The 121,626-nt window shown below is 39.5% G+C and overlaps 2 protein-coding genes across 2 annotated transcripts; both read left to right on the forward strand.

The window, feature by feature from the left end:
• Positions 1–9,618: 9,618 nt before the first annotated feature.
• On the forward strand, positions 9,619–27,393 carry IL18RAP (interleukin 18 receptor accessory protein). The gene is made up of 10 exons (XM_004617935.2): positions 9,619–9,691; positions 10,282–10,540; positions 10,634–10,817; positions 15,595–15,745; positions 16,632–16,697; positions 18,625–18,748; positions 19,123–19,274; positions 20,846–20,983; positions 25,869–26,042; positions 26,927–27,393. Exons 1-10 carry the CDS (start codon positions 9,619–9,621, stop codon positions 27,391–27,393), a joined length of 1,788 nt encoding a protein of 595 aa, XP_004617992.2.
• Positions 27,394–53,990: 26,597 nt separating this feature from the next.
• Positions 53,991–112,490, forward strand: SLC9A4 (solute carrier family 9 member A4). Its single transcript, XM_004617919.2, has 12 exons — positions 53,991–54,284; positions 63,696–64,159; positions 82,807–83,066; positions 84,242–84,459; positions 86,850–87,052; positions 87,618–87,704; positions 91,688–91,758; positions 96,437–96,598; positions 103,962–104,058; positions 106,368–106,499; positions 107,178–107,265; positions 111,618–112,490. The coding sequence occupies exons 1-12, from the start codon at positions 54,011–54,013 to the stop codon at positions 111,968–111,970; spliced, it is 2,409 nt and encodes an 802-aa protein (XP_004617976.2). The 5' UTR covers positions 53,991–54,010; the 3' UTR covers positions 111,971–112,490.
• The last annotated feature ends 9,136 nt before the right edge of the window (positions 112,491–121,626 follow it).

Here is a 121,626-nt window from a genome sequence, read left to right on the forward strand (position 1 = left end):
GTATAAACTGTGGGCAGGCACTGAATGTCACACCTTTGATAACAATCATGGTCTGGAAGCTTCAAGACCAGCATCTATTATTTCTATTTTGGGCTTGTGACAACTGGCCTTTATCTCTCTATTGTGTATCTTGTGGTCAGATACACACGCACATACACACAGGAGACAGGGTACTTTTTATTTTAACAGTTGCTGAAACTTGATGGCCTGTGTTTAATTAGCAGGCAGCAAGACAAAAAGCAAACTTTTGTGCTATTATTTTGAGTTCTAAGTTTCCTCAAAGGTACCTTTGGGATTATCCTAGGCCGTGGAATATAGGGACCTCAAAACTCAAAATGGCTTGGTGTGTGGGACACTGCCATCTCCCCATTCCAGCCCACAATTCGTGAATCCATCTGCATATTTAAACTCTACATAGCAATTTTTTTAATGTATGAAAGTATCTCTGCCTAGTCATGGTTGAGATGGAAGGCACATAATCATCTCTTGCTATTTAAACAGATGTGATTATGAAATTGTTTAGACAGGATGAAATAGTCTAGATTAATCTTCCCAAGTCACACAAAAGGTGAGATGGCAAAGGAGCTGCTGATGTTGCTGCAAAACAGGAAGAAATTCCAGGCTTGGGAAGCCTATGACACAGCAATCAATCCAGAATCAGTCAGTTGTCTAAACTGATGGACCTCCATAGAACTGGATGATTGAATTTATTGGGTGCTGAAACTCATTGCTTCTATATATATCTGTGTGTATTCTATACACATATACATATATATTAACACATATGGCATATGTATAATGACACACATTCATACATAATGGCATATATATAATGGCACAAAACAAATGAAACATTTTCAAGTGTATAAATCAGTACCATTAAATCCACTCAGTCTACTGTATGACCATCATCTGTCTCCAGATCATTTTCATTTGCCTGAAAGAAATCCTGAAATCCTGATGCAATGTCTCTCTCTCTCTCTCTCTCTCTCTCTCTCTCTCTCTCTGCCTCTCTCTTTCTTCTTTTCTCCCTCCACCTGTTTCCTTCCTATACAGGTAAAATTTTCTAATATGAACTGATATTGCACTGTTGCACTGTTGTCCCGTTGCTCATTAATTTGCTTGAGTGGGCACCAGTAATGTCTCCATTGTGATACTTGTTGTTACTGTTTTTGGCATGTCGAATACAGGTAGCTTTCAAGGCTCTGCCATGTGGGCGGGATACTCTCATAGCTTGCCGGGTTCTCTGAGAGGATCAGAGAAATCAAACCCAGGTTGGCCGCATGCAAGGCAAATGCCCTACCTGCTGTGCTATCCAGCTCTTTCATTTTTAATTTTTTGGAGGATTTGTGTCACTCCCGGTGGTGCTCTGAGCTTATTTTTGGCTCTTCACTCAGGGATTACTACTGGTGGTACTCAGAGGTTCATATACAGTGCTGAGTATTTAACCAGCTGGCCATGTGCAAAGCAAGTGTGTTACTCTTGTACTATCTCTCCAGCCCCAATCTTACCATTGTAATATAAATATGCATTTGTATTTAAATCCTCTTGCTTCTTACAATAAATAGTAACAATGAAGAACAGAAATGTTCTAATAGAAGGGAGGTGGGGAGCTAAAAGATAGTAAAGTGTTATGTATGAAGTCCTGTTGGCAAAATAATATACACCAATGTTGAAAGTTCATTTTTTAGAAAGAGCCTCTCATAGAGTCAGATGGGTGAGTGGGAGAATATGGGGTGGGGGCAGGAATTGGTAGAGGAAAATGTACACTGGTGTAGGGTTTGGAGTTGAAACTTTCTGTTTCTGAAATCCAATCATAAATAACTTAGCAATTCATGGTTATTAATAAATTTTTTTAGGGATGGAGTGATAGCACAGTGGGTAGGGCATTTGCCTTGCATGCAGCCGACCCGGGTTCAATTCCCAGCATCCCATATGGTCCCCTGAGCACCGCCAGGGGTAATATCTGAGTGCAGAGACAGGAGTGACTCCTGAGTATCACCAGGTGTGACCCAAAAAGCAAAAAAAAAAATTTTTTTTTAACCTCAAATCAATAAGTTGCAGTGCATTACACATAGTTTTTTCACGTTGATTTTTCCAGTTAGTCATATATTACAGAAATCATCCTCAAATTGCAGATGAAAATATTTCTCATCCCTTCTTTTCCCTTATAGATGCACAACAAACCAATGTGTGACTAAATCATAGTTTATTTTTTTCAGACTTAATTATTCATAGTAATTTGTGATAAAAGTATGTTTTAAAGTATAATCCTACTCCTACATCTTTCACAGATTTGTTAGAGTATTTTTAGGATATATTTGTAAATATAGGCTTCCTTCATTGGAGGATAGCACATACTTAGTTTTGCTTAGTATTGTAAAATTCCTCCTCATGTACTCATATGGGTTGTATCATTTTTCATTTCTGTCAGAAATATAGAGTAATGCTTATTCCTTACCTTTTGCAAATTTATTGACAAAGATGTTTACATTTTCATTTATATTGTTCTAAGTCTTTACATATTAGAAATATTATGGCATATTTGTATAAACTGCAGTATTTCCAGTTTACCATTTGTCTTCTTTGTTTCATTTTGGTATTTTTTTGTTATTTGGTATTTATCAATTTCCTAATTATAGAGACATTAATTCTTTCTAATGAATGTTTTATAGATTCATTTCAAATATTTAAAGTGTCAGTATATTTGGAATTTAATTTATTCTGGTATATAGTGCCAGAAATAGAGCCATAGCATCATTTCCCTGATGATGCATACACCTGCCTGTTCCTTTTCCTAAAAGCCCTATTCATACATTGTTAATGTGATGAAATTAATTTCTGAAACTTTCAAAGGACAAGATACCACATTCCAATTCAATGCAAATTCAATTCAATGCAAATCAAAAGTTACTGAATATTTGTCACAAACATATCTTTTTTAAGGCTAAGTAATTTTATTCATTGAAGACTATAAATATGACAAACAATATCTTATGCTTTGCTTTCTTTAATACTCAATTGATAGCTCTTCCCAACTTCTCTGAGTTTTCTGCCTTCATTATTCCAACCACGTGACTCTCTCATAACACTGAGAGATTTCCATATGTCTGGAATGTTCATTCTTTCTTTTGTGGTGCCTAGATTCAACCCAGGTCTTCAGACATGCAGTGCAAGGAAACTACCACAGAGCAACCTCTGGCCCCTGAGATATCCTTTCAACTGTCCCTATGCTTCTTGGAATACAGCTAGAGGAAAAATTCTCACAAGTCCTTGGAATCCAACGGAGATTCTTTCTTTTCTTTTTTTCAGGGTGTTTTGCAAAGAAATGATTGAGGAACCAGGGGGACACTACCAACTCCAATTGGTTTGCTATTTGATCTTGGCAACATGGCATTGTTAAAACTTGGTATTACTGAGGGCCACCAGTAATTGGTTTACCAATTCCAATTGGTTTGCTATTTGATCTTGGCAACATGGCATTGTTAAAACTTGGTATTACTGAGGGCCACCAGGGCCACACACTTGATGTTTGGCGTGTGGGGGGGGGCGATTCTTTAGGCCTACACCTGCAAAGCTCTTTGCCAGAGGTTAAACTCAGAGCCTTTTATATGCCAGGTATGTTCCCCAACCTCCCAGGCAGATTCTTGACCAGTGGCAGCTATATTTGGGGCTCTTTTCTAACAATAATTACTGCTTTATTCTTATCTCCTCTCCCTTCAAGAATGGGTGCCCCACCCCAAAGTATGCTTGCCTGTAGCTTTGGTGCTTAGGAGGTGGTCTTAAGATTTTCTTGAGAAGGGGCATGCCTAGGTCTAGCAAAATGCTTTCTAGACAAAGCACTTTTTTAACTCTTCTGGCTTCATAATGTTCTAGGAGCATTATTTATTTATTTGTTTACTTGTCGTTGTGTTTCAGGCCCAGAGACTATTTCTGGCTTTATGACCAGAAGTGACCTATGTCAGTTATTCAGGGGACCATATGTGGGGCTAGGGGTTGAATTTGGGTGGACCACATGCGATGGCAAACATCTCACTCTCTCTCCAACATCACTATCTCTCCAACACTTCTAAGGACCTTATTAAGTGAGTTTAGTTTTTCAATTCAAAACAACAGTAGCTTACAAATTATTCACTGTATTTTGAAACTTTAGCTGAGTAAATACTTGTCCCTTAAACTTGGTGACTTTAGACTTTAAGTATATGTTTTCAAACTAAATGCTGCTAGAGAGGTATTTTTCATTTTCAGATTTGAAAGATTAGTCATAAGAGAACTTGGATCTAAAGGTTATGCTTTTGTGGTTACCTTTACAATGCACACCACACAAACACAGCTATATTGAGAAATTGTGTTGATTGCTAATATTCTTCACAGGAAATTCCTGTAAATGAAACAGGCTTACTCATTCACTAAACTTTACCACAAACCCTGTCTCGTTGAGGAGGCTGGTTAGAAAAGTTTCAGATGCTTCATCTTCAGGTCAATTTTCTCCTGCTGATCAAGGTAATAAATTAGATTTTCTTTTGTATGGCCATGAATTCGGTAACAATAACAATCATCATTATTCATTACATAATAAATTCATGTTTATCCTGGTATTGTCATTGTTTCTAAATTAGTATGAATTATATTGCTATTAGGTCTTCTCTGGATAGCTTTCTGTCTAGGAAGATATTTAGTAGACCTCTATGAAAATGAATACTTTTACATGTATTCTTGTATTCTTCAGTTTCAAAAGCCAAGTCACTGAAATAAAGACATGAAGTATCTTTCTCTTCTTATGTCTGGAGAAGAAGTACAGGTAAGATTTATTATTTCATTTGATTTCCTAACCAGAAAATGTAAGTTGAGAAAAGAGCTTTTATAATGAATTGTGAGCAAAAATTTTTATGAAGTAATTTGTAAATTTGATCTAATATAATAATGTCTGGGGGTCTGTATATCTGGATATTCCACTTACAGAGAAAAACTAGAGGCTATAAAAACAACCCACCAATGGTGCTTTGAGCATGTTTTGGAAAAGTCAAGGTAAGATACAGGATGTTTGCCTGATCCAAATGTTTAACTTGACGTGACCATAAGAGCTAAGAGAACATGCACTCTAGACTTGATTTTCTCTAATACCTAAACTTCGGTATGTAAAGTTATGTGGACCTTATAAAATCATTGAAATATTTTGCATCCAGCCAAATTTCCACATCTATACATGTTGTCTTGTGTATAGACCACACTGATCCTATGAGAAATTGTAATGGGGTCTTTGTAAAGACATTCCTCTTTCTGACCCTCATACGATGCTGACATTTGCCTTCTCCAGCATTTTTTTTTTCTGCTGCCATCACAAGCTTTGGTAGAGGGAAATTTAGTTCCTTCTCAGCTGAAGACAGTTGAAGTTTTAACCTTGTCTAAATGAGGAGTAAAAGTATCTTCAACCTTTAGTGAAAAGAGATGACTTTTAGAAAGCAGATACAGAAAAAGTTTGAAGACACCTTATGAAAAACTTGAAGTTATTTTTGCTTCTTGTGTTCTTCAATGAGGGAGCAGCCTCTACAAGGAACAAAAAAGAGGCTTCTAAGACATTTAGAAATCTCTAGACATTTGCTTCTGGTTACTTCTGTCACTCACAAAATTGATCATTAGTAGGGAGGCACAGTGCTTCAAACTCTGTTCACCTTGGTTGTCCACCAGTAAAAAGGATTGCAATCATCTTCCCAAGAGCAACCAGAAAGTGAATAAATGAGCAGTGGTTTCTTGTATCTTGTTCTATCTTTTCATCTTTATTCCCATGAATGTGGCCTAGTTTAGGTCACATTGCCCAATATTTGCAAAACAATATGCTTTATACTTTGGGTGATTGCTTGTAATTCAGAGAAGTATTTTGGTGTTGAAGAATGAAAGGCATTATGTTCCTATCTAATTAATCTTTAAAAGGTAGATGTGGACTTACAAGCACTAAGTGCATGAGCTTTCCAAAATGAGTTTTTCCTTGTGTGGCTGAGTTGCCAACAGTGCTGGCAATTACTGCTGTTCCATGGAGCATCCACCTCCGCAGGGTCTTTCCTGGTCCCTGAGAAGGACATTTTCAGGATGTTTCCTGGCTCAATCAACTCCATCCCTGACTCAACATAGACCAACCTGATTCTTACCTTTAATATAGAGTCTAATGTTCTTGAGAATCTGACTTAATATAATTTAAAGAATCCTGAAAATACATTTGTAAAATATCTCAGGTGGTTCTGATACTTTGAGAAAAACTAACCCAGAGACAAAACTACCACGCAGGAACAGCCCTGTGACACTCAACCAAAAGGTGAGTGTGTTCCTGTAGAGAGTATCTGTCTCTCCGAGCTTGCCAGGGTGTTCCCAAAAACCAGAGTCTTCTGGGAGTCCTGCAACCATTGTTCAACCATTTGAGTATAGGATCTTGCCACATTAGCTCAGAAATAATCTACATAATCATGTAGGCATTAAGTTCCATGCTTCCCAAGCCAAGGAGCCTTTAAAAAATTGATTTTCAGACTTAAGGTCTAGAAATACTGATATCTCCTTCTAAAATGGATCTACTCCTGATATATTCCAAATAATTTTTTTGCAGATAAAAGTGTAGGTGCAGAGAGATCAAGAACTATAATTGGTGTGATACAGCAAGTTAATAGTGGAGCCTAGATTTGTCATAACTCTTTCTGAAATGTTTAACATTTATTTCAATAACAAAATTCCTTAAAAGTTACACATGAAGGTTTTGTCCTTGGAATTAGAGATATTACTTATGAAACATAGCTCCTACATTTAAGGAGCTCCCAGTCCAGAGGGAGAGCATAAGAGATGAAATGGTAATCATAGTTTTATTTGTAGATCCATCATGAAGAAGGAGTTCTTGAGGCTCTGTTGCTATCAGGGAGCAGAAAATATGCAGACTAGAAAAGACAGGTTTTTTTTTCTGCTGGCATGGTGCTTGGATGGTATAGGAAGACATTTTCTAAAAAAAAAATTCAGGCAATAGTTGGCACTAAAACAAAATAGCACACAAAAAACAATCAGTGAGTTAGTTGCTGACAAGTTCAGTGGTACAAGAGAAGAAATGGCTTCATGAAATCAAGTGGTTAGGTAAGATCTGTCTGAGGAGAAAACTGAGATAAGATTGTGACTGTCTAGTTAAGTTACATAGGGTTTTTGTTTTGTTTTGTGTGTTTTTTTTCTCAAGGTTTTTTGAAATCAGTTATCTCATGGCAGCAGAGATTGGTAAAGACTGTGAAAACTTGCTAGAAAGTGCAAGATTGGTTTTTCAGATGTCTCAAAGAGCTTCAGATATTATAATTTCAAAGGGTCTGTGGGTGACAGAGAGTGAAAGGGGCCACTTTTGTTTGCTTATCTCCATAAGCAAACATGGACGGTATCTCATGTCTTGACTACAGTCCATGTAAGAGCTTTCAGTGGCCAACAATAAAAATAAATAATGTCATGACAAGTCCCACCTGTAGATCTCTTCTGGAACCTTCTGTCAATTCAATAAGTTCCTCTTCTTTTGTCACACTTCCCTTTCAGAAGTTAACAACCAAGTAGGAGAATCCTGTACATTGCTCTTTAGAAGGGCAGAGTGATCTCAACTGACCTTCCGCAATGGATATCTTTTATTCAAAATTCATCTCCTTGTGTCTGAGATTCCAACTCTATTTTCCTCCAGGAAGCAAATGGTTCCATTCACTCTCTCCTCACACTTACTCACTTGACCAGCTAGCTACCTGATCCACTGATTTCTCTTATGAAGGGCTCATGTCAGAGCTCTTACTTACCGAATATTGAGAATTTCCTGCAATCGTTTATTTTCATGTGTGTTTAACAATGATACTATGCCTGGCCAGGAGAAAATGGTTTTGACTAGGATTTAGTCTTGGAGCCTGTCCTGTCCTTGATCAACCCAGAGCAGTGTCAGTAAAAATGATATCATTCTCCATTCCTTAATCTCTGATTATCCTTGGTATCTAATAAATTCTTTATATTGATTTCTAAGTCCTTGACCTACCTTTTGCAAGAATCTTATTAGTTCTATTTAATAAGAACACTCCTACCATTAGCTGTAGTTTTCTGTTAGGAATTTTCCACTTTTTAAAATGTTTCATCCTATTTCCTAGTGAAAAATGTTCTCCTGTCCTTGTTGTAGTCTGATTTTATCTTGTCTCTCCCCACCATCCCCGCCTCCCACCTCACACACAGAGTCTTGGATAAAGTCTTACTCACTGCTTTAATATGTACCAAAATGATCATTATTTTTCCCTATCCTGCACTCCAACAACTTTTTAATGAGCCTAACAATATGGGAGTGTTTTAAAGGAAAATTTTTTATTCAGGGGTCCAATTTCCCTGTTTATAAGAATAAGAATAATAACTTATTCTTATTTTCATGCTGGTAATAGTAGTTTGATAGTCATGACTCTAGAAGATACACACAAAAACAGTTTTATAGTAAGATTAATTTATGATCAAAATGAAGTTAAGTAATAAAAATGTTACTCTGGCCTATGTTCTGAATATTTGTGAGTCACTGTAAACCCTTATGCTAAAACTTTGCCTTCCTAAAGATCCTATGCATAGTAATATTAGGAGGAAGGGCCTTTGGAAAATGCTTATGCAGTAAAAGTGGAGCTTTTATGACTGGCAATATTACTTTTATAAAATAGACTCTAACTTCTACCACGTAAGAACATAGGTAAGATCCAGGAAGAGGGCTTGCACCAGGACGCAATCTTGCTTCTAACTTGATCGTGAACCTTTTAGCTTTAGAACTGTGAGAAATGCACTTCAATTTATGAATAAGCCACTCCATTGTTAGTTTTCTGTTATGGAAGCCCCAGTGGACAAGAACACCCATGTGGCATCCTTAGCTCTTATTTCTTGTAAAGGAGTTCAAAGCTCTCACAATCAGTCTATTAAGAATGGTAACAAATGCACCAGGATTATAATTTAGACCTTGTTTCTTTATCTTGAGAATGAACTTCTCCCTCTTTTCCATGGAAGAGGTTGACAGTAATATTATCCAGTGATAATTCTCCCCTTCTTATTTTATTTGAAGTTCAGAGAGTTGAACATCATTTATAACAGTGACTACAATCCAGTTACAGCAAACAGTCTTAAATTTTACAGATGTGAATCATAGGACTAATTCCCATAGTTGTGGAATTTCTGACATTTTCCTTCAGGAGGAAAAATATTTCTAATACTCATGAAGATGTTTCTAATAGGTAAGAGCATTAAATAAAACAAATTCCTTAAAGAAATGATGCCAGAAGATCATAATACAGAATGCAGAGATCTAAGTGGTACAATGAACTTGAAATGCTTTTCTTGTTGAAGTGTCAGAAAATAACATGCAGAAACTGCAGGACACCAGTTAAAAAAAACACAGAACTATGACATCAAATACTGCATTTGGGTAGGGCCTACCCTTTCGATGCTTCCCTGTGAAATGTGTTTGCAAGTGCTGGTTCCTATTTTTACCATTTCCTATTTTTTTTTACTTACAGAAATAAAGGAGCACTCTTGGGATAGAGACATAAAACACAAAACAGTGCATTATGTCTGCTCAACAATTTTACTGAAATGATGACAGGACCAAGGAGAATGACATTCTCCCTGGGGTGGGTAGTTCTATGGCTTGTTGGAAGAGAGAGAGCTAAAGCATTTAATCTTTCAGGTAGGGTTTTCACTTTTTATGTTAACACTGTGAGTCTTGTGGTCAAAGTTTAAAGTGACAGATTGATACATCAGTAACAAAACATAGTAATACGGTATGTTTGCTGCATACTGTTAAAACAGGGTAGGAGGAGAAATTGCTGGTGATAAATAGCTCTCAGCAAATATCAGGAATTTCCAGGGAATCTAATGCTTGTTACTGGATATTCTGGAGTTGCAGCTATTTTGCTTTTTGGGCCACACCTGACTATGCACAGGGATTATTCCTGGCTCTGCACTCAGGAATTATCCCTGGTGGTGCTCAGGGGACCATATGGGATGCTGGGAATCGAACCCGGGTCAGCCGCATGTAAGGCAAATGCCCTACCCGCTGTGCTATTGCTCCAGCCCCTGGAGTTGCAGCTGAAGAGAAAAGAGGGTGCCTTTGAAAGAAGGGTGGAAGGAATTTAAAAAATCAACTTTTTTTTTCCTCTACAAAATCAAAACAGTGAAGAAGACAGGAAAGAGTGCTTAATCGAGTACTCTGTAAATATGAGTTACAGTTTGCTCTTTTAATGTACTTTTCTGTTATTTGTTTATTGTGGTTTTCAGATTGTTCCATCAAAAACACTATTTGGACATATTCTTCAATGAGGGAGGAAGAGTTTGTCTTATTTTGTGATTTAAAAAAATGCAATGCTAATGCTAATAATACCCTCTCTGTCCAATGGTATCTACAACCTCCGAATGGAGAGCCATTAAGAGACCTTTCTAAAAACTACCCACACATTGTTCAAAAAGATACCACTCTACATTTTTTGACCATCGGGGTGAATGATTCTGGATTGTACATATGTAAACCAACTACGAGGTATGATCTAAATGAAGTTATCCTGAAAATATTTCCAAACCTCACAGTATCTGAATTTATCTGTGTTCACAACACCTGCCTTAACTCTTCTAGGACACCTCAAGATAAGGCTTGTTGTGTAAATACAGTTTTGGAAGTGAAAAACAAGACCAATGAAACCTGCATGAACAGTGTATCACACAAGCAAGACCTTGTTATTGGCAAATTTGGCTCTATTTATTGTCCTTGTGTCAGTAACCAAAGGGATGCAAAAATATCAAAGATGACCTGGTATAAGGTAAGAATGACTTTGCTGAAATTAATGTGAAAGTTCATTTCCTATGGTGACATCTCAGTGAATGTTGTATAGAAATAGAAATATAGAAATTTAAAAGTATGAGATCTAGAACTTTCCAAAAGAATGACTTAGTGCCACAAAGAAACCTTGGATTTCTAAAATGCTCTGTAGAAAGTCAATGAGCCCCAAATTATAACTATGAGAACCATCCTTTTGATTATTGTTAAATGTTTTTCTACTATTCATATATTACACATGAGTCAGACATAAATTTATGAATATTAGGTAATGTTGAAGGCACTATTTTTCTTTTAGTATTTGATTGTTTTTCTTTTTGGGTTTTTGTTTTGAATCAGTGATATCCAGGGACTATTCCTGGCACTGTAACCCGAAGTGACCTCTGGCAGTGCTCAGGGGATCTATGGTGCTGGGGTTGGAACCAGATTCAGCAACACCTTACTTCCTGTATTACCTCTCTATCCCTTCATTTTTACTCTTGTAAGGCAATGGTTATTATGAAGGAGATAGAAAACACCCAAAAAGTAAATTCTGGATTGGTTTCTGAGAGATAGTGGAAACTGGAATATATTGCACAGAGGACATGTCTGGCAAATACATTAAGGTTTATCTCTGTAAGGGTAGATCTGAGTGACAGAGTCCCAAGCCGATAAGTTGGTGGAGCAGGAAACTGTGGTCAGGGAGAAAGAGGATAGGGTAAGGGAAAGTCATTTCATTATGACTAATGAGTTATGAACCATATCAGTAAGCTTCTACAACACAAATGTTTTACAATTGTTTGACAGTTTTCCTGTCTTAGCTGATGCATTAAAGCTGTGGAAATATCTCATCTGACACAGCCCCTTGTAAGTTGACCTCCTGTTCATAGAATCTGGGAATAGAATTTAAATGGCTTCTTGCATTTTCATTTGAAGTGAGACTGAAAATAGGTTGACCTCAATTAAGTTCTCGTTTAAGGAGCACTCATTTCACAATCTCTAAAATGAGGTTGGAAAAAGGAGTGAAAGGTTCTGTTTATCACTTTTTTTTACTTCTCATTTAAGGACAAACTGTCTCATTGGATCAAAATTTTCTGTAATCTGAAACAGTCGCTATTTCACTTTGTTGAGATAGAGTCTTTCTAGGCACATGAAACATGTTCGTACCATTATTTTCGATGAAAATTGTTCGAAATTTCAGTGGTGATAATCCTGGAATCTGAGATTTCCCTCTGATCACTAGAGTGCAGAAGTCACAGTACTTCCCTGCTCTCTTCACATGGTACTCGGTCTGAATCTTTATCTCAGTAAAATAACATTGGCATCTGTCCTAAAAGGAGATAAACAGTAATTTTTCAATAGGTCACGCTCTGGGATATATTTTTATGAACTTCACTCATGCACCAACGTACATGTAAACATATGTGTAGTAATCTAAAAAACCGCATGGAAGCAATAAATCTCTAAAGTAATAACACCAAGCAGGAAGAAATTCCCGAAGGTCTTTTCCTTCATCCTAAACCTTAGACATTCATGTAGTGGGTCATTATCACCTAAGGTACCTCAGAACAGATGGCAATGACCTGGCTGAGAGGGTGCAAATCATTGAATTCAAATGGAGCAGCTGAATAAGCATGTGCCAACTCAATACATAGACTATAAACATAAAATAAATCCATGGGCTGAAGTCTTCAGAGGACTCAAAAATATTTTTAATATTTGCATAAAAATTTGTCCCAGAGAGTTGAAGGTATTTGATGACTGAAAAACCAGACTCAAAGTGAAACACTGATAGCTATTCTCAGAATTTTCTTCTACATTTTCGCTGTTTATAATCATATGATAGAAGAGTGGCGCTGGTCTTCTCTTTACTTAGAACTTCATTCTAAGTAAACGATAACTGCATTTCAAGAGATATTAATTTTCTTTAGCCATGCCAATCTCCGACATGAGGCACAATGATAAAAAGGATGACAAGGAACTTTTCTGCAAAGGTCTGTGACCTCTTCTCACTGAGATATGTGGCCCAAATGCTTTCCCATTGCTCATTTAAAATATTTTTACCCATTTGTCACACTTGCTTCCACAAATCCGATGTGTTTGCCATGCCATCACTGAGTTATTGAATCCAGTGTTCCATGAAAGTTTTGTTTTGTTTTGTTTTGTTTGGAAGCCACATCTGGCAATGCTCAGAGGTTACTCCAGGCTCTGCACTTAGGAATCATTCCTGGTGGTACAGAGGGGACTATATGGAATGCTGGGGATTGAATCTGGGTTAGCTGCACGCAAGGCAAGCACTTTACCCATTGTAGTATTTCTCTGGCCCCTGGTGGTCCATGAAATCTTTGCACTGAGACTCAATATTTGCATAAATTTTAGTCAGAGTTGAGCTGAGGTTCTTGAAACTTTAAAATGATTCCTCACCCTTTTAATCAGTAGATCAACATTCAACCTTCTCTGCTCCACTTTAGTCTTTAAAAAAAATATTCCTATCTACAGCTGGCTGCTCTCTAACCAGTTCTGACTCTCCTTTTAAGCTCTTAGGCTACTTACTGCAAATTCCTTTTCTGGGTCACAGGAACCACATCAGAGATTTGGAGTTGGGGAATCCCTGTTCTTAGGAGTCAGCAGACACAGAGGTAGGGAAATTCCTCAATCAGAATATGAATCATTGAGGTGTGAAGTTATGCTACTGAAACTCAGATAGTCATGTAAATCAATGATACAGTGATTTTTAAGAAAAATCATGAAATTTAGAGTCAGAATAATTAAATTGATCCATAATTTTTACTTACCTCCTGTGATAGGAAGCACAAACTTCAGAAACTAAGTTTTCACATATGTAAAATCAAAACAGAATCCAAGAAATAATGGATTCTCATTATTATACTATATTTATTATTATTTGTTGTTGCTTATCTCTTTTATTTCAACGACACTGATGATAACTCTGCTTCTGGGACTCTTAGTTAGAAATTAGAATATGATGTGTTACAGGGAGATTAGGTGATACAGTGGTAATCATTCAATAAATAGTTGTTGAACTACACTATTTCCTTCCTCCCAGGACTACAAGGAATATTTCTGTATTCTTTGTTTCAATTCACAGAAGCTTCCACACTTAGTGGTCAGTAAAATTTCTCAAGCTCTTTCTTTCATTTATTCCTGCATTCATTTACTCATCATTTACAAAATCCTTACTGTTGCCAGCCTGCTTCCCCTATATTGGGATCACAGCCGTCAAAGGCATCTGTGTATATCAGCACTTTCAAATTTGCCTTGTTTCCTAAATAAAAGATTCATATTAAATTGCTTCTACTAGGTAACTTACCTTCAGTTGACTGATTCTTAAGATTCTGGTTAGATTGGCGGGAACATCTCTTATCTGTGTGGGCTGCCACAGTTAACCTGACTGCATCCTGCTCTGACATTTAATGGTGCTGCAGACTTAAACTAAGAGATTGCTGAAAGGAGAAATGTATGTTTATCTCTCCCAGCATGATGAGCTTTATGTCTTGACACAGGCTTCTTTTTGCCACTACGGAAATGCAGGTACCATCAAAGGACTTCTTGAAGCCTGGAGGCCCCTTCTCAGTCTGGGGGTATTAAGTCACTGATTTCTCTTGGGAGGCTGATGATATGTCTCCATGATCTATCTCTTGAGTTGAAACTGAGAAGTGACCAGCAGCCCCCCGCTCTTCAGGAAAAAGACTAGAACCCAAGGGCAAGATCAGACTATGATATTTTCCACCTTATCTTAGAGGGGGAAAAAGAGTGCCCCTGATAGAGTCTAAAAATGAAAAGTTCTTGGGGCTGGAGCAATAGCACAGCGGTAGGGCATTTGCCTTGCATGCGGCTGACCTGGGTTCGAATCCCAACATCCCATATAGTCCCCCGAGCACCGCCGGGGTAATTCCCGAGTGCATGAGCCAGGAGCGGCCCCTGTGTATCACCGGGTGTGACCCAAAAAGCAAAAAGATAAAAAAGGAAAAAGGAAAAGTTCTTAAGTATACTAAAGTTGCTTTTTGACTTTGGGTCCACTGTGAGTTAAATAAGATATTTCTCAATCATTGGTCATCCTTCATGTACATTTTTATTCACCTGTATACTTAATGCTTTTAATTTAAATCTTTCAATTATATTTAAATTTATTTAAAGGAAATTTTATTAACATTATACATAGAGAATCCATGCCAATTTTCATAAGTATGTATGTGTATTTTTTGAGAATCATACATACGTCATTTATTTATTATTTTATTTTGGGGCCACATCAACATTGCTCAGAGCTTACTCCTGGCTTTTTGCTCAGGTATCGCTCCTGGTTGGGCTTGGGGGTCTGTAGGCAGTTCTGGGAATCAACCTGGATTAACAAGTGCTATCTCTCTGTACTATCTCTCTGACCTAACATATACATGCATTGAAAAAGTGAGGTGGCAGCAACTTAGAATTCAATGAGTTCTTTGAATATGCTCAGGAATCTGAGTCACACCTTGGGAAATATTGAGCTAAATAGCTCATTGAAGGCTGATAAGATTTGGAAACTTGATAGTCACCTGCAATTGTATATAAAAGTTCATTTTATTTCAAATGAGAATCTTACACATATAACTTTGGAACAGATTATCTTTATTTTTCAGTTCTACTAGAGTAATGACTTTCTTGCAGTCACTGTTCCTTTTTCCTGGTTCAGATTGCTGAAGTTTTTCTATAGTCATTTAAAATAAATAACAATTCTATGGCTAATCAAAGTTATTTAATTTCCTTTTCTCTTGGATTAGGATGGATACATCCTTACCCAAACTATCAACCCATTCTCTTATGACTATGAAAACTATGATGAGCATCAGGGCATGTACACGTGTGATCATACGCAGTCGGATAATGCAACGTCATGGACAGTCCGGGCTGTTGTTCAAGTGAAAACTATTGGTAAGGGACATTTTCTTTTCCTTTTTCTTTTTTTTAAATTCTATTGAATCACTGTGAGATAGTTACAAGCTTTCATGTTTGGGTCACAATCACACAATGATCAAACACCCATCCCTCCACCAGTGCACATTCCCCACCACCAATATCCCCAGTATACCCCCCCTTTCCCACCCTCCCCCTGCCTCTAAGGCAGACAATATTCCCCATACTCTCTCTCTACTTTTGGGCATTATAGCTTGCAACACAGACACTGAGAAGTCATCATGTTTGGTCCATTATCTACTTTCGGCATGCATCTCCCATCCCAACTGGTTCCTCCAGCCATCATTTTCTTTGGATCCCTTCTCTATTCCATCTGCCTTCTCCCCTCCACTCATGAAGCAGTCCTCCAGCTATGGGGCAATCCCCCTGGCACTTGTATCTACCGTCCTTGGGTGTCAGTCTCATGTGATGCTACTCTACACTCCACAAATGATTGCAGTGGTAAGGGACATTTTCATGTCACGATTTGAGATTTGAATTCCAATTGCTCAACTGAACTCTTCCCCCTTTCGAGTTTCCAATAGTAAACATTTTCCTTTGCTGAGGAAGGCAGGTGGAGAAGGGTGGGTGGGGGACTGGGAACAAGGGCAAAATCTGCCATCACTGCATTACTACTACATGTAATGCAGTACTAATGCAGAACCTGCATTACTACTCAGAACCTTGAAAACCAGACCTGCTTCCAATCAGGTACTGCTTAAATGGAAGGAAAGAGCAATCACAGTTAAAATACCAAATTTGCATTACTTTTCCACTTTAAGTGATGTATCACCATATATTCCTATCTTCAGTAAGCAGATTCTTAGTTTTTTATGACAATAATAATTTTTATTTTATCTTCTAGTGAAAGACACTCGACAAAAACCAAATATACTGAACCCCATTGGTGACACTCTGGAAGTAGAACTTGGTAAGTTCGGTTATATTTCCACTCTGGCAAGACAGTGAACTCTGGAAACAGGTATAAGGGTAGTAGAAAAAAAAATAGCCATAAGATCATAAGCTAATAGGTTTGGGTGAGAACTAAATCTAGTTTATCTACTGACTAGTTTTGTGATGGTGTGCAATCAATCTCTCTATGCCTTTTAAAATATATAATCAAGTACAATTAAAATTAGCCCACAGTTTGCATTGAAGTATATAGATCATGTATATTAGGTGGTTGATTTATTGGATAGGAGCTACATATTTAAGATTTATTCTTCACCAAAAGAATGGGTGGTCACGCAAGGAATAGTTCAATTTCAGTGGTTCTTACCAACTTGAGTGTTATTAACCTTTACAAAGACTATGTTTGGGCTGGTATTTAAAATAATTGTAGGGCTGGGGTCAGAGAGATAGTACAGCAGGTTGACTGACATGTGGCTGACTCAGATTTGATCCCCAACAACCCATATGATTCACTGAATCCTGCTAGGAGTGACTCCTGAGAACAGAGTCAGGAATAAGTTTGGAGTATTCCTGTATGTGGCCCCCAAAGCAAAGACCAAACAAGAAATTATAATGGGGTAGGATTATTTTGATTAAATAATTTGTATTTTCTAGTATTTGATTTTGTGGGGTATAGGGGAAAGTGGTTCTTGTGATTTCCTTTTATTCTGTCAACTTCAGTAACGTCCATATCATCACACACAACCAAATGAAAATTACCTCACTTATAACAAAGCCCTGGTTATTTCAGTAAGGATTTTTCCATTACTAGTAAAATATTTATTGTATCACCATAAATATTATAAGTAAAATATTTATAAGTAATATTTATAAGTAAAATATTTATTGTTGCATAAATGCAAGGATAGAGATTTTTATAAAGACCCACTAGGTGGCAGTAGCAAGCAGTATATCCGGATTGTAGAGTAAGGGCAACATCATTAATTAACACAAAATAGTAAAATGGAATGCTGTGCCACTCAAATTTAAAGCATGACTGGAGTAAAATATTATTAAGGTTCAAACACGTTTTCAAACAAAATCCCTAACCATGTCAGGGTTAAAATCCCAAGGAAATAGGTAGAAAAAGGGTGATGTGTTAATATCCCATCCATCCTCATAAATGGCTGAGTATTAGACTAATTTTTACCTTAAACCACACGCTAATTTTCATGTAATGTGAAAATATGGGTTAGTAGAAAGTTCGTATTGACACCCTATGTACTTTCTTAGCAACTTTGAAACACAAGACTGGTCACTTAAGGTGTTTTTAAAATGTGTATGTCCTCAAATCACCCAGAGCCCTTAGGGCTATTATCAGGCTGACCTTCTTTCTTTAGTTTTCAGGCAACATTCAGCAGTTTGGGGGGCTTACTTCTTGCTCTGTGCTCAGGAATCACTCCTAGAGGGCTTAGGGGAACAACATGGGGTGCCAAGGATTGAACCTGGGTCAATTACAAGATATGCATGTACCACTGCACTATCTCCTCAGCCTTTAACATTTTTATGATTGTCTTTCTCATACACACACAGTAACCTCATTTATATGAAGGATCATGCTAACCTTCCTTTTATAAACACACGGTCACATATATAAGAAGCACTGCCATTAGAGACAAACATGTGAATTTGTTTTATTTGGGCATGTTGGTGGCTTCACAGATCCTGTCAGTGCTGGGTACCACACAGGGGTGCTGGGTACTGGGGCCTTCAGGGCGACATCTGGCAGTGTTGGGGGGCACATGAACACTTGCGTTAGGACCCTGCCTCTCCCCATGTGGTCTGACCTGTTTCTGAATGAGAAATGGGGAAGTTTGGGTGTTTCTGGGCCAGTTTTCATTTTTTTGTCTCCAGAGGCTGTTGCCAAATAAGCGAACCCTCCTCCTCACAGTTTGCCTTCTTTCCAGGAAAACCTTTAACTCTTAACTGCACAGCAGTGTTTGGCTTCCAAAGAGACTTTAAGCCTGTTTTAAAATGGTACATCATAGATTCTGACCAAGAAGTGGAAGAGCCAACATCTAAGGTGAGAAGGTAAGTAGACCATTAGTGGGCTATGTTCTTGTCTACCCTTATAAACTTGTTCATGCTCAGAACAAAATTGATGGCTTAACCTCTAGCACCCACTAGTTGAGAAAAATTCAATACTAAAACGCAAACATTAAACAAGGGTGCACTCTGCAGTCGCTGACAGTCTATGGGATAAAATGGCTAAGTTATTCTCAAGCTTATTTTATAGCAGAAGTCAGCGGTAGCTCATTGGAACATCAAACTAACCAGGAGAGAGACATTCCAACACACTATCTTTCCGGCCCCTGTGTCTTAGCTTTGTATTTGCACTCCAAGCACTGCAAATGGGTGTCAGTTTATATTACCAAATGAGTATGGCATTTCCCCTCCTTCTCTAGTGATATGTCCACCAAAGAGTTTGACAGAATTGAATGTAGTGTCTTCTTGAAAGAAGTGACTCAGAGTGATCTTCACAAGAAATTCATTTGCTTTGCCCAAAACTCCATTGGAAACGTAACCCGATCCATCCAATTAAAAGCGAAGAAAGGAGGTAAGCTTGGAAGGTTATTACAGAATGTACACCATTTTTTTTTTGCAATTTAAAAAAAAATTATTAGTGAATCACCATGAGGTACAGTTACAAACTTATGAACTTTCATGTTTGCATTTCAGTCATACAGTGATCGTTTACAGCCCTCCACCAGTGCCCATTCTCCTCCACCAATGTTCCCAGTATCCCCACCACCACTGCCACACCATCCCCCACCACCTCACCCTGTCTCTACTGCAGGGCATTCCCTTTTGTTCTTTCTCCTTTTGGGTGTTGTAGTTTACAATAGAGGTATTGAGTGGCCATCATGTTCAGTCTATAGTTTACTTTTGGCACGCATCTTTCAACCCGAATGGGTCCTTCCAACATCTTCTACTTGGTGTTCCCTTCTCTATCTCAGCTGCCTTTTCCCCCAGCCTGGCCAACTTCCAAGCTATGGGGCAGACCTCCTGGGTTTTATCTCTACTACTCTTGGGTGTTAGTCTCCCATTATGTATACCACTTTTATCTGAGAAGAGAGAAAGGAATTTCCCTAAACTTTGTTTCGCAAGACGATATTAATGAATATTCACTAGATGCTTAATAATGTCCTAAGCACTTTGCTTGGGTTATGTCACTTAATTCCTTGACAGTGGTCATGCATCTTGTACAGTTCTTATCAGGACCTTGAATGGGTACTCTTAACTAATGCTCCATATATGAGAACTGTGTTGGAAAAACTCACTCATTCATTTATTCTTTTACTTATTAATTCATTAAGTCACTCATTCACTCGCTCACTTGTTTATTATTCAAAAATTTTCTGCAAGGCATTCTCTATGTGTCAAATATTGTACCATAACTTACTCTCGTTTTTATGACGGCCTAGTATTGGAGAGTGGGAAGAGAAAGAACAGCTTTGCTCAGTGTCCAGGGGTGTGTGTCTATCAAAGAGAGTAAGGTGGCCCTTTCATGATGGAGTGGAGATTCCTGGTCAGGAATGACTTTGAAATTTCTTTAAACCAGGACAAAGTTGATATTGCTCATTTGATGAACAAATTTGTATAGAATGATAATTCTGTGAAATTTTGGGAAGCTTAATTAAGACAAAGTTTGTGCTTGCAGAATTAGATGTTCCATAGTCATTTCCCCAATAGAGGTTTTGCACATGAAAATCCATTCATTAGGTAGCACGTGATATGTAAAAATAAATCTGCCATGACTTTGGGCCTTGTAAGTTTTAGATTAGAGTAGGAATGATGTAGCATATAATATGCAATAATGGAGGGGGTAAATGGGTTTTGTGGAGGCTTGTGGAGAAGAATCAATTTAAATACCGATGATCACTTTCCAGATCACTCCAATCCAGAATTTCCCATTTTCTGTGAATTCACTGGTAATAGAATCTCTATTTGTATAAAAGAATGTCTTAGAAGTATGATTCAATGTTTTTTTTTCCAGATTTAAGGAAATGCTCCAAATTAAAGTGATTCTGACAAATAATAGGGCTAGGAAGGGTGCTAAGTGATCTCAGTGTGGGATTGAAGGTGTAATGCTGTTTTTTTTCTCTCTTGGATTCCTCTCTTTTCCAGTGGTATTCATCTACATCCTCCTCAGCACCACCATGGGACTGGCGGGAGTGTTCATGACGTGTGCTTTCCTCTACATCTACTGGATTGAAATAGTGCTGCTCTACCGAACTTACCAGAATAAGGATGAGACAGTCGGGGGTAAGGTGGCACCACTTGTCCCTGCCTTTTCCTCAGAACTCCCCTAGAGGGAGGACCTTGGCAGACAAAGTTAGGGACCACAGGCTCTGGGACCCTCTGCCAGGTCTGCTGGTTCCCTCTTCTCAGGACCAGGTGGAGACACAATTTCTCTTTATTGAAGTTATCAGGACTCTTGCTGGCAATGCTGTGGTAGGACATGTTGGACTTGGAATATTCTCTAATTACCAACCTAATGACCAATGACTTATCATCTGCTTGCCTTACTTTCTTGATTATATTAGTCACTTCATCACAGCACCACTATCAGCCAGGTGAAGAGATGTTAAGTCAGTTACCCCAAGTGGAACTTACAGTCGGTAAATTTTGGAATTGGGACCCAGGAAAATTGTCTTAGAGACCTCATGAGCTGTTATTTTGATTAACCTGATCTGTAAAATGTGGGGCTTGAAGATGGTAAATGTGTCTCCTAAAAAGTGTTATGTTCTGTAAAATGCAAATATTTACTTCATGACATATCTTTCAGTTTTTCCAAGAGGTAGAATAATGATGCTCACTAATGTTTACTTCTTTATAATACAAGAGCTTGGCCAGAGGCAAGGATTAAGACACCTGCTTTCCATGCAGCTGTGGCCACGACTCTTGTTGAAATCCTGGTACTGTATATGGTCTCCCTGAGCTTGAAGACAGGAGTATACCCCAAATTAGTAATAAAGATAATAATAATCATAATAATCATATAATAAAATGCAAGAGCTGCTTTTGTTTTTCTGCTTATGGAGTGTTCTAATATTTTAATGTCTGCAGTTTTAGAAAACTATTTATTTCTGATTTGGGATCCACACTAGTGGTGCTCAGGGCTTATGCCTGGCTCTGCACTCAGATTTCACTCGTGGTAGATTCAGAACACCATATAGGGAGCCGGGGATTGAACCCCATTAAGTCGCATACAAAGTTTTATTCCTCCAACCCCTAGAAATTCTGTTGCTTGGAAAGCACAGAATTTTCTCTTCTGGGTTCCAGGGTTCATCACTAACTGACAGGGCTGCCTGTCCCATACCAGCACTTTGCCCAGCTGTCAGATCTCCAGAAACAGGGTGAGAAAAACAAAGCACTAATTACACCCTTTAGACCTATTATGGAGAAAACATATCCCAGATGCTTGATTCAAGTGTATGTTCAATGTTTATTTAGAAACAAAAATTACAGGGCCAAATATTTAGTTTGGGTTAAGGTGCTTGACTCGCACAAGGTCCATCCTAGATAGGGTCAATGATGTGTTCTACATGGTCCCCTTCACATTACTAAGAGCCTCCTTGGATGTGACCCAAGTAAACCTCAAATCCAACATCAGCAAAACCATACAATTTTTACCCTTTTTTCAAACTGAGAAAATTATCCAAGGGGTATTATGATGTTGCCAACAGGTCAACCTGTACCTGTGGGGCGAGTACATCAGAAGCCTGATGGTGCCTTCAGGCTTCCTGACACCCCCAAAATGCCGCTGTGCCTTTGGCTAGACCCCAACAACTTGGGACCAAGTTTACTAAGAAATTAAATGGCCAAAAGTTAGGTATGTGGGAGCCATGCCCACAAACCACCTCCAGCTCAGCTATATAAGCTTATTTATTGGTCTTATTTCAGAAACCCATAGATAAATCCCTAAAGAGACCAAAAGCCACAGTTAATCTTGGACCTGTGCGTGGCTGAACAGACTGGGATAAATTGAAGGGAGGCAGGTGGGCCTGTGTCTGCCCCAGCAGCCACTTGCTTCCACAGTCTAAAATCACGCCATCCCCATGACATCACTCCACTGTCACAGGATGGACCTTACCAAGATATAATCTACTAAAAATTCAGGTATGCGGGTTTTGTGACTGAAATCTCCAGGCTTTCATGAAGTTGGGGTGAGCTACCTTCCTCCATTTCCCAAAACACATGGAAGCACTGGCAGTCACCCCTACGAACCAACTCCAGCACCACCCTTTAAACTCTATTACTGGCCTTGCTTCAGAGACCTATAAATAAATCTCAAAAAATATCAAAAGCCAGAGACAGAGCAGTGAGTCCCAGAAGACACCACAGCATCGTAGATCTCTCCAGGCCCCATACCAAACCAATTTTACCAGGGCATCCCAGATGGGGCGGGTGCAGTCTCCCCACCTACTCCAGATGGAATCCTGGTGACCAAGAGCTTCCACAAGCAAGGCCCAGGTATGTGGGTTCCAGGACTAAATCTCCATGCCTCACGGCAGCAAAGGTGCTGGGCTATCCCTACCCGGCTCCCCGCCTGCTCATCGGCCTGGCTGTCACCCTCACAATGTGCTTCCAGGTGCCATCTTAATGCACCAACAGTCCTGGTCCAGAGATGCCCAATTGAATCCTGAAATGGATTAGTGTCCTACAGAAATGTCTCTGGAACCCAACCATTTACAATCTAGGATTCCAGAAGTGTGCTGCTGCTGTACCCAAGATTTTCAAAATGAGCAAGGGACAATAAATAATGTAGCATCTTCCCCTGGCAGGCAGGCTTGAATGGTGATGCGAAAATTCGAGCAAAGCATAATGCCCAAAAGTAGAGAGAAAATATGGGGAAACTGCCTGCCATGGAGGCAGGGTGAGGACTGGGATGGGGGTGTGATATACTGGGGACACTCTTGGTGGAAAGTGTGCACTGGTGGAGGGATGGGTGTTCGATCATTTTACGGCTGAATCTCGAACATGAAAGCTTTGTAACTGTATCTCACAGTGATGAAAAAAAAAAGTAATGTAGACTTTATGCCCAACTCATGATCACGATGACGATCACGAAAATCCCATTAATCACCAATTTCTCAGGCAGGCTCGGTAACCTCTCATTTCATCCTTTCCCTGAGATCTTAGAAGGCTATCTGGACTGGGCCCTCCCAATGATGTCACACTGGGGGCTCTTTCAGGGTCAGGGGAATGAGATCCACCTTGTTACTGGATTTAGCATATGAATACATTATGGGAAGCTTGCAAGGCTGTCCCATGTGGGCAGGAAACTCTCAGAAGCTTGCTAGTTTCTCACAGAGGGTTTGCGGTTGCGCGCTTCTGAGAGCTTGCTTTTAAGTCTCTCTCTGGATGTTGGCTGTTGATGGGATTACACACACCTGGGTTCCTCTGCCAGTACCTTCATGCGTGAGGCCTGTCCGAATGTGTAGAGAGGGACCTTCAGCATGGCTGTAGCTAGGTTCTGGTGGTCTTCAGCTGCCGGAAGCTCTGCTCGGGGTGGGGAAGGAAGCTGGAGCCCAACCCCTCCGAGGGGCCCCAGGGAAGACAGTCAGGCATGCGGACAAGAGACTCAATCAGTTTAATCAATGGCTGAATAAATAGCAGTACTCCTACTTAAAAAAAAAAAGAAAAAAGAAAATTATTTAATCAATGTCTATTTAATAATTGATTAAAATTATTTAATCAATTTCCCCCTAATGACTTTATATTTGACTAATATGACATTTCCCTCCAGATTTTAGAGTTTATATGGAAGAGCCAGTTGGCTGTGAAACATGTACCTGTGTGCTTTGATCTTTGCTATTGATTAGGCAGCCAGACCAGATTTCTAGCACAGTGACTGCCGTTAGTCTAATATTCTTCAGCAAAACCACAACTTTCTTTGAAGCTTATGCTAAGTATTTGAAACCTTAGAAAGACATCAGGTGTTGGAATCAGAGAACCCAAGACATTATATAATACTCCCTAATCTTAATTTGCTAATAAAGAAATGTCTTGTTTCTAGAACATATAAAAATTCTAGTTTGTTAGACACTCAAAAGGAAATGCCCAGAAATAGGGGAACCATTTATATTTAAACTTCACATAATTACCTGTTGTTCATGTCGTACAGTCCACCTCCCTCCCACCTGGGCAATAAAGAGTTTCCCAGATTAACCTCATGGACCTTGGTGCTATGACATCGGTTCTCTTCTCTCCTGAACTCCTTCACTTGTTCTTCTGTCTCTGTTGATGACATTTGCCGCCTAATAGTCTCTCCTTAGGTTCCCATTGAGCATGTGCAAGCTGCATCAGCAAACTGCATCGGCAACCAGTGCTTTTATTTGTGATTCTCTAATGATATATTTACTGGGCATTGTGCAAAGGGTTGAAATACAAACCAGGACTGTATAAGTGCAAAGGCCCTGAGGTTCTCTGATATTTTCTCCTTCTTTCAGTTAGTTTTTATTGTAATTCAGTGATCGATATGTATCTGTAATAATTTAATCAATAGAGGTATATGAGATGTTAAAACTACCCTAAAACAAGTTGCATGAGTATAGTTTCCCATCCAAAAGGGAGAGTAATGGATATTTATCTCCTACCTGCTCTGAGTCAGACACTAAGCACTTTATAAACATCATTTCATGAAGTCCTGAAAGCAGTCTGCTGGGGACTCATTATCTCATTTTGCATCTGGGGATGGAAATATGGGTTTCTGTGCTGTCGACTCTCCCAGGGCAGGGTATTATCTCAGCAATGCTTTGGTTTCTGGATACTGTCATGCTTTGATGGTGCAGACTTCCCTTTGATGTCGAACTAATGAGACAGAAACTCGGCAGATGGGAGGAAAACTCAGAGGAACCCCCAAGTATATGTGATTTAATCACAGAAGGCCCAACTTGTTTGATCTGACCTCAGTGAAAATGCAGGAGTGCCTCCTAAATGAGAATCTGATTCTAGTGGATAATCAATACCATCCAGCAGTATGATTTTGAAATGGATGCATCTGGTGCTTTTTATTTTTTAATAAGTTCAGTAAGATCTCAAGTCTTAATTCTCATCCCTTCAGCATATGGCTCAAGCATATGTAGGTGCACCTATAGTCAAACATATGTAAATAGTTACATATTTTATTGTTTCTCTTTCTTAGATGAAAAGGAATTTGATGCCTTCATATCCTATGCAAAATGGAATCCTTTGGAGAGCGAGGCCTCTTCATCACTGAGTGAGGAACACTTGGCCGTGAATCTATTCCCTGAAGTTTTGGAAAACAAATATGGATACACCTTGTGTTTGCTGGAGAGAGATGTAGCTCCAGGAGGAGGTGAGTCATGAATGCCGAGAGAGACAATACAGAACAAAATGTTAGTTAGGGTTAAGGAGACCACGTAGAGGGCTGCAGATGTGCCCAGAGCTAGTCCAATTTCCAGATCGATGTGACAGCCCATAATGTACCAATCTCCACCTGGTGCAGTGCTGGAGTCCCTGGGGGAATCCTGAGTTGACCTGTTGCTGTGCTACACTATGCCCCCAGGGGCTAGCACTCAACCATCTGGCCAGTTGGGTTAGCACTGCCAGGACAGACCCCGAGGACTGCTTGGGAGCCCCCATCCCCAAAGGGTAGTTAAGTATGGAGAATCCCTCATTCTTTGTGTCATTCTTCTGTTGGGATCTTCATCTTCTGGAAGACTTCAGGCATTTAGTCCATATCTGGTATTAACACAGAAAAACATGTAGAATTATGTTCACCTTAAGAAACAAAACTCCCTGCCCCCAAATGTATACATATATTGGGTTTAGGGATGATTTCCAGAATGAAGTTTGTTTTTCTGACTTCTTCAGAAAGTCACTGTCATCCCAAACTGATGGCCCTCTGCTTTCTGATGCCCTGACTTCCATTGTCCTCCTTTTCTTGGACCAACTCTGCCTCAAACATCCACTCAGACACCTGGGACATTCCATGTCCTTCTGTTATCCTAGCCTACCTTGTTCTGTTAGTGTTGTTGGAGGAACTGTGGATTTGAGAAAAATATAAATGTCTACATTCTAGACATTACAAATTTCAATAGCGTCAACCCAGTAAGCCACGCTACTCCTTTCATAAGAGTATCCACTGTGAGAAATGCTGATGGATCTGGGACATTTTAGGTTGTTATGATCTGGGGTTCCATAATAACTATTGAAAATGATTAAATATTCATTTTCCAGCATATGCTGAAGATATTGTGAACATTATCAAGAAAAGTAGAAGAGGAATATTTATCTTGAGCCCAAACTACATTAACGGTCCTGGTATCTTTGAACTGCAAGCAGCAGCGAATCTTGCCTTGAATGATCAAGCAATCAAATTGATTTTAATTAAATTTTGTTCCTTCAAAGAGCCGGTAGTTGTACCTCATCTAGTGAAAAAAGCTCTCAAGGTTTTGCCCGCAGTCACCTGGAGAGGCTCAAAATCAGTTCCTCCAAATTCCAGGTTCTGGACTCAAATGCGCTACCATATGCCTGTGAAACGCTCAAAGAATTCACATGGAACCCAGCTCGATGTTATCCCTGGAGCTCTTTGCAGGAAAAAACACAGCAGAGCAGACACCACTGGGAGGCGCTCTCAGCCTAGGGAATGTGACACTGTTCTGCCACCCTTCCTGTCCCTGGTAGGTCAGAAGCGGATAGGTTGACGCAGAAGATGGTGAACCTGATATGAAATAGAAATGGGATGACAATGAGGCTGTGGTTAGCATCTCTGACTCCCTGGACTGGATAGAGGAGTATCGAATTCTCCAGGTGCTTTTGCACACACAACTCACAGCTCTTCTCAGAGTATGCCAGTGCAGTGAACGGAGTCCACAAATATAGCCTCTGGCACTTTGTGGCAGTGGACTCTCCTCAATGATACATTTTGTTAGTAATATGTGATTCAATCTTTGTCTAGAACTTCTTTCTTTTTTGGAGCCCAGGTTGGGGGAGGGAGGTGGTGGTTTAGTGGCAAACCTCTCATCTTGCAAGTTAACGAACATGAGTGCCAGCCCTAATACTGACTACAGGGTCTGAGGCCATTCCTTGGCTCTGTTGCTTGGGAACTCCTCACTCCCCACTGCGATGTGGGATCTCCAGTGTATGCAGTCAGGTGCAAGCAAGCACCAGGGTGTACAGGTATGAACACCAGAGTGATGCCCATGAGCACAACAACACAACATGTGCTTGGGCACCACCGCTAAGAGAGTGGAACCATGTTGAGTTTGTGTGCAAGTGCCAGGAAAGATACATTAACCTCCGGCCATCACACAGCTGGGTATGAGAGACATCACCTCCACAAGAGACAGCCGCAAGGAGGGGTAGGAAGAAGTGGCTAAAGCTCCTCTAGAAATAAGTTATACTTTATTCTATACTCCACAAATGAGCCCCATAGCTGGAAGACTGCTTCATGAGTGGATGAGAGAAGGCAGATGGAATAGAGAAGGGACCACGAAGAAAATGATGGCTGGAGGAACCAGTTGGGATAGGAGATACATACCGAAAGTAGATAATGGACCAAACATGATGACCTCTCAGTGTCTGTGTTGCAAGCCATAATGCCCAAAAATAGAGAGAGAGTATGGGGAATATTGTCTGCCTTAGAGGCAGGGGGAGGGTGGGAAAGGGGGTATACCGGGAATATTGGTGGTGGGGAATGTGCACTGGTGGAGGGATGGGTGTTTGATCATTGTGGAATTGTAACCCAAACATGAAAGCTTGTAACTATCTCACAATGATTCAATAAAATTTTTTTTAAAAAGTCAGCAAAGCTGAGCAAAAGTAAAGCCTTTCATTCACAGGAAAAAAATAAAGAAAGAAAGAAAGAAAGAAAGAAAGAAAGAAAGAAAGAAAGAAAGAAAGAAAGAAAGAAAGAAAGAAAGAAAGAAAGAAAGAAAGAAAGAGAAAAAGAAAGGAAGGGAGGAAGAAGAGATACTTTAAAAAAATTGTCAAGGCTTCATGATTTATAAAGCTATTCATAACTGAGTTTTAGCCATATAAGGGTCCAGTATAAATTCCATCACCAGTGTCAACTTTCCAAAGTAAAACCATTCTTATTTATACCCATCCACTAACTACAGCAAGGAGGCTAGGAGGTCTGGAGTCCAAGCAAGCAGAGAACTCTGACCCCGCTTGGTGCCCGTGTGAGATGCTCTTCGTTTCACACAGGCCTCCACATCATACAGACCACTGTGCTCTGGCACCAACCAACATCCTGGCTGGGAGTCACAGTGATAAAGTTGACGATGATTTACAGGGTATAAATTACTCCCAAAGGAAGCTCTTGTGGGGAGGCTCATTGTAGGGTCTTCACGGGAGGAACCCACAATTTTCACTATGCCCGTGGCTTATGGCAATGCCCAGGGCTCCCGGATTTCCTGCCCCACGCCCAGAGATCCAAGACTCAGGAAGTTCTTCTGGCCAGTTTATACAGGTTTCTTTCATTTCAAAATAGAATCTGTTATAACTGATTTATCCGGCAGCCCAGAGTTTTGCTCTGAGGTTTATACGAATTCAAACAGAGTCTCACAGTTGCACATACAGGAAGAGAATTATCTAGCTGTTAAGAATTATCTAGCTGTGAAGTCCACACTTATTCCAGGCTCCTGAGTGCACTGATAAAGATAAATGAGCATAGAATGTAGGGTTATTTGTGATTCTTGCATGGAAACTAGTGCAAATGAAGTGAAAAAGCAAAACATCGAAGTTTCTGTTCATGGAAGAGGGGTGGTGAAGACAATTGAACCTGGTGGGATGCAGTGAGGAGAGAGTTTTGTTTTTTACTCGGCATCTTCTACATAAATTTAAGGTGGCCCTCTCTTTTGGTTCCTGGGTTGTACTGTTTGCTCACATACAATTTCCATAGCACTTTGCCATGGAAATGTGCTCTAGGCTCAGCTGATAGTTGCTTTTGACACAAACTGTACAATGTTTCTTATTGGCCCTAGGTGATAGCTCAGGCAAATTTCATGGTTTTCATACTCTCTTTCTCTCAATTTAATAATTCAATATTTCTTCTACCCACCACCTTTCCACCTTTTTCCTTATGTCCACACACCTGTGTCCCGCCCTCCATGCTTCTTTCCTCAGGTAAACTTAGTTCAACTTTCAAAGGTCACTATTTATCTGTTTTTAAATTTTGGTCTGCTTGTCAATTTTATACCACATAGCACACATGGATGAAATTATTCAATGCTTGTCTTTTTTCTCTTTATTTTGTTTTACACAATCTCTTTAAACCTTTCCATTTTGCTGCAAGTGGAAAAAGGTTTAACAGCTAAATAGTAGTGCCTTATGTGTAATTATTTAAGGGAATATATATTAGATAAAACCACATCTTATTTATCTGATTTTCTGATAGGTACACTTTGGTTACTTCCAAATTTTAGCTATTGTAAATAATATTGCAGCAAATATTGGTGAGTATGGATATTATTTTTTGCATTGACTTTCCCATACTACTGTAATCAGTCAAAACATTCATTATTCTGGTTTCAATCATGGTAGGTTGTAGTTATATAAAATTTTATTCATTTTCTCTAAGCTATCAGATTTATTGGTAGTTGTTCACGTTAGCCTTTGTATTCTCTGGTGACTGTAATTTCTCATTATTTTTGGTTTATGGCTTTGGGGACAAAACTGGCAATGCTCTGTGCTTACTCCTAGCCCTGAACTCAGGAATCCTGATAAGGAGCAATGAACCATATGGTATACCAGAGGTGGAACCCAGAAAAGCTGTGTGCAACCCCAATAAAGATAAATATATTTATATGCTATAAATATATCTGGCCTTAATTTTGTTTGGGACACTTTGGTCTTGAATTTAGAGTTTGAATTTTTTGCCCAAATTAGGAAATTTCTTGGTCCCTATTCTTCAAATATGGTTTCCATTCATTATTCTGTCTCTTCTGTAACCCTTAGACTATAGATAGAGTTGACATATCTATCTGATGGAGTCCTATAGGACTTCTGTGCTATTTGCAAGTTTTATTATTCTCTAATATTTTTGCCATTAATGTACTCTACTACCATACATTCCAATTTACAGTCAACATTTTTCCTCCTGTTTACCTATTTTAAGCTACTAGATTATATTCATTAGTTCAGCCATTACATATACTTTAAGTTCATTCTTTGAAGCATTTTAATATTTTCTTTGTTCTTATTGCAAATCTCATTTTAGTTATCTATTGTTTTATTCATTCAATTAAAATATTAATTGATATATTTTTCAATTGAAATGTTTTCAATTATTCTTTAGGCAAACTGCTCAATTTTATTACATTTGAACTTGTTCCTGGGATTTTATTCTGCTCCATCATTTGTGGAAAATTTATGTTTCCTTGGCATGTTAAATATTGTATATTAAATATCGCACATTGAGTTGAGTAGGTTATTTTTCATTAACTTGCTATATCGACTATCAAAATAGCAGCTCAAGGGTATGATCCTAGACTTCTTACCTAAGATTCTGTATTGTCTATTGCTTTATATACTGACACTCCTTTCTTGTTTAGGTACAGAACATATGTACCTTCTGGGGACCCCCAGTATATCCTGGGGGAGAGGCACCTGTGAAGAATTTGTAGCGGAAGCCCATGATATACAAGCTGGCCAATCGATAGGACACTAGACCACTAGATGGAAATAAAACCCGAAGGATCCATGATCCTCAAAAGACTAAGAAACACTGGTTTAGATTATGGAGGTTAGCGCCAACACAGGGTGGAGAGCTGAGATGCAGAGTTGGGAAGTTTCTTTTGGAGGGTGAAATGGCTTTCACCTTCCACAAAGCTGCCAGTTTTTAAGCTGAGGAATGAAGATATGCAACATTCCCCTTCTCTGTGCAGTCTATGCCTTCCCAGTCATGTTAGGTTATCATTCATCCCTTGACTGTGGTCTGGTCCTGACCTGTGGTTTCTGTCATTCAGATATTTCTGAGAGGTGTGGACAGGAGGAATAGTCTGGAGGCTGAATGTCCACTACAGGCTGAAGTAGTGTCAACTTTATGATATACTGTTAGAAAATAAAATTTATTTAAATGCTTAGTTGGGGGACACATTGATGGTATTTGGGGCTGCTCCCAGCTCTGTGCTCAGGGGACTGCTTCTAAAAGTAGTATGTAGGAGACCTTGCAATGCTGGGAATCAAAATCTCTTTTACTTAACATCTCAGTGTATTCTCAGAATTTTCTCATCTGGAACCATCATCTTCTTCAAAGTTTTCTTTCTGTGCAGTCCTGATTTACCTCCAGGTTCTTCACTCATTTTCCCTACCTGTTTCCCGCTTTTACTTCCATATTCTGGACTATGATCCCATGCCAAAGTTAGGTGTCAGGTCAGTACTAGTTAAACTAAATTGAGCCCCAAGGCTCTTCTGTTGAATTGTTCCCTAAATGAATATCCTGGAGTGTAAGTCATCTCATCTACTTTGAGACTTGCACAAAGGGTACTTGTTTCAAAAAGATCTCTTTACCAAGTGTTTTGCTTTCTGTCTTTTCAAATTAGAGAATTGTCTCTTCCTGTCTGTTGGGTCAGTTAAACCTACACATTCCAGTAGACATAGAAAACTCTGGAATCCTATAACAGCATATTTCTCAGTAAATTGAGTATAAATGAAGTAAGTTGGTGTGAAAGTATCACATAATCTATTCCACATTTCCTGACACAACACACGCATACATACACAGCATTACACACACAGAGAAACTCAATAAATCCATGGGTTGAAGACCTCGAACGGAGAATGTGCAGCACATCTTTTGACTGATTTCCTTGACTTTTTGATTCATATTTTACCAAAGGTAATGACTTTCTCTGTGCCAAAATATTCATATTGAGTTTGTCAAACTGTCCCATTCTTGGTACACCAATAGTTTCAGTTCCTAGAAGTCATGTGACCATTATACATAAAATTCTACTACTAATAATCTACAACTTCTGTCTGAATGACTTAGGAACACTATATATGTATTTTTTAATAAAAAATTATTGATCCATTTGACCTAGAAATACCACTTTTGGGAATATACCCCGGAGATGCAAAAGAGTATAGTAGAAATGACATCTGCACGTCTATGTTTATTGCAACACTGTTTACAATAGCCAGAATCTGAAAAAAAAAACCCGAGTGCCCAAGAACAGATAACTGGTTAAAGACATTTTGGTACATCTACACTATGGAATACTATGCAGTTGTTAGAAAAGATGAAATCACACAATTTGCATATAAGTGGATCAACGTGGAGAGCATCATGCTAAGTGAAATGAGCCAGAAAGAGAGGGACAGACATAGAAGGACTGCACTTATTTGTGGAATATAAAGTAACAGAATGGAAAACTAACACCCAAGGGTAGTAGAGATAAGGACCAGGAGGATTGCTCCATGGCTTGGAAGCCAGCCTCACATGCTGGTGGATAAGGCAGCTTAGGATAGAGAAGGGAACACCAAGTAAAGAATGCTTGGAGGGCCCGCTCAGGATTGGAGATGCGTGCTGAAAGTAGACTATAGACCGAACATGAAGGTCACTGCATTGCAAACCACAACATCCTAAAGGAGAGAGAGTAAAAGGGAATGTGCCTGCCACAGAGGAAGGTGGTGAGATGAGGTGGGGGTAGTGGGAGGGGTAGTGGGAACATTGGTGGTGGAGAGTGGGCACTGGTGGAAGGATGGGTACTCGATGATTGTATGACTGAAACGTGAGCATGAAAGTTTATGTCTCTTAACTGTACCTCACGGTGATTCATTAAAAAATTTTTTAAAAATGAAAAAACAAAAAATAAGTATAATATAAAGATGAAACAATAGAGAAAATTTTAAAAAATTTATTGACTCTCCATGAGATAGATCATTACAAAACTGTTCATGATTGGGGTTCAGTCACACATTCAGTCATACAGATCCAACACCTAACTTCCACCAGTGTACATTTCCCCTTCTTTCCCCTCACCCAACTTGCCTCAATGGCACTTTTCTTCTTTTTCTCTCTCTCCTTTTGCGCAGTATGGTTTGGAATACAGATACTAAGATGTCATTGTGTTTGTTCAGTGCATTCAGTAATTTTATTAGGATGTTTAAGGCTGGAGTAGCTTTTTCAAGTGGGTGGCAGCTTTGGAGTGTGGATGAGACTGCCAAGCGTGCTGGAAGTATAGGAAGGTGGGGTGAGGTAGCCTATCCCAAACCATAGAAAACCTGTATACACAATTTTTTAAAAATTTTATTAATGAATCACCATGAGGTACATTTACAGACTTACAAACTTTCATGCTTGTGTTTCAGTCATACAATGGTTGAGTGCCCATCCCTCCACCAGTGCCCATTTTCCACCACCAATGGTCCCAACACCCTTCCCACCACCTCCATCCTATCCCCTCCTCCGTACCTGACCCCGCCTCTGTGGCAGGACATTCCCTTTTGCTATCTCTCTCTCTCCTTTTGGGTGTTGTGGTTTGCAGTAGAGGTATTAAGTGGCCATCATGTTCGGTCTATAGTCTACTTTCAGCCCGCATCTCCCATCCCAAACAAGCCCTCCTAGCACCCTTTATATGGTGGTTCCTTCTCTATCTGAGCTGCCTTTTCCCTCAGCACTGCATACCCAAATTTTAAGCAAATTATATCTTGATGAGTTCCGTCCCTAAAGAGTAAAGTCCAGTTGGGGACATGGTGGCAATTTGGGATTGTGGAAGCAAGTGACTGCTGGGGGCTCTGCTTAGGTGGGCACCAAGCAGACCACCTTCCTCTGATTTACCCCATCTGTTCAGCCTTGTGTGGGTCCAAGGTTAACTGTGGCTTTTGATCTCTTTTGAGATTTATTTATGAGTCTCTGAAACAAGGCCAGTAGAAGAGCTTCTATGACGGTACTAGTGTTGGTTTGTGGGGGTGACTGCTGGTGATTCCAGTATAGGGAAATGCGGGGAGGTAGCCCATACAGACCCTGAGAAAACCTGAGGACTTCAGTTACAAAACTCCATATGCAAATTTTTCAACAGATTAATATCTTGGTATTAATTAATTAAGAGTCTCTTGCCCACACACCTGGCTGTCTTCCCTGGGGCCCCTCGGAGGGGATGGGCTCCAGCTTCCCTCCCCACCCTGATCAGAGCTCATGGTGGTCGAAGACCACGGGAACTAGCCACAGCCATGCTCGAGGCCCCTCTCCATATGTTCAGACAGGCCTCACACATGAAGGTACCGGCAGAGGAATCCAGGTGTGTGTAATTCCATCAACAGCCAACATCCAGAGACTTAAAAACAAGCTCCCAGATATCTTGTAGCCTACTTCTCCCTCTGGGAGAAACTGGCAATCTTCTGAGAGTTTCCTGCCCACATGGGACAGCCTTGCAAGCTTCCCATGGTGTATTCATATGGTAAATCCAGTAACAAGCTGGATCTCATTCCCCTGACCCTGAAAGAGCCCCCAGTGCGACATTGGGAGGGCCGAGTTGAGATAGCCTTCTAAGATCTCAGGGAAAGGATGAAATGAGAGGTTACTGAGCCTGCCCGAGAAATCGGTGATTAATGGGATTTCGTGATCGTGAATTGAATATCTTGATGAGGTCTATCCTGAGACAGTAGAGTCTGGCCAGGGGCATGGTGGCAACTTTTGATTGTGAGAGCAAGGGTCTGCCATGGGCTCTGCTTGGGTAGGCACCAGGTTTATTCACCCCCCTCTGATTTACCCCCTCTGTTCAGCCTTGTGTGTGTCTAAGATTAACTGTGGCTTTCAATCTCTTTCGAGATTTATTTATGGGTCTATAAAGCAAGGCCAATAGATTGGCTTGTTATAGCTGAATCAGAGGTGGTTTGTGAGCATGGCTCCCATACCTAACTTTTGGCCATTTAACTTCTCAGAAAACCTGGTCCTGAGTTGTTGGGGTTTGGCCAGAGGCAGAGCAGCAATTGGGGGGTAACAAGAAGTATAAAGGCACCATCAAGCTGCTCAGGTACTCACATCACGGGTACAGGTTGGGAGCATCATGGCACCCCCACGCATTTGTAGTTTTCAGAAATATACTAGGAATGACATTTCTAGATCATCTGGCAGTGAAATTTTTACCTTTTTCCAAAATTTCCATACTGTTTTCCGTAAAGGCTGAATCAATTTACATATTCACCCAGCAACAAGGACTGGAGCGATAGCACAGGGGTTACTCCTGGTTCTGCACTCAGGAATTATGTTTTTTCTTATGAAACCAAGTTGCATGCTAGTTGACGGCGGTGCTCAGTGGACCATACAGGATGCTGGGAATCGAACCCAGGTTGGCTGCATGTAAGGCAAACGCCTTACCCACTGTGCTATTGCTCCAGCCCCGTTTCTTAATTTTTGTGAATATTTGGGCCTAACATCCCAGATTTTAATCCATCTTGAGTTACCTTTTGAGCACAATGTTAGTGGTTCAATTTTATTCTTTGGCATGGATCTATCCAATTTTCTAAACTATTTATTGGAGAGACTTCTTTCCCTATCTTACCCTCTTGACTCCTTTGTCGTCGCTCTCAGTATGCAGGAATCACTGGGCGGACAGAGAGACCAGCCATGGCAGCTATCTTCTGCTTGCACACCGCACGCTGTGGAGGAGGTAAGCAGCCTTTTTGAAGGAGGGTGCAAGAAAGACACGCACTCCAGGAGCGCTTCGGGACTCTTGGGGAGACAGCTCATTTATTACAGAGGGGCAAGAAACAGACATCTTAGGGGGACTTCCAGAAATTACTTGCACAAGGTAAAGAACGCACATGCACAAGTAAAGTAGGATGTTACAGTCCTTGATTCCTTTCAGGCTGGTGTTTGTTCACACACCCTTCCCCTGTCATTGTTCTACTGAGGTCACATTTACAGGAGGCCGTGAGAAGCCATTGCCCAGAAGCCAAAAGGAAAGCTCTGGGGCAGGGGCTGCCTACCGCTTGTCCCACTCTGGTTAAGTCTCAGGGGCTCGATCCCCACCCCAACTGTCCCCAGCTATGCCTCACAACAAAGTGCCCCACACTTTGTCATAAATTATGTGTCCATATATCATAAGCTTTACATCTGGGCTTTCAGTGTTATACCATTGGTCTGAATATCTGCTCTTATTTCAATAGTAATCCCATTGTTGATTACTAAATACTTAGTTCAAAGTTGAGGAATGCATACATTCCATAATTTTCTCAGGCGTTCCTTGGCTGTTTGGGGTTGGGGTAGAGTTGTCCCCACCCCAAGTGTATATATAATAGTCTCATATAGACTTTAGTAAATGCTTGTTCTCTCTCATTGGAGAATGCTACTAGAATATTGATAGTCATTTCATTGTATCTGTTCATTATTTATATAGGATAATAATTTTAACAGTTTTAATTCTTAAGTCCATTTATGTGGAATAGTTTTGAACTTCTGTATTTTAGGTGATCTTGTTTAATATATTTTTATCATGGAAGCCCCAGAAAATTAATACAAGTTCCTGTCTCCCAGGTACTTGGTACTGAAAACATTGGGAAGCAGGCAGAAGCCTTGAACGGGGAGAAAATTTGTCTGGATTGTTACAAAACCTGGTTGGTCACCATGATCAACTAGCATGCAACTTGGTTTCATAAGGAAAAACACTGTCAGAAAAAGGTCACAATTGTGTTTTATATATACATATTTATAATCTCAAATCTGGAGAAACTAGAGAGCATAAAAGAGTGGAGTTCTCCTCTGTACCACAGTCTCTTCCTACATATTATTGATCTCCGTCACCTCCATTTCACCAATTGCCTCCTACCCACTATTTTTTTTAAGATTTTATTATTGAATCACTGTGAGGTAGATCTTTACAAAGCTGTTCATAATTAGGTTTCATTCATACAGCGTTCCAACGCCCATACCTACACCAGTGTATATTTCCCAGCATCAGTGTCCCCAGTTTCCCTACCATCACCTCCCTGCATTCCCCAGCCTACCTCTATGACAGGCATTTTTCTTCTCTCTCTCTGTTCCTCTCTCTCTCTCTCTCTCTCTCTCTCTCTCTCTCTCTCCTGCCCCCTTCTACCTCTCACATTTCAGGCATTATGGCTTTAACACATACTGAGGGGTTATAATGCATATCCCTTTACCTACTTTTAACACTCAGTTCCTGTCCAACATGATTATTTCCAACTACTATTATCACCCAGATCCTTCTCTGTCTTACCTATTCTCCATCTCAAACACACTTGTGGTTGATTCCAATCACTGACCAGTCCTCCTAGATCCTGTTTTTCCTAGCTATGGATAAATCTTCTACTATGTATATATTTTATATAGCACAAATGAATGTAATAATTCTCTATCTGTACCTTTCTTTCTGATTCATTTAACTCAGCATGAGGTATCTTCAAAGAGGAAACACCACTGACCAAGCAAGTGGAAGCAAAGATAAACAAATGGGAGTACATTAAACTAAGAACCTTCTGTACCTCAAAAGAAACAGTGACCAAGATATAAAGACATCCTTTGGAATGGGAAAGATTATTCACCCAAAGGCTTTCTAATAAAGGGTTAATATCAAAGATATGCAAGACACTGGTTGAATTTTAAAAGGAAAAAAATACATCCAAACCCATCAAAAAATGGGGAGAAGAAATGAACAGAAACTTTCTCAAAGAAAAGATTCCTTTCTTTGGCCAAAAGGCATATGAAAAATGTTCTTCATCGCTAATCATCAGGGAGCTGCAAACCAAATGACATTGGGATATTGTCATTTGCGTCTCTCACACCACAGAGACTGGCACACATCCAAAAGAACAAGAGTAACTGTTGCTGGTGTGGATGTGGGAAGAAAAAGACACTCCTTCATTGTTGATAGAAATACCAATTGATCCAGCCTTTTTGGAAAACAAAATGGACATCACTCAAAAAATTAGAAATTGAGCTCCCATTTAACCCAGAAATATCACTTCTGAGAATGTACCCTGGAGACCCAGAAACACACTGTAGAAACACCACCTCTACTTCCATGTTCATTGCAAGCACTATTCATAATAGCAGAATCTGGAAACAACCTGAGTACCTGAGATCAGCTGAATGGATAAGGAAATTATGACATATCTACACAATGAAATAATACTCAGCTGTTAGGAAAAATTAGGTCATGAAATTTGCCTATAATTGGATAGGCTTTGAAGAGTACCGCTAACTACTCTTTTGGGTCAGCAAAAGCAGCCTCTAAACAATAGCAAAATGTAAATTCAACCACTTTAGTGAGAACTTCTGTTCCTCAAATCTTAATGTCATAATCAGTCTAGGGAAACAGGAATTTTGCTGAGGAAAGAAAGAAAAGATGAAAAAATATAGAAAAATTAGAGAGTAACCTGCTCTAGAAGGTGCTTCTAGGTGGCAGTAGATGATGAAAGGAATGTCAGTTCCTGGCAGGGAGGAAGAGGGAAAGGGCTAAAACTAGTTTTATGATCATTTTCTGAACAGTGGTGACTGGTGGCAATGTTTGTAGGTAGAGTATCATGTTACTCTACCTACCCACATTATCATTCTAAGAGGATACCTATCACTTCAAAAAACTTAATCTGTGCTATGCAGTTGTTAGGGAAAAATGAAGTCACTAAATTTTCCTATTAATGGATGAATATGGAGAGTATCATGCTAAGTGAAATGAGTCAGAAGGAGGGGGGCAGAGATAGAATGACTGCATTTATTTGAAAAATGGGCTGGAGCAATAGTTTGCCTTGCACGCAGCCAACCCCTCTCGGAGAGTCCGGCAAGCTTCCTAGAGTATCCTGTCTGCTCAGCAGAGCCTGGCAAGCTACCCATGGCATATTTGATATGCCAAAAACAGTAACAACAAGTCTCATAATGGAGACGTTACTGGTGCCCGCTGGAGCAAATTGGGATGACAGTGAACAGTGAATATAAAGAAAATGCACTGAGGTTAATATCCAAGGCCATGAAAAACAGGGGTCAGGAGGACTTAAATACCTTTCAGTATCTATTGCAAACCACCAAATTGCTCCAAAGGAGACAAAAAAGAGAGGAGAGAGAGAGAGAGAGAGAGGAAAGGTGCCTGTCAAAGAGGCAGGCTGAGGTTGAGGTGGGGGGAGTTAGGGGGTGGCAGGAGGGAAAATGGGGACATTGGTGCTGGAAAATGTACACTGGTGGAGGAGTGGATATTGGACTACTGCATGACTAAAACCAATCAGGGACAGCTTTATAATGGGCTATCTCATGGTGATTCAATGAAAAAATTTTAAAAAACTTATTCTGTCTTATGATTTAGGGTGCTTGTATGCAAGAATTGCCTAGACATTGAATAAAATGAACACAGCACTCACCTAGCAGCTGCTATGAATAAAAACATTTCTTTCTGTCAAATGGCTTATCACTAATCTTCAAGTTTTCTTGGGCTATCAGCATCATTGTCACCGACATCATCATACTGACAAGTAAGGCAGCTGAGTTTGGAGATGCTTAAGACATGCCCCAAATCACACAACATTGTTTTTCTCCTTAAGGGAGAAATTCCTCTTGTAAGAAATGTTAGAACAGGATTATACTCTGGCACAAAGGCCAATCTCATTCCATAACTCATCTTCATGTCCCCTTTACCTGCTCAGGGTGTCTCTCCTCTCACTCCAGTTTTAGAGACTCTTTCAGGGCTGATAACTCTTCCGCAGTTCCCTCTGCTTCTCTGAGCAAAGGTTAACTTTGAGGAAGCAGGACAGAGATCAGCTTTTTTGTCCTGAGAGCAGGGTCAAATCCCTTGACTTCAATCCAGCTTGGGATGCAGGCTTTCAATTTAGGGGTATGATGTTCCAGAACTTTATCTAAAGCCATGCCACTTAATTGCTAGCTATGGGCTTGGAAAGCAAATTGTGTTTCTGGACAGTACTGACCAAATCTCTGTCACTGTTTTCTTCTTCTTCTTCCTAAAAAAGAATAAAAATTCGGGCTCTGACAAAGTGACAGGATCTCAGGGGCAAGAAACAGATACTTCGGTTTCAGAAGCACTGTATAAATGTTTTTCTGGTTAAGTCAATTACTACCACACACTATGGGAAGAAGAAGAGATGTTGCCTATTATTTTGCTTAAACTGATCTTGGAGAGAACTGATCTTTCAATTCATCATGTGCCAATGCAGAACTTGGCACTGGCCAGAGCTACCTTCCTTCCTTCCTTCCTTCCTTCCTTCCTTCCTTCCTTCCTTCCTTCCTTCCTTCCTTCCTTCCTTCCTTCCTTCCTTCCTTCCTTCCTTCCTTCCTTCCTTCCTTCCTTCCTTCCTTCCTTCCTTCCTTCCTTCCTTCCTTCCTTCCTTCCTTCCTTCCTTCCTTCCTTCCTTCCTTCCTTCCTTCCTTCCTTCCTTCCTCTATTCTACTGTGTTCCATATTAATTTCAGGAGTACTTGCTCCATTTCTTTGGAAGAATGTCAAGGGTATCCTTATAGGGATTGCATTGAATTTGTACAATGCATTGGGGAGTATTGCCATTTTGATAATATTAATTCTTCCAGTCCACGAGTAGGGGATATATTTCCATTTCCTCATGTCCTCTTTTATTTCCTGAAGTAGCATTTTGTAGTTTTCATTATACAAGTCCTTTACCTCCTTAGTTAAGTTGATTCCGAGGTATTTGATCATTTGAGGCACACTTGTGAACGGGATTGCTTTTATCATGTCACTTTCTTCTCTCTCATTATTTCCATATAGGAAAGCCATGGACTTTTGGGTGATGGTTTTATAGCCTGCAGCTTTACTATACAAGTCTATTGTTTCTAAGAGTTTCTTGGTAGAGGTTTTAGGGTTCTCTAAGTATAGTATCATATTGTCTACAAATAGAGTTTGATTTCTTCCTTTCCTACCTGAATGCCCTTAATACCTTTTTCTTGCCTAACTGTTATTGTGAGTACTTCCAGTACTATATGGAACAGCAGAGGAGAGAGTGGCATCCTTGTCTCGTCCCTGATCTCAGGGGGAAGGCTCTTAGTTTTTCCCCCATTGATAATGATGCTTGCTGTAGGCTTGTAGTAGATGGCTTTGACTATATTGAGGAAAGTCCTTTCTATACCCATTTTGGTGAGAGTTTTCATCATAAATGGGTGCTGGATCTTGTCAAATGCTTTCTCTGCATCTATGATATGATCATATGGTTCTTATCTTTTCTTTTGTTGATATGATGGATTATGTTGATTGATTTATGAATGTTAAACCATCCTTGCATCCCTGGGATAAATCCCACTTGGTCATGGTGTATGATCTTTTGATGACATGTTGAATTCTGTTTGCTAATATTTTGTTGAGAATCTGTGCATCCGTGTTCATCAGGGATATTGGCCTGTAGTTTTCCTTTTTGTGGTGTCTTTGTTTGCTTTTGGTATTAGGGAGATATAAGCCTTGTTGAAACTGTTTGGGAGGGTTTCTGTTTTTTCAATTTCCTGGAAAAGCTTGAGAAGAACTGGCAATAGGTCCTCTTTAAATGTTTGGAAGAATTCGCTAGTGAATCCATATGGACCTGGGCTTTTGTTTTTGGGAAGACTTTTGATTATAGTTTCAATTTCCTTGATATTAATAGCACTGCTCAGATATTCCTCTTCTTGGTTCAGCCTTGGGAGATTGTAGGAATCCAGGAATTTATCCATTTCTTCTAGTTTCTCTTGTTTTGTGTCATACAGCTTTTCAAAGTAGTCACATAATCTTTTTAATTTCTTTGGATTCTGTCCCCCTTTTCATTTCTGATTCTGTTTATAGGGGTTCTCTCTCTCTTTCTTTGTGAGTCTTGGTAATGGTTTATCAATCTTGTTTACTTTCTCGAAGAACCAGCTCTTGGTTTCATTGATCTTTCGGATTGTCTTTTGGTTTTCCATGTAGTTGATTTCTGCTCTAAGTTTTATTATCTCTTTTCTTCTGCCTGGTTTGGGCTTCTTTTGTTGGTCCTTTTCTAAAATCTTAAGCTGTGAAGTCAAGTTATTTATGTGAGCCCTTTTTTCCTTCCTGAGGAATGCTTGCAGAGCTATAAATTTCCCCCTTAACACGGCTTTGGCTGTGTCCCACAGGTTCTGGTAGCTCGTGTCTTCATTCTTATTTGCTTCCAGGTACCTTTTGATTTCTTCCTTGATTTCCTTCCTAACCCACTCATTGTTCAACATTGAGTTGTTTAATTTTCGGGTGTTTGATTTGGTTTTCTGCATCTGTGTGTGATTAACTTCTACCTTCAGTGCATCATGGTCTGAAAAGATAGCTGATACAATGTCTATCTTCCTGATTCAATTGAGTTATGTTGTGTGGCCCAGCACATAGTCTATTCTGGAAAATGTTCCATGTGCACTGGAAAAGAATGTGTATTCCCTTTTTGGGGGGTATAAAGCCCTGTATAGATCTATTAGCCCTATCTCTTCTATTTCTTCCTTCAAAGGCAGTATTTCCTTGGTGGGTTTTAAACTTCTTGATCTATACAGGGGTGATAGGACAGTGTTGAAGTCTCCAATTACTATTGTATTGCTTGAGATGTCCTTCTTAAGGTCTGTTAGCAGTTGTTGTAGAAATTTGGCTGGTCCCTCATTGGGTGCGTACACATTTAGGGGTGTGATTTCTTCCTGCTGTACATATACCTTGATTAATAAAAAAATGGCCTTACCTATTTTTTCTAATCTTTTTCAACCTGAAATCTATGTTGTCCAATTGCAGGATTGTTTTCCATCCCTTGACTTTGAATCTGTGTTTGTTCTGGTTATTCAGATGTGTTTTTTGCAGGCAGCAAAATGTTGGGTTCAGTCTCTGAATCCATTTTGCCACTTTGTGTCTCTTAATTGGTGAATTTAGACCATTGACATTAAGAGAGATTATTGTTATGGGATTTTGAGCCATCTTTATGTAAGGGTTTGTTGTGCTTGTAGGGGTTCTTCTTGTCTTACAATAGCCCCTTTAGTGCTTCTTTTAGGTTTGGTTTTGAGTCTGTGAAGTTCCTGAGCTGTTGTTTATCCCCAAAATAGTGTATCATTCCTTCGAGTTTGAATGAGAGTTTAGCCGGATAAAGTATTCTTGGTGAAGCGTTCATTTCATTGAGTTTTTTCACTATATCCCACCACTGCCTTCAGTCTTGGAGGGTTTCCTCTGATAGGTCTGCTGTGAATCTAAGGGGCATTCTTTTGTATGAGGTTTCCTTCTTCAACCTTGATCATTGCAGTATTGTGTTTCTATCCATGATGCCTATCAGTCTAACTTTGATATGTCTTTGGGTTTTTCTGTTTGGGTCTCTTTTAGCTGGCATCTTTCGGGCACCTTGAATCTGGATGCCTGCATTCTCCAGCTCTGGGAATTTTTCAGCAATGATTTGTTTGACTGTGGCTTTTTCATTGGCGTTGGTTCCCTGTCCTTCTGGTACTCCAATGATTCTAATGTTGTTCCTCTTGAAATCATCTTCTAGGACTCTGAGTCACCCTAGAGCTATTTTGAGGTCTCTTCCCATTGTTTGTTGTTGCCTGTAGGCTTCTTGCAGCTCTTCTTCAAGCACACTGATTCTGTCTTTTGCTGCAGTCATTCTATTGTTGAGGGCAGCCACAGAGATTTTTATTTCATCTACCGAATCCTTCATTTCTTTTTGTAGGTTTTTTATTTCTGCTCTCATTTCTTCCTGTATTTTCTCGGTTGTCTGTTGTACTGTTTCTGTCAGGTCCTCCTTTAAGTTGTCAATCTTTCCACTGAGTTCATTGAACGTATTGAGGATTTCAACTCTGAATTCTTTATCAGAGAGCTCAAGTTTGCAGGAAACGTCTATTGAGGTTTCTGAACTCCTTTCATCATCCTCTGCTTGCAGTGGGGATTTGCGGTTTCTTCATGTAGTTGTGGTGGTATGGAAGAGGGACCTTCAAGATCAGTATCTCTGTTCCCTCTTGTTGCGAAAAAGGATTCTGGATGGGCTCGATCAATGGTGGTTGCCTTTTTATTTTCCCCTTCTAGAACATGGCCTCCCACTCAGATGTTCCTTTAATCCTTATGTGAAGCCTTGTGTTTTATTGTCCTACTGTTTACGAATAGCTAGGATGTTACTCTTGGACATGACATGAAGGTTGAGATGAAATAACATATTGATGGGTTTTTAGGAGAATATCTGTGGCCTGAAAATAGGCCACACCCACTTTTGTCTAGGCCACGCCCTGGCAGTTAGGCCACGCCCCTTCCCCACAATAGCACACACCTGTGCGGGAAGAGAGAACAGCTGCGGTGCTTGTGGGCAGCATGCCGGCCACTAGGGCGGCAGTCTGGAGTGGGAGGAAGGCTGGGGTGTTCAGGGTCCGAGGAGCAGGCTGGGACACGGGAAGCTCGCCTCTTTCTTTCTTTCTTTCTTTCTTTCTTTCTTTCTTTCTTTCTTTCTTTCTTTCTTTCTTTCTTTCTTTCTTTCTTTCTTTCTTTCTTTCTTTCTTTCTTTCTTTCTTTCTTTCTTTCTTTCTTTCTTTCTTTCTTTCTTTCCTTCTTTCTTTCTTTCTTTCTTTCTTTCTTTCTTTCTTTCCTTCTTTCTTTCTCTTTTTCTCTCTCTTTCTCTTTCTTTCTTTCTTTCTTTCTTTCTTTCTTTCTTTCTTTCTTTCTTTCTTTCTTTCTTTCCTTCTTTCTTTCTCTTTTTCTCTCTCTTTCTCTTTCTTTCTTTCTTTCTTTCTTTCTTTCTTTCTTTCTTTCTTTCTTTCTTTCTTTCTTTCTTTCTTTCTTTCTTTCCTTCTTTCTTTCTCTTTTTCTCTCTCTTTCTCTTTCTTTCTTTCTTTCTTTCTTTCTTTCTTTCTTTCTTTCTTTCTTTCTTTCTTTCTTTCTTTCTTTCTTTCTTCTTTCTCTCATTCTCTCTTTCATTTTTCCTTCCTTCCTTCCTTCCTTCCTTCCTTCCTTCCTTCCTTCCTTCCTTCCTTCCTTCCTTCCTTCCTTCCTTCTTTCCCTCTTTCTTTCTCTCTCATTTTCTTTCTTTTTCCCTTCCTCCCTCTCTTCTTCCCTCCTTCCTTCTATCCCTTCCTTCCTGTTTTGGGGAAATTGAGTAAAAGAAGAAAAAGCCCCGATCTATGCATCAAGTACTATGCAGATGGCACTTAAGTTGCTTGCAGATTATCCTTCTTGGGCCATATTTTATGGACTTCTATGGATGAACTGGATATGGTGATTGAAGATAGGATGTCTGGTCCTTCTCACTATTGGATCTCTGAGTTGACAGGTTTCCAGAGCAGGTAACAAGGATCACAATGATTTCAGGCTCAGGTACCAAAGAGTGTCAGAGCAGGCTAAAAACCCCTACTCCCAAACTTCCATGCTCATGACAACAGTCACCTACCAATCCAGAGTAACATGCTTCTTTATCAGTCTCTCTTTCCTGGCCATATGGAGGCCAGTTTCAGAACAGCACCTGGGAAGCACCTGAAAAGCAAGTGGGAAGCCTCTCAAGAAGCACTTTGGAAGCCCCTGGAAAGCCCCTGGGGCATGCATCCATGCATCCTCAGCATTCTGGGCAGCAATTCTTTGTGATTGTTGAATAAATCTGGAATCATCATGCCCCCTTTCTGAAGCAAACTATTGGTGCTTATTGTTTGTCAGTCACTGTTCTAAATCCTTGATGACTATTAACTTATGGTACGCAGAATACTTTTGTGTCCATTATTTTCCTCACTTTTTAGACAAGAAAGTCAAGGTGGAGAATGGTTAAGTGAATTCCCAAGGTTACCCATGTGGTACATGTATGACCTTGGAGCTGGAGCACGAAGCCAGGTCATCTGACAGCAGAGCCTGTTTGGTAAGTACTCTGGTGGTTAATATTGCCTAAGAAGCTTTCTCGTGAAATTGCTTTCCAGGAAGCTATTTTAGCACTTTCTTCCTTCACTTTGAAACTCAGCAGGAAATAAGTTTGTTATGAAGCTTTGAAGGAAGTTTCATTCTAACTTATTCAAAACAGTCTGATTGTGGACAATCTGTGGATGATAGGAGAAACTTTTGGTTTGGTAGTGATGGTAGGGAATGGTGGAGGCCACACAGAGCAAAGATCAAACAAAGACATACATGCTCAAGACTTGTTCCCTGGCCCTTGAGCCACATCCTGAGCCCTGGAAAAGCTTTTATTTTAGCAGGAATCGCCACATCTATCAATCAAGTATAGTCCATTTGTGCAAGACATTGTGCTGGGTACTGAAGGCAGCATTTCTGTCAGTCTCTGCTTTGACAAGTTCAGCAACTCCTGGGAAAAATAGAAATGAATAGACGTCTTGAAAGAATCCCTCCTCCATCATGGGAGGAGATGGGGTTTTTCTGCATTGAATACTAAAAGAACCAGATGTAATGTTCAGATAAAGATGGGAGATAGGAGTGGGCCATATTTTTTGGTCAAAAGGAGCTGCATTTTATTTGAAAAGAGAGGCTAAGGAACTATGTGGATTTGGATATATGGAACAGGAGAAGTAATCAGGGCTTAGAGTCTATTGGTCACATCGATCATGTTAAAGAGTGAATTGATTGAGATGCAATTTTAATTACCATATTTGCTTTATAAGTTCTTCCCTTCTCCTCCCCCTAGGATTTGATTGGATTCATCTGCATGGGCCTTGACCTCTTGCTGAGGCTGCCATACCCATGCTTGCTCAACTGCTCCTGTACTTGAGCAAATTGATGGAATACTATCTACCCACCCAGTAGTCATAGATAGCTAGAACTTCTCTTCCATATACTTTGAGGTTGTTTTTAGCAACGAGTGCTGAACACCAGCTGCATGGAAGGACCTGTAGCTCATTCTTCAACTCTGGCACTGAGGGCTGCAGTGTACTAGGAGAGCTTCCATACTGAAGACATCAGTTTTCTCCAAGCTCCCTCTCACTGACACATGAATGCTGTTGTCTTACAAAACTAAAAGGCAATTTCTCTGTCTTCTGCTCCACTGATATCAATGGATTGTGAAGATTCAAGACTCTCATTGTATTAGCTTGGCTTTAGCTTGGCTGGATCCAAGCAGGCAACAACTTGTCTTTCTACATCCAAATCATTATGAGTCCATGCAGTGTCATGTGTATGATATATACACATAGATATTCTACAAATGCACCCATAAATATAAGAAGTTAATGCCTTATGAAGAAAATGTGAATGAACAGGAGAAGGGAGACAGAAAGGTTCTTCAGGTAAATTCTTTCTCTTTTTCTTCATACTGCTATAGGCATTTATAAAGCATGGTAATTCCACATTGCTTTCTGGAAGATGTGCCATATAACCAAGAAGCAAATTGTGTTTCCTTGTAAACTAATTGCTGAGTTATTAGCAATTAGAACTAATAGCAAATGACCCCACTTACCTGTTTCACTTCATAGACTTTAAAAAGCATTTTTATTGCACAAAATTTAAATTGCACAAAATGTATGTACTATAAAATCCAACCACTCAAAATCTTTAAGTCAATGAATATTTGTGTACGAACAGAACTGTATGATCATCAACAAAGATTTACAATGTGGCATTGACCATAACCCCAAGGAAATCTTATTTTCTTTCCTCTTTCTCTCCATTTACCTCTCATTCCACCCGAAAACAATAGCTAATCAAATACCTCTTGGTACAAATTGACCTATTCTAGACATACCTTATAAATTGTCCTATAATATAAAGTGATTTAAACTGGTTCTCTTAGCATGAATTTTTAAGGTCAATTATTTGTAGCACACAGTATTTTATTCCATTGCATAGATGGCCCAAATTTAATTTCTCCACTCACTGTAGCACTGTAGCACTGTCATCTCGTTGTTCATCGATTTGCTCAAGCGGGCACCAGTAACATCTCTATTGTGAGACTTGTTACTGTTTTTAGCATATCAACTACACCATAGCTTGCCAGGCTCTGCCGTGCAGGCGGGATACTCTTGGTAGCTTGCCGGACTCTCCTAGAGGAATGGAGGAATCGAAACTGGGTCAGCCACATCCAAGGCAAACGCCCCACCTGCTGTGCTATCGCTCCAGTCCAAAAATTTTCTCCACTCAAAAAATTTTATTTCAGACTTGCTATAGCCATGCCGCCAGACCCCGCACCAGGCTGTTTCATTTGGGGCACCCCAGAGGGAAGTGAGACCTCTCCCTGCCCAAGGGATCCAGCTTCTGCCACCGAAAACCTCCAGAACTCAACCACCGCCATGCTCACAGCCGCTCTCCACATGCTCAGGCCAAGCCTCACCCATGAGTGAACCCGTTCCTGGACTGCACAGCCACATTTGTGGCTGTGCAATATCTCATACCTCGAATCACTCATATTCCAAGAGTAGCACACCACATTCAATGGGGTTTAAAGTGGAAGGCAACCAACCTTAGAGGGAAATAGATTATATATGTGCACACAAGGCTCTACCTTTAACAACATGTTAGTAATCTCTTATAGAAGGGCTAATGGCCTCTGGGTGAAACATAGCAATCTTCACACACTTTCCTTTAAGGAAAATTTTTCTGAGCATTTTCAGCGGTTTATTCATAACAAACAATACAAGATAAATTATTTTGGTTCTGCTTTGTGGCAGGGGTTGGGGTTCAGGATGGAAATATCCTAACTTTGGAGGTAAAAGGTATAACGGTGGTGGGATTGGTGTTCAAATATTAAATGTAATCAAATATTGTGAACAACTTTATAAAAATAAAATTAATAAAATTAACTTTAAAATTTTTATTTCAAGATTATTTGACTTATCTAGGAATTTTAATTCTACATGCACTGTAGCACTGTCATCCTGTTGCTCATCGATTTGCTCGAGCGGGCACCAGTAACGTCCCGCTACTGTAAGACTACTATTTTTGGCATATCGAATACACCACAGGTAGCTTGCCACATTTGAGAAATTTCTTGTTAATTTTTAGAAAAAATGCAGGAAATTAACAGAAATTTATTGAATCTCAAGATTATTTGGAGAAATATTATAATCCTAAAATATGAAATTTGGGGGCTGGATGAGTAGGTACATGGTTAAGGAACTTGCCTTATTACATGATTAATGGTTCCCTATCTGGTTTCCTTAGCCCCACCAGGAGCAAGCCCTGAGCTCAGAGCCAAGAGCAAGTCCTGAACACAGCTGGGCATGGCCCCAAAACAAAATAAATAAATAAATAAATAAATAAGGTGAAATAAAATATCAAATCCTGATCCATTAGGTTCAATTAAAGTAATTAAACCTTAATTACTGTAAATTAATGTAATTAAACCTTAATTATATTCAAAAAGAATTTTTTTCTCAGTATATATCCTACACTCCTTTTGTTAGGCTTATTATCAAGAATTTTATTTCTTAACATTATGATAATATATCTTACTTTCATTTTGGTTTGTTATTATTTTAGAAACAGTCCTTAATATGACTTCATATATTGAAAATAATATAAAATATTTATTCCATTTAGAGTCCAGCAAGCTAGCTAGAATATCCCACCCACAGGGCAGAGTCTGGCAAGCTACTCATGGCGTATTTGATATGCCAAAAACAGTAATAAGTCTCACAATGGAGATGTTACTGGTGCCTGCTTGAGCAAATCGATGAACAACAGGACGACAGTGCTACAATGCTACAATAGTGTTTTAGTTATTATTTAGGATTATCTATAAAAATGATAATGAAATGTATTAGGAATAGTTTTAGTTTTCCTCTTTCATACTGGATATCATTTTTCTTACTTGTCCATTGCCCTGGAAAGAATCCTGAATAGAAATAGCAAGAATGGACATCCTTATTCAAACCAACATCAGTCACACACAACACAGGTTAGTAATTTCCTATTCTAGCTCTCCAGCCCTGATCATGTGATGTTCACTGATGTTTTGTTTATGTGTTTTGTTTCACTTTTGTTGCCTATGATTTTGCTATCACATTCAATAAATCATTGATAAAAGTAAAAAGGAATGGGCATTCTTGTCTTGTTCCTAACCCTTTGGGGAATTCATCTAATTATTCAAGGATGATGGTTGGTTATCTATTGTAAGTATCTTTTATCATGTTTAGTTTTATTTTATTTCAAATATTTGGAAAGTTCTAGAAACAAAGTGGGGTTATATCTTGTTGATTGTCTCTCTCAGTTTACTTAAATAGTCTATGGATTATATCTTTCATTTACTAATTCAATGAGCTTATCGACATTAATGACAAGGATCATTCATGGTGGGAAATGTACACTGGTGAAAGGACAGGTGTTAGAACAATATATGACTGAAACCAAATTATTAGCAACTTTGTAACTGTGTATCTCATGGTGATTCAGTTAAAAAAGAAAAGAATGAAATCCAAAACTCTATGGGTTCAAATGTTTTCTGATTGTAATACTGTACTGTGATTATGCTAGATGGTACCATTATGAAAAACACGCTTAAGGATAATGGGAGAGTTCCAGCACATATTTGGCAAGTTACACTTAAATTTTTAAAAAGTGACCTTTGAATGTTGGGCTAGAGTGATAGCACAGCAGGTAAGGCAATTTGCCTTGCATGAAGCCGAACCATGTTCAATTCCTCTGCCCCTCTTGGAGAGCCTGGCAAGCTACCGAGAGTATCTCACCCACACGGCAGAGTCTAACAAGCTACTCGTGGCATATATGATATGCCAAAAAACAGTAACAACAAGTTTCACAATGGATACGTTACTGGTGCCCTCTTGAGTAAATTGATGAGCAACGGGATGACAGTGACAAGTGATAGTGACCCTTGGATGTTAAATCAATCTTGCATTCCTGGGATTAATCCCATTGATAGGGAGAAGATTATAGTTTTATCTTATTGAGAAATTGATCCTTTTATTATTTTTCAATAAAACTTCTTCAGTCCCTAGTAATATTTTTATCTGTGTCAATTTTGTTTATCATTTGTATAACCACTCCAGTTCCTTTATTATACTGTTTATATGGTATAATTTTCCATTCTTTATTTTCAACCTACTTACGTTTTTGAATCTAAAAGTTGATATTCTACATGCAACATATAATATTATTTTATTATTTTTAATGAATCTAGAGATGATGTCTTAAGCAGTTCTTATTATTGATTATTTTCCTTCATCCAAACACCAGGTCATATTGTTTGTTACTGACCTTTTTTTGGGGTTTGTTTAGCAATTTGGAAGAGCAGTTTTAAAAATGTCTATTTCTATAAGAACACTAGGAAAGCCTCATTTGGGGGGAAAAGAAGAGTAAAGTAAAAAGTTAAGAAGTAATGAGATCTTTGACCCAGCAATACCACTGCTGGGAATATATCCCAGAAAAGCCAAAAAGTATAGTCGAAATGACACCTGCACTTATATGTTCATCTCAGCACTGTTTACAATAGCCAGAATCTGGAAAAAACCCGAGTGCCCTAGAACAGATGACTGGTTGAAGAAACTCTGGTACATCTATACAATGGAATACTATGCAGCTGTTAGAAAAAATGAGGTCATGACGTTTGCATATAAGTGGATCAACATGGAAAGTATCATGCTAAGTGAAATGAGTCAGAAAGAGAGAGACAGACATAGAAAGATTGCACTCATCTGTGGAATATAGAATAACAGACTATAAGACTAATGTCCAAGAAGTGTAGAAATAAGTACCAGGAGATTGTCTCCATGGCTTGGAGGCTGGTCTCTCATTCTGGGTAACTCAGGGAAGGGACCACCAAGTAAAATGTGGTTGGAGGTCATGTGGGGGAAGGGTGATGCGGGCCGAATACAGACTAGAGACTGAACACAATGGCCACTCAACACCTTTATTGCAAACCACAACACCTAATCAGAGAGAGAGAACAAAAGGGAATTCCCTGCCATAGTGGCAGGGTGGGGTGGGGGGAGACGGGACTGGGGAGGGGGGGAGGGATGTTGGGTTTACTGGTGGTGGAGAATGGGCACTGGTGAAGGGATGTGTTATCGAACTTTGTATAGGGGAAACATGAGCACAAAGATGTATGGATCTGTAACTGTACCCTCACGATGACTCTCTAATTAAAAATAAACTAAAAAAAAAAGAAGTAATGAAATCTCTATTATAAAGAAACTTGCCATTATAAAGACATTCCTGTCATCTTTTTTGAACTAATTAATTAACATATCAAGTGACTTAGTGATTCATCTGACCTCATTTAGTGTCTAGACATGATCTATGTTATAGTAATACCACAAAGGAAAGAGAGAAAATATATAAATGTAATCTCTTTATTTTATTTTCTCACTAAGAAATTGCAGTTAGGTGCTAATCCTCAACCCTTTCTGTCTCAATTTTCTAATAATATTTACTAGTTGTTTATACATATATAGGATCAGATACACTCATTAATATAAGCTATGATATCAAAATAGTTAAAGTATAAAAACATTAATGTCAATTTTATGCCAAGTCTTTGCTCTTTTAATGCTTTAATGTGACCTCTTTTAATGATCTCACGTACTCCAAGAGGCAGCCATTTTATCCTTATCCTTTTCAAATAAGTTCGTTTTGAGATGTAATGTGGCTAAGATCTAAAGATATAAAAATTGAGTATATCAATAGGCTTTATCTAAAAATGATTTCATATACACCCAGTTACAATGTTATAATGCTTTTTTATGAATAGAGGAATAACAAAATTCTTTTTCTCTTCCTATGCTTCCTCTTCCTCTCCCCTGATTACATATATATATATGCCATGTGACTATTATAGAATAGTTTTGGTATACGCCTAATATATGGCATACTTATTAATAGCTCATCTTTTTTCTCAAAGTGTCCAGGTTTGAATAATAATTAAAAGGTCTTATTGCACGTGCCAAGGTGTGGTACTGCAGCCTCCCGCTAGGTGTCAGTAGTGTAACCTCCTGAAAACCACCCAAGGGAAAGCATTTCATTACAAAAGTCAAATAATTAAGTGCAGTTCAAAAGCTACCTGCAGGTTAAGCCATTCCAAACAAATGACAGCACAGGGGGAGGAGAGAAGGAGCAGGTACAGGACAGGTTACTTACTGATCTCTGGGGGGAGAAAGGATTCCTTTCCTCCTTAGAATGACTCCAGTCCCATCTGAAAGGAACATCATGGTCTTTTCTGTTTTCATTCACAAGAGAGTGTGAAGTAAAGTGAGGACACAGCTGTGAATGGAGATATTTTTGCTTTTCAGACATTGCTTTTCAAAGCAGGATGGTTTCACAGGTAGCTCTTCTGTTTAAACAAGCCTATTGAGTGACTAAATTTGTCAGAAGCTGACTTGCCTGAACACAAATCCTTTCGAGGTGATTTGAAGACATCTACATTCAGAGCTCAATAGCATACCTGTCCGGAAGCCTCGGAATGACCCACTGGCTCTGCTTATATTATCTTTGACCCAGGTGGATGCCGCAGCTCCCTAGAAACCGGTCTCACTTCACATGTGTGACACACAATGGCACTCCGGGTGAGAGTGGGTTTTAAGATGTTTGTGACTTACAGTCCTTGGACTTGGTTGCTATTGTTAGTGGCCCTCACGTGTTCCGAAGCATCTTCTGATTTGGAAAAATCTGCTAATTCTACTGCTCAGCATGAAACTAATGTTCGGTTTGCTGCTGCCAGCTCAGAACCAGATGAGAAGATATCTGTCTTTGCACTGGACTATGATTACGTGCAAATTCCTTATGAGGTCACCCTCTGGATTCTTCTAGCATCTCTTGCAAAAATAGGTAAGTCCCCAAAGACCTGGCTTTTGGAGTTGTTTTATGCAAGAGAAATACATATATATGTATATATATATATGCCTTATAGATGATGAGCTAATAAATTTTTAATGTTACTGTTATGTCATGAAAGCCCTTTTACTCTAAGCCAGAGGAAATCCTGACTACTTTTAATAAAGTCATATAATACTTAAGAATTGTGCATTGAAATCTAAGATCCATACATCTAAATCTCAGGGTGTATTTATTTCTTCTTATTTCTGGATGATAAGCATGGGATCAACTTTATTTTGAATTAAAAACTATGCTTTTTAGAAATATAGGGTAAATATGCATATGGAATTATGCTCATTGGAAATTACAAGAAACACATAATGGTTCTTCTGTGAAACAGTCTTCCTTCTGTGTTGGCTGTATAACCTTGGATTTGATCAATAGGTATCATTGTTTATTCTTTAAAAGTGGTGTGTTTCTTGCAAATTGAAAGACAGAAAGGAAACTAGACAACCACGGGTGTCTCCTACCACTCAGTGATGGGAAATGGGGGATAGGAGATGATATCTTTAATAAAATATTGTTTTATGCCTGAATCAAGTGGAGTGAGTGGGATGGATACCTCTGGTTTCCTTTGTGAAATAAAGGGAATGCAATTTAATGGATTAAGTTCTAGTCAAGGGTTCTTTTTAATGAAAACTAGAATGATGGTTTATATTCTGTTAGTTTAATCCCTAACTCAACCTACCTTGTTTCTTTAAACCCAGCTTATTCCAAAGTGAAAAATTGGAAGAGGTATTTCAGCTACTATCTTCTTTGCTCCAGTGATGGACATAATCTTTGAGCAGATATATTGTTTTATTGAGATAGAATCTATGACACATATTGGTGCTCATTACATACTTTCTCTAGAATGGATGTAAGAAATGGGTGAGTTGTATATCTGTCTCTTAACTCCTTAATGTCAGGATTGTGGAGCATATCCATTCATCTAACTCTCTCTACCAGGATTCTGGAAACACTGGTGCATTCATTCATTATGTGCTTCTCTATAATTTCTATTCATTTTAAGCTACAAAGCTGTGACTATTGAATGGAAATTGTAAGCCTGAAGAGCTGTTGTGTGATCTGTCAAGTAATTAAATTACATGATGGTTGTCCTTGCATTTTTCTAAAAGTTCCAATTTGGTTCCCATATGTTATAATATTCACAGTTCAAAACTAGAAGTCTAATCCTTTCAATGCAGACTTGTGAACACTGAGATGTTTCACGCAAACTTACATGAATCTTGAGTTTCATTTGTAAACAACGCTAGGAATTATGTCCTTTCTCCTTCATGGTATGGAGAAGTTGGTCTGGGAATCAGAAAACCAGATTTGCAACTGACTACCTAATCACTTTGTCTTTCTGAACTTCAATCTGTTCGTCTTTGAAATCACTTCTATGATTTATTTCCAGTGTGAGTAAGAATTTTCTGTAAAAGTAGGCTTATATTCCATATCAGCAAACATTTCAGTGAAGAAATGTTATGTTTCTTCTCTCTACAAAATGTAGATTTTTTTATACTTTATATGCTCAGTCTACCTATGTCTGGAAGTTGAGAGGAGTATAGAAATTATCCTTCATAGAATTATTAGTTTAAATATTCTTGATTTTCATGTTGATTGAATACAGAATATTTAAGGAAAAAAATAACATGAGACTGGAGCAAAAGTACAGAGGGCAGTGTTCTTGCCTTGCTTGCAGTAGGACTGGGTTCAATCCCGGGCACTACGTAAGTCCCCCTATCTTGCCAGGAGTGATCCCTGAGAACAGAGCCAGGAGTAAGCCTTCAGTATCACCTGGTATAGTATAAGACAAAAAAATAAATAAATAACAAAGAAATACAAATAACTTAAGCCAAACATCAATTATCAATGGATTCAAACTTCTTAGGTACAATTTCATAATTGCTACACTAAGAATGAGATTTTTAAAAATTTACCATATAAAAAATATCATATTCATTGAATATGCACATTACACCAAGTACCAGGCTTAATTGTTTTATTTTTTTATATGGTATCTCATTACCCTAACCAAAAAAATGGGTAATGGGTAACTTACACACTTCAAGAAATCATATAATATTTAGATGGGTATAGACCTGGAGATCAAGGGGCAGGAGAATCTAATACATCATGCTCTGTAACAATCCCCCGGAAATACCCACTACTCTTTTAATTTTCCTTCTTCAGCTTCATTGAGATATAACTGACAAATAAAACTTATAAGAAGTTCAATTGGGTGCAACATCCCTGATACTTTTCAGAATACTAACTATACATGTTACCAAATAAAGGTACTACAGAACAAAGTTAGGATAAATTATTTTTGACTCTATAGTTTATTCTTTATTTTAGTTCTATTTCTTGAAAAATTTTAAAGGAATGTTTCTTGACTTATTGGTCACTATAGAATTCTCTGTCTTTGACTTTCAGGAAAGACTGATCTATGTGACCATTTTAGTTTCAAGCACTTGTAACTATATGTAGGCAATTGGATATATATAATAATGACAGAGCCTACTGCCCATCAGAAAAGAAAAGAAAGTTGCAAGGTATGATATAGTTCATAGCGTTTTCTTTTACCTCATGTCCTACTCATGGCATGAGATATTTTTCTATTACTGCTATGTGGATGCAACGTTGGATCTAATTCACCAAACCCAATTCCCAGAAGAACAAACTTGGGAGACAAAGAATTCCAGACTGAGAAACCACATTAAGGTCTTTTAATATCCTTCACATATTTAAAAGTTGAGTGTGAGGAAGGTAAAGGAAAGGAGGCTGTTATTTGGGATCACAATACTTTAGAAGGTGCCTCAGGCTGGTCTTTAGGGATTGGTTTGGAACAGTGTCTCTTAATGGTAACCAGATTGCATTGTATTTATTGTATTTAATCTGCCTCCCAGTAGTGACTGGAAACATTGAAAATGGTCAGGGAAATCAACCTGCTCTTTGGAATTTTAGGGAGACATTCAATAGTTCCCTATAGTTCTACTTTATTGTATTCAGAATTATCTTCCAGTTCTCCTCCCGATATTCTTTCCAAAAAATTATTTTTCTAGCCAAATGGCTCTTGTAGAGAAAAGTCAAAAATAGTGAGTTGGTTAATTCCTGTCACCCCTTTTTAACAGTCTGAAATTTTTATTTTGTTTTTCCATTTCAGCATTTCCCAGTCTGTCTTTACTCCATTTAATGCTCTCAGCTTCTTTATTAAAATTTAGTTGACAATATATAGATGGATGGTCGTCTTTGGATATTCTATTCTGACCTATTGGTCAGAAAGGCTATACTTATACCAGTACCACACTATTTTGATGACTATAGCTTTATGGTATAGTTTTATGTTGGCTAGTGAGATGTCTCCAGTTTCTAGTTTTTCAATATGATTTTGGTTACGTGGGTCTTTAATGATTTCACACAAAGTTTATTATTGACAGCTCTAAGTTATTGAAGAATATTGTTTGAATTTGCATAGTAACTCATTGAATCTATATTGTAGTTTAGGTAGGATGGTCATTTTTACAATATTGATTCTTCCAATCCAAGAAGAACATGGTAATATTTTTCCATTTCCTATGGTCTTCTATTTCTTTCTTAAGTGTTTTGAAGTTTTCATGGTATAGATCTCTACCTCTTTTGTTAATTTGATTTCTATGTACTTGATGTTTTGGGATACTGTTTTAAAAGGAATAGATTCTGGTCTCTTTCTCCTCTAATTCATTTACATATACGGATGTGACTCATTTTTGTGTACTGACTTTGGAGCCAGATACTTTGCTGTATTGGTTTATTGTTTCAAGAAGCTCTTTATGATCTTCTAGATATATTATTATGTTATTTACAAACAGAGGTAATTTTACTTCCTCTTTTCCAGTCTGCATTCTTTGATTTGCTTTTCTTGCCTGTTGCGAAGACTTATGCAGTGTTGAATGAGAGTGTAGACAGTGGCCATTTTGGCCTTGTACCTGAATCATAGGAATGCTTTTGGCTTTTCACCATTAAGAATAATATTTGCTATGAGCTTTTTATTTTTTTATTTTTTTTATTTTTTTTTTTTTTTAATTTTAAATTTATTTATTTTTAATTAGAGAATCACCGTGAGGGTACAGTTACAGATTTATACACTTTTGTGCTTATACTTCCCTCATACAAAGTTTGGGAACCCATCCCTTCACCAGTGCCCATTCTCCACCACCTGTAAACCCAGTGTCCCTCCCACCCTCCCCAATCCCATCTCCCCCCCACCCCACCCTGCCACTGTGGCAAGGCATTCCCTTCTGTTTTCTCTCTCTAATTAGCTGTTGTGGTTTGCAATAAAGGTGTTGAGTGGCCGCTGTGCTCAGTCTCTAGCCCTCATTCAGCCCGCAACTCCCTTCCCCCACATGGCCTTCGACTACAATGTAGTTGGTGATCGATTCTCTGTGTTGACCTTTCCCCGGAACGTGAGGGCAGCCTCGAAGCCATGGAGTCAACCTCCTGGTACTTATTTCTACAGTTCTTGGGTGTTAGTCTCCCACTCTGTTATTCTAAATACCATAGATGAGTGCAATCTTTCTATGTCTGTCTCTCTCTTTCTGACTCATTTCACTCAGCATGAAACTTTTCATGCCCATCCACTTAACTACAAAATTCTTGACCTCCTTTTTTCTAACAGCTGCATAGTATTCCATTGTATAGATGTACCAAAGTTTCCTCAACCAGTCATCCGTTCTGGGGCATTCGGGTTTTTTCCAGATTCTGGCTATTGTAAACAGTGCTGCGATGAACATACATGTGCAGATGTTGTTTCGATTGTACTTTTTTGCCTCTCTGGGATATATTCCCAGCAGTGGTATTGCTGGGTCAAATGGGAATTCAATATCTAATTTTTTGAGAGTCGTCCAAATTGTTTTCCAGAAGGGCTGAACCAGTCGGCATTCCCACCAGCAGTGAAGAAGGGTCCCTTTCTCCCCACATCCTCTCCAACAGCGGTTGCTTTTGTTCTTTTGGATGTGTGCTAGTCTCTGTGGTGTGAGGTGGTATCTCAAAGTTGTTTTGATCTGCATCTCTCTGATGATTAGTGATGCAGAGCACTTTTTCATGTGCCTTTTGGCCATTCGTATTTCTTCCTTGGTAAAGTTTCTGTTCATTTCTTCGCCCCATTTTTTGATGGGGTTGGATGTTTTCTTCTTGTAGAGTTCAACCAGTGCTTTATATACCATTGATATCAACCCCTTATCTGATGGGTATTGTGTAAATATCCTTTCCCATTCTGTGGATAGTCTTTGTATTCTGGTCACTGTATCTCTTGCGGTGCAGAAGCTTTTTAGTTTAATGTAGTCCCATTTGTTGATCTCTGTTTTTACTAGATTGCTTAGTTCCGTGTCACCTTTGAAGATACCTTTATCTTCAATATCGTGGAGGGTTTCGCCAACCTTGTCTTCAATGTACCTTATGGTTTGTGGTCTAATGTTGAGGTCTTTAATCCATTTTGATCTGACTTTTGTGCTATGAGCTTTTTAAAAGTAGGCATTACTATCTTGAGGAAGGTTTCTTGCATCCCTGTTTTGTTGATGGTTTTATCAGGAATAGATGTTGTATCATGTAAAAGACATTCTCTGCTTCAACTGATACAATCATATGATTGTTATCTTTCCGCTTACTGATCTGGTGTGTTATGTTAGCTGATTTGTATATGTTGAACCACCCTTGCATCTCTGGCATGAATCACACTTGATCATGGTGTATTACTTTTTTTTAATAGTGTGCTGTTGAATTCAGTTTGCTAAGATTTTGCTGAGGATTTTTGCATCATTGTTATGAAGGTTGCTCTGAAAAACAAGATTGCTCTAAAAAACAGTTTTCTTGAAGTATCTTTTTCCGCTTTGGTAATTAATATAATGCCAATTTCTTAGAAAGTGCTCCTGTTTCTTCAATATTTTTTAAGAGTTTAAGGATCAATGGCAGTATGCTTCTCTGAATGTTTGATAAAACTCACCAGTAAACCCATCTGGACTAAGATTTTTATTCTTGAGGAGACTATTAATAACTGTTTCAATTTCCTTATTAGTAATTAGACAGTTCAGGCTTTCTACTTCCTTCTCATTCAGTTATGGGAGACCACATATTTCTAAGAATCTTTCCATTTCCTCAAATTCTCCAGTTTAACAGAAAAACATTGTTCATAGTGGCTCTCATAATGTCTTGAATTTTTGAAGGTTCTATTGTAATTTCTACTTTTTTGTTCCTGATCCAACTTATTTGAGCACTTTTTTTTTTCCTCATGAAACTAGCCAAGGTTTGTCTATCTTTGTCTTTTGAAGAACTAGCTTCTGGTATCATTTATTTTTTGTGTTGTTTTCTTGGTTTCTATATCAATTTCTGCTCTGATTTTTATTATTTCCTTTTTTCTGTAAGTCTTTGGATTTGTTTGATTTTGGCTCTCCATATAGCTAAGATGTGTATTAGGTTGTTGTTTTCCTCTTTTTCTTCCTTTCTAATGAAGGCATGTATTGTTGAGTTTTCCCCTAAGTACTGCTTTTTCTGTGTCCATAGATTTAAATGACTTGTTTCTTCTTTATCATTATTCCCAAGGAATCTCTGATTTTTTCCCATGAGTTTCTCTTTGATTCAGATATTACTATCAGTGAGTTGTTCAGTATTCATATGCTGGAATTTCTCCACATAAATTAAAGCAGGATCCATTTTTCACACCTTATCCAGAAGTAAATTCAAAGTGGATCAAAAACCTTCAGACCAGATCCAAATCTATAAAGTACACCAAGAAAAATATAGCAGAATGCTCCTATATTTTCTGAAACTTCCAAACTTCTTAAGTTCTCTTCAAAAGATATGAGTTTCTAAGTGTCTTCAATGATACAGTGTCATAGGCAAAGGCAACAGAATGAAAATTAAACAAATGGGACTGCATCATATTTAATAGTTTCTGCATGGCAAAAGGAATACCAACTAAAACTAAAAAAAACTAATTCTGAGAAAATATATATTGCTCTCAGCATATTAGGTAAAGAATTGATATCCAGAATATATAAAGTACTCACAAAGGTTAACAACAAAAAAATCCAAAAACTCCATCAAAAATGGGCAGAGAAAATCAACGGAGACTTCTCTGAGGAAGAACAATAGATGGCCAATAGGCACATGAAAAATGCTATGATCACATTATTAGGGAAGTCCAAGTCAACAAGACAATGAGATATTATCTGACACCAGTGAGAATGGCACATATCAAAAATAATGGGGTAAATCTGTGTTGGCATGATTGTAGTAAAAAAATGAATGCTTATCCACTGCTGGTGGGAATGCTGCCTGGTTCAATCTTTATGGAAAACAATATAAAGATTTCTCAGTAAACTAAAAATCGAGCTGCTATACAACCAAACAATTCTACTTCTTGGTATTTACCAAGAGGAAATACCTAGTAAATATTTCCATCCAGGACACAAGAATGCTCCATATTCCAAAGGACATATGCACACCATTATTTATTGCAACATTTAGTAGAATCACTAAGATATTGAATCAATCTAAGCATCCAAAGTGATAAGTGGATAATGAAGATGTGGGATGTATATGCAATGGAACACTATGCAGCTTTAAGAAATAATGAAATAATGCAATTCACTGCAACATGGGTGGAATTGGAAGATGTTATGTTAAATGAAATAAACCAGAAGAGGGAGGGCAAAAAGGATACCACTTATATGTGGTATTTAGAATAACTGGACTAGGCAGTTCAATGTTTTAAGGGGGGTTATGCCTAGATAATCCCTAACCCCAGAGTATAAGGAGGAGGACAGAGAAGGAAATAAATCAAGGAGGAAGAAGAGACAGAGTGTAAGCAACAGGAGAGGGGCCAAGGGAATTACACACATCGATGGTGTAAAGGAGTGGCATAGCTAAATATCCAAACCACAGAGTCATCAACACTGAAAACATGATATCCAAACTTAAAAAACCAAACTTTAAAATTTGCCTGTCAAGACAGCAGACTAGGTGTGTAGGCTCATGGGAGTATGGAACTTAGGAACACTGGTGGTGGGAAGTTGACACTGGTGGTGAGATTGATGTTGGAACACCACTGTATGCCTAAAAGTCAACTATGAATAACTTTACAAATAATGGCTCTTTAATAAAAAACTAAATTTAAAAATTACTGAAATGTAAAAAATCCCCACATAAGGTTTCTATTTTGTTTTTCAACCATATATCTTAGCCATTCCTTAACAACCTGTTCAACTTATTACACAATTATTTGTTAATGTTTTATTTTTAAAAAGTGGGTTATGCTGGAATTTTTGAAACCATGCTTGATCCTTCATTTTACACTACTTATCAGTGGGTTGTCACTGGCACAAGAACGCTTAACAGATATTCTGTTGGAAATCTGGGACATGATTTTTGTACCTTCTGTCTTAGATGGAAAATGATACAATTAGATGCAAATGATGCACAAAAATCATCTGGCATTGGGATCTATTATCAAGGACTGCATCAGGTTGGAGATAAGAAAAAAATGCAAGGGCTGAAGTGATAATACAGTGGGTAGGACGTTTGCCTTGCACGCAGTCAACCTGGGTTTGATTCTCAGCATCCCGTATGGTCCCCCAAGAACTTCCAGGAGTTATTCCTAAGTGCATGAGCCAGGAGTAACCCCTGTGCATTGCCAAAAAGAAAAAAAAAAAAGAAAAAGAAAGAAAGAAAATGCAGAAAAAAGACTGAGAAATAGGGGGCCCTGAATAAAAACAGTGGCCACAGGTATGGGGATAAGAAAATTAACTTAAGGGACACTATAGTAGATGAAATAAAAAGCTGATTATATACAGGGGTCAGGAGGGGATACAGGAAGGGATATATATAGGTGGGGATAATTTAGAAAAATGTGACTTGATTTTCTTCCTGAGGGTTTAGCTGAAGGCAATTTTGTTATCTACAGAAAACAAAAAGAAGATCTCTTAATTTTTGTCTCAGTGAGGGAAGTGAGGCAAGTTTAGAATAAGCTGAGGTTGGTGACATGAGAGACAACATGATGTTAAAAGTTGTTTTGCATGAGCACAGAATTCTAGCCTTTCTCCTCTTCCTACATGTCGGTGCTCAGATTCCTGTAAAACAGGGACAGTCAGAAGATGCAAAGAAGAGGAAGCTTGGCTGGGCAGGGCTCTATGACCTGGGTTTCTGTGTTAAACACTTCAATCCCTTCAACACTTAAAATCCCAAGACTTAAAATGTCCATACTTAAACTCCCCTCAATACTTCCAGTTCCTATCACAGTGAGGTTCCCAAGGATCAGAATGCCAGTCATCTCACTCCTGGTATATTGCTGACCAGAGCTGCTTTATCTGTCTGCGATTAACTTTGACTCTCTGTTCCTCTCAGGCTTCCATATCTACCACAGACTACCAGGACTCATGCCAGAAAGCTGCCTCCTCATCACTGTTGGAGTCCTGGTGGGCGCAATCATCTTTGGCACTGACCACAAATCACCTCCCGTCATGGATTCAAGCATCTACTTCCTGTATCTCCTTCCACCCATTGTCTTGGAGGGTGGTTATTTCATGCCCACTAGACCATTCTTCGAGAACATTGGCTCCATCCTGTGGTGGGCAGGCCTGGGGGCCCTGATCAATGCCTTTGGAATTGGCCTCTCACTCTACCTCATTTGTCAAATTAAGGTCTTTGGCCTCAGCGATGTCAGTCTGCTTCAGAATCTTCTCTTTGGCAGCCTGATTTCTGCCGTGGACCCTGTGGCTGTGCTGGCGGTGTTCGAAGAGGCCCGGGTTAATGAACCACTCTACATGATGATCTTCGGAGAGGCCCTGCTCAATGATGGCATCAGTGTGGTAAGATGCCAGTGCCACCGTCCCCGGGAGAGGGGCTGGGGCTGGGGGACAGGCGTCTGTGTTCAGGGTCACTTTCTAAGCAGGGCTAGACAATAGCAGGCAGAGATAGGCTTTGAAGGATGCAATGCAGCTGACATTCGGCTGACTTCCCTTGGATTGGACAGGATACATGTTATTTTCAGGAGCTCTACTTGTCAGTCACCTGTTACTGAGCTTTAGCTATAAAGGAGAGTGAATAAAGAATTCTTGGGTTAAGTTCAGTTTTTCACTTAGCAAAGAGAAACTATTACTAAAGTTCCTTCTCTATTTTCATAAGGAAAAAGCAGTAGCTTGGGTCTTTATTTTCTCTCATTCATCAGGCTATTAGACCTCATGCCTTTTGGAAGATTTTTTTTTTCTTTCGTAATGGCATGCACAGCCTGAGAGATAGTACAGAAGGGAAAGCACTTGCCTTGCATGTAACTGATCCAGAGTTGATCCCTGGCACTGAGCTTACCAGGAATGATCCTTAAGCACAGAGCCAGGAAGTCCTGAGCACAGCCAGCTGTGGCCTAAAAAGCAATAAATAATGACATGCAGCAGCATAAGATGATAGAGTCAAATGAAAGATGGTGTAGGAAGAGATGTGGCCATCTCATGGGTGTCGATACACAGAGTCTTACATACATCAGGTGGGATTGTTTTATATGTATACATTACTTCGCTGTAACAATTGTCATTCTTTATGTATCATTCCAATTATTGTTAAGTATTTCATAGATTGCATTTATTGCTCATTTAAACATTTACTGGTGGTAAGTACATTTATGGGGGAAACATGGAGCACAACCTGACTTGAGAGAGATGAGATCAACAGTTTAATAGCCGCGTATTCATAGCCCAAGGCAGACAATGGTCTTTATTGCAATCAGAGCTACAGCTAGGCAGTGAGCAAGAAGGAGTTGTGGGAGGTAAACTTCGCAAAAAGTAAAAAAATGGGATATTACCTTTTCCCCCTGGGGTGATATAATTGGCTTGTTTGAATAAGTCCTTGGACAACCCGGGGGAAGAGACACACTCTTAAAGATAGGCAGAAGTTAAACCTCATCTTCCTGTTAGGGCAAGTGTTTCTCTAGAAAGTCTCATCTATAAGGTCAGACTTGGGAAGAGAACTTGCTCTTAAGCCATGTAAGACCCTCACAGGTTCACCAAGTACCAGGGTAGCAAATAATAATTGAGTCTTAATTTCAGTCTCATTATCACAGTTGCAATCTCTTCCAGAAAGTGTTGATGAGATTAAGTTCTTTATATTCTCTGATTTTTATTAATATGTTTTTAAATCATATTTTTATCATCATCATCACCATCATCCCGTTGATCGTCGATTTTCTTGAGCGATCTCAATAACGTCTCCATTCGTCCTAGCCCTGAGATTTTAGAAGCCTCTCTCTACTCGTCTTTCCCAACAATGCTGCATTGGAAGCTCTTTCAGGGTCAGGGGAATGAGGCCCAGCTTGTTACTGTTTTTAGCATATGAATACACCATGGGGAGTTTGTGAGGCTCTCCCATATGGGCAGGAAACTCTCAGTAGCTTGCCAGGTTCCCCCAGAGGGAGAAGTAGGCTATAAGATATCGCGAGGCCACAAAGAGTTCTCAGAGTAGGCTCTGCCGAACGTGTGGAGAAGGGCCTTGAGCATGGCTATGGCTAGGCTCCAGAAGTCTTCGGCCGCTGGGAGCTCTGTTTGGGGCGGGGAGGGAAGCTGGAGCCCATTCCCTTCAAGGGGACCTGGGGAAGAGACTCTCTGCCCATATTTTTATATGATTAAAAATACTCTTAATGATAGAATTTCTTACAGCCAGTGCTCTGACACCACACTCACAAGATTGTCAACTTCTCTTCATCATCATCCCATGGGCTTTCTATAGACAGTATATTGCATTTCTGTTTCCTTGTATTATTATTAAAGAAGACATTTTTTCCATGATGACATCCAATCTAGTAAGAAAGATGAATTACTCATATTTTTATTAAGTTGCATGTTATTAAGCATCTTTCAAAGATTGTGGATTATTATTTTTATAATGAATTTTTTTGACTTTTTAGCTTTTTCAGGCTTAGAAATACAGGCCACCCAGTTAAATTTGAGTTTAATAAAAAAATAAACGAACAATATTATAACCATGTGCCAGTTGCTGCATGCACATATTGAATCTTATCCATTTTATACCTGCTGTTTTAAAAAGGTAAGAATTCGGCGGGGCGGCACCGGGCACCTGTGTCTGCCCTGGGCCGCGCGGGCCGGGCCAGTCGGCGCGCGGGCAGCGGGGCAGAGTGGCCTGGCCCGGGACCACGATGGACTGCCTGAGCCCGGAGGCGCAGCGGCTGGCGGCTAAGCGTGCGGCCCGCGCGGAAGCCCGAGAGATCAGGATGAAGGAGATGAAGGAGCTGGAGCAGCAGCAGAAGGAGCCCTCGGAGCACGGCCTCAACTCCAGCTCCTGCGCCTCCTCCAGGGCCAGCTCTGCGCGGGCCAGCCCCGTGGTGGAAGGAAGAGCGCCCAGAGGAGTCTGCCGAGAAGGCGTCTCGGAACCTGCCCGGCCTGTCCGCTGCCACACTGGCCTCCCTGGGCGGGGCCGCGTCCCGGGGAATAGCGGCGACACCTGCACGTCCGTGGACACCGAGGCGTCCGTCCGGGAGATGCGGGACTCGCTGCTAGAAGCGGAGAAGTGCAAGAAGGCCATGCTTTCCCACGCCCGGCTCGACAACGAGAAGACCAACTTCATGTACCACGTTTGACACCCTCAAAGACATGCTCCCGGACCTGGAGGAGCAGCTGGCGGAGTCTCAGCGACAGTGAGTGTGAGGAGAGGAGCAAGGAGCGCGAGCGCGAGAAACACGCCGCGCACAGCGTGCTGCAGTTCCAGTTCGCCGAGGCCAAGGCGGCGCTGAAGCGGCGAGAGGAGATGTTGGAGAAACATGGAATAATTCGCAATTCAGAAACAGCCACCAACGGCGGACACAGCCTGCGAGCTGGCCGACGCCGTGCACCCGAGTCTCGCCAGCGCCAGCAGAGAGGGGCTCGGCGCCCTCCCGGCCGCGGGGGTCGGCGCTCCAGGAAGGGCCCGTGAAGTGCCGTGGACACGTGCTTGGATCGGTGGCACAAGTGGGGCAAACAGAGATCTCGCCGAGGACCGAGTGAGACCCACCTGCAGAGGCCCCGGGGGAAGCTGGCCCGACCACAGAGGCGGCACGTCCCCGTGGGGAGAGTGGCCGGAGCCAGCGAGCCCCTGAAGAGCGTGCCCCCGCGCCCGAGTCCCTCCCGCAGTGCTCGGGGCAGGCCGGGGAGCCGGTGGCAGAGCCCTCCAGGGGCAGAGGAGCCTAGGTGTGGGGAGCCAGTGAGCCTGCGCCCCTCAAGTCCCCTGAAGTCCAGCAGTGACCAGGTGGATCCCGAGGGGGGGGGGCAGCAGGTGCCACCGAGGAGCAGTGCCCCGGCTGGCTTAGCTCACGCTCCCAAGCAGTCCCCTGCATGCAGGGGCCCACCCAGGGCGCCCAGGTGGGTGGGGGCAGCCACGAGGAAGAAGAGGAAGGAAGGGGTCAGGGGGGCGAGAAGCCCATCCACACCAGGCCCGGGGCTCCGGCGGCAGCACCGCGCACTGGAGAGGCCGACAGCGACCCCCAGAAATGAAAGAGGCTGGCAAAGAGATACAGGGGCCCCCGGGAGAGGCGGCGGACTCGTCCCAGAAGAAGGTCAAGAACAAGAACAACAAGAAGAAAAGAGCGCCAGCCCCCGCTGACAACGGCCACGACGCAGAGGAGGACGCGGCCTCCCAGACCTCAGACTTGGGGGCCGTGAAGGGAGAAGGACCTGTCGAAGGGGCCAAACAAAAGCCAGAGCCACAAGCTCAGAACAAGGGGACTCACACACCGCCGCCGGAAGTGGCAGCTAGAGGGCCTCACACCGCCGCCGGAAGTGGCAGCCAGAGGCGGAGAGAACCCAGAACATTCTAGAACTGAGTGGGGTATTAGAGCAGCAGCAGGAAGACGAGGCCGGGAGTGCACCAGCCACACTAGGGTCGGTTGAGGGGGTCCCAGACACACTGCAGAAGGCAGCGCCCCTCAGGAGGAAGAGGAAGGGCCTTCGGAGGGTTCACTGTGAAGCCCCCCGGGATCACCGGCATCCCCCCCACTCCAGGGCCGGAGGAGGGGGGGGCGGATGCGGAACAGGCAATGGCGGAAGAAGACGGGGACTCAGCCCCCTCAGGAGAGGCGGAAAAAATCTGAGGACGCCAGAGGCAGCAGTGTGAGGGGCAGAGGCAAGGAAGAAAGAGTGCGCGCTGTCGCTGTCGTAAGGAGACCGCCGCCGCCCTGCCTTCCGCCCCTGCAGGTGCTCCCACCGGCGGCCTCAGTTCTAGGGCCATTCCCGTGGGCTCCCACTGCCGTCCACCCTCACGGTTCTGCTTCAGGTAAGAACCTTTTCCCATTTGTCTCGGGGCTGTTCTGGACCAAACCCCGGCGGCATTCCAAGGTGGTGAGTCCTGCAGGGGACACGCCCCGCTCCCCTTCCCAGAGGCGCGCATCCGGGCTGATTCGGAGCCAGACACTCGGCCCCACAGGGCCCTTCATGCAGAGGCCGCGGGTGATCGGAAGAGATGGCCCCCTAGTCAGTCGCCGGCCTCCGCCTCTCAGGCTTGTCGCAAACCAGCGCATGATGCCTGAATCTTTGTCACAGAGGATTCCTATTCATGCTGATCTGATAGAGGTTTTATTTTATTTTCTGGAAGAGACCTGTTGAAACTACATTTTCTACTGCAGTATTTTAGGGGAGGGTATCGTTTCTAACTTTTTGTTGTTGTTGTTTATCTCACCACTATTTGAGGGAGCAAAAATAAGGGTCCTGAGCTCATCTGTATTGCTCTTTGCTTGCAACAGGACTTTTAAAGAGCTGACACGTTGGGCGTTCGCCTTTCACGCGGCCGACCTGTGTTGGATTCCTCTGCCCCTCTCGGAGAGCCGGGCAAGCTACCGAGAGTATGGAGCCCACGCGGCAGAGCCTGGCAAGGTACCCGTGCATATTGGATATGCCCAAAACAGTAACAATAAGTCTCTCAATGAGAGACGTTACTGGTGCTCACTCGAACAAATCGATGAGCAACGGGATGACAGTGACAGTGACACATTCCCTTTGGGCATAAGCATTTTTATTTGTTTTTTCTTGTCATATTCTTATTGGAAAACTCTTGTCTTGAGCTTTCTGAATGAAATATATTTTTTCTATATAAAGAAACATTTAAAAATAATTATGTACAAATGAAAATTGTAAAGTATTAAATCACAAGGGACTGTATGCTGTTCAGTATTTATGCTGTGGTCACTTTAGAAATCAGTGTAAAGTTGCTGTTACAGCAGTGCCTGTGTACGGTCTGGGGCATACCTTCGTGCACCGTTGTCACTGAAATAAAACGCTTCTGAGCAGTAAAAAAATAAAAATTCATAAGTTATCTCAATTTTAAGTTTTTGAATATTACATAACATATTTTTCTTATACTACTGAACATTTTTCTACATTATAGTATTTTTTAATCCTCTAAAACTTTTATGTTTTTGTGAAGTCATACCTATTAAAGTGCTCTTTTAATTGATTTGGGGTTTGATGTCTTGCTTTTGAAGATTCTCCTAAGTAAAGTAACTGCAAACATAATTTTATCCCCATTTCCATCATTTATGGATGAGTTGGATTCATTGGTGTACATGTTTTTAATGATGACTTTATACAAAAAATGGACATTATAGAGGAAAGAGCACTGGAAAAGGAATTAAGCTCTCCTGGGTGGACTCCCAAAGCTTTCAAAGATAATTTCTCATTGTTGAGAAAGATACTAGATTTCTAGACCTGCACATTATTTCTTTCTGGGAAAACATCACGGAAACACATCTTGGTTTTATCAAAGTCAGGGAGTCTGGACAATAGTCTTTGGTCAGATTCTGATGTTTCATTTCTCAGAGTGAACATCATGCATGTACCTCAAAATCCCCAGAGGACATGGTAACTTTTCTGATGTCTAAATTTAACCTAAGGCATACGTTTCTAGACATTATGGGGCTGCATTCTGGGAATCTGTACTTTTTTTTTTTTTTTGCTTTTTGCTTTTTGGGTCACACCCGGAAATGCACAGGGATTACTCCTGGATCTGCACTAGGAATCATCCCTGGCGGTGCTCAGGGGACCATATGGGATGCTGGGAATCAAACCTGGGTTGGCTGCGTGCAAGGTGAACACCCTACCCACTGTGCTATTGCTCCAGCCCCTATGGGAATCTGTACTTTTAACAAGCTCCATGGATGAGTGCTGATGTTTGTAAACTGTTGAGTAGTTGTCTTAGGTTGAAAGAAGATGTAATATATTGACCTAATGTGGCAATGTGTCTTGAATCAGGACGGACTGCATACTTCTCTTCAAACTGAGCTGGAGTCATCTTTGGGATCTCGGTCTTCCCCTCTCTTTCTTCAAGTACTTTCTTGTGTATTCAAAAACATGAATACAAAAACTGCAGTGCTCTCTCACCACCTGCGTTCGGTGGTCTCAGGCATCTTCCCTCACCTGGGATGGCCGGTGGCAATGGGCGGACGATGGAGGAAACAAGGGCCAGACTGGTTGGTGATCAGTTGCAGTTTATTCCCATCTTGTCTCGACTCTCCTCCTATTCTCCATTTCCCCTCTCCCTGATTCGCGGGGGTTCTTCTCCCCTGATTCTCCTTGATTCTCTCCCTGTTCACTCTTACAGCCTTAGTTATATCCCAAATCATGAAGGGTTGGGGTAACAATTACACATAGGTGTGGTCATATAATCAACAGATGTGAAGTCCTTCCCTCAGGGGAAGCTTTTTCTGGGACAAATTCTCATTCAGCAAGATGACCCACGCAAAATAATATCTAGGGGTACATTTCTCCTTTCCTTAGTCCAACAACCATTTAAACATTCATGTTAATTCTACTCCTTAATAATATTAGTCACTATTTATGGACACAGTAAGAGATACAGTAAGCTTATAGGATGGCTCTCCTGGGGACATCTCGCTAAGTTCTCAGACTACAGTGCTCAGACCAGATTAGTCTCTCCTAACCCTAGCAGGGTCTTAGCAGGGTCCAGTTGTTACTCTTTTGATAATGACAGAATTTGTCCATGATCATGCTATTAACTTATAGTTAAGTATTATGGCACTTGGCCTGGCCTATTTTGATGCCAGGGTAACTTACAGCTTGCCCTAGGTACATCCAGTTCCTTTTTGGGACCCTTTTTGGGGTGCTAGAGACTAAGGGCAACTGAAGCTTAAGTAAAGAAAACAGGTGCCCAGGAGTGAATATTATTCGGAGTCAATTAACTCCCAAGTAACAAAAGCATAGCATTAACTGTCTTCTTGTGTCTATACAAAAAGTACATTCCTCTAAAATAACTATACAAGGACATAAGAAGAGAAAAGCAATATATCACTTACAAATACAAATCCAGTGTCCTAGCAGAATCTGACCTTACGAATCAAAAGAGTTTGATTAGGGGGTGAAGGTGACTGACCAGCTGGGGAAGCAGAGCACAGAGAAGAGGTTACAGATAAACACAGAGGAATGGGAGTGCCTCAGGAGCACTGTGACGGGTGTAACCAAATAAACCTAAGCTCTCTGTGCCAAGGCTTAACATAGCATAACATAGCAATGTTAAGCCTAAAATGTTTAGAGCTATATTCCAATAAACAGAGATGTGGGAGTGTCTCAGGAGCAGTGTAATGGTTGTAACCCAATAAACCCAAGCTCCTTGCAGCCAGGGAGGAAGGATAAACCAAGGTTATGCTACACTTTCTTTCTTCCAGTGTTGGTTGGTGGAGTAAGTGTCCTTGGCTGAGAACTTACTCTATCTCCTGAGGCAGTGTCTCTAGGATATTAAGGGTTGATTTCACAGTCCATCTCCCAGGTGTTACTGTATTTCTCTTTTAATTTACTTCAATTAGCTGATGAAGCTCTTGGGTTGCTACTTATGTAATCCCTTTACTGCAAGAGCTAATATGAGTTGACAGGAGAGAATAACAAAGTCATCTCATGGCAGCCCATTCTGAAGTTTATTCAGCCTCTCCTAAAGAAATTATTAAAGCTGTCTGGAATCAATCTTCTGAATCCCACTACTTTAATTTCTTCAAAACACATTATTTTTTCATCAAGATCTTTATGATATAATTAAGAAAAATTCTTGATAGTAGTCTTTATTAATTGCCAACAAAAGCATTTTACTGTGCTGACTTTTCTCTCTTCCTTCCATCCTTTTTTCTTTCCTTCTTTCCTTCCTTCCTTCCTTCCTTCCTTCCTTCCTTCCTTCCTTCCTTCCTTCCTTCCTTCCTTCCTTTCTTCCTTCCTTCCTTCCTTCCTTCCTCCCCCTCCCTCCTTCCCTCCCTCTCTCTATTTCTTTTCTTTCTTTCTTTCTTTCTTTCTTTCTTTCTTTCTTTCTTTCTTTCTTTCTTTCTTTCTTTCTTTCTTTCTTTCTTTCTTTCTTTCTTTCTTTCTTTCTTTCTTTCTTTCTTTCTTTCTTACCTTCCTTCCTCCCTCCCTCCCTCCCTCCCTCCCTCCCTCCCTCCTTTCTTTCTTTCTTTCTTTCTTTCTTTCTTTCTTTCTTTCTTTCTTTCTTTCTTTCTTTCTTTCTTTCTTTCTTTCTTTCTTTGTTTCTTTCTTTCTTTGTTTCTTTCTTTCTTACTTTCCTTCCTTCCTTCCTTCCCTCCTTCCCTCCTTCCCTCCTTCCCTCCTTCCTTCCTCCCTCCCTCCCTTCCTTCCTCCCTCCCTCCCTCCCTCCCTCCCTCCCTCCCTCCCTCCCTCCCTCCCTCCCTCTCTCTCTTTCTTTCTTTCTTTCTTTCTTTTTTTCTTTCTTTCTTTCTTTCTTTCTTTCTTTCTTTCTTTCTTTCTTTCTTTCTTTCTTTCTTTCTTTCTTTCTTTCTTTCTTTCTTTCTTTCTTTCTTTTTCTTTCTTTCTATGTTGCTTCCTCTGAACTTGAGTATATGACTTCCCCCTGAATTTTATCTAGAGTTTTAGATCTAGAGCCAATTGCAGCTTGGTTTCTGGTTGAGCTTTCTTTGCTAGCAGCATTTGTTTGACGTTCCAAAGTTTAATTGCTTCCACTTGGAAATTTTTTTAAAACAACAATTTCAAAATAAAAGTATAATTTTTGGGTGACCAGAGCATCTGTTGAGAACACTGCCTTGACCTCCACTGGGCAAAGCTGCTGCTGTGCTGGCTCCAGGGGGATTGTTCACATGTCAACCTCAGGTCACTGTGTGGTCACTCACAACACAGTGAGTATTAAGTGTGTGCTGGGGAACTTCTCTGTCTCTACATGAAACCAGAGAGGCTCCAGGCCAGATTTAGAATGCAGTTTGGAAGCAATTGGCATTTTATGTATCCAGTTTTATTTTGAGCTAAGGGCTTGAACTCACCACCCTTTCATTGAGGAAAGGAGCCTTCCAAGGGCAGCGATCCCAAGCATGCTCTTTCCACAGAAAGTCTGAGTCATCGAAAAAGTGACCCATGATTTGTGGATTCTTGGTGACAACTCTATGGATCTCTCTCCACTGAGTTGTCCCCTCACTTCTAGAACTGGGTAAATACCAATTAATCAGATGCCCTGTTCCAGTCAATAGACAGCTGATATTTATTCAGAGGCAGAACAGTGCAATGCATGGAAAGAGAGGTACACTTTAGCTATTATTTCTTTGAAATTTCTCAAATTTGATTTATAAAGACACAGTTTCTTCTGGTTGAAAGCAGATGAATAGTTTTGAAAATTGACAAGAAGTCTGCAAACACTCTTTAATCTTTTAGAAAACTATCAGAGTGAGGTGAGAGTGTGTGGGAAGGTTTTTTGAAGAGTTTTTGGCCACACAAGGTGCCACACGGGTGTTGGGAAAACAGAGACAACCAAGCAGTGTCCTTGATCTTGAGGAGCCACAGTTATAAACAGTTGACTTGATTCTGTTCACTTGTAACTAATTCTTACTAAACTTGCAATCAGGGACTTGCCTATTCTATATTTTCTTATAGTTCTTCCAGAATACTGCTGTACTGTAGCACTGTCATCCCGTTGTTCATCAATTTGCTCTAGTGGGCACCAGTAACGTCTCCATTGTGAGATTTGTTACTGTTTTTGGCATATCGAATACGGCACGGTAGCTTGCCAGGCTCTGTCGTGAGGGCTGAATACTCTCGGTAGCTTGCTGGGCTCTCCAAGAGGGATGAAGGAATTGAACCCAGGTCGGTCGTGTGCAAGGTAAACACCCTATTCGCTGTGATATCACTCCAGTCCCTTCCAGAGTACATGGCATATTAATCGAAATTCCCGACTGGGGAGAGAAACTAAGAACTCCAATCACAGCATCATGAGTTTCTGGGCTCAGTAGTTTCTAGGTAATTTTCCACGTTACCCCACATGTTCTTAGGTTCTCAGGGGTTTGTGTATGTGTTGGCTCTCAGAGTGAAACAAAATTATGCTCAGCATCACATGAAAGTCAGATGAGCTGGCTATTGGGGATGTTCCGGTTGATTACTAATTTCCAGAAACCTTCCTCAGAGATTCTGTATAAGGAAGAGTATCCAGCAGAACCTGTCCTGCAGGTCGACTCTGTGACATTCGATCCAGGTTGATGATGAAGCAATAGACTCCGGGGTCAGGTTCTGGTAATCCATCTTTCACTCCCTTCCACTGAGGTCCAGAAAATAATTATTGGTAGTAATGTGGAAAATAAATGGAATAGTGGAACCTGCAGCTGATCTAAAAGATAGTGGTTTCTCAAACAGTTAAACATAAAATTCAATCTGACCCAGCAATTCTACTCCTAGGTTTGTATACGAAAGAGTCAGAAGCAGAGACTCAAATAGATATCTGTACAATCATATTCATTGCAGCATTTATAACAACCAAAACTTAGAAACAGCCAAGATGTCCATGACCAGAAGAATGAATAAATGGCATATTTCTGTACAATAAAATGTTATTCGTCATTAAAATGAACAAAATTTTTATCATACTATATAATGGATGACTTTGAAATCATTATGCTAAGCCAGACATAGGGCACATATTTATGATTCAACCTTCATGAAACACCTGTATTGAAACAAAAAATAAAATAGAGGCTACCAAAAGTTCTCCACCCTTTTAAGTAAGCTCAAAAATTTTAACTATAAAAGCAAACATCAGGATCAGTAGATTAGATACCAGCTCAGACATTCTCTTTTAAAGAATGTCACTCTGGTATAGCAGAAAGAGTAATTTTTTGATAAAAATAAGTCATTTGGCAAATTTTTTAAAAAATGAATAAACAAATGATTCTGATTCAGGATAACTCTGGACTACTCAACCAGGACTGAACTTAATCTACAAATGAGAGTTGGAGTCAGGATTTTTGTTCTCTCTAACACTAATGACCAAAATATTGGTGTGATGTTACAGGTCATTTCAGTAGACATGAAATACATCATCATCGTGGTTTTGATTCTCATCTCCTTCATAGTTAATGTGGTAAACATCCTTTTGTGTGCTTTTTCATTAGTCATTTACACATTTTCTTTAAACAATTGATATTTTGCTCAATTTTGGATTGGTTTCTTTTTTTTTTAACTGGGGTTAAACAGTCTTAATTTTATCCCTACAATTCCATCATGTAGGGATACTGTTATCAGATAATAAAAGTTAGTACTGGGTCATTTGCTCCATTTTGGTGTTGAAATATTCCATACTCAGGGTTACTAGGCAGCAGCAGTCCCTTGGACTCATCTTATGTGAGAAAGAGCTGCTAAGGGATCCCATAGATTCCTTTTGAACTTCTGGTTCTAAAATTGCTAGCGATCATTGAAATGATTTTTCCAACCACTTTAGATATAGGAGTTTAGAAGCTGGGAACAGAACACACAATGGAGGATGCATAATTGAAAACTTTTGACAAGAAGGTGATGATTATAGCTATATAAAAGAATAATTTTCCCCTACTATTATTCAAGCACTACAATTTTCAACCATTTTTACAGTAAAAAGACATTTCTTAAAGATATGACTTTGCAGTGTCCTGAATCAAGAAAATTCAGTCACTCACATTCTCCTTTTTACTTTTAATTTATTTTCTTTTTATTTATTTTGAGTAGGGAGTTGGATGATATCTGGCTGTGTCAGGCCTTACTCCTGCTTCTGCACTCAAAGATCACTCCTGGTGAGTCTCAGGCAATCATATGCAATGCAAGGTATTTAACTTGGATATGCTGCAAGCAAGGCAAGTGCTCGACCCAATGTACTGTCTCTTGGACCCTTCCCTCCCTTTAATTAACTTTTCTAGCATATGTTTTGATTACCTTCATGAGTGATGTTCTCTGAGATTTAAGAAGTTCTGGTAGATATATGTTCCAAGGAGTTAGTCAGTTTCAAGTTGAATCTCCTATCTTAGTTGCAGACCTTTTATTTTCCTTCCTTCAGAAGCAGGGTCCAAATTTATCTTCTGCTTCATATCATTATACAGTGCTTACTAGGTAATCACTGATTTTTTAAAGTGATTTTCTTTTGAATCAGAGGAAGTAGTTGTCAATCAACAGTTCTACAATAGATCCTAATGTACCAGCGTCCCTTTATACAAAATGAAAATGAACTGGATTCATGAAGGATTTTTGTATTTAAAATTGAAGATTGGGGCTGGAGCAATAGCACAGCGGGTAGGGCATTTGCCTTGCACATGACCGACCCGGGTTCAATTCCCAGCATCCCACATGGTCCCCTGAGCACCGCCAGGAGTGATTCCTGAGTGCAAAGCCAGGAGTAACCCCTGAGCATCTCCGGGTATGACCCAGAAAGAAAATAAAAATTGAAGATTGCATTTCTTTAAAATTTTCTCTGTGCCTTTCCAGTATCTTTGAGTCAAGATCATTTTCCTGTACTCTACTGTGACTCCAAACACCTACTCTCCACTTAAAATATTATATGTAGCCCCAGCTATAAGGATAAACTAAGATTTATGTTTAGAGTCAAAGATGAGGGACAGAAGAAAGGAAGCAGATTAGCACAGAGAGTCTAAGCTAACTACTTTCCCATTCCAGAAGTGTCTGCCATTAGGAGAGATAGGCTGATTTTAATGGGAGAAAAATAATCTTATTAAGGTAATAAAGCACTTGTTTTTGTTCTGCTGTGTTAGGGCCGGGGTGGTCAGTGGGCACCTCAGCTATACTAGGTTCTAGCCTTTATGACCTGATAGTTCAGTGTGAGTTTCCAAAGAAAGTGCATGGGCATGCAGGACTTGAGTGTTCGATTTTCCCTGGCTTCCCACAGCGATGGATGGATGAAGGACTGTGGGAATGGAGAAACAGGGAAACTGAGCCCCAGACTGGTGAATAGTTAGTTTATTTCCTCTTTTCCCCAACATAGTCCAATTTCTCCCTTACAGCACAATCATAGTCATAGTTTTGGTCGTAGTCCCAGTCATTCTAGTCCTCATCTTCCTTGTCCTTCTGGTCCCTATATTCATTCTAGTCCCCCTTAATCATCCTGTTGATCATTGATTTGCTCGAGTGGGCCCAGTAACATCTCCATACGTCCTAGCCCTGAGATTTTAGTAGCCTCCCTTTACTCCTTCTTCCCATTGGTGCTGCATTAGAAGCTCTTCAGGGTCAGGGGAATGAGATCCATCATTGTTACTGTACACCATGTGCCATGTGGGAAGGAAACTCTCGGTAGCTTGCCAGGTTCTCCAAGAAGGAGAACTAGGCTATAAGAGGTGGTGCGGCTTCAAAGAGTGTTATTTTATAGTCTCTGGATCTTGACTATTGATGGGATTACACAGCGCCTGTGCATACATATTGTAAATTAATTTCTTTGTGAAGTCCTTTTGGTTCTTTTGGTATAGAAACTTTGTATAGAGTTTATGATCTCATTTGGAAATAGTTCTTTGATGATATGAGTGCTAAAATCTACCTCATGATGTATTAAGATGTACTCTAAATCTAATGATTGGTGTTCTACTAATAAGACAATGTGAAGACTCACAAAAGGCACACTGAAAGGATCACAGGTAATAGCAGACTTAAGAGATACATTTATATGCAAGAAACATTCAAATGCAAGGAGTACATTCATATGCAGGAAACTGCCAACAATCAGAGACCAAGGGAATGCAAAGAAAGACCTTTGCATCTGCAGAGGGAGCATAGTTCTGTAAATATTTTAACTCTAGCTTTCCAGGTTTACAGATTATAAAAAAGTGAGGAAAAATTCTCTTGAATTAGGTCACCTAGCAGATGACAGTTATAGTAGTCCTAAGAAACTACTGGAAACTGTAAAACGTTTCACTGGGAATGTATGTGTACAGAGATGACTTTACTTTATATTCCCTCTCTTGTCAACAAGATATGTAAGCAATCACATTTCATAGATGAGAATTGTGGACAACTGAGTTACTTGAAGGAATAAAATGATCCTCTTTTTCAATTTACATTGCAAAGTCAAATAGCAAATGTATGTAAGCCAGTTATGTGGTTAGATCCAGGGCATCCTATGTCAAAGATGCTCATCGCCACAGACTGCTTCTTTTTTTGTTACCCTAGAATATGGCCCCACATATCAGTCACTTCCTAGAAAAAAGTATCAATGAAGTGAAATGGGGCTTTGTTTTGAATGAACGATTTATTATTATAGTCAGACAAAGAACCAATCTAGGAACATTTGCAGATCGCTTACCTGCTTATAAGAACAATCTTTGATGGTAAAGGTAAAGTCCTGGACAATCAGCAAAAACTGCATGCAGAGAATCTGGAGGGGTTAGGACAGGCTAGGAAGAGTAGAATGTGAGTGGGAGAATGCACAGGGACAGACACAATCATTCAGAAGAGTTTGCTGCTGTCTTGAATTTCTAGGCACACAGAACATAATGGTTATAACTGTTGCTATAGCATGTAGATATAACTGTCGGTGCTATTTCTCAAGCTTTAGCTTTTTTTCCCTGCTGTGATTTATTTTCATTTTGTTGCGGATCTAAACAGATATAAAAACCAGTACTGAAGAGCGTTTTAGAGGTCTTCATTTTTCACAGAAAGTTAGGTTGATTTCTTTCACTGTGTTGGATATCATTGGTTTGTCCTGCTCTCCTTGCCAGTACGAGCTTAGGTATATCAGTCACGCTCATCAAAGTGCTCCCGAGTCACTCCCATTCCTTTTTTTATCTGTAACCACTTCTACCAGTTTATCTGCTCTTCCTCTAATCAAACTCTCAATTTATAAGGTCAGACCTTGCTAGAACAAGTGTACTTGTATTGTAAGTTAACATTGTCTTTCTTCTCTCTTATGTCTTTTGAATAGTTTACTTTAAAACAATATCCTTTTTGTATGGACAAAGAAAGACATTTATTAATATGCTTTGGTAACATGGGATTTAATTGGCTTTATTTTATTTATTTATTTTTGGGGGGGGATTTAATTGGCTTTAAATATTACTCATTCCTGGGCATCTGCTTTCTCGACTTAAGCCTCAGCTGCCTTTGCTTCCTAGCACCCTCAAAAGCAGGGTCCCAACGGGGGACGGGACGGACCCAGGGCAAGCGGTGAGTTGTGTGCTACCCTGGCATCGAGATGGGCCTGGCCAAAACGCCTAATGCTTAACTATATGTTAAGAGCTTCGTCATGGGCATGTGTCATGTCATGATCCAAAAGCAATGACGAGACTAGGGCCCTGCTAGGGCTAGGAAGGACTAATCTGGCCTGAGGCTGTAGTCTGAGATCAAGGTGATCCCTGGAGAGCAATTCTATAAGCTTGATGAGTCTCTTGCTTTGTCCTTACAAAATGATTTATAATATGAATACTTATACATTAGTCGGACAAAGAGAGGAGAAACACACCCATGGAATTCCGCTCTTGGGAGGATGTCCTGCTAAGAGAGATTCTGTCCTAGTGAAAGCATCCCCTAAGGGATAGAACTTTACCCCCTATGGATTGTAACCACACCTACGCTGTAAGCCCCGCCTGCGGCATCCGGAGCAGATGCGGGAGATTTAAGGTAGCTGGATGAGGGGGCTGGGGAAGCAGAGAGAGAGAATGAAGCAGGATGGGGGAGGAAGAAGCAGGAGGAGAATCAGAGGAGAATGGAGAAAGGAGTTTGGAATAAACTGCGGTGAGACCAACCATCTTGGCTCCGTCCCTTCCCTCGCCCACGCCTTTCTTTTATTTTTGTGTTTTTACACACACTGACTGCCACTTTGCAGAAGTTCACTCTATGCTCTCACTTACCACGTGACATAACATATACATCATTACAATTTCATATCCATGTAGAAATAAGTACAAGAATAGTATGAAAATTTGAGGTGTATATATGTCTTGAGTTGCTTGAGAGACTTCATGAGCTCATAGATATGAAAATGTAGCGTGGTAGGGGCTTTCAGGAAAGAGATATCACAGGTAAAACAGGGAAACTTTTGATATTTAGTTATTCACGATCACGATCATAAAATCCCATTAATCATCGATTTCTCGAGCGGGCTCAGTAACCTCTCCATTCATCCTTTCCCTGAGATCTTAGAATTCTCTCTCAACTTGGCCCTCCCATTGATGTTGCACTGGAGGCTCTTTCAGGGTCAGGGGAATGGGATCCAGCTTGTTACTGGATTTAGCATATGAATACACCATGGGAAGCTTGCTAGGCTGTCCCAGATGAGCAGGAAACTCTCAGAAGCTTGCCAGTTTCTCCCAGAGGGAGAAGTAGGCTACAAGATATCCTTCTGGGAGCTTGCTTTTAAGTCTTTGGATGTTGGCTGTTGATGGAATTACATATACCTGGGTTCGTCTGCTGGTACCTTCATGCATGAGGCTTGTCCGAACGTGTGGAGAGGGGCCTGGATCATGGCTGTAGCTAGGTTCCTGTCTTTGGCTGCTGGGAGCTCTGCTCAGGGTGGGGAGGGAAGCTGGAGCCCATTCCCTCTGAGAGGCCCTGGGGAAGACAGCCAGGCATGTGGGCAAGAGACTCTTAATTTAGTTATTAAGGCTAATAAAGAAATGTAAGGCAACCCTCTACGATGTCCCAAGATTGAAGGACAGTCTCTAAAGAGCAACAGAGTTGGATGGGATTCAAATTTCATAAGAAAGTTCTGGACAAGTCACTGGATAGCAGAGAAGCTTGGTGGTTTATCCAGGTGGTCTAACTGTCTGAAATTGCTGGGCAAGGCAGAGACATCTTCTTAGGGCAGCAATAAACAGCAGCAGTTATGGGTAGTGTGCAGTGGGATCAGGACAGGATTTTACAGGGTGAAGAGGAAAGCACAGAAAAAAGGTGTGTATGGGTGGGGGGGAGGGGTGGTGCCCAGGAAGACACCTGGGCACAGGGATTTGCTCATGCTTTCTTCTGGGACTCCTCACTTCCAGCAATGAGACTGTCTGTGCACAAGTTATCAGCTTGTCCACAGACATGGTCTGGGGCTCCTGCAGGATTCACAGAAGCACTCTACCAGCATGACTGACATTCCCCTAGGCCCCACTAGAAGCATGAAAGCCCCTTTTCCCTGTTCTGGCCCATCAGCGCCCTCTGCTGAAGGAGATTGTCAAGGTGCTCACCTTAAGTGACATTTCATTATGCTTGTTAAGGAAGGATACATTCGAGGGGCCGGAGTGATAGTACAGCGGGTAGGGCATTTGCCTTGCACGTGGCCGACCTGAGTTCAATCCCCAGCATCCCATATGGTCCTCCAAGCACCGCCAGGAGTGATTCCTGAGTGCAGAGCCAGGAGTAACCCCTGAGCAATGCTGGGTATGTCCCAAAAAGAAAAAAAAAAAGGATACATTCGAAACAACGAAGAAATAAGCTGATAAAGTAGAGAGCTTAGCAATGAGATATGTGTATAGTAGGTACTCAGTTGAAAGCTGTGATTATGACCTATTTCTTGAGATGTAAAGCACTCATCTCACTTGGAAAGTTAGGCTTTGTTGTTCCCATTGTCTTGTGATTTATTTTTTTAAATTTTTTATTGGTGAATCACCGTGAAGTACAGTTACAGACTTACAAACTTTCATCTTTGCATTTCAGTTATACAGTGGTCGAGTGCCTATCCTTCCACCAGTACCCATTTTCCACCACCAATGATCCCAGTATCCCTCCCACCACCCCCATCTCATCCTCCTGCCACCCCACCCCGCCTCTGTGGCAGGGCATTCCCTTTTGCTCTCTCTCTCTCTCTCTCTCTCTCTCTCTCTCTCTCTCTCTCTCTCTCTCTCTCTCTCTCTCGTTTTGGGTGTTGTGGTTTGCAATAGAGGTATTAAGTGGCCATCATGTTCGGTCTACTTTCAGCCTGTATCTCCCATCCTGAACGGGCCCTCTTAGCACCCTTTACTTGTGATTTATTGCTCTGCACTACTATACTAGACACAAAGTTAAGAACAGATACCTAAATTATTTCTCGATCTCTCTTTTTTATAGTTTTGGGACACATTCATTGGTGCTCAGGACTTGGCTCTGCTTTCAGGAATCACTCCTGCTGGGCTCAGGGGACCATATGTGGTGCTGAGGATCAAGTCTGGGTCAGCCATATGCAAGACAAGCGTTTTGCCTGCTGTGCTATCTCTCTGCCCCCTATTTCACATTTTAAGTCATATATTTTTTTCTTTCATTCTCTTTTCATCCAGGTCTTATACAATATATTAATTGCCTTCACAAAGATGCATAAATTTGAAGACATTGAACTTGTTGACATTTTGGCTGGATGTGCCCGGTTCATTATTGTGGGGGTTGGAGGAGTATTTTTTGGCATAATTTTTGGATTCATTTCTGCGTTCATCACACGGTTCACTCAGAATATCTCTGCTATTGAACCACTCATCGTCTTCATGTTTAGCTATTTGTCCTACTTGGCAGCTGAGACACTCTATCTCTCCGGCATCCTGGCGTGAGTACAAAGACCAACTCATGGCAGAAGCTCTAGAGTGGCTGCCACATCGTGCAGGCCAGCATCTGAGAAAGGGTTGACTTCTGACATGAATCTGGAGGATTCTGATTTTTCAACCACTGCATAATCTGATTCAGATCCTCTGACAAACAAATGTTCTCTCCTCCATTTACATGCTCTCTTCTTTAGATTTGCCTGAGGGGGAAAAAATACCAATCAAGGTCAAAGTAGACTACTCAGAAAATAGACATTGAGAATTGTTGGGGGAAGTGCAAGGTTAAACTCATATCAACGGTTACCTTTTTCTTAAAGAGCCAATTTATTTTAGTAAAGGGTTATAGCCTGGAAGGAGTAGGATTCCTGTTATTTTGTTATTTTGTTCACAGCTTTAGGATTTTTCAGTGTGGAATGAAACAAGAAGGATGGGTTAAGTCTAGAAACCTAGACTTCTTCTCTCCTAATCAAAACACATTTCTGGAATTTATATTTCTATGTAGGCTTTGGAATGATATACTTATTATCTCAGGGCATATGGCTTTCTCTAGCACATTATAATCAAACTCAACTACTTACATAGAAATATTTAGCTTTACTGTGTAAAAAGTATATTTTAATTAAAATGAAGTGTGCATATTCGAGGCACTCGTCAATTTCAAAAAAAACTGAGGAAACCATTGATACAGAGCAAAATTTGTTCTATCCTTTCTAAAACCAGCTGCATGTTTAATGAAAATTTTATTATTGAATCAAAAGAAATATATTGTTTATCTGGAGATTTGAGGAGCTTAGCTGAACTAGTCTTTCTAGGTGACTATTTACTTTTATTTTAGGCAGAGTGAGACTCAGTAGGAGAGCTGGGGTGCCCAACCTCTTGTGAGGGTGGGGACTAATATTTATGTCCAGTTCTGCTTTAGGTTTCTGCATGGACTTGGATTCCAATCTGTTGTGGGAAACCATCCGTTTCTACCTCTCCTACCACACTCAAGTTGTACAAGATTCTTAAAGAGGGAGAAAAGAAAGTCTATTGAAAATCTATAGCTAGCAAAGATATATTTTCTGAAAACAACAACAACAACTACCAGGATCATTGTATTTCTGAATCATTGGCAATGGCTAGGACTTCTCATGAGGCGAAAATTTTGTGACTTCACTCTGAGATTCTGCTTCCTTCACAGAATCACAGCCTGTGCCGTGACCATGAAAAAGTATGTCGAAGAAAATGTGTCCCAGACATCCTATACAACCATCAAGTATTTCATGAAGATGCTGAGCAGTGTCAGTGAGACTCTGATCTTCATCTTCATGGGCGTATCCACTGTTGGGAAGAACCACGAGTGGAACTGGGCCTTCATCTGCTTCACCCTGGTCTTCTGTCAGCTCTGGAGAGCTATCAGTAAGAGACAGCAGGACGTTCAGCGTCTCTTGCCAGCTTCTTTTTCGTATTTGTCTTACCCTTTCCCGAAATATAAAAGCAGAATAAATGCAGTGATGCTAACTGGTTTTACCAGTTAGAGCAGTATAGGCACCTTGGAATGACCAGCGATGTTTTATATTTACTCCTTCAATCAGTTCTAAGTAATTAGTGACCGATAAGATTCTGCAGTGAAGCAAGGCTAGAACAAGGAGTCCTTTTTTTTTTTTTAACTTAAAAGAGAACACCTAAATATTTTCACATCTACACATTTAAATATAACTCCGTAAATTTATCTCTTGCTCTTCATTTTTGTGCCAGTTTGTACCTTCTTGCACCTTAAACCAGATATAAATTATAAACTGTGGGAATTTGCACTTCTGTTACAGAAAAAGTGAGATCTCACAAAACTTATTCTACATAAGGGAAGTACTTTTAGAAAACATTCCCATAAATAGTGCGGTTGTTTTAGTTGTCGGTTGAGTGGTAGCATCATAATGCAACTTAGATATCACTTATAAAATATGCTTTATTTAAAAAAATAAGTTACCTTAAATAAGTGTTGCTGATGTATTTTGCACATATATATTTCTGAAGCTAGAAAGAAGAGTAAATATTGAACTATGATATATAGAATTGTCTTTTTATTAAAAGTAGTACTTTAAAATAATTTTGACCAATATTTGGAGCATTTATAGAATGATACCGATAAATATTGTCATGTCATTTCGAAAAGGGGAAATCAGGAGAAATGGTTGAAAAGCTATCTTGAAGATATTCATTCCATTTTAATCAATTAAGATGTTTTAGAATAATAGGCAAGAATAATAAAAGGAAAGAAATACTAAAATATTCATAAATCTAAATATATGTACTTGCTGGGACCCCAGGGAGGAAAATTATTAGAGAAACTGTAACATGAATTTATAATCTACATAAAATCCTGGCACTGTTTCTAATAGCTATTTGACCTTGAACAGACATTTAACTATTCGGAAACTTTAATTGTAAGATGCTGAATATGGACATATTTCTTAAGCACTTTTCGGTGCTAATACTGTAGGGATCTACATGAGGTAGCAGGAATAATAGAAACCATCTAGTAGAATATTAATACTGTGGACACATCAATATGCCACTTTAGAGCTCCATGAACTGATAGGCCAGTCTCCAAAAAAGGCTGAATTGGCATCTCACAGTGACGGAAAGAGCCAAGTAGCAAACTCTAATTCTCCTGCTCCCAGCCTGACTTGTTGTCACTGAAAATTTCCACACATAAAACATCAGGCTTTATGTTAAAGGTATTAAATTTGTTTTATTTTATTTTATTTTTAAGATTTTTAAATTGAATCACTATGAGATAGACCCTTACAAAGCTGTTCATGATTACTTTTGTCATTTGTTTTAACCTTACATCATTGCCTCAGGTAAATACTATTATTACTTCCATTAAGCAAATGAGGAATCTGAATACATGAAAAAATAAAGAACTTAACCTAAAGTCAGGTAACTATTCTATGAGGACCCATAATAAGCAGATTATTTTTTAAAGTTACTGTCTCTTGTGTTATCAATGTGTTTGTTGGCAAAGGAAGCTTGTTGTGAAGTCGGGTGATTAGAATTCAAGAAGAGACTGAGAGCTCCATAAATCTGCCTTTGAACTTCTTCAGTTAGAGGGTTAGTAAAGGGACTTTTCCCATTGGGAACTATTACAATGGTAGGAGCTAAGCATGTAGGACTATCAGCATGGCAGGAATACCATAATCTTCTACCTTCTACCTTCTATCTATTGGCACTTGGAAGCTCCCATTTGAGTCTTTTCTAACTTTCTTATTTAGATTGAACCTCAAGCAGAACTGAGTTAAGCTTAAAAGATTTGTCCTCCTCACACAGATCGTGTCACTGAGAGAACTTCTCTCACTTTTAAAATTGCATTGAGAATAGAATTTGATTAAATATCTTCCTTCATTCCAGTGATATACTTTCTTTTATTTTGTTTTTGACAGAAAGATTTATTAATGTAAATGAGAAATTATATATATTTTATACTAACAAATACCAATATAAATTTCTTTAAGTATACACATGCAAACTATTATGTGTGTTAATTTGCATGTGATCTAGGAAACTACCAAAACAGATCTCCGTTTTGAATCACTATTAGTCTCATGTGTAGGTAAAAGTTAAAAAGTTTGATAAGACAGTGTATTTGGGGTGGAAAGTCATGAGTATATAATGGAACTAGGCCACCTTGTTTTGAAATCCCTTTGGTTTTCTAGTACTGAATCTGAACTCCTTCGCAGTTCATGAATAAACTCTGTCTGTCTGTCTGTCTCTGTCTGTCTCTCTAACATGCAGTTCTCTTTTTTTAGGTGTATTTTCTCTCTTCTACATAAGTAACCACTTTCGGACCTTCCCCTTCTCCATCAAGGACCAGTGCATAATTTTCTACAGTGGTGTTCGAGGAGCTGGAAGTTTTTCACTTGCATTTTTGCTACCTCTGTCTCTTTTTCCTAGGAAGAAGATGTTTGTCACTGCTACTCTAGTAGTTATATATTTTACCGTATTTATTCAGGTTGGTAGATTTCTTTCATGTTTCAAATAAACATGTCAATTTAGGAGTATGTACCCGGGTAGTAACTCCTCTCTCCAAAGAGCACCTTGTTTGATTTTTCAGACTTGTACTGAATACACAAACTAAATTACCAAGTATATCTAAATTAAAATATTTCTAAATCATTCTTGTTGCCATTAGTGAAGCTCTAAAATATATTATTTCTTAGTCAATGAAGCATATTAGTCAAATATTCCCAGATAACGGGTACATTATTGCTATTGTATATTTTTAAAAATGAAATTTTAATTAATATTGGTTAGCACAAGATTATTTTAGCTCTTATGATCAAAATAATAAAAGATTATTATAAGAGATGAAACTAAATCCTGCTTTAAGTAATGGACATAATTACTGTTTATATTACAGATTTTAAGAAAATGTAATAATAAAAACTGAACACTGAAGCAGTAGAATCTAGAATAATAACAAAATAGAGAGAACATCCCAATTGCTTGTACAATTGCTTTTTATTGTGACAATCTCCATTATAACAAAGCTCTTAATTTTGTCATTTTTGATTTAGGGAATCACAATCGGTCCTCTAGTCAGATATCTGGATGTTAAAAAGACCAATAAAAAAGAATCCATCAATGAAGAGCTTCATATCCGTGTAAGTTATTGTTTTAACCACTGATTCTAAATATTCCCCATTTCAGCAATGAAAACAATCTAGAGTGATGATGAAATAAGAATGCATTTATTAGATATCACTTCATGCTTCTTTTCTTTCCTGTTCCATCAAATATCTTTTTAAGTTTCCCAAAGTAGCTATGGATCACCATAAATATAGTAGTTTAAAACAATATAAATATATTATATTCTAGAGTTTAAAAGTTAGGGAAATTACTTTTATTGAGTTAACTTATCAGAGGGCTGGAGCGATAGCACAGCAGGTAGGGCATTTGCCTTGCACGCAGCCAACCCGGGTTCGATTCCTCTGCCCCTCTTGGAGAGCCCGGCAAGCTACCGAGAGTATCTCACCTGCATGGCAGAGCCTAGCAAGCTACCCATGGTGTATTCAATATGCCAAAAACAGTAACAACTAGTCTCACAATGGAGACGTTACTAGTGCCCACTCGAGCAAATCGATGAGCAAGGGGATGACAGTGACACTGATACAGTGAAATTATCAGTGTTACAGAACTGCATTTTTTTCTTTCCTTAATTAAATTTTTACTTATTTCTCAGGCTTTGAATACTATATAAATTTGATGAGTACAGATTTTTTACGTTTACATATGTATACACCACACCTAACAGACAAAGATTCACTATGGTTTTCATATAGAACACTTTAACTCTATCCCAATATCCAATCACAAAAAACTTTATTTTATTTTTTTGTGTGGCTTTATTGATTGATGGATGGATTAATTGATTGACTGTGAGGTACCGTTACAAAACTTTTATGTTTGAGCTTTGATCATACAGTTATCAAACACCCATCCCTCCACCAGTGCTTGTTTTCCACCACCAAAATCCTCAGTATCCTCCTCCCCCTTCCACACCTCCCCCTGCCTGTGTGGCAGACAATTTGCATAATATTCTTTCTCTACTTTAGTTACCTTCGATATTTTGAGACCAGTTCCATTACCCCTCACACCTGCCAAAAATGCAATGCTAGATAATGTGTTTTGTATTGCTTGTTATGGATACAATATAATGTCGCGTGGCCACCAGAGTGGCTGCACACTGTAGGAATTCTAAACTTTTAATAATTAGGATCTGAAGAGATCGCTGCAGCAAGTTGCTCAGGTCCGAGATTTGTTTGTGTGTCTCTGGATTGTGGCTGTGTGGGAGCTTAAGTAGACAATGGCCGGATGTGGCGTCATCTTGGAGTCCCATCAGGGCTGGGGGAAGGAGAGGGGCCTGCTCCTCCCCTGTCCCATGAGGCCTGATGTTTGCTGCCATGGCCACTCGTACCTGGAGCTTCTCGATGACTTCTAGAGAATGGCGGCCGCCAAGGCTACTAGAGGGCAGGCAGAGGGATGACACCTGCCCCCGTCTGGAGCAGCCCACTGGAAACAGCCGATTGCAAGTTGCTTGCGTCTGAGATTCGTGTCTCAATGCGCTTTAGTATAAGCTCAAAATCCAACATCTTATTTAACTAAATTTTATCAGTTAAGAAAAATCCCATATTTTAGCAGCTTATTCACCCAGACTAGCATTTTTACCTACACTTAAGTATAAACCCTTAAAGGCTTATATTCCAACTGGGAACCTGCGAAACCAAGCTTTCTGCTTCTAATATATACTGGCAGAAAAATCATAGTATAAAAATTATAGTCAATTTTATAAAATATGAAGAAAATGAGAAGAAAAAATAGTTATTTATTCCAAGAAAGTTTCTAAAACTGGGAAAATTCTATTTGGCTTCAAGGCCTGGGGATAATCCTCTGAAATTCTTTGTTCTCTGAGTTCTCGGCTATGCCTTCTAACTCTTCCTTTTTTCAGAAAGGTGGCTATGTTTGCAGCTCAGTAGTCTGAGGATATTGGAATATTAGTAGGTCAAACACCCACTTTCTTCTTCAGTTCAATCTGGCAGTTTCTGACAGAATTTAGCAGAACAACAGAGCCTGTAGAGCTGTGTATTAAGAGCTTTGTTGCAAGAATTGGCGTGTCCATTATAGAAACTGGAAGGCAAGTTCAAAATCTGTATTCCAGACCATCAAGAAAGTTGAATGGAATTCTTAGGCAAGCACTTTGTACACTTGGAATTATTTCCTTCTTCAGAAAAAACTCAGGTGTAATGTGCAGACCCCTTAAGTGATAAGTAGAGACGTCCATGCATTATGAAGATTCGTCTACTTCACTTAATCACTTAAAAGTCATGGACTCTAATCTGAATCACATCTACAAAAATACTTTTGCAATGTCCTCTAGATTAGCAGTTAGTAATAATCAGGGACTAGCCTATTCAAGTTCATATGCTCAAAAGCTATCACATTGTCTAAATTCGGTCTTGTCTCAGTTCCTTTTATTATCATTGTTTTTTTTTTTTTGTTTTTCTGAGCATCCTGTTAGGACAAGGAAAATATACTGATTCTGTACATATTGCCCTTAAATGATGGATGATAATTTTTTGTCTTTCGTAATAAAGGTGGAAGCAATGATGAATCTGGTTTCCCTTTGTTCAAATTTAACCTGATATTGAAAAAAATGCCATTCTTGCCCTACCACAGAGGCAGGGTGGGGTAGGGGAGATGGGGTGGGGTGGTGGGAGGGATACTGGGATCATCTGTGGTGGAGAATGGACACTGATGGAGGGATGGGTACTTGATCATTTTATGACTGAAATGTAAGCACAAAAGTTTGTAAGTCTGTAACTGCACCTCATGATGATTCATTAAAATAATAAATAAATAAATGAATAAATAACTCACTGTCATCCCGTTGCTCATCGATTTGTTCGAGAGGGCACCAGTAACGTCTCTCATTGTGAGACCTATTGTTACTGTCTTTGGCATATCTAAAATGCATGGGTAGCTTGCCATGTGGGCTAGATACTCTCAGTAGCTTGCCGGGCTCTCTGAGAGGGACAGAGGAATGGAACACGGGTCGACCGCGTGAAAAGGCAAACACCCTACTACTGTGCTATCGCTCCAGCACATAAATAAATAAATAAATAAATAAATAAATAAATAAATAAATAAATTCCTAGTTTAAAAAATAAAGTTCCCACTTAGATTGGTGTTGGAATATTGAATGCAGTAAATCATGAACAATTTTATAAAAATAAATCAAAAAATGAGGAAAATAAAAAGAAAAAAATGCCATTCTATATGGTTCCAAGGACTAAACTAAAAACTACTTAAATGGAAAATATAAGGATTAAAGCATCATTTCACTTAACAAATTCTATTCTCATGACTGTGTTTTGAATTATATGGTCAATGATTGGAAAAATAGCCCAGTTATTGTAAAGGCAATTTAAACTTTGAGGGAACAATTGGTCCAGATAATTTTCAGTATTCTTTCACCTCAGAGTTCATGATTCTGATATTGGAAAAACCATCTTTCAAAGTCGGATACAAGTCTCAGTTGCAGAATATAGTTATTTTTGCTAGTACAAGGGTTAAAAACAACTTGTTTAGTAAATAGATTTGATTTGGATGGTAAAAAGAAAATTCTGAGATAAAATTGATTATACAAAAATGAAGTTTACACATATATTTTGTTGTACTTTATAATAGAATACACATGAAATATTTTCAGAAGCTATAAATTGCTTTTTGGCGCCATCTATTCATTGACAATGAAATTAAAGTAAGAATTAACTGTTCAGCTTTTCATCCAGAAATTTTCCAAATTATTCTATATAAACTATTATTTAAATCAAATGGCTGGCAACCATTTTTTATTACAGATTATGTGAATTACTAAGGGACATTTTTATAGTTTTTAAAATTATGATATGAAACTGAGTGAACTATTATGAAACTCACGTTTTAGTTTTAGAAAGAGAGCTAGAAGAGAAGATATGTGCCCGGAAATTAAAGCCTTCTTTGTTTTCCAAGGTGTATTTGCTTTCCTTGTTTGTCCTTTAGAGCCAACATTTTACCACCAATTATTTTCTCTTGTTTGGTTTGGCAGTTAATGGACCATTTGAAGGCAGGAATCGAAGACGTGTGTGGCCAATGGAGTCACTATCAAGTGAGAGATAAGTAAGAAGCCTAAGAGTTTCTGGCATTGGAATTGTTGGGTATTTGTGATATGGAAAACCTCAAAAGGTTACATCAGAAGTTTAAACTAAAGTTTTAAATATTCCAGATCAAGGGGATCAAAGATTCAAGGGCCTTGGAATTATGGCATAAAGCAAGCGAGTGGAAATTCTGGAGCTGCACCTACTGGAAATGAGTTATTAATAATAGTTATCATTGGAAGCAATGATACAGAGAACTAGGTTGCTTCAGATAGAGCCAGCAAAACCAGCGAATGAAAGTGAGACCAGGATTTCAGCTAAGACAAAGGAGACTCTCAACTATTGAATGACTAGCTCCATGAGGCTGAAAGGGGAGTTTGGTGACTCATGAGAGGTCCTTAAGGAGGCATTCCTTTGCTGTAATGAAAGTCATTCTCACATAATGGTTTTCCAAAAGTCTCTCTTGTTGACTGCATTTTACATTCAGAGCTCATTCTTTTCTCAAGTCTACTTTATAGTCCTGTTTCTTATTTGTGTGGTTTATAGAAGACTTTCATTGAAGATGACTAAGATTAGAACTTTGGAGTTTTATTTTGGTATCAGGAAGATACAGGGATTTGCACTTGTTTTCATAATCAAGTGGAAGAAGTTTTCATTCTAGGCCTGTTTCACTCTAAGGCGGGCATTCTGGACCTCAAATTGGTGATGTCAAGGTCTTCAAAAGATAATCTATTATGGGGTTATTATTCTAAAAGAGAATCTGAGCTCATTTGAGTAAACTCTTTTTCATAAGATAGAAAGGATAGTTATAGAAGTCCTTGAGCTGTAAAAGTTAAATTTAAATTATGTAAATACCTACTGATCTGAAATTTGAGTGATGAGTTTTAAAATTTTCAAATCCTATAGTTCCCCCAATAAAAAATGATTTAATATTGTTCCATTGGCTAAATCTATACCTAACTTCCTTTTGAGTAGTTGAAGGTTGGGCCACATCTGGCAGTTCTGAGGCTAATCCAGCCTGGCTGTTTAAAGTGACCCTTGGCAGTGGTCTGGCGACCACAGGAATTGAAGGGATTAAACTGAGTCTTGCTGCATGCAAGTTGAGTACTTTATCTCCTGTACTCTCTCTAGGTCCTTGTATCTAATTTCCTAAGGTATATGTTAAGAGCCACAAGACACATGCAGTGCTATAATATTAAGAACCCAGTGTCCGCCATATTATGAGGACTATTAAGCAGGTACTAACTTGGTAGCGCGGGAAGGAGAAAAAAAAGAGTTATGAACTGGAAACAACAGGATGCGTGGGCAGTCTCGGGCCGGGGGTGATACCGGCGCGCGCTCTGCTGAGATTCGACCCGGGTGGACACACTTTTGTGCAGCTGCTCTGCTGCTGATCGACCACAATCTGGAGACCAGATAGACTACTTTTGGTCCCAGCAACTGCTTGCAGCCATGTCTCTAGATTGTGAACTAAGCCATAGCCCCACACTGGCCAAGGAGGGGAAAGATCCTTCTTTCTCGGTTTTTTTCCCCTTTTTTGGGGAAAAACAGTGTGGCATCCACCATATTATGAGGACTATTAAGCAGGTACGAACTTGGTGGCTCGGGAAGGAGAAAAAAAAAAGACTTATGAACTGGAAACAGCGGGATGCATGGGCAGTCTCAGGCCGGGGGTGATACCGGCGTGTGCTCTGCCAGATTTGACCTGGGTGGCCACACTTTTGTGCGGCCGCTTTGCTGCTGATCGACTAGGATCCGGAGGCCAGCTAGACTACTTTTGGTCCCAGCAACTGCTTGCAGCCATGTCTCTAGACTATGAACTAAGCCATTGCCCCATGCTGCCCCAGGAAGGGAAATGATACAATTTATAACATAAATCTCTCTGGACTTAGTTACTAAAATACTAAAATACAGAAATCCTAAACTGCGCGGCTGCAATAGCAGTCGCGCAACTTCATATCTCCTCATTCTCAGCAATGGAAAACTAATTGTCAAATGCTTCCTTGTCAGTAGGGCTGTTTTTTTGGGGGGAAACTCCAACAGCAAGAGTGAGTTTAGTGTTGAAATATGGAATGTAATCAGGGTAAAGAGAAAATGAAGTGAAAATTATCAGCTACGCAGGCGGGGGTGGAGGGTGGGGAGATGGGAGGTATACTGGGGTTTTTGGTGGTGGAATATGGGCACTGGTGAAGGGACAGGTGTTTGAGCATTGTCTAACTGAGACATAAGCCTGAGAACTTTGTAACTTTCCACATGGTGATTCAATAAAATAAATAAATTATAATAAATAAATAAATAAAATAAAACAAAAATAGTATATGATAAAAAAAAAGAACCCAATGTTCTTAAAATAGGGTACATGAGGTGTGGACGAAAAGAGTAAAAGATACCGAACAAATAGTTATTAATATGGGACATTCCATAACCAAGAGAAATGTTTCAAATTATTACAGTACATACATGGGAGTGAGTTTGGAAAATAAATTTTTCCTTCAAGCAAAGAAGAATGTAAGATGACCAAGCAAATACTGCTGTATTTTAAAACTCAGAGGCAAGGAAAAGTATGGCATTGTTTTGGAGACAGAATGGTGTAGTGAGACATGACTGAAAATTTGAGACATGCTCTTATGGCACGGTGTGAAGTTCTACACATGATCTTAGCCAAAAGGCCGAGAAGCGATACGGTGTGAAGTTCTATATATCAATTACACCCTAAAATTCTATTTGACATTCTAAGGAAATGTCATTCTAAGGAAAACTTTCAAATAGAAGAGTAGTGAGAGTATACTCCAGCTACTAGAACAGAACAACAATGAAGCGAAGGTTGAATTCGGGGCAGCTATTATGGGAAAGATGCTACAGAGGGATCTTAACATAGCAGTAAGAATGCTTGAATTAAAAAATAAAACTATCATCATATAGTTGAAAAATAAGATACTAACTAGCTATTTTCTATAGCTTACATGATTTCATTGATAGTCTTGTTTATTCTACTATTCTCATTTTTTAAAAATGAGGAAATCAACTTGAGTGAGTAAATGTATGTTTCACCATAAAATTTTCATCTGAATTGAGGTTTGTTTTGAAATCATCTCCTTTGCTCAATAAGATAGAGAGTTTCCAAACTAGTGACGATAAGAAACTAGCAGAAAGAATACTGAAGTATTATCTCTGAGACCAACACAGAGCCTGACTCCAGATTAAAGGAGAGGAAGGTGAGGAAAGGGAGAATGAGAATGACTCAGGTTTTCAAGGAGAGAAAATAAATTTCCAAGTGAGAAAATAATGAGATCAAATGTATAGGCTTTGGGTGGTGCTTGGATTTAAGCAATCCTTCTATAGCCTATGCCTTAAATATGTACTTGCTCCATTTTGGAATATAGTCTCAAGTTTAGGATGAAGACTAACTGGAGATAGAAGATGTAAACATAAACATCAGTGCTTGCTACTTAAAGTTATGGAGATGGGGGAAATATCTGCAAGGGTAAGAAGAAATCAAGCTGATTGAGAGCAGGAATCTAAAAATCTGCCACTTCCACAGAGGAAGAGGGCAGAGGAAACGTGGAAAAAGTCACTAGGGGGACTGAAGAGAAATCAATGTAAATCATGAATGGAGGGCTCAGAGAAAATGATCCCATGGTATAATCAGGTGATGCCAATTGGCTAGCAGGACCAGGAAAACGATAATCACTGGTGTTGAACAATGCAAGGTCACAGGTGAGTTGTGATATTTGGGGTGCTTGATTATAGGGCATTGAAGAATACAAAGAAATCAGAGCTGCTCCTTAAAGAAAGCAGAAAGTTCAGCTCCAAGGCTGAAGGGTGACCCAAAAGGAGCAGAAGATAACCTAATCAGACCTAAATAGAATTGACCAGGGAATCACAGTCTAGTGAATCCAGGGGAGACTTGTCTCATAAAGAACATCCATCCAGCCACCAGTTTTATGTTCCCCTCCAGGAATTAAAAATAATAATAATAGAAGGAAGCAAATTACTCTTTGAATGTAAAATGATTACCAAGTGTGGAAAATTTCAGCTCCAAACAAATGGTCGACTTTGAAGGCATGGAATGCCTACGTGCAGCTCACTTTAATGGGTCAGCCAGGGGTTCACTACAATAATCAGTGGCCATCAGCGTCTGGTCTATTGAGTCTCCATCATTCAGACTGGCAGGACAGACATAGGTTCTCCTCCCCTTCCCTTAATTGGCAGGATTCAAAATGATCTGCAACATAATGGGACAAAACTACTGTAACTACTGGGCCATTTAAAGTTATTGGGTTCTGGTTGAATAGTCCAGTATTGCTGTAAGTACAGCTGCCACTGTTCTGAGCTATTAGAATGGAGGACTTGTTTCAAAAGCCTCAACCCCCTCATTTCTGCTCTTAAAATTGGAGCGGGGCTGGCCTGGGCCTCCCTCCCTCCCCACTTATGCACCCTTTTTTCCCTGATTGCAGCTTGTCCCTTTCTTTTGCTTACTTGATTTTCAATGTATTCAGGCCAGGAGGCCATTCTTTCTTATTTGAAAAAGATGTAGACATTCTAAAATTTTTTTTCAAAGGCTCTAAATTTAGGCCCTGGTCTATTGTTGCTGGTGTTGTTTATTCAGAACAAAGTTAAGTAGTAGACTGTTTTAAGAAAAACACTCACTTGCATATCACATACAGAGACTTGACAATGTTAGTCTTCTTCATTTTTAGGTTCAAAAAGTTTGATCATAAATATTTAAGGAAAATACTAATCCGAAAGAACCTGCCAAAGTCGAGCATTGTTTCATTGTACAAGAAGCTGGAAATGAAGCAAGCCATTGAGATGGTTGAGACAGGAATACTGAGTTCTACTGCCTTTTCCATACCTCATCAGTAAGTCTTGCCTACTCTTTCTTGGATCTGGACTTTGAATGTCAAAATGCCAAGGAGCACAACCGTGTTGTTCTTTCAAAGATAAAAATTGTAAAAAATAGAAATTCCAAGGAATCGTGTTTTTTAAAAATGCTCAACCTGTTCTGTCTAATTTCTGAAATTTATTTTCTAGCAAAAGTTCCCTACATATAATTGTGTGACACCTTGGAAAGAAGTGTAAAGTCAATTTAAATAATTATATTCTATCGTACTTGATCTTCCCGATTAGTATTATCTGTTCTTTGCTCTCTTCATTTGGTTCTACTCTTCTTTTCATTTAATTTTCCGCATGCAGTCTTTTCTCTTGAATGTGAAGTGAAGACCTTTGGGTTCCTCCTGTGTTGTTAACTTGGATCTGGGAACAAGTGTTGACAACAAGAGGTTAAAATGGTATTTGAGGTATGGAAAGAGAAAGTTGCTTATCTTAGTCATGATCTGTGTAAGAATGCAACTTTTGCCATAAGACTAGGCTTTATGAAGTCAATTTTGGAACAAGAGCAAAGGAGGGACTGATGTCTTGTAGAACAGACAATCTAAGGGAGATGGGTGACTACGGAGTCTGTTTCTGTGGAAGCATCTAGGAACCAATTGTCCCAAGAGCTGGTTAAGTAATTCTTAAAGCTGCTGTCACTTTCCACATTTAACAAGAGCACCTTCAGCATCACAATAATTAAATCACCTCTCAGAGATACCCAGCTATCTTCCAAGAAATGGTTCCTGAATGGAGAAGATTGGTCATTAGGTATATATTTAGAATAAGGAAAACAGTCACACCCTGTTTCTTTAGCAGGCACTGACACTTAATCATGAGCTTCAATTACATTACAGTCTCAGGTTTGAAAAGCAACTTGAAAGAAATACTAAAATTAGACAGCAATAAATTGTCACCAATACCTGAGTGCTATTTTTCATCTTTTACTTGCTAATGAATCAAAATCTGCCAACCCCCTTTTCACCTGGCCTAGGAAAGAATGAAACCAATATCCTGAGGACGTAGTTCTTAAACAGAAAGTTTCTTGCATTAGCTACTGGTGAGATTGATTTTCTTCATCTTGGTACTGCTGCCCACTAAATGACTTTTAAGGAAAGTTACAATATTAAAATGTAAATGTACTAAGAAATATTTACTGGCAATTCTGTGCTGGGTTATTGTAGAAGCAAAAGAAAATAAACTAATACTAAATTTAGCTTTTCAACTTTGAATATTGATTTTTTTCCATTGTGAAATTTTTTTTATTGACGCTTATTTTAAAAAATACAACATATAGGGTTTGGAGAGATTGGGCAGCCCCTAAGGTGCTCGCTCGTCTTGCAACACAGACGACCTAGTCTTGTTCCCTGATGCTCCATATGGTCCCCAGACTATCGCCAGGAGTGAACCCTCAGTGTGGATTCAGGAGTAAGCTCTGAACACGATTGGGTGCAATCTCCAAACTAAACTAAACTAAAACTAACTACAGTTAAATCTTTCTTGATTAATGATTTGAGTACCCCCCAACGTTAATTACTGTGTAATGAGTTCCTCATCTATGCCCAGCCAATTCCTGGGGCACTGAATATGCTGTGATAGATTTTCTGCCCTTGGGGAATTCACTTCCTAGCAGGGGCATCACATTAATGAAAAAAATAAATATAGCTTAAATATACCATCATAAAGTCTAGGGGACTGAGTGAGTATAAGTGGTAAGCTTTATTTGGTCCCCAAATGTTGACCTGCTTTTGAGTGGTGAATGAGAGCACAAAGAGATACTAGAAGGCTAGACAGGGTCAGGCTGTGGGGGCTTTCAGGGGACTCCTCAAATGGTTGGCTTACCAGTGACATGAGTACTTGGTCTAGGAATGTCGGGGCACTTATCTCAAATGAAAATCAGTTCATCATGTGCTTAAAACATATCTTGAATCTCTATTATATTGCATCAACCATATGTAATTTCCCCAGCTTCTGAGAAGGAAATTTTTTTAAAATCAGAGTTATTTAGAAAGCTCTCATCTATTTTTTTAGATATTATTCAAGATTAGTAAGAGAACATTAGTATTATAGAGTATTATAGATTAGAAATCACTGTTTTCCTCTTATAACTCAAACAAATTAGTTAACTGAGATGAGGGAGGAGATATTTAAAATTGATACTAATACAAGCTTAGCATTTAAATTATATATTTTGATCTTATCAGAAATCTGGAGGCATTAAGTCAAAAGGAATTCCTCTCCTAAGATGAGAGCAGTCAATCCCTTAAAATACAGACTTTCATACAAGAATGGAAAGAAAAGTGTGCACTAAATTCATTCTCTATGTTATATCAAATCAAATGTACTTATTTTCTTTCTTTAGATGACAAAGTAATTTTCTACAAGATTCTTATACATCTGTGCCCTTCAGGAGATTATCACCACCAGAAATTGCCCATCCATAGTGGATGCATATGATTTTATGGAACTCCATTATTATACACGTTTTTATTTCACACCCTCAAATATCTCTGTAAAGTAGAAAAGGTATAATATATTCTTTATTGTTATTTTTAAAATGAAAAAATATTTTACCAATGAATATTAAGTTCCTAAAAATATCAAACTAAGTATGCTGAAATTCTAAAAAATATGTAGCTATTATTAAAGGAATAGTGAGCTTTTATAAATCTGCAGGTGTAGAAAATTATAGCTATTTAACTTTAAAATAATTTAAAACTCCCCCAAGTTTTGACCTGTAGTTTATAAAAATGAGTAATTAAGTATTAGTTTAATAAAGCATTAACCTTATTTATGTTTAAATTCATCACATATTAACAGTTACCAGTTTACATTTGTACATTTTTATACTTAAGATTCTGGAATGAAGGTTCTACTAATATTTTTACTCATATAATTAAAGAATTCTTTTGGGAGGATCTAAGCACTTTTTTCTATCACTCCTTACTTATTTTATTCGTGGTCTTGGTGGCCTTTCTCAAGAGAAAGAGACAATCAGCTGCAAACAGGAAAGTTTATAGCTGCTAGTGTTTACTCAGTTCAGTTGGACATATTCTAGCATATGTTTTTCATGGATTTTCTCTACAAAGCTATTAGAGAGGTAGTGTTCAAAACAAACCACAGTATGGTATACTATTTTGAAAAATTCCTATTATGATATGAAAACGGTCTCTAGTAGATTTCATATCTGTATTTCTATGTTTAAGATCATAAACTGTTTATATTATAATATCCGAATTTTTAAAGATAAAATGTGTACACTTTTTTCTTAAGATGCATTTAGATTCATATTTTGTCAGTTTTTTTGTTTATTTGCACTTTTTAGAGCAGAAATATTTACTAAACTGGAAGTACATTCTTCTTTTTATTTGACAATTTTTTAAATTGAATCGCTGTGAGATACAGCTACAAAACTTTCATGATTGAGTTTCAGTCATACAATGATCGAACACCCATCCCTCCACCAGTGTACATTTTCCACCACCAATGTCCTCAGCATCCCTCCCACCCCCCTCTCCCAATCCCCCCAGCCCCCTGCTTCTATGGCAGACAATTTCGCCCATAGTCTCTTGCTACTTTTGGGCTTTATGGTTTGCAATACAGATACTGAGAGGCCATCATATTTGGTCTTTTATCTACTTTCAGCACACATCTCCCATCCCACTAACCATCATTAATTTAATAATCCCTTCTCTATAAAATTATATGTCACAAATGAGTGCGATCATTCTATGTCTGTCCCTCTCTTTCTGACTTATTTCACTTAGCATGATACTCTCCATGTCCATCCACTTATAAAAAAATTTCCTGACCTCATCTTTCCTATACCTGCATAGTATTCCATCGCATAGATGAACCATAGTTTCTTCAACCAGTCATATGTTCTTGAGCACTCAGGTTGTTTCTAGATTCTGGATATTGTGAACAGTGCTGCAATGAACATACAGGTGCAGCTGTTCTTTCTACTGTGCTTTTTTGCACTCCCGGGATATATTCTTAGAAGTGGTATTGTGGGTCATATAGGGAGAGAAGAAATAAACAGAAACTTCCTCAAAAAAAGAAATACAAAGAACCAAAAGGCACATGAAAAAAATGTTCTACATCACTAATCATCAGAGAGGTGCAAATCAAACCGACAATAAGATGATATCTTACACCACAGAGACTGGCACACATCAAAAAGAGAAAAACCACCCAGTGCTGGCCTGGATGCGGGGAGAAAGGGACTTTCTTTCATTGTTGGTGGAAATGCTGACTGGTCCACCCCTTCTGGAAAACGATGTGGGCATTCCTCAAAAAACTAGATATTTAGATATTTATTTGTATTTTCCAGGGGGCTGCATCTAATGGTGCTTAGGGCTTACTCTAAGCTCTGTGCTCACTCCTGGAAGTGCTTGGGTACTATCTACAGAACCAGGGATTGAACCAATGTATGTTTGATTTTAATAGCCATGGAATTACCACAAAACTCTCAAAGAAGGCAATGAACATTTCCTTTAAAATAATGAATACACATTCCTGTAATAAGCTTTTAGTTTATAATTTTACTTTTTATTTTTTCTACCTAGAAATAAGTTTTTCTAAGGATTTTGGTTTTTGCCATCATGATGTGATCATTTCATGGATGATTTTAATAAGAGAAGTAAAAACTCCATATATCACTTTTCTCAAGTTAACTTTCAGCAGTGCGAATTGATAACCATTTCTAGGGTAGAAATGTTGCGTTTGGGAGGTCTTCTTTACTCAGCCAGGAACCTAAATGTACTTCTTTGAGTCAGTCCTTCTCAAAGTGGCCAGTTATTGACAGGGGAGAATTATAAGATAGGTCTATTCTTTCTCATTTAATCTTGCCATTTCCTTCACCAATCAATTGTATGTGAACATACAAAAAATGAACTAGATGATTAGCTGCTATTTCACTTCTGAGCTAGCTTAGTTATATCTATATAATAAAAGCTCGTGTACAGATTGTGGTAATATGTGGGTTATCCAAATGAATTTTTCTTGAAGGACATTTAAGAAGTTGGGTTGTTGAAATGCCCTGATAATAATGTTTAGATCACCAAGGGTGGTAACTGAATACTAAGTGTTGACATTTCTAGCTCTGAGATATGAAAACTCTGATTTCAATTAATTTCTGAAAGGTCATCAGTTAGTCTCTAGATAGCATTTGTGAAGTAAGTACCGGCCTACTCTAATATCCAGTATCAAAGCCTTTACAATTTCCTACCCATTGTGCATTAGTTATAAAATGTCCTTGCTACTTATGCCTGCATTACTGTTAATATGGCTGGGGTGGATCATAATCCTTAAATTTGGCTTTGGTTGAAATGATTAACAACTCATCTCTGTGGTCAGTTGCTCTAAGAGCATTCGTGATCAGATAGTCGTGGGGCTGGTAGTAGAGAATCCATGCCTTGTGCTTTCACCAGAGCTGCAGCTAAAAAAAGAAAAGAACTCAAACTCGCTGAAAGTTTCTGCCAGGATGTTAAGGGGAACGTGGAGAGCATTGATTGTATCAGAGAATGAGTTCACTTTTCTTTAGTTTTCTTTTTTTAGTTCTTATGCTCCGGAATGAACGAGGATAGACTGTTGCTACAATAATGCATTTTCAGAAGTGACGAACACTAGATTGAAATTATTGAAATTGGGCTTGGAATAATAATGCAGAGGGAAAGGTGTTTGCATTGTACGTGCCTGACCCGGGTTCAATACCGGGCACCACATAGGGTCCCCACTGAGCACTGCCAGGAGTAATCCCCACACGGAGCCAGGAGTAAGCCCTCATCACTGCTGATTGTGGCCCCCCAAAAAAACAAACGAAAGATAGATTTTATATTAAGCCAGTGAGCAACTTCTAGAATCTCACAGATTACCCCTGGAGCAACCATCCTAATGAAACAGTCTAATTTCTCTTGCAAATCAAATTTCTCTTTCTTAAAATAATTCTCCAGATGAATATCAAATCCTGAAAGAGATATTTTCTTATTGTTTTGTTTTGGTTTGTTTTAGGGCCACACCCATTGTTGCTCAGGGATCATTTCTAGTGGGCTCCAGCAACCATACTGGGTACCTGAAATCAAACCTGGGTCAGCTGTGTGCAAGACAAGCACACTGCCAGCATTATCTGGCCCTACTGGGATATTTTTAAAATGAAAATTCTCATAAATATACTGACTAAGCCTTCATACTTTGCTAGATCACTTCTAATATGGTATGGGGATGGTGTTGTCCAAAAGCAGTTTGTCACTTGTTCATGATGAAATTATTTTAGGTCTAACAAGAATTAGCTTGGACTGAGTGATTTTATTGCATTTGGTATTTTATGGTACCCGTTAAAAAATTATTTTCCAGCAATTATTTTTTTTCTCATTTAGTTTTTTGTTGTTGTTGTTTTGTTTACATTCAGCTATGTTCAGAGCTTACTCCTTGCTCTGTGCTCAGGTATCACTACTGGAGGGCTTAAGGGACCATTTGTGGTGCTGGGGATCAAACCCTGGTAGGTCACATGCTAAGCAAGGACTATCTTTCCAGCCTCAAACAGTAGATATATATAATATTTCACAAAGGCATCTGTTCATAACACATAGGAGGAAGAAACTGGTTTGTTACTTACCTTAAACTCTACTTTGAAGAGGAGTTATAAGAATTCCCACATAATATCTTTAGTCATAGCAAACACATTTGTACTGGGGGTGGAGTTTGAGGCACACCTGGCTGAGCTCAGGGCTTATTCCTATCTCTGTGCTCAGGGATCACTCTTAGCAGTGTCCATATGAGGTGCTCAACTAGAAAAGACAGGCCCTTACCATGTACTAATTCTCTGGTTCAAAGCAACCACATTTTTAAAAATGTAAGTCAAGGTGCCAGAGAGATAGTACAGTGATTAAGGCACTTGCTAGCTGTGCATGTGACTGATGAAAGTTTGATCCCTGGAACTACATATGGTCCCCAGAGTCCACCAGGAATGATTCTTTAGCACAGAGCCAGGAGTAAGACCTGAGCACAGCCCAGTGTGACCCCCTCCCCCATCCTGCTACCTCTCTCCTTAAAAAATAGTAAGTCAAGACATATATACTGACATTTCCAGAGCAATAGTACAGTGAGTAGGGTGTTTGCCTTGCATCCCATATGGTCCCCCGAGCACCACAGTGAAGAATGAGAAATAATCCCTGGGTAGCAACCCTCCAAAAACAAGAGACACCCATACTGACATTTCATATGAATTTTTTTTTAAATAGTGAGGTTTGTGTAAACACAGGGATTTGGGAACTTAGAATTTAAGTATATTGATCCTCTTGTGTCATTCTTGACAAGGTGGAAGAATAACGCTTGACTTTTCTCTGTTCCCAGGGCCCAACGAATACAAAGAATCAAAAGGCTTTCCCCAGAAGATGTGGAGTCCATGAGGGAAATTCTAACAAATAACATGTATCAAGTCCGAAAAAGGGTATGCATAAACCACCAGATATGTGCCTGTCTTTGGAACCAGTCCCTCAGCAAAGATTCTTGTTTATATTATGTTCTCTAGTACAGTCTTCTTGATGAAAAATTTTTCTTGTCTTAGAATGAAGAACAGAGCGCTTACTGATAGTTTTTGCTACCAGGTTGGAATCTGCGGTATATAAAGAAGTGCAAATCCAATTCTTGACCCTAGGGGTCAGGCTGTCCTAGTTCAGCGGTCTAGTGCTTTCCAGAACCAGCAGGTCTCGTCTGCCTCTCTCCAGAGAAGGTCAGGTGTGGAGTTCAGCAGTTAGCTGCAGATAGAAGATGGCACCAAGATGTCTATCAATGGCTGGATATTGGGAACCAGTTGTCTAATTCTTATTGACTGCAATAATAGAGCCTAGCAAACAGATCATTTAGATTAGCATATTAAAACTATAATGCCAAAGGCTTAAATAATAGGAGATAAATTAGGTATATTATTTTTCATTTTTGTTAAAAGGTATATGGTCTATATCAATACTTGAGAACTTGACCAAAATACAGAGTAAGATCATTTCTGGAGGCAGGTTACATTCCACTGAAACTTTGATTTAGTAAATTTTATTCAACCTTACATTCACTAAGTAAGAGTTGTTTTTTTTTTCAAGTGTGAGCATTCAGTAGACTAGAGAGATAGTATAGGAGATTAGGTCACCTTATAAGTATAGGTCACCTTGCATGTGATCAACCCTGGTTTGATCACCAGCTCTGCACATTGTCCCTTGAGTACTTCTAAGAGTGATCTCTGAGCACAGAGACAGGGGTAAACTCTGAGCATTGTTGGGTTTGACCTAACCTCTCCAATTTCTACTGCCCCTCTAAAGTGGGAGGGTTCAATTGTTCCCCACCAATTCTGTGTTCAAATGGAATATTTAGGTAAAAGACCTCAAGTTCTGCTGAAGTTGGGAAAGTTGATTAATCTGACTTATTGAAGGTTACAAAACCAATCCAAGTCAAAAACTTGGGTCTTCAAACCACTTACCAGTGCTCCTTCCATGTCTTGAGACTTCGGTAACTCAGTCTTAGCTTCCGGTTTCAGAAATGTCAGTGAAAGGCTTTGCACCTGCTGACAGACTATAAGTAATCATCAGTCACAGCACACTTAAAAGAAATATGACAGCTTTCAAATCATTCCAAGTGAAACAGTTTCAGTAAGACTATCTCTTTCTGCCTTTGATAAATAGCATTGAGTTTCCTGGTTCATAGAGCGGCAGCTAGTCTAGTAAAAGTCACAGTCACAGTCCTCACAGTCACAAACAGACTTACAGGGAAAAACATATGCAAAAACACAAGTGAGACACAGGAAACCACCAAGGAGACTCTGCTCCTAGAGCTATCCTCTCCTCTCCTGACAGGAAATTTATCCTTGTCATGTACTGATCAAACAATTTATGTATAATCTCTTTTGCAATTTTTATTAAATAATAAGAAACTTAATAATAAGAGTTGCATTTTTTTTTCATAACAAGGATTACCTTATGCATACTATGGAGGCATTGTCCCTACTTGTCCAAGACTTGCCTCCGATTCCTTCTTATCCTCTTGTTTTATTTCTCTTCACACTGTAGCAGAAAACTTCATTCTACTTTGATAAGAAATTTCTAGCTTTGCTCCAGCGGCAATTCCTGACTCCCTGTTAAGTTATTTCATGTCTTATCACATAAGTTCTCTCTTCCTGGAGGAACATCCTTGTATCTTTCAGTACAGTGCACCTTTGAAGACCAGAATTCTAATGCATATGTTTTTTTTTTATTCTGTAATATCAATCACACAGAACTTTAGATCTGTTTCTGCTTAATTGAATAATGAAAGATTTATTAACCAGGAAGAGTCCTGATACTATAATCTAATGGGATCTACTGGCTGAGGAGTAACAGAGCATTCGCTAGTGAACTCTGAATGGAAAAATAGGGAGGGGGGAGGAAAAGATCTTCCACTATGGTGCTTTGCAGGCAATCTGTCTATGATGGTCCATGACATAAGCCAAGTGTCTTAGAAAAGGACCTCTAGGGAACAACTGAAAGTGCCCAGATGGAGGACTTTGCTCTATCAGTACGAGGCAGTAGTGCCACCACAGATCTGTCCTGATTTGGGGTGGGGGGAGGTCTGTCAAAGACCTCTTTCAAGGGTTCCAGTGTGCTTTTCTCTAACTGAGGGAAGTTGTCAGATGACCTCTGATAGCCATGTACCTCAGCACTTTTAATTCGTGAGCTTTCTCTGGCCTTGCATGGGTACTGCTCTTGCATAGTTGACATTCCATTCTTTCTACAGACACTATCTTACAACAAATACAACCTCAAGCCACAAACAAGTGAGAAGCAAGCGAAAGAGATTCTGATTCGACGCCAGAACACTTTACGAGAGAGTATGAGGAAGGGCCACAGCTTGCCCTGGGGAAAGCCGGTAAGATGGGTCAGTCCAGAGACAGTTTACTCAGCTCCACACTATCTCCATTTAAATAAAGACTGGCTTCCAGCTAAATACAAAAAAAACTAAGGGAAGGTGCAGGACAAAGTCTTTTTTTTTAAAAAAAAAAGTCTTTGAGTTGGAGGCTTAGAAATAAGAGACATTTTTCTCATGGAGCATATAGCAGCAAACTATCCTTCAGGTTGGTTATAAATGGACAATGCTTCTTGGCTAAGTCTAGAGCAGACTCTGGTGGTCAGGAACTGTGGAAATTCCATGGACCAGGCAAGTGGTTCCTAGGAAGTTTCTCACACAGGCAAGTATAAGGGGATTTGATCTCGCCACAAGTCTTGGGTCACACCCTCCTATAACCTATATTGCACTGCATTTTTGGGGCCACATCAAATCAATCTTCCTGGGACTTCTGGATGGAAGAGTGATCTGGAGTGGACCCTAATCTGAGAGCAATTTTTAGCTAATGGTTTATTCTATCGAAAGAGGGAAAGGAAGCAAATGCATAAACATTCACTTTATTTAAACAAAAGTAACCGAAAATCTAAAATCTGAACAAGACATCGCACTGTTGGTCTGTGTCCTTCACTCATTTAAATGTCTTGTCATGCTATAAATTGCAGTAACCTGACTCTGCTTTTCATTTCTACTTGTTACTCACAGACTGGTCCCAAAAACATCCGCTACCTCTCCTTCCCCTATAGCAATCCTCAGTTATCAAGAAGAGATGAGAGAATTGGTGAATTCACAGGTAACTTAAATTTCTTTAAAATTGAATAGCAATGAGGTATACAATTACAAAGTTGTTCATGGTTGAATTTCAGTCATATAATGTTCCAACACCCATCCCTTCACCAATGTACATTTCCCACCTCCAATGTCTTCAGATTCCCTCTATATCCCCATTTCTCTTGCCTGTTTCTATGGCAGGCACTTCCCTTCTCTCTCTCTCTCTCTCTGTCTCTATCTCTGTCTTTGTTTCTGTCTATGTCTGTCTGTCTGTCTGTCTGTCTGTCTGTCTCTCTCTCTCTCTCTCTCTCTCTCTCTCTCTCTTTCCTTTTGGGCATTATGCTTTGCAATACAGATATTGAAAGTTTATGATATCCCTTTACGACTTTCAATACTCAGTTCTTGTCCAGAGTGATCATTTCTATTATTGTTATATTGGTCTCTTCTCTATCCTAACTGCCCTTCTCACAGGTAACTTTTAGAACAAACCCTTAACAAACTTCATTTTTTTATCTATTATTCCTAATGGGTTTAAAAGGATATTCAAGGTTAGATTGAGGCAGTCTTTGATGTTTGTCTGGGCACAGTTGTTTGAATTTACTTTTTCTCCAAATTTGCCCTCTTTCTGTGCCAGGAAAATTAGGGAATGGCCAGGGGTCTAAAGAAGAGAAAATAGTGTGCATGTTCCTCCACCAGAAGAACTAACTAACATGGCTGTGACTTGGAGATTACACTCCTTCCTCATCCACTCCTTGTCTTCTGGTGCCTGGAGATTGCTTATTCTAGCTGTTGCAATAAGCGTATTTGGTGTTGTATGCAGGGCTTACTTGGTGCTGTAGCAGAGGCCTCCCCTCAGGGCACTTCTGTGCCCCAAGACTTCTTACAAACCACGTGACTTGGGAAAAATGAAAATATTCTGTAGGTGGCATGTCAATGATGTCACTCCAAATGTAAATTACTTAATATTTAAAAGTAAAGCTGTCGAAAATGTTTAAATTTTACAGCACAAACCCAGCATGTGCTAAAGGTCCTGAATTCTATCACTGGTGCTAAATAATGTTATCTGTGTTTGAAAAAAAATAAACAAACAAATAAACAACTCCCCAAGGGATTCTGCCATGCCTAATGAAAGCAAACCTTGGGCTATGGTCTTAAAATCATGAACTGAACACACTAAATGATGGTGGGTGGTGGGGAAGACACCTTGGGATAATGGGAGAAGAGATAATTGGTGTGAGGTATGCAATGTAGCAGTACTGCAAGTATAAAACAATAAAATTAATATTATGGTAAACTACAATGCCTCTATTAAAAAATAAAACAGATCAAATAAAATTTGGGGCTGGATTGAGTTATCTTGCACAAGATTGACCTGGGTTCACTCCCTGGCATCCTATAAGTCCCCCCACCCAGCACTGCCAGGAATGAGGTCCCCCAATAGCAAATCTTTTGTTTCATATATTTTGCCTCTATAAAACAAATCCATTTTGGAGTGGGAAAGGGTTACTGGAGATCTATCCGAGTTTCACCATTTAGATTCTGCCCTATCCAACAGAAGTAGTTTCCCTGTTTCTTTTTCACCCAGTCCAAAAACTGAGGTGCTGTTCAGGTAGGAGATAACAAAACCCAATTTTGCTGCAGAGGTCTTCATTGAGCAGTCCCTGGAAATGCCCTGTCTGGGTGCTGATCTAGAGAAAGATTGTACAAATGGGCAAAACTCTTCCTCCCTCCTTCCTCCTTCTAATTTTCAGTCAACTTTTCCTCCCATTTTGGACAGATTTAGTGAATTAAGTTGGGTGAGGCCTTCAAGTCAGTCAATTGGTCCATTTTCTTCCTAGCGTTTTTTTTTTTTAAATTTTTTTATTGAGTCACCATGTGGAAAGTTACAAAGTTTTCAGGTTTAAATCTCAGTTATACAATGCTCGAATACCCATCCCTTCACCAGTGCACATATTCCACCACCAAGAATCCCAGTATAGCTCCACCCCGCACCCCCACACCCCTAACCCCCCCACGCTCCTAGCCCCCCCACCCTCAGCCCCCCCGCCTGTGTAACTAATAAATTTCACTTTACTTTCACTTTGATTGCATACAATATTTCAACAAAACTCACTATTATTGTTTGGAGAGTCTCTTTAAACTCACTTTTCAATGATCAAGAAACTAAGACTTGACTCTCTCTGCTGTCAGGAGAGTAAGCTCAGAAGGACTGGCTAAAAACCAGAATTCTCTTGGGAGTGGGGGGTAGGGGTGGGGTGGTAAGAGAAAGGTATAACTTTGAGGGCAGAAACATTCACTGTCACTGTCACTGTCATCCCATTGCTCATCGATTTGCTCAAGCAGGCACCAGTAATGTCTCCATTGTGAGACTTGTTGTTACTGTTTTTGGCATATTGAATACGCCATGGGTAGCTTGCTATGCTCTGCTGTGTGGGCGGGATATACTCTTGGTAGCTTGCCCGGCTCTCTGAGAGGGGTGGAGGAATTGAACCTGGGATGGCCTTGTGCAAGGCAAACGCCCTACTGGCTGTGCTATTGTTCCAGCCCGGCAGAAACATTAGGCCATTGTTTTCTCAGGTAATGTTTCCGGGACCAGAGTAGCAGGGGGAACTCTGGTCCCAGGCCAGATCCTGAAGCACAAATTAACGGGAAGTAGTTAACAAAATAGGCAACTATTTAAATGCTATCTTTATTCAAAACAGTTGATTCTCTCTACCACTTTACCACTTCCAATTTCCAAACCACCTTATAAGAATACATTAGTCACATTATTAAAAAACGTGATTCAATAGGGTATTTTAAGAGTTTCTGACATCACACATTTTAAACACATTTTTATTAAGCTAAATCTTTGGGCACTTTAGTTCTACTTGTGAAGTTTTGTTTCAATTTTTAAAAAATATTTTGCTTTTTTGTTTTAAGGAAAAAGTGGTAAATGGGGCAGGGGGACTTGGCAGAGGCACAGACAGAACCCAAGTCTTAAAGTTAAATATAGAATTCTAAAAATATTCAAATTCTTGTAGGTATATTTAAAGGCAAGATAAAGGCATAAGGTTAAAACTTTGAGGAAATAGAAACAATAAAATTTGTGAAAATATTCCTTTGAAGAGAAGTGAAAAAGTGAAAGAACAGTGTCCTGGCTACAAGTTAGGTCATCTAGGGGAGATATTCCGTAGTTAACTAATGATTTTCCTCAACTCCTTTTTCTTTCATTTTTAGTCTTTACTTATTAGATTCCCTCTGGGAAAGCCCAGCAAGCAACCGAGAGGTGTATTCGATATGCCAAAAACAGTAACGAGTCTCACAATGGAGACATTACTAGTGCCCGCTTGAGGAAATCAATGAACAAAGGGATTACAGTGCTACAGTGCTACTTATTAAATGAGTATCACAATGGTATTCATTTTGAAAGCTTTTTTTTTTATTTTAAGCTTTTTGGGTCACACCTAGTGATGCTCAGGGGTTCCTCCTGGCTCTGCAATCAGGAATTCCTCCTGGTGGTGCTTGGGAGACCATATGGCATGCTGGGAATCAAATCCAGATTATTGGCAACATGCAAGGCAAACTCCCTACCTGCTGGGCTATCATTCCAGCCCCTGAAAGCTTTTTCTATGGATCTAAAGGCAAATTAGGTAGGTGGTAAGTGATCAACACAATGACAGGTACATACTTTTCAATAAATAGGTGTTACCATTATTATTACTGTCATTTTAATGCCTCAACAATATGCTCATATCTTCTTTGAGAGGAAACCATCTAGTCTAGGTTTTCTACTAAACACTACTTTTTGCTGTTGTGCAATCTTTTCTCTATATCTTCAAACCTGGTTATTTTGATGTGAAGAGAAGGAAAATCAGGTTTAACGTTTTCAGATATATACTAATTAAAACCAAAACTAAAAAAATAAACCATATACTTATTACAATACCATGTGACATTTGTTTTAACATTGGTCTTAACAAAAGTCAAGTATCTTTGTGCTGTATGACTGAATGCCTACAGTGAGTTGTTACTACTTTACTTACTCAAAGGCTGCAGCTTCTTTTCTGTCCCTTCTTTGAAATAGAAACATCACAAGCCATTAAGAAAGCTGAGTCTGGGACCGAAGCAATAGTACAACAGCTTGTCTTGTAAGCAGCCATCCTGGGTTGAATCCTTGACATCTTTAAGAATTCCTCGAGTCCTGCCAGGAGTGAGTTCTGATCACCATTTGGTGTGACCCCAAAACTAACTAACTAACTAACTAAATAAGTTGAGTCTAAGAATTAGAACCTCAGAAGGCAGTCTACTTCACTATGAACTCTTGCTGTCTTGGTATTAGGTTCTGACTCATCTCAAACCCTGTTATTTCTTTTCCTTGTCATGTTTCCTTAGATAATGAAAGCAGTGATTCAGAATTCCTGTCCATGATGTTCAACCCACACTCTCAGACAGAGTCACATCAAGTAAATCAACTGACACAAGAAATCATTCCAATGAGGAGTTTACACAGAAGAGAGAAACCACCCAGCTTTGGCTATCGAAGAAATACAAGCCATGAAGAGCACGTTGGAGATAGAAGAGTGGCTATAAGGCCCAGACCACTCTTCCATGCAGTAAGTGAGGAGTATGAGTCTGGAGAGGAAAGTGAGGAAGACGCCTCTGCAACTCGGTCGCGATGGTCTGCTGAGCACAGACACATCAGGGACCATCACAAGTCCCACAGCCCTCTGCTCCAGAGAAAATAGCTTTCCGATCCACAAGGCTGTGTATTTTCCAGAGTTTATCTTCCTCGTGAGACAAAAGACTTTTCGGAGCTCAAAGAGAGTCTTTGAATTCACTGTTCTGGGAACTCTTAGGTATGCTTATCTAAGAGGCCAGGTAATATTTTGGAGGACTACGGACAAGCTTACACACTGCCAAATTCTTTGTAGATAAAATCCTGCAACTTATTCTCTTTAGCCACCCAAAGAGTAATTCACTAAGAATTACTGAGTAACCATATAATTAATTGGTATATAAATTTAATTAATCAATAATTTACTTTTACTGTGTGTGCAGCTCAAAATCAAGTTACCATTTGGGGGAGAGTCCTAGAAATGTCCTTAACTAAATCCCCTGTGTTTGTGAATAAGGCCACTTTGCCTAAGCCTCTAGAGGAAGTCGTTGACCCTGAAAAATGATTCTCCTCTCTCCTGTGTGAAAACACTGATTTTGATCATCATTGTGCAATTGTATATATCTGAGAGGTAAAGTGTGTCATATCATTGCTATACTGATCAGTAACAATGCAAGATAGATTCCATATATAGTATGGGATTAATCTGTGAACAATGGGTTTATAGTCTTCTTAATGATTGGGTTATTTTAAAAAAGAAATTTTAGAAATAAGCAATAAACAGGCATCAATAGCAGTGACTTAAATAAAGGGAATTTATTAGATGGGTATTGTAGGGTTTGATATTTTCCCCTAGGCTCTGAAACTATTTCACAATTTATTTTTTCATTTTCATCTGGCCCAAATTTGACCTTGAATTTTACACTCTAGCTCATTAACTTTGCTAGAAGACTATAATTCTTTCTCCCTTTCTATTTCTCTCCCTTTTTAATTTCTTCTGGGAACCCATAGATTAACACATTCTTACCCCCTTTCCCCAGTGCTATTTCATGTGCCAAAGAACCGATCTAAAATAGTCCATTAGACAAAATGTTTTTCTAGTTGCTCTTTTTAAAATCTCTATCCCCAACTGATTTAACCCAATGCATCTTAAAAGATTCTTTTCCGGGGCTGGAGTGATAGCACAGCGGGTAGGGCGTTTGCCTTGCACGCGCCGATTCGGGTTCGATTCCCAGCATCCCACATGGTCCCCTGAGCACCACCAGGGGTAATTCCTGAGTGCAGAGCCAGGAGTAACCCATGAGCATCGCCAGGTGTGACCCAAAAAAAGCAAAAAAAAAAGATTCTTTTCCGATGTATGTGTTTTCCCTAAACTTGATTTGATCCTCTTAAATAAAACTGATCAAATGTTCCCCTTCCTCATCAGTGAACCCTACACCACTTCAGTCTCAGAACTCAACCAGAAGGCAGAGAAGATTTCTTGGTTTATTTATAATTTGATTGACTTATTAATTGGCATCACCCTTTTTTGATTAGTGGCTTTGATCAGTTATCCTCTTAGATATTCTAGTGCGCTGCACATACTAAACTATAAATGTTGATGTGAGAAAATATTTGAAAGCTAAAAAGGATCTTAAAGGGAATGCCAGGCATTCTTACTCCAGATAACAAAAAACAGGATTCTGAAATGCTACCTGGTGCTGCTTCAGGACTGGAGCGGGTAGGGCGTTTGCCTTGCACGAGGCTGACCTGGGTTCAATTCCTCTGTCCTTCTTGGAGAGCCGGGAAACTCTTGGGAGTATCCCACCCGCGCAGCAGAGCCTGGCAAGCTACCCGTGGCGTATTCGATATGCCAAAAACAGTAACAACAAGTCTCACAATGGAGACATTACTGGTACCCTCTCAAGCAAATCGATGAACAACGTAACAACAGTACAGTCCTACCTGGTGCTGCTTCAGAGTCACCTTCCCCAAAAGATGGGGACTTGTCCTTTGCTACCCTTTACGATGACTGTAACTGAAAAGAATCATATGACGTTCCCACATTGATACCTTGCAAGTGACATTCATACTCATGTTCCCGCTGCTGCAGTGTTAGAGAATTGCTATTCAGATGTGAACACCTGTATTCCCTCTGAATCTGGAGTGTAAGGTCATATTGAGGTTTCTGAAATATTTTGATTTTTAATAAAAAATATTTACTATCAAATAACAGTAACTAGTTCAAAACCGAGAGCCTCATTGAGGCCAGAGCAAGATGTTTGCCTTGCACGAGGCCAACCAAGGTTCAATCCTCAGCACTACTTATGATCCCTTGAGTCAGTCAGGAGTGATTCCTGATTGCAGAGCCAAGATTAACCTCTGAGCACCACTGGCTATGCCCCAGCACCAAGTAATACAAATTTTTAAAGAGGTAACCTAATTGTAACACATAGAGATCTCCTTGTTTTTTTTTTTAAATGTATTTAAAGAAACACGCAATCAAAGTCATGGATTTAAAAAATGTGTCCCAGGAGACTGGAGACAGTGAGTCATAATCCTCAAGCTGCAGAGAGAGACTGGGAGACAGAGAAGGGTCACAGAAGTTACCTTTCCAAAGCCACCTACATCGCTGGTTCCTGAGAAAGAGAAAAGTGTCCATATCCCTGCCTGAACTCGATATAACAGAAGTCCAAATTGCAAAGGGTTCCTTCTTAGAGTGGTCAGCATCATTTCCAAACATCTGTTATTCTCAGAGACACTGGTAACATTTGGGGTTGTTGGCATTTCAGCATGGGAACTTGCCCCTTAAATTGCTAGATGCCAAAAAGGAGTGTTTCCCAGAGGTTATTAAAATAAACACTGGCCAGTCTGCCCAAGTATGGAAAATGGCTCTGGACCTCCTGCCTGAAAGACAGGGTAGGATGAAGCTACTGCTAGCTTAGATAGACTTAAAGAGCTTATGGTGGACAGGGCCTCTTTGTTTCAAAATGCAAAGTGATCTGCTCTTCATTCCATCAGCTGCTGCCCACTTGCAGGATTGGTTGAGAGTGCCTGGGGAATGCGCTTGGGTTTCACATGTTCAGTTTTTCTGATAAACACCAAGCAGTACAGCAGAACATGTCTGCCTTGAGTGTTCAGGGAGATCAGGTTCTTTTCCTCTGTTTCTAGGGAATAGCCTCTCTGGGGTCAGGTCCACTGAACATTCCATATTCTAAGCTGTGACAAGATTTGTCCTCTCATCTTCAACCCCCAAATGCTGGGCATAAGGCCAGAAAATCTTAATCTCCTTCTGTATATCATTTGTTTTGCTTTTTACTTTTTCAAACCTGTTCATATGGCTTGCTCGATGGACCTTGGGTGAATTCTGAAGTTGAGTAGTTTTTTTCATTATCTTGCACAGTGACTTTCCACACAAAAGGTTTTGCATGCTTTCTACTGTTTATAATATGATAAATGTGGTCTAGAGCAAATGACGTACACATCATCCCTAGGAATTCTGAAAGAAGCATTGGCTGGAGAAAAGAACAGGTCGTAAAGAAGAAGTTGTGATGCATGTAGTGCATATTATTATGCTTCTTTCCTAATTTTCTCTCTCAGATAGGCTGTATACTTTTGCTCTTCTTCTCCCCTCCCCCTCCCTCCCTTCCCCTTCCCTTCCCTTTCCTCCCTTCTCCTTCCCTTCCCTCCCTTCCCCTTCCCTTCCCTTCCCTCCCCTCCCCTTCTCTTCTAAAAATTATGAGGTTGGCTTGGGATTACCACCTAAAGTCAGAGATAAAATTACCATTCCTGTTAAGAAATGTTTACTATGGCAGGTACATGACAGGTCTTCAGGTCTTCAGCCTAGAGTGTTGGTTTGAGCCTGTAGATTTGATGCCATCCAACCAGACTCCAAAATAAATGTTCATGATTCACATGCCTAGGACTGGAGTGGTAGCACAGTGGGTTTGATTCCTCTGTCCCTCTCGGAAATCCCAACAAGCTACCGAGAGTATCTCGCCCGCACAGCAGAGCCTGGCAAGGTACCTGTGGCACATTCTATATGCCAAAAACAGTAACAATAAGTCTTACAATGGAAATGTTACTGGTGCCCATTCAAACAAATCAATGAACAATGGGATGACAGTGACAGTGAAATTCACATGCCAGACAGATATTACAATTATTGTGACCTTTTTTAATCAACGTAATTCTGAACTCATGCTCTTAAGTCAAACAGTTCTTGTAGCTATGGAATCTTGAGCAACTTCATTATCTTCTCAAGATCAAAAATTTGCTAAATAAAGAAATAAGATAATAATTCACCTACCTAAAGGAATGATCATGGGATTAAATGACATATGAAAATTCTTAGTTTAATATTTGTTTATAAGTGAAAGCTTTATCTAATTGCATAATGCATAATGATTTTGACAAAAATACTTGTTCTCAGGAGAAAAGACATAAGTTTACTTGATTATGTAAATTATGGGCTGGAGCGATAGCACAGTGGATAAGGTATTTTTGCCTTGCATGTGGCTGACCTGAATTCGATTCCTCTTTCCCTCTTGGAGAACCCAGAAAGCTACCAAGAGTATCCCACCTGCACGGCAGAGCCTGGCAATCTACCTGTGGTGTATTTGATATGCCAAAAATAGTAAAAACAAGTCTCACAATGGAGACGCTACTGGTGCCTGCTCTAGCAAATAGATTAATAATGGGACAACAGTGCTACAGTGCTATGTAAATTATAATTAGTAGACACCTGAGAGTTTTATGAAGAGCAGAGGAACAAAATAGAGGATATTGGGTAGAGATCAATAGAGGTGGAAGAGTAGATGAAACAGACACAGACAACCTGGAAAAACATAATCATGAGTAACAAGGATGCTGATCAACTATATCTCCAGCATTCATTGGCAATAGAGATCAGACCTAGATATATGGATCCAGGTTTTTCATATCACTGTCACTGTATCACCGTCATCCCCTTTCTCATCAACTTGCTCGAGCAGGCATCAGTAACATCTCCATTGTGACACTTGTTGTTACTGGTTTTGGCATATCAAATTCAGTTTTTCATATAGCTTATGTATTTCTGTCATTATCCCTATTTATTGCATTTTCCGACTTGTGACAGTTACCTAGGTGCATTATTTTAATCATGGTTTATTCCCAAAGAAACAATAAATTTTCCCCAAAGGAACAACATGTAGAGGCAATAAAGATCTGCCTCTGTATGTCACAGAAAGGGTAACTTTATGAAAAAGAAAAAAATTTTCTCTTAAGTAGGAAACATTTGATGGAGTTAAATGCCCCAGCTTGTAATTTCTTTATATATATCTCTTTCACCATTAAAGTGATTCGTCCTTAGCTTATAAATATTAACTAAAATTAGTTTTGATTTATATTTTACATAAAATAGTTTCTAATATATTTCATAACTTCAAAATTAGGAATTAGGAAAAATAAACATGTTTAAATAAAGTTAGTTAAAATATTTGGTGTTGTCTAAAGTTTTTTTCTTTTTTTGAAATTTTTCATATATTTTATTTTCATAAAAGTTGTTCACAATAGTTTATTACAAATAATATTCAAACACCAATCCCACCACTGAGCACCTTCCTACCACAATAAAAGGGAAGTATGTGAAGGTTGTTGTATTTCATTTCGAGCCATTTAAACCTATACATAAGAGAATACAAGCAAATGGGGCTGGAGAGTTAGCACAGCGGGTAGGGCGTTTGCCTTGCACGCTGCCGACCCGGGTTCAAATCCCAGCATCCCATATGGTCCCCTGAGCACGGCCAAGGGTAATTCCTGAGTGCAGAGCCAGGAGTAACCCCTGTGCATTGCCAGGTGTGACCCAAAAAGCCAAAAAAAAAAAAAAAGAGAATACAAGCAAGTATGTTAAAACTAAACAAATGTGTGCTACTTTTGGTACGTAAGTGGGCTAGAGTATAAGAGATCACTCCAGGATATTTTTCGGTGCTCTCTTCCGGGAGCTTTGGTTTATAGTCTCTGGGTCTTGGCCGTTGATGAGATTACATGGAAAACTGGGGATCTGGGGGAGGAGGCCCAGTCCCAATCTGAGCAGTCGTGGAGATGGAGATTTGAGTCACAGGTTCCTGCATACCTGGGTTTTTTGCTGGTTCCATCTTGGGAGAGGCTCATCTGAGCATGTGGAGAGTGGCCTTGAGCATGGTGGCATTGGGTTCTGGAGGTTTTTGACTGCCGGGGCTCTGATTGGGGTAGGGAGGAAGACTTGACCTAACCCCATCCGAGGTACCCAAGTGAAAACAGCTTGGCATAGGGTCAGTACATTCTGCCTGTGTAAAGTTTTTGAAAGTATATTTTATACACACACACACACACACACACACACACACACACACACATACACACACAGTCTTTTAAAAAGGGGGTTACTTATAGTTTTGCTTTCTAATTAAACTCTGTCAAGCTTCTAATTTCTAATTCCTCCTGAAAAAAAAAATAGCGGTGCATACAAATGGCTTCCTTTTAGAATATCAGATACTGATAATTGCTAATTGGACCATAAACCAAGAGACAATCAAAGAGATGACCACCAATACTAGTCACTTCTATGATTAAATGGCTATGTGTTGTTTCATCTGTGCATGGTTTTTTTTCTTAATTTATTTTTTTCCTCACTAAATTTCTAGTGAGCTTCCAAGTGAGGCATAGTCAAGTAGCAAAGCACATTCGACATCAAAATGTTAGTTGAGCAGCCTTCTTCAAGCTGGAACATTCTATAGGCTAAACCAAGATGATGGTACTGTTTCCAGGCACACAGTGAGACAGACCTTGAGTCAAAATGGGTGACTCTAAAATCAAGGTGTTCACTGTATTCTGGGAAACTGGTTTTGAATAGAACAACAATGCCCAACATTTATAGAATACTCAATCTGAAATCAGGCAGGCTCTATTCAAAATACTTAAAAACACAGATGCTAGTGTTACGCCCATCTTAAATGAAAGGACAAGGTCTAAAGAGCTTAAGTAACAGGTCCAGGATCTTCTTTCTCCCAGGGAAGATCTTGGAAACCAGGTCTGTCTGATTCATAACTGCCCACCTGAACTTTCTCCCTGAGAAGGACCAGGAGCTTAATAAGTGACTCAGATCCTAACATTATTATCTTTCTCTCTTGGGAAAGATCTGGTAGGAAGTAGAGAAGCATAATTCTACTAAAAATAAAAGTTGACTTAAAAATAAATAATAAGTGGAAGATGGTGGGGTTTTGAAAGTGTATTTTTATTAAACAATGATCTCAATACCACATGATGAATGGATTGATTATCTGTGTTACTAAAATTGCTTTCTGTAGACAAATCGGAAATCTTATATCTGATTTTTAAATTAGTAAGACTTTTTGGGTATCAGTTGTATGTGTTTCCAGAAAACTTTGTTTGGGGCTCCCAACAAGATGATGTCAGTGACCTTGGGAAGCTGAGACATAATGGTCTGTACTTATAAAGTGAATATAAACCTTCAGCCCATTTAAAAGATGGAAGGTGATAGAAATAATGACTTGGACTATTAAAACATTCATAAATTTAAAGAGGAAGTTCATTTTTGGTAAGCATTATAACAATATTTAAAAAATATTCTAGGTGCCTAGATTTTTTTGTTGAGAATTTTCATACATTTTTTTTCACAAATGTAATTCACATAACAATCTTATTGTAGTAAGTATAGTAACTCTCCATTTTACAGGTGAAGAAACTGAATCTCAGACTAGTTTTACCAAAGACAGACATAAATGGTAGTACACTTAACACTTCTTATTCAAATTTTAAAAATCACTCTATTAATTGATTAATAGTTTAATTATTTGTTTCTAATCTTCTGGTGGGGTTTTGGGGTTCCTTATCTCTCTATTTGGGGGAGGAGGCACAATTACCAGTGCTCAGATCTTATTCTGATGTACTATGTACTTAAGAATTATTCCTATTGATGTTTAGGGGTCATTCTTGGAAGTTCTGGGAATCATAGTAGGGTCAGCTCATAGGAAGGCAAACTCCTCAACCCTTTTCCTGTCTTTCTAGCCCCTCTTTCTCCTCTTTTTGATGCTAAAGTTTTAAATGATTCAAACGTCTATGACCAGGTCATGGGTTCAGTTGTCTGCATGTTTATTACAGTAAAAATAGGAAATATCTTTTAACAAATATTTTAATTTAAATGTGCCTATTTCCATTTGATTATCTTTGAACTCATAAAAATCTTAGAGCAGTTAGAAGTTTCTAAAATAATAAATTGGTTAACAGTATGGCAGAGGAGCAGTTTAAGAGGAAGGAAGATCCTACAGTATTTCATTTACTCGGAAGAAATTCTTCTGGGTAACTAAGAGTGAGTGAAACTCAGACTCTGAGTTTCACCGGTGTTCTGTTTCACTGGTGAAGGCTGTCCTTGTTTTGAGTTTGTTCTTGTCCTGGCCCCAGTTCAGGAGGCAGTCCTATTATCTAACTATGCCATCTTCAAAGGGGTTGTGTGAATGCATGGCGGGTGGCTGTCAGCAAAACTCTTAAGCAGGAGTAAAAAAGACAACCTAGCCATCAAGAAAGGAAAGGAAGATAAATGGTTGTCCTCCAAATAGGGATATTTTTTAAGAAGACAAAGGTGCTGATACTTAGCACAGGAATCACCCAAGGGAAAGTCACACATAGACCAAGGCAGTACATTCCAGTCACCGTAAAGGCATGGGGTTCAGCAAACAATGTTCTCTGTGCTCCACCCACAATACTGGAGCTGAATTTCAAGTTCTGAGTTGGAACAATACAGCTAGAATTTCAGTAGTTTTCTTCTGCAAGATTTAAAGTTCCAGGCAGAGCTCCGTTAAAAAATATATGAAAAAAATATTTTAAGAATGAAAATGACTATTTGGGAGGTAAAATACATCTATGGTGAATTAAGGTTAAAACATAAAATAAGATAATTGTTTCATGCAAGATGAGCATAAAAATAGCTATTTACTGAGTCCTTATAAGGTATTGTAATTTCATAATTACTAAAAGAGGGTTTATTGGAGGAAAAGAAGTACAATTATGATAAATCACATTAGACCCTTCCTGGTACTTGAGAGGACCCAGACAATCTTTATATATAGGAACATAATTTAATATTTGAAAAATTATGACTATGGGTTGATATACCATGTGAGAACTATGAACTCTGAATGTCAGACACAAAGCCCTGGGGAAGCGTTGCTGTTGCATTTATGTGTCCAAATTTGTACTATAATAGGGGCCTTCCCCAAAATGGTCAGAAAGATTTTTTCCAATACACACCGTGGTAGGTTTTTCCAATACGTGTCACCTTGGTATGTGGAATTAAAGTCAGTTGAGGCTCTACGGGACTCAGGGCAAAGGTTATGAAAGCCTCAAGGAATGAAGATAACCTAGATTTAGAGTAATCTCCAAAAGTATCCTCACCCACTTTTCTCCATTTTTTTTTTTATTCAGAGAAATTTATCTTAGGTCAAGGCAGATATTTGAAGGCAAAGGTTTATTCTTTACATTATCCTCTCCTTCTATCTTCTCCTCCAATCCACAAGTTTCTATCCCAATTTCAGCCCAGAATATAACACCATGGTTACCTCACTCATTCTAGGATTCACAACCATATAAATTCCCAAACATACGTAAATTGAATTTGGTCATTTTTTAGCTACTAAACTCTTTGGTGCTGATTTGCTTGTTCCTTGCATTATAGAACAGTGCTTCTCAGCCACTACACCACAGATTGGAGCTAGTTCAAAGCTATTCTGTTAGCAGAGTGTTCGTAATATAGTTATAGACTTAGTCATG

The sequence above is a fragment of the Sorex araneus genome, chromosome X (genome assembly GCF_027595985.1).
Source record: "Sorex araneus isolate mSorAra2 chromosome X, mSorAra2.pri, whole genome shotgun sequence".
In the NCBI taxonomy this organism is placed as follows: domain Eukaryota; kingdom Metazoa; phylum Chordata; class Mammalia; order Eulipotyphla; family Soricidae; genus Sorex; species Sorex araneus.

What these genes read in the sequence shown, in the direction of transcription:
- IL18RAP (XM_004617935.2), top strand. Translation starts at nt 9,619, where the DNA reads ATGACATTCTCCCTGGGGTGGGTAGTTCTATGGCTTGTTGGAAGAGAG. An exon ending in CAAAGATGACCTGGTATAAG is followed by an intron (nt 10,818 to 15,594) that starts GTAAGAATGACT and finishes CTCTTGGATTAG; the next exon opens with GATGGATACATCCTTACCCA. An exon ending in TGTTCAAGTGAAAACTATTG is followed by an intron (nt 15,746 to 16,631) that starts GTAAGGGACATT and finishes TTTATCTTCTAG; the next exon opens with TGAAAGACACTCGACAAAAA.
- SLC9A4 (XM_004617919.2), top strand. Translation starts at nt 54,011, where the DNA reads ATGGCACTCCGGGTGAGAGTGGGTTTTAAGATGTTTGTGACTTACAGT. An exon ending in TCAATGATGGCATCAGTGTG is followed by an intron (nt 64,160 to 82,806) that starts GTAAGATGCCAG and finishes CTTTTCATCCAG; the next exon opens with GTCTTATACAATATATTAAT. An exon ending in TCAGCTCTGGAGAGCTATCA is followed by an intron (nt 84,460 to 86,849) that starts GTAAGAGACAGC and finishes CTCTTTTTTTAG; the next exon opens with GTGTATTTTCTCTCTTCTAC.